This window comes from Notothenia rossii (genome assembly GCF_949606895.1).
Source record: "Notothenia rossii genome assembly, chromosome: 1".
In the NCBI taxonomy this organism is placed as follows: domain Eukaryota; kingdom Metazoa; phylum Chordata; class Actinopteri; order Perciformes; family Nototheniidae; genus Notothenia; species Notothenia rossii.
The window spans coordinates 32,036,017-32,152,789 of NC_136912.1; the positions used below are offsets into that span (position 1 = coordinate 32,036,017).

The 116,773-nt window shown below is 41.9% G+C and overlaps 9 protein-coding genes across 21 annotated transcripts; 5 read left to right on the forward strand and 4 right to left on the reverse strand.

The window, feature by feature from the left end:
- Positions 1-263: 263 nt before the first annotated feature.
- Positions 264-7,374, reverse strand: LOC307028646 (mpv17-like protein). The gene is made up of 4 exons (XM_079663847.1): positions 5,351-7,374; positions 4,332-4,402; positions 4,186-4,215; positions 264-3,711 (listed from the first exon to the last, which is right to left on the reverse strand). The coding sequence occupies exons 1-4, from the start codon at positions 5,655-5,657 to the stop codon at positions 3,466-3,468; spliced, it is 654 nt and encodes a 217-aa protein (XP_079519973.1). The 5' UTR covers positions 5,658-7,374; the 3' UTR covers positions 264-3,465.
- Positions 7,375-7,477: 103 nt separating this feature from the next.
- On the reverse strand, positions 7,478-11,886 carry ntan1 (N-terminal asparagine amidase). 2 transcript variants are annotated; one of them, XM_079663773.1, is made up of 10 exons: positions 11,607-11,886; positions 11,156-11,258; positions 10,742-10,807; positions 10,543-10,651; positions 10,387-10,460; positions 10,239-10,289; positions 10,103-10,156; positions 9,921-10,018; positions 9,305-9,418; positions 7,478-8,809 (listed from the first exon to the last, which is right to left on the reverse strand). In XM_079663773.1, the coding sequence occupies exons 1-10, from the start codon at positions 11,685-11,687 to the stop codon at positions 8,645-8,647; spliced, it is 915 nt and encodes a 304-aa protein (XP_079519899.1). In that variant the 5' UTR covers positions 11,688-11,886; the 3' UTR covers positions 7,478-8,644. The 2 variants fall into 2 exon arrangements, with proteins under 2 accessions (XP_079519899.1, XP_079519898.1); XM_079663772.1 differs by having other exon boundaries at positions 10,239-10,292.
- Positions 11,887-12,078: 192 nt separating this feature from the next.
- Positions 12,079-20,190, forward strand: ddx17 (DEAD-box helicase 17). Its single transcript, XM_079663720.1, has 13 exons — positions 12,079-12,330; positions 13,272-13,431; positions 13,666-13,762; positions 14,049-14,182; positions 14,372-14,437; positions 14,563-14,704; positions 15,063-15,223; positions 15,336-15,508; positions 15,659-15,769; positions 15,898-15,959; positions 16,180-16,239; positions 18,172-18,402; positions 18,977-20,190. The coding sequence occupies exons 1-13, from the start codon at positions 12,284-12,286 to the stop codon at positions 19,468-19,470; spliced, it is 1,938 nt and encodes a 645-aa protein (XP_079519846.1). The 5' UTR covers positions 12,079-12,283; the 3' UTR covers positions 19,471-20,190.
- A 1,119-nt stretch (positions 20,191-21,309) lies between these two features.
- gga1 (golgi-associated, gamma adaptin ear containing, ARF binding protein 1) lies at positions 21,310-32,785 on the reverse strand. Of its 2 annotated transcripts, none has more exons than XM_079663698.1 (17): positions 32,737-32,785; positions 31,916-32,000; positions 31,567-31,642; positions 31,354-31,452; positions 31,091-31,214; positions 30,013-30,113; positions 29,732-29,812; positions 27,669-27,806; positions 27,495-27,576; positions 27,059-27,169; positions 25,854-25,997; positions 25,513-25,556; positions 25,123-25,307; positions 24,337-24,584; positions 24,069-24,238; positions 23,858-23,968; positions 21,310-23,315 (listed from the first exon to the last, which is right to left on the reverse strand). In XM_079663698.1, exons 1-17 carry the CDS (start codon positions 32,780-32,782, stop codon positions 23,205-23,207), a joined length of 1,956 nt encoding a protein of 651 aa, XP_079519824.1. In that variant the 5' UTR covers positions 32,783-32,785; the 3' UTR covers positions 21,310-23,204. The 2 variants fall into 2 exon arrangements, with proteins under 2 accessions (XP_079519824.1, XP_079519825.1); XM_079663699.1 differs by lacking the exon at positions 32,737-32,785 and adding an exon at positions 32,119-32,140.
- A 939-nt stretch (positions 32,786-33,724) lies between these two features.
- Positions 33,725-55,328, forward strand: micall1a (MICAL-like 1a). 4 transcript variants are annotated; one of them, XM_079663664.1, is made up of 16 exons: positions 33,725-33,868; positions 37,802-37,850; positions 41,533-41,674; positions 42,072-42,172; positions 43,341-43,486; positions 44,632-45,353; positions 45,432-45,492; positions 46,212-46,630; positions 47,665-48,041; positions 48,123-48,257; positions 49,938-50,064; positions 50,481-50,571; positions 52,241-52,314; positions 53,298-53,412; positions 53,502-53,548; positions 53,953-55,328. In XM_079663664.1, the coding sequence occupies exons 1-16, from the start codon at positions 33,726-33,728 to the stop codon at positions 54,087-54,089; spliced, it is 2,886 nt and encodes a 961-aa protein (XP_079519790.1). In that variant the 5' UTR covers position 33,725; the 3' UTR covers positions 54,090-55,328. The 4 variants fall into 4 exon arrangements, with proteins under 4 accessions (XP_079519790.1, XP_079519791.1, XP_079519789.1 ...); XM_079663665.1 differs by having other exon boundaries at positions 47,707-48,041; XM_079663663.1 differs by having other exon boundaries at positions 47,665-48,257.
- Positions 54,723-78,774, reverse strand: cUnh22orf23 (chromosome Un C22orf23 homolog). Of its 6 annotated transcripts, XM_079663798.1 has the most exons (11): positions 78,681-78,774; positions 77,435-77,492; positions 61,767-61,904; positions 59,663-59,771; positions 57,888-57,998; positions 57,277-57,367; positions 56,826-56,888; positions 56,384-56,557; positions 56,075-56,206; positions 55,659-55,759; positions 54,723-55,501 (listed from the first exon to the last, which is right to left on the reverse strand). In XM_079663798.1, exons 6-11 carry the CDS (start codon positions 57,365-57,367, stop codon positions 55,388-55,390), a joined length of 675 nt encoding a protein of 224 aa, XP_079519924.1. In that variant the 5' UTR covers positions 57,888-57,998; positions 59,663-59,771; positions 61,767-61,904; positions 77,435-77,492; positions 78,681-78,774; the 3' UTR covers positions 54,723-55,387. The 6 variants fall into 6 exon arrangements, with proteins under 6 accessions (XP_079519924.1, XP_079519920.1, XP_079519919.1 ...); XM_079663794.1 differs by having other exon boundaries at positions 57,888-59,771; XM_079663793.1 differs by having other exon boundaries at positions 57,277-57,374; positions 57,888-59,771.
- klf1 (Kruppel like factor 1 (erythroid)) lies at positions 61,549-64,949 on the forward strand. Of its 2 annotated transcripts, none has more exons than XM_079663756.1 (3): positions 61,549-61,873; positions 63,406-64,276; positions 64,736-64,949. In XM_079663756.1, exons 2-3 carry the CDS (start codon positions 63,469-63,471, stop codon positions 64,909-64,911), a joined length of 984 nt encoding a protein of 327 aa, XP_079519882.1. In that variant the 5' UTR covers positions 61,549-61,873; positions 63,406-63,468; the 3' UTR covers positions 64,912-64,949. The 2 variants fall into 2 exon arrangements, with proteins under 2 accessions (XP_079519882.1, XP_079519881.1); XM_079663755.1 differs by having other exon boundaries at positions 63,469-64,276.
- A 38-nt stretch (positions 78,775-78,812) lies between the features above and the next one.
- LOC307028580 (uncharacterized protein) lies at positions 78,813-81,708 on the forward strand. Of its 2 annotated transcripts, none has more exons than XM_079663738.1 (2): positions 78,813-78,964; positions 79,701-81,708. In XM_079663738.1, the coding sequence occupies exon 2, from the start codon at positions 79,722-79,724 to the stop codon at positions 80,973-80,975; it is 1,254 nt and encodes a 417-aa protein (XP_079519864.1). In that variant the 5' UTR covers positions 78,813-78,964; positions 79,701-79,721; the 3' UTR covers positions 80,976-81,708. The 2 variants fall into 2 exon arrangements, with proteins under 2 accessions (XP_079519864.1, XP_079519865.1); XM_079663739.1 differs by having other exon boundaries at positions 78,827-78,964; positions 79,636-81,708.
- Positions 81,709-84,930: 3,222 nt separating this feature from the next.
- nfil3-5 (nuclear factor, interleukin 3 regulated, member 5) lies at positions 84,931-94,789 on the forward strand. Its single transcript, XM_079674594.1, has 2 exons — positions 84,931-85,321; positions 90,958-94,789. Exon 2 carries the CDS (start codon positions 91,462-91,464, stop codon positions 93,265-93,267), a length of 1,806 nt encoding a protein of 601 aa, XP_079530720.1. The 5' UTR covers positions 84,931-85,321; positions 90,958-91,461; the 3' UTR covers positions 93,268-94,789.
- Positions 94,790-116,773: the final 21,984 nt, after the last annotated feature.

Here is a 116,773-nt window from a genome sequence, read left to right on the forward strand (position 1 = left end):
ATCAGCAGGGAGGCTGTCTCAAAGGATGTGTGGATGCAGAGCAGATGCGTCTAAAGTGTGAGTTGTATGGAAGAATGAGTCATATTTCTGTATAAACACACCAAGGATGCACCTCTGAAGAGAAAATGTCAGAGGTGCACAATATATCAAATTGAATTGTGTGCATAAGAACAAAAAAATCTAAATATAAAAGATTCAACGTTCAACCAAGGTTAATAACTATTTTTTTGTGTTGCTGTGGCTGAAAAACAAATGATAAGACAATTGGTTTAATTTAATTTATTCAACAACAAATGTTATACATCTGCACCTAAGTGCAACCTTTGTGTAATTGTGATCGAATCTTTTAAAATATCAACACCGATTGATAAAATAATGCGTGTAATATGTTCTCAGTCGCTGATATGAACAATCAAAAATATTCATTGATTTAATCTCTAAGGGACAGTTATAGCACATCAGCATTCACATTAAAGGAAACAACCAATCTAGTACTAAGTTATTAGTCTACGGATGCAATTTAAAGGATGTCTGATAAAAGGGATGTTGAGTAAAAAACTATTCTGCAACACAATTTGTCATATTATAATTATTATTCACAGTATTCATTCACTTCTGAGAGACATGTTAAATAATATAATCACACAACAGCTCTGGCATTAGCTACTTAAAAATCGCAAACCCCATTTTAGACCCAAACACATCAATACAAAATAAACATTTGTCAGGAATTTAAGTTAAGAAACACTAGTTAATTAAATGTTGTTGTTATTATATGCCTGAGACAAAAGATATGTCTGATCTAAACCCTTTAACATTCTATGAATAGAAATAGTAGGCAGCCCTTGTGCTGCAGCTATTTATAAAAATGACCTCCATAGAAAATTGCTTGGCAGGCATCTGACAATACATTTAAATAACCACTGCAGGCAAGGACACCTATAACATTGGCAAGAGGTAACATTTAAAAAAAAAAAAGGATAAAATATTATTATAATTAAGGAAATGGTGCACTCCACTGTATAACATTTAACATAAAGTACAACAATAGGCAGCATTTCCCCATTCAAGTAAATGGATGTTTGACACAAACATCTTCAGTTGTATTTCATTGCCACAGTATTAAGAAGTAATATGACTCTGGTTGAATACATGGAAATCAAAAACATGTGTTTATAGATATGTTTTAGTGTTTTTTACGTGTATTGAAAAATATATGAATAATGGATTATGTGTACCTCTGTGAATGTTTATTTAGCACTTCTTGTACCAGGGTAAGTAAACATGAACCAAAGCAGAAAGTCCTTAGAGTTCAGGCACTGTCTTAGCACTCATGCTAATGAAAAGAGAATTATATTTAAAGGGGCCCTATTATGCAAATGTTCAGGTTCATATTTCTATTTTGTTCCTCTACTGCAGTGGTTCTCAAACTTTTTTTAAAAAGTCACGTAATGGGCCAAGTCAACATTTATTAAAATACATCAATATGAACGTGAGCAATCCGTTGCTAGAACAGTGATAAAACAATGCTCCATAAGTCTGTGTGGTCAAAAAACAAAACATAACACAATTGTGCAATCCCTTTGCTAGAACAATACGTTATAATACTTTGCCACTTTGCAATCTCTGCAAAAAAATGAAAAGAAAGAAAATGCTGATATTTGGCAAAAAAGTGTGTCTTATCGCAGCATTAGTGCTGCTGTCTGTTTGGCACTACACATTTCTTCAAAACGGGGTTGCAGGCTCAGTAGCGGCGCTATTTTTATAAGTGGGGAGTGGACCTAACACAGGGGGCTCTGGGGGCATACTCCCCCGGGAAATTTTTTGTTTTAAATATTGAAGTTAAAAGCATCAATCTGGTGCACTTTGAGAGCAATATTAAGAGATCTATGGATACCTCTCTCAACACCCATATGAAACAGAACTGTAAACAGATTTACTTTTTCTTTATGGATATTTTACAAATCACTCTCCTTTTAAACTTTATTCTTTTTTTACTGTCATATAGTATTTCATACCTGTTTTTCATGTATTCTCTTATATCTTTATAACTATAATGATCGTATAAACGTGTGCCTCGGAAATAATTGTTTACATTAATCGTCGTGACCAAAACGTTTGAGACCCACTGAGATAACTTAGACTAAAGTTAACTATCTAAACACTCAGAGAGTCCTTTAGCTCAGAGTCTCTCAGTCTGACAGGAGAAGACTCTCCTTCACCTTGTTGTAGAAACAGCTCCTTATATCCGTTAGCGTAGCTCGCTAGCACCAAAAGATAACAACAACGATCTCCAGTACCGGTGCGCTCTCTCTCTGTCTCTCTTTCTCGCGCACGCACACAAAATGGCTCGTTCCACACACAAACAGAGCCAAGCTTGAATGAAACACAGAGACCCAGACGTACTTGTACTCTACTGTATCATATTATTTTCAAATCAATAATTTGTCAAATTATGATTTAAAAAAAACAAAACATTTTTTCTCCTGGTCTCTTGTTATGCCTCTGCACTTGAGAAACACTGCTCTACTGTGATTCGTTTCTATGCTTTAATGATCAGAAAGGTCTTTTTTTCTCGTACTGCCTGTGCTGCAGCACCTCTTTTCACTCTCCGTCTGAAACCAGAGCCCAGTCTGCTCTGATTGGTTGGCTGGCCGGATCTGTTGTGATTGGTGAATCGCTTAAAGATGCCCCGCCCCTTAGCCTATCACGTACAATGTGTGCGAGTGGTAGCCAATAGAAGCGCGAGTGACATATTGATGTCACTATGTTATGGAAGTAAGCAAAGGGCTACAATCAAGGCGTTTCCGGGGGGGGGGGGGGATTTTAGCCATTCAAGACCATTAACATGCACAAATACCTAGAACACACTACAAGAAAGGGATAACCCCTTAAAAGCACAATAGGGCCCTTTTAAAGAATTGTCTAGAAATGTGGCCAATGTTATGAAGTAAGAAGTCTAAGCTAATATATTAGCTGCCTCTCCGCACTGTGGCAAAAATTCTTCCCCACTTTCATTCCAGTTTTGAGACAAGAGCAGAGGAATGTAGATCATCAACCTGCCACATTCCCATCATTATCAAAGCTTCTCCTCAGACATAGAAGTCATCAAGAATCATTTTCATATGGTCCAATTAAATAAGGGAACTCTTCTGTTTGAAATGAGAGAACACACACGGTTGCATTTATAAAAACAAACCAGACGACAAGTATAGCACATTGATGGAAAACTAGGACTGATTGACATGTTTCCAGTGAGGTGATGTGCATATTTAAAAATATACACATTCAACTTGCTGGACGCTCTTTCGCAAAGCACCTTAGAGAGTAATGAGGATACACATTTTAGTTCAACCTCAGAGAGACTTTGAACTCAAACCCTGGCAGTGAAAGTGCAACATGGACCACAGACAGGACCACCTTTTTGTTTTGTCCCTTCCATTACAGACACTGATCCAACATACTTCAGTTCTGAGTAGGTTTGGATGCTACTGGTCCCTCTTTGGAAGCATCTTTCTTGTCCTCGCAGTCTACTTTCTCCGTTGTGGATTCTCCTTCCTCTTCTTTAGGAGGGAACATCCAAGTCAGAGCAGCAGCAGCCGTGCCGTCGCCGCTCTGACGCGAGAAGCAGAGGAAGGTGGCCCAGACGAAGCCGCAGCAGCCGGTGAAGGTGGTCCGCAAGTACAGAGGCACGAAGGTAAAGTTCAGAAACTAAGGGAGAAACATGATGGTTAAAATATATTTATATCATTGTGCTGGTATATCACAAATCAATAAATCATCCAGATTATAATTGAGATGTAGTAAATATAACTTTCTTGCGCAATTATTGTTTGAGATGACATACAGAAACTCTACTCTCTAATTCGAACTACATCAGTTTGTTTGAATTTACACATTTTTATGTCATTATGATATTTTGAAAAGGTGTTACAATTATATGGGTTAGTGTTTCAAAATGAGTCAAATAAGGGGAAAAAAATTGTTAGAAATAGCATTCTAAATGAATAAGGTAATTCAAGTTTTAATAGTGAAGAAAATCTAAACTCAAAGGTCTACTTACAAAGTTATACTCAGGAGGAGGAAGTGATTGAAAGCTAAGAATCATTAGCAAGTGGACCTTTGATCTTGGATTTTCTTCACAAGATATTATCTAGAATATGTAAGGGAGTTGTTAATATTTACCTGCATAAATGGCCAGAACATTAGCCCCGTCTGAAAAGAGACAAACAGAGAGCGACAGCTGTCACAACATGTCACAGTTTGCACTACATTTCAGACCTGAGCGCTCCAAGGTGCTGGGGATCATGTCGTGACAGCCCGCCTCTCACCTTATAGGTATTCAGGAATTTCTCTCTCCAGTCTTCAAAAATGTCATCTTTGCCCTCCAAGAAGCTGACACCTGGGTGAAAAAACAAGACAAATGACAGTTTATTTCTGACTGTCAGCTGGGAACTGGACTTTGAATACACACAGATGTACAGTTTGTCCTATAGGAGTAGGGACAATTATGTCAACAATATGTAATTTAATCTCAAACTGTTTTTCCTGATATTCTGGTACATATTGCAACAAAAATTAGCAGTAGAAGCATTAGAGATTATGGGATACGTGAAGCAAATTATTATCTTAATGTAGTTTTCTGTTTTTGGTTTGTCAGATTTAGAAGATTTGAGGTACAAAAAGCTTTTTCTTTAGCCAGATCATCAAAAATGATTGTTTCTATTAGTCTGACATTTAGATAAAAACCCACATGAACTACTAACTTCTTCTTATTTTTATTATGTTATAGCAGTAATAAGAATTCTAAAGGGAAGACTCAACAGTTTTGCCTGTTTTAGAAATCAATGACTGTGTTGGAAAACTAATGCTGATGTTGGGACTTTCTTATCCACAAAGTCTTGGCAACAGAACTCACGTCTAAACAATGAACTCTTTATAGGCTACCCAAGGACATTCATCTGTGTATACAATACAGCTACTCTGTTACAGGCTAGGTTGCACTTCTGCACTGTTTATTGTACTTTTTACTTTCATTTTCTAATTTAACTGAGTTTACTAGTTTGTATACATTTTGTAACAAGATTTGACTTGAGGCTCTTGTATTCAGCCCATGTGTAACAAATACCATCTTGAATCCCCTTCTCCCTTTACTCCAGACTAGAACTATCTGCTTGGATCATAATTGCTGACTTTCATGTGACCTCTGATGGCCAAGGTATGTTTCCAGGACAATGAGCTACTGGGCTCGGTTTACAAATGGACAGATACGGGATATGTTTTGAGGTTAACCCGTAACAGCCTGGCCGGGGAGCAGCCGTGGTGCACCGGCTCCCTGACACAAACTGACCCGTGTAGAAGACGCTGACGGCCAGCGGGGCGGCGGTAGTCTGGTCCAGCAGCAGCTTCCTCAGCACCATCCGGATGGAGTTCCCGGGAAACCTTCGCTCCAGGAACCGCATCCAGAAGAAATTCACGTTTCCATGGAAACCAAACGCGACCACGGCGACATTCCGTGTGTGTCGCCAATCCAGTTCCTCCCTGCGCGAGAAGAACCACTGGTGGACAAAGTCCCCTCCCGCGAACAGGCAGCCGTACATTGTCACGTTGGTGACCCACGGAAACCGACGGACATTTCTCAAAAACGCCTGCCGCATTGTTTTAAACTAACACAGCGATATTTAATATGGTGTAAGCGAAATGTTAGGTTACTCTTTGCTAAATGTAACAAATAACACTGGCGGTATCTCTGTCTGAATATCTCCGCGGCATCACTCACACTGTAGTCCCGTCCAGATTTCGGTGGAAAAGGTTCATTCGGGTTTGAGAGGACAAAATGTATATTTATTGTATTATTCCTGTATTTTCCTGTAATCTCAGTTGGGATACTTGCTCGTCATGCACCATTCGACCCCCAGTACGGGACCTGTCAGTGTGACACCAGCCGGTCGGCTCATTCTGCGTAAAATTACTACGCCCCTTTTTACGTAAAAAATCATGACTACACAGTTAAGGGCGGAGCAAAAGTGAAAGCATTGAGCAGCCATTAGCTCAATCTGAAAGAGAGAATGTTAAAAAAAATACTACCACAAGAGTGATAGTTAAACGGGCTATCAATCAATGGAGGTTAGGGGACCTTTAGGAACAGCTTCAGTGAAATAAACCTCCATGAATGGGAGATTTATCTGTACCCTCCCCTACCTATCCACACCTACAGTTGCAAGAAAAAGTATGTGAACCCTTTGGAATTACCTGGATTTCTGCATAAATTGGTCATAAAATGGAGGAAGCCACTGCTGTCCAGAAAAAACATTGCTGCACATTTGAAGTTTGCAAAAGAGCACCTGGATGTTCCACAGCACTACTGGCAACATATTCTGTGGACAGATTAAACCAAAGTTGAGTTGTTTGGAAGGAACACACAATGCTATGTGTGGAGAAAAAAAGGCACAGCACACCAACATCAAAACCTCATCCCAACTGTGAAGTATGGTGGAGGGAGCATCATGGTTTGGGGCTGCTTTGCTGCCTCAGGGCCTGGACAGATTGCCGTCATCGACGGAAAAATGAATTCTCAAGTTTATCAAGACATTTTACTGGATAACTTAAGGCCATCTGTCCACCAATTGAAGCTCAACAGAAGATGGGTGATGCAACAGGACAACGACCCAAACCACAGAAGTAAATCAACAACAGAATGGCTTCAAAAGAAGAAAATCCGCCTTCTGGAGTGGCCCAGTCAGAGTCCTGACCTCAACCCAATTGAGATGCTGTGGCATGACCTCAGGAGAGCGATTCACACCAGACATCCCAAGAATATTGCTGAACTGAAACAGTTTTGTAAAGAGGAATGGTCCAAAATTCCTCCTCACCGTTGTGCAGGTCTGATATGCAACTATAGGAAACATTTGGTTGAGGTTATTGCTGCCAAAGGAGGGTCACCCAGTTATTAAATCCAAGGGTTCACATACTTTTTCCACCCTGCACTGTAAATGTTTACATGGTGTGTTCAATAAAAACATAAAAACATATTGTTTGTCTGGTTTTAGCTTAAGCAGACTGTTTGTCTATTGTTGTGACTTAGATGAAGATCAGAACACATTTTATGACCAATTTATGCAGAAATCCAGGTAGTTCCAAAGGGTTCACATACTTTTTCTTGCAACTGTATGTGCAACCATACTTCACTACAATAACTTGGGCCAATACTGATATCTATAGATTAAACATTGAGTCATGATATGTTCACAATGGAACCACTTCTGTGATGCAGCTACTTGTTATTGATCGGTTGATTGGCTGATATTGTCCGGTATAATAGCTGGGAATTGAAAGTGATATGGCATATCCATATAATATACCAGCAGCTAATGACAATGTTCTCAAATGGTGGACTTAGTTGTTGAAAAACGCTATTCCTGAATCCAAAATTGTGATATTCTACTCAGAAGAAAATCAATTGTTGACCACTTTAAACTAGATTGGACCGGTTAACATTTATTTAGCAACAGGTACAGTATGTTCACAAGTTGCATGAAGTTGCACTGAATGCTTTAAGCACCTGTCAACCTTCTGAATAACACAGCTGATGAAAAGGCCTTATACAGTATATGGTGTTGATTTCATTTCAACAAACTCAAAAAACACATCTACTAAAATCATATTCTGTTGCATTTGACAAGGATCCATATAGCTATACACATTTACACATGCAAGTTTCCTAAAACACACACATTCATGGCAAAGTATACAGCAGTATATGAGGAAATATTATATTTTGTTCCCCCCAGGAAGTTGCGTTTTTAGTGGAAGGCATAGCAATACATATTATCCTCAATGTTTTAGACAAAATGCCAAAAATAAATGTATTCTTAATTTGTGTTGCAGCAAGTTCCCCACTTGTAGTTTTCCTCAAAAAGTAGGTTGGGCTTTTTTAATTTTACATATTTTACATGTTTAGCCCCACTCAATACACAACATGCATGCAGTTGCAAGTCATATGTATGTTTTAGACTGATATTATATCTCTCAGAAATTGATTGGTTTTCAGACTTAACTTTAGTTAAACACACCTGGTGACAGAGTAACTGAAAACATCAACTCAATGACAAAAATATAAAAGGCAATTAAATGAAGTCGGAATTCTGAATGTCTATAAACTGTCAAATGATATCCCCAACATGCAGAGCAGGAAATGAATAGATAAGAGAATGTTTTGGAACAAATGCAGCCATCGTTTTTGGGCTTAAAACCAAATGATAACTATTGTAATCGCTCGCGGTCTCAGACCCTAACTACTGGGCATATGACAGGATTGTTAATGATTTCCTTTGATAATCTAAACAGTCAAGCATAGTGGGGCATTAATTTACTGCAACAGCAGGTGTTACGCAAGTTGCAGACTTTACATCTTAGGAGTGGGAACAAATTAAATGTTACAGGCATGTACAGCTTCACTTGTACTCGTCTGCTCTCTCTACTGGACCAGCCAGATGAGACATACAGCGCTGGGGGGGGGATACCCCCATGATAAGACACGATGAACAAAAAACAGACAGCAGGTGGATGGGTCATAGTGTATCCATTGAGCTGGGAGGCAAAAAAGGGTTGAATGTTAAGGTCCAGTGGGAGGCAGGCTCTATGACTACACAGCCCTCTCCCAGTCCCCCCTCTCCGACCTGTGGTAGAGCTGCGGCTGCCCCCCGGGGAACAGGTTATCAGAGCTGGGGTGTTCTAGGAGGAACTGGATGGTGGTCTTCATGTGCTGGACGAAGTGAGGCGGCTCAGCCAGCGGAGAGGTGGACAGGTACTGGGCAAGAGAGAGATACCAGTCAAAGTTTGTTATGACACTTTCTGGTAAAAGTGGTAAGATGACATTTTAGAAATATTGTGATAAAAAAGGCACATTTTTAGAGAATTTCAAAGATATAAGCACGACATTCAGAAATAAAAAATATTGCAATTTAAATGATTTTAATGATGAATATGTTATAATGACAATAAAACATTTTTTAAATTAAAGTTACAAAGTGTGAGGAGCTTTTTCCCCATTATTGTACCTTTTTAAGTTTGAATAAAAATATTATCACGTTTTTTCTCAGAAATGTACAACTCTGATCTTGGAAATAACATCACCCGCCTCCCCTGGATCTGTAATAATGATTATTTATCTAGAAGAGCCTGATACAATGTCATATAGATTCTTTAAATGAAGCGTGAAACATAGGAAAGTATAACAAAAGATGATGTCGATCCTTTTTATGACTATTTACTTTTAAATGTACTATTTACTATATTTCTTTACCTTCAAAATAGTGTCATCCTCTTGTGACAACCAGAAGCCGATATCCAGATTTGGGGACCAACTGCAAGGGCCAATTTTAACGAGGCCTCGACTCGAGTCATATATGTCTGCCATCTGTAAGAAAAAAAACGCAATTAATAATCTTTGCACTGAGATTGCGTCTACGGCTGCCAATCAGTATCCATTCATCTGCTGTTTATTTCCTGTTGCTGTTTAATATTTTGATATAAGTCAATCCGTGTTTTTAAAACTCCCAGGAGATCTCTTTGAAGTCTTGTTTAGTCTGTCCAAAACCCAAAGACATTCACTTTATTAGGATATAAAACAATGGAAAGCAGAAATTCTCCATATTTGAGATGTTAAATACAGAATTGTCGTTTTGCTTAAAAATTATATTTATCAAAAATATCTGCCAATAATTTTTCTGTTCATTGTTGTAACCTTTTATTGTGTCCTTTTAGTTATACCTATAAAACATTTACCACATTATTCATTTAAAGAGGAAATCAGTATTTTTTATTTGTTTATCATAAAAAAAAAAAAGTGGAATTGTGAGAGCTCAAATTAAATATTTATTGTGTCTCACAGAGAAAACATCATTAAATATCTGTGGTACCTGTCCCCCAGTGAAGGTCCTTGCTGACCGCAGCTCCTCTGCTGGTCCTTTGTGAGTAAATGACGAAGGAAACACATCCCCTGTAGTAACATTTACACCTGTACAAAAATAGACACACAATATATTCGAGATTTCAAGCCATTAAAGCACCAATTTCACTAAGTAGCATATTCATCACTCACCTATGCCATATACTACAGGACTATGATTTCCATCAACAACAATGTCATTCATTTCTACAAAACAATAGATCAGAAGGGTTAGTTGGATGAAGAAGTGGACTTTTTATAAACAGTAGTAAATGAGTAACAAAGTTACCTGTGATGCAGCATGTTTCCAAATGAATTTCCTCTTTCTGTTTCTGGAAAGCTGCTGTAAAAGTTTTTTTTAAAGTTATTATTTGTAAGTGTTACAAAGCTAAAATGCTGCCAGCATTATTAAAATTAGGTAATTTGAAAGACTATACCCAGTATGTTAAGGCTGAGTTTATGGGATGTTTTTGACTCATCGTTAAATCCTCCAGCAAGATGGAGCTCAAGTCTGCATAATGGAAAGTAAAGTAAAAGTATAAAGGAATATAATTAGTACTTTGATTATTGATCTTTATTTGTGTGTTTCGTACCTGCCCTCCTTACTGATGTTACTCAGTGATGTCACAGCTTTCACAATAAGCGGGATTTCAGACCAGGTGCAGGAACCATCGCAGTGGGCAAGGCAAACAGCTCCACTTCCTAAGAAAAAAAAAGGATGGCATATATCCTTACTATATATACACATGCAGAATAGGGCCCACAGTGAGAATTCAATGAAAGAAGCGTTACCGGTGTGTCGCAGCACAACAAAATGGCAGGTGGTGGCATCACCAGATCCGATTACTGAAACAGATTCTGTCAAAGGGAAGATAAAAAGCATTTATTATGACCCAATATTTTTTAACTTATACTACTATCTGGGTGGGAGAGAAACTCCCTCTGGCCTGGACTTTGGGATTTCAGCCTTTCAAACTATTGACATGCACAAAAACCTATATAACACACTACAGGAAAGGTAAAACCCCCAAAACCATAATAGGGCCTCTTTAAGAGAATGTCCCAAACGTAAGGGCACATATGTCTAGTTCTTCAGATCAATAAGTTTATATATTTCACACATATTTCCCAGTAACATTTCCTGAGCTTAGAAAAGACAAGGTCGGATATTTGGATGGTCTGTACCAATCACCAGGTTTTACTTACTGTCTGCTGGTGTTGTTGCTGCAAACTCTCTTTGTTGGACGTACAAGAGGCACTTAGGGTCGACATATACAAGTGGCTGCGAGCGAAATGTTCTTGCATTTTCCTGTGACGTCACATTAGAGTAAAATATAAATGTATTGCGTTAGCATTAATTTGTGGATTTCCAACATTGAAATCAAAACACAAACAGAAATTGATAATAATTATTCTTCACAGGTCTACATTTTATTAGATGTAAAAACTAAAATCATAATTTGGCAGATAGTTGTATTATCCCTGACTGATTTGCATCTGCCACCATATGTAACGCCCCCATGCTGTTATAAATAGTATATAAATACCCATTTGGTGTTATCCAGTCTTTCATAAAGTGCTCACTTACAGAAAAGTAAATATAACTGCTGACAGTTTCTCTACAAGCTAAATGTAGCCACACTTTCTGGAAACAAACCTTTAAATGTGGATGTCTGTCGAACAGCTCCCCTGTCGAGGTAATGCGGTCAAGTGCTCTATTTTGAATTAACAACGGCATTTCCTTAAACGAGGTTCACTATGCAAACTCCAAGTTTTCGTACTATTCTAAAGGCCAGTTACTTCTTATTATTGTATTGCTTAATATTTATATATTTCATATTTTAACAGAATAGTAGTAACTGCTGCAAATCCAGTCCAATCGTGTGAACTTCCTGTAAGGCTTTCTTCTTCTTCTTTTTCGCCAAAAAATGAGGCTTAACACCCAGTTTCTGACACACCGCCACCAACCGTTAGAAAGCACGAACGTGTACACGAGCGCAATTCACCATTACTACTTAGAAAAAATGCGTACGTAGTGTCCGTTAAATTACACACAGCTACGTATAATTACTAGTGGAAGTTGCGTCGCTAAAGAGGGCAGGGAGCGAAGCTGCGAAGCGACTGTTTTATTCTGTGACGCACACAATAATTGTTTACTCCGTATGTAAGCGAAATTATCGTCTTAGAATCTTCTTAGACCGTTTTGCAATTTTAAATTGCACGTATTTAATTTTTTCATCAGGAAATAACCGAAACAAAGCGTCGTCATTCGCTAAAGCTCAGTTTACTTGCACATATTGCCGAAAAGCTACTGTAGTTGACTTTTTCGCCAACATGAGAGGGGGTTCCTCCTACGGAGATAGAGACCATGGACGAGACAGGTAGGTGTAATGAATATTTAAACAACACCCACTTAATTTACACACAATGTCTAAACTCCACTTTAAGAATTACCCAAAATCATGGCTGCTGTATTTTTCGTTAAATGCATCACGAACGCAGTTAAAGCTCAAACAACCACAAGGCCTCTCTGGAGTTTGCAGTTTACTCTGTAAAAATTTCACTTGGTAAAGGTCATTTATCGTCTAAACTGGAGCAGAAACTGGAACTGGTCTCCAAATATAGTGTGTTTTGTACATGAGTGAAGAAAAATAACCAATAAATGTACAGGCGCATTAATCATAGTTCTATCAATTATATGGCTATGTATAATAAAGCACATTTGGACAAAAACTGTATATCATAATTTCAATTCTCACATAAGTAGGTAAAGGCATATGCATGCACTAAGAAAGATAACAAATAGATTTTTTTTAAAGTAGAGAAACAATTTGGTCGTGTACAGACTGGTGGAACTTGAAAAACATTTCATATACAAAACATTTTCATGCGCCCCCTTGTGGAGTTTTTCTTTTAAATGAAGGCAAAGTTATACACATAATTAACAAGACAATATGTTGACATATTACCTCACAACAAAGAAGATACATTACTATACTATATGACATACTATGATGGGTGGAAAGTAATAAAGTCAAACTTCACTAGAGCTACATTTTCCCGATGTCGTGCAGTGTTGTTCTACTTTGTAATAGTCTGTACGATAAGATGGACCTTTATGTATCCCTGTGGGGAAATTCAGTGTCATGACACTGTAGCATTTTCCCCCAAAAGTTATTGTCTTTGCAATGTATTTTTTAAGAGTTAGTCTGGGAATAGGGATTCAGCCTCAAACCTCAAATACAGATAAAACTGTTCATCGTTATTAACATTATGCAAGCAAACCCCATCGCCCTTTATCTCTTGACCGTTATCTTCTCAGGCCACGGTTTGGGGCCATGAGCGGTCGCGGTGGACCTCCACCAATGAAATTTGGAAATCCAGGTGAGCGTCTCCGCAAGAAGAAGTGGAACATGGACGATCTGCCAAAATTTGAGAAAAACTTCTATACTGAACACCCTGAGGTCCAACACCTCAGTCAGGTACATCTTTATATTTGTCTCTGTCCCAGTCCCTCACAAACAATAAGTGAGTGAGTCAATAAACTTTCATGTATATATATAGACAACCTTTACACCATGCCAGATGTAAAATGTCCTCAAAATTATAGTTGTTAAATAAACGAGAACCATTTCAGCAGGATTTCTTTTTTTACAATTTATACACATGTCCAAATGTATGTTAATTATGTTTTCCCCTCTCTTTATAATATCCAGTTTGAAATGGAAGAGTTTCGCAGGAACAAGGAGATTACCGTCAGAGGCTCTGGATGCCCAAAAGCGATACCCGCTTTTCACCAGGCGCAGTTTCCTCGTCCGTAAACTAAAATATATTACATACATATAATATATAAATACATATTAATGTTATACAAACGAAAATGTCTAATCTCAGGGAAACATGACCTCATAAAATAGATCACTCACTTTAACCAACATCTAAGAGTTTAAATAATAAGCTAATGAACAGTGATAGTAAAGGACAAGTGTTATGTTTAAAAAAGGGATTGTCCTTTGGATGGAAAGACTGAAATGAAGAAACCAAATGAAGTCCATCAGTGTAACTCTCTTGTACGTTGTCCTCCTCTTTCTCTTGGCAGAGTATGTGATGGATGTGCTGATGCAGCAGCACTTCAAAGAGCCCACAGCGATCCAGGCTCAGGGCTTCCCTGTGGCGCTCAGTGGCAGGGACATGGTGGGCATCGCTCAGACTGGCTCCGGAAAGACTCTGGCTGTAAGGCTGCCCGGCATCATCCTGCATGATGATGACACTCAAATAGAAATTCATTTATATACTTACAAAACTTTTGAATTAAAATGCCTAAACTATTGAAGAAGCACATCAGAAACAGCAGCACAGCTGAATTTGTTTGACCTTTTTGACACAAGAATAGGTATTTATTGGAATTTGTATTCCTTGCAGTATCTTCTTCCTGCTATTGTCCACATCAACCACCAGCCTTACCTGGAGAGAGGAGATGGCCCAATTGTGAGTGCACATTTATTCCATATTCCATATATTGTGTTAGATATTGTTTTGTCTAAATCCTACTGTGTGTCGTGCGTACAAAATAAGAAAACCCATCCTCATTCGTCTTCTTCTTCTCGTCACAGTGTCTTGTCCTTGCTCCAACCAGAGAGCTGGCTCAGCAGGTTCAGCAGGTCGCACTTGAATACGGCAAGTCATCCCGTATCAAAAGCACCTGTGTCTATGGTGGAGCACCCAAAGGACCACAGATTCGAGACCTCGAGAGGGGTAGGTTTGGTTGTAGATAATGGCCACATGCAATAAATTATACAAACTCATTTGAAATTCATTAATCTTTTAATAAAAATACATTTTCAAAATAAACTGGGTACTTTCCCAGCTTTTGTGTGGGGAACAGTCGAATGTGAAAATCTCACCCTTTATGCCAACATGTTGTTAATACAATTCAAAAATATTTAAATGTATGGAAAAATGATATACTCTGTAGACGCACTTGACTCTTTCATGTGCCCACAATGCAGTTTCCCTGTGAGGCGATAGAACATTCGACTGTATGTAGGTTGGTGTATTAATCTAATAATGTGTGTGTATCTTCTTTTTTTTTTTACTTCGGATTTGTTGATAGGTGTTGAGATCATTATCGCCACACCAGGTCGTCTCATTGACTTCTTGGAGAGTGGGAAAACTAACCTGACGCGCTGCACCTACCTCGTGCTGGATGAAGCCGACCGCATGCTGGACATGGGCTTCGAGCCACAGATTCGCAAGATAGTTGAACAAATCAGGGTAGGCTCGGTTAAGATCAGTCATGGTTGCTGAATTTTAAAAGGTCCCCACTGACCTATTATATATAGAATATTCTTCAGTGAAATCATGCCTTTCTCTCCCTGCCTCCTAGCCTAACAGACAGACTCTGATGTGGAGTGCAACCTGGCCAAAGGACGTCCGGCAGCTTGCAGAGGACTTCCTGAGGGAATATGTCCAAATAAATATTGGCGCACTGGAGCTCAGTGCCAACCACAACATCCTGCAGATTGTCGACGTCTGCATGGAGACTGAGAAGGACCAGAAGTAAGGATAGCCAATGAGCAAATATCTGACTGTAGAATGATGTTCTGTCTTTATCAACTCTCATTACCTGCGATACGTGGGTTGCAGAAAATGATCTTATCCTTTCACAAGTACCACTGTCTTGCTATTATTGTCTCTTCCTGACTACAGACTTCTTCAGCTGATGGAGGAGATAATGGCTGAAAAAGAAAACAAAACCATCATCTTTGTGGAGACTAAGAAGCGCTGTGATGAACTCACCAGGAGGATGAGGCGGGATGGGTGAGAAAATATTGTCTGCCATGACCTAAAACAATGTTGACAATAATTGAAGGATCCATTTTGTGAATATCTGATAGGCGGAAGCTATTCAGGGTCTCACTAATCATGTTTCTTTTCTTTTTGTATAGGTGGCCAGCAATGTGTATCCATGGAGACAAGAGCCAGCCAGAAAGAGACTGGGTACTTGCAGGTAAGAATAACACAGGGCTGCCACTTTCCTCCCCATTTCCTCGTCTAAACGGTTGTTCATCTGTCAGAGGGGCCAAGGACATTAGACATTAGTACACCTTTTATAAAGACTCCTGTAGGTGAAGTGTTTTAAAGTAACTCCATCACTCCAGCAGAAGAGTACGATTGGAGATGATGATTCCCATGTCTAATTCCTGCAAATATTGTATTTATTTCTACAGAATTTCGCAGCGGTAAAGCTCCTGTACTGCTTGCTACCGACGTGGCGTCTCGTGGTCTGGGTATGTCTGCTCACACTATCACATTATCGCTGACATGATCATATTTTTGTGTGAAGATTACATTGTTCTGTAAATAACATTTAGTGTATTATTAACTTATAATGAGTAACACAAGTGAAAAGACCTCTACTTTTTGACCAATAGGTAAGTATACTACAGAGGAAACCAGCTAAAGCCTGGTAATGAACTCAATGTAATTCTAGCACAACATTAAATAAAGAATTGTCTTTTTATCAGTGGGATATTATGATAGTTTGTTCATGTCTTTATAATAAATATCACACTAGGTTTTCCCCACAGTATACACATTGTAAAGTATGCACTATAATGTGTGAAAATAACAAGGTTTATGATCCATTTGGCACATCAAATTTAAGAATCTCCCGGCCTTTCTATTTGAACCTGACAGTTGAATGAACTGTGCATTATAGCACAGAGGCTGCAGGCCTGCTGGGTTTATAGTCTGTTTCTTGTTACTGCAGTTACAAATCTTCCTTCACCCGGGGCTCATTGGCACGCTGCCTGAAAGCAGATTCTCCTGTCTGCACACCTTGTATTATGTCTCCTTCATAGTGTCAGTACAAAGTCATTTCAAGATACTGCTCTTATAACCCGTTCCTCCTCATCTGAAACTGTGTAGCTGTTTCATTGCTGTAATGCTGCAAAGTAATACCTACTGTTGTGTTCTGCGGATGCATTTGAGTAGGACAGATTAATAACCGGTCTCAGTAAAGCTTTAATCTGATTTGTTAGCAGGATAAATGTGAGAAGGGGGGATAAGTGAGGTGTCTTTGACTTGCCAAAACAATAAATCCCTATGACCGTGTCCTTGTTCTTTTTCCCCCTCTTCTCCTCTCAGGGTTTGGCAGCACACGGCAGCTGTAAGTGTCTGCGCTGCTGCCCCCCTCACGTCCGCCCCTCAGTCACGATAAAGTAAAAGCTCGGCTAGCTTTAGACGGATTAAAGCCCTGTTAATCTTCTTCAGTTACTATGGTTCCCCCTTAAATCCAACGAGCCTTCCTTGGGAGCAGCCTGAGGTTCCTGTTTGTCTGCTCATCGGTCCGTCCCTGAAAAAAAAAAGAGCAGACAGGGGAGAGGGAGTTAAACGGGCTCGTCTGGATCCAGTCCTGGCCGGGGTCTGAGGAGGGTCCTGCAATGCAGCGAGAGAGCAACAGAACCAGCCGTTGAGTTAAAGGGTTCTGCTCCTGTCTGACGTTGCTGGTGTGTGCAGAAGGTGAGGGAGGAGTCCTGTCTCCCTCCCCCTCAGCCCCTCACTAGAAACCAGGACTGATCAGGGGGGACCGACTACCTTTGTAAAAAAACAACAACAAGACGGGGGTAAGTACCTCTCCGGCCCTTTCTCTTATCTCCTCCATGAGCTCACCATAACATCCAGGTACCTTCCTCGTGCTCAGATTTCAATCAAAAGAAAGGCACATCGTCACTCAGTAGCTCAGGGTTGGTGATGTATCTTCCTTCTGTCATGATGGAGGGCAAAAGGTCCATTTATAAGTCATAAATCAGCAGTGCTGTCCGAGCCCCACCTCTTCTGTAATAAGAAACAGACGGAACAGATTGGTTTGAAGGTTATGAAGCCGAAACATGGTTCTGAACAGCCTAAAAAACCTGCAGTCAAGCTCAGTTTGATCAACTGTATTAGTTTGAAATCAGTTATAATGGTGGTTAACTGAAAATAATCTACGTAAGGATGCATGGAGTTTTTGAACAGTGTCTGACTGAGCAGGTAAGTAACTCTATTTATTTAGATCTGTATTAAAGTGACATGTTATGTCTTTAATTGAATGCATACATATACAGTTAATGTATATTATGTACTTAAATTCAAATAATCAGCTCTTTAAGTGGAATTTAAATTGTTTCTCCAGTAGCTTTTTTATAACATATTTTAAATGTCCCTCATTGCTGATAAAGATGTGGAAGATATCAAGTTCGTCATCAACTATGACTACCCCAACTCCTCTGAGGATTACGTCCACCGTATTGGACGTACGGCCCGCAGCACCAACACCGGTACAGCTTACACCTTCTTCACCCAGGGGAACTGTCGACAGGCCCGGGACCTGGTCCGGGTTCTGACTGAGGCCCGGCAGGCCGTCAACCCCAAACTGCTCCAGCTGGTGGATTCAGGGCGTGGTGGAAACGGTAAGCACAATAACTCCCAAAATGATCAACCCGTCCCCGTGTTACCTTGAGTTTTTAAAGAAAAACATTATTCTCTCCACATGGCTCCATGATGAGCAAAGAATCAAATGGATTCATGTTGATTGATGTAAATCTGGCATCAACAGTTAAACTATATCATAAGTGTCATTAATCAATATATTGGTTAACTTCTTTCAAAACACATGCATTTTGCCAAAACCCTATCATGTACAACACTGGGACTCGCCAAGAAGCACGACTTTGCAAGCGTAAAACAGTTTCTTGTTTTTTTTCAAATAGTGAGATTTGTGGTAAGGTTTGTGGTAGGTTTGTTTTAAATAAATGCTGCAATATAGTCCATGGGAATCTTCAAGACTTTCTTTCAGTTTTGTCAATTCTTTGTTACCATGGAAACACGTGAACAAGCTTTCTTAAAGAATTGAAGGTGATACCCGGATGGTAACCAAAATATAAATTGCCATTTTCGTGGTGAACTTCTTCTTTAATGTATCACAGTCCATCATATTGTTGAATGGAAGAGATCAAATAATACTGACATTTATCTTCATTACAGGCGGCAGAATGCGTTACCGTGGCAGCAGCTCCTACAACTCCAACAGCATGTACCAGGGGGGTTATGATCGCCGGACATATGGCGGCAGTGGTGGCAGCAAAGATGGCGCCAATGGCTTCAGCAGTGGCGGTCGCACCAACCATGATGCACCAAACCACTCCTCTTCCTCCTCCTCTTCCTCCTACAGGGACAGAAGCCAGGGGCAAAGGAGTAGCTACAACTCTGGTGGCTCCGATCAGTTCCAGAGCTACGGCGGCAGCGGGGGCTACAGCTCCCGCAGCGGAGGCCCGCCCCCTGGAGGTCAGAGCAGCCAGCTGCAGGGTCAGTTTGCCCAGCCTCCTTCTGCTCCTCCATCAGCAGGGGGGCCAATTCCTCTGATGGCTCGGCCCTTCGCTCCTCTACAGCCACCGCTTAAGGGCATCATGGGGCAGCCTCCTTACCCTTTTGCTGCTCCACCCGCTCCTCCTTCAGGCCCTCCACCTCCCCGAAAGTAGAATTATGAGGAAGAGGCGCAGAGTTCATTGCGGCCACTCAGTGTGTTATTTCATTTCTTTGTCTTCTACCAAAGGTGGGGGTTTGAAAAGGCAGTATACGTAAGGATTTAAGGGCTAACATGTTTGTTTGTTCCATATGTTGAACCCACCTTAAACTAGAACCTTTATCCTTCAATTTATTAGACATGATTTCTAATTTCCCAGTTTCATTCAGTTGCTCTCGACCATGTGACCTGGAGGAGCAATGTTGTTCTTTTCATTTGATCACACACTGCAGAAGTTGATAGCTGCTGTAGAGTCTTTGTTTGGAAAAAAACATCTAGCACACATTACGTGGTGCATGGTGGAACGTGCTGATGTATGGGAATTTCTTTCATTCTGTATAAACCGTCCCATTCCAGCGTCAAGTGTTCTAGCTTCATCACGTTCTACATGTTAGACTTGTTTTGTTCTTCTATCATTTCATTGAGTTTATGTTTGTGTTATTCTGAATGCTGAAGCCGTTTATCTTCTTTTGATACCGTGAAACCACTATTTGACTTATTCCTATCCTCTATCAATTTCAAACGTATGCTTCCGTTTACTTGTAACTTTTTAACTCTTATTTCTTAAATAAGCATCATAACTAAGGCTGAATTATTTTCAAGACTGTTGACTTGGTTTCTTGCTTGTTTTTTTATTAATTCTGTTCTTAATTTCTTAATAAATAACAGAATCAAAGCGGTTTCTCCTTTGCAAATCATTGTTCATACCATTTATGTCAGGTACAGTCCATACAAATGACTTTATTGGCCTTTAATACATATATTTGTAGTACATTCTCAATGTGTACCCAGCAATATGTACATGGTTGTTGCTTTTACTGATAATATACATCATGGCATGAAGCTTTTATTTACATTAGGAGCACAAATGTAAATGTCCCTTCCTCACAAATACACAGTTCTCATGTTCTGGGTCTTACGCTACATGTTTTAGTTCCCTACGTTACTTTGTTTTGCTTGCTCAAGTAAATATGGGCCCACCAGTCTGATTTATTCAAGGATGGCAGCTCTTCCATGCATCTAATCATTGTTGCAGTGTACTGCAATCTGAAGCATATAGGTACTTTTAGTAAAAGATTGATGTGACCAAGGATGGGTGTTATGTGAACCTGCAAAAACGTGACCTTTTAGCGTACCCCTAAATGCACCTCTATACAAATTAAAATGTTTGGCTGCAAATGCATTGGTCATCCAATTTCTCCTGGTCATAGTATTGGTGCGATAGTTGGTTCTGTAAGTAAGGTTGCATCAGCGCAGACATATCATAGATGCCGTGCTGATTTACTACTTTAAGGCCAAACAGCCATATTCTCATTATTGCTTCTCCAGTCAAAGAAAGGGCCAGCGCACATCCTAAAGAAAAGGATACCATGGAGAAGATAAATGCTGCAATACATGTCATTTTTAAAGGGGCCCTATGATGTTCAGGTTCATATCAGTATACTATGTAGTGTCTACTGTGTCTCCATGCTTTAATGTTCAAAAAGGTTGTTTTTGTTCTCATGTGCTGCAGCACCTCTTTTCACCCTCTGTCTAAAACCAGAGCCAAGTCTGCTGTGATTGGTCAACCGCTCAGAGATGTCCTGCCCTTAAGCCTATCAAATGCAATGTGTTGGAGGGCTAGCCAAAAGAAGTGCGAGTGTTACATAGTGATGTCTTTTTGTTACGGAACTGAAAAAAGGAGTCCAAATGACGTGTTTCTGGAGGGTGGGGGGGGGGGGGGGGTTAGCCTTGTAGGCCATTGACATGTGCACAAATACCTATATAACACACTGCAGGAAAGGGAATACCCAGAAAAGCATAATTTGGCCCTTTTAATCGATGGCAATGAGTCAAGATAAGTTTGTATCTGACGATGAAGTCAAACCTGTGAGGCCGCTCAATGCATAGTTTACATATATCGTGCACAAGTACATTATTTACAATCTGCTTGAAAAGTATATACTGAGGCGACATTTGTCTCATTATTGCTTTCTTACTTCCTGTCTGGTGTTACTGTATCTGTAAATAAATATAGGCAAATCTCTATAGAAATGAAATAAGTCAGAATAAGGAAGCAGCCTATAAAACAGATCAATGGCACTGTGATGAGGATGTAAGTTGATCTACCATCAGGTTTATAACTATCATTATTACTCCATGGGTAGTTGTTCAATTGATCCCACACCATATTTAGAAACTGAATCTCTTACTGTATCCTTATTGTTGTAACACACGTGTTATTTTAGAAACGTTTTCTCTCAGTTGGACCCAGTCTGCCTCCATTACAAATTTATTGTAGTCTTTTATGACCCTAAAAGTGCTCCAATCAACTCAATAACCGTGGATGATTAGGATGATTCAGTAACATTTGTTTCACAAAGTATTTTCTGATAAGAACATTTGAAAAGAGAAACTGAATCATTTGTTTACATATATGTACAAAGCAAAATAAAAATCATAACTCAGGCACATGTGGTAGAATCAAACCGGATGTCAACGCTGATGTCCCTCTTTGGGTGGAGCCACAGTAACACGGCAGTAAAAAACAAAAAAAACAATGTATGGAAATATGGAATGGTTTCATGTGCAAAATTAAAACAAGTGCATGAACGATTGTTTTGTGTAAAATAGCCTAGAGTGAAAATATCAAAACAAGTTTCCCAATCTTTTTTAAAAGATATAATTAAAATAAAATATAATTTAAACGGGGTCAGATTTAGCACCCTTCAAAGACAGACGTAATTAATTAAGTCAATGACGTTTGAATTCCATAACACCTGCACCTTTCCTGCTCTGACACAAATATAACAACAAAGGCAATCACTTAAAAGTACCAATATATCATTTGTGCTCCCAGGACACACCTATGTTGATACTTTTCCAGTTATTACTGCATTTCAGATCAACTCTGAACAGTAACAAAAATCATCACCAAGTATTCAAAGTGATGTTTAAATTGGGTTTCTTCATTTCCCTACGCCACTTGATTTCTGACTGTTGTATCCCATATTGCTGCAGCTGCTTCTTGAACACTGAAGTAGTGCTGAAACCATTTTATAGGACATTTATTTAAATAAATCCTATTGATCATAGTTTGAATACATTGGGTGTTTTGGCTCTTGGTCATACCGTAAACATCACTTTAAGCATGCAACTGAAAAGCGGTTTTAACAAACGGAAAGAAAATAATGATAGCAACCCAGAACACTCAAACGCTCTGATTGTGGGACATGTTAGCCCAAAGTGGAAAAAGGTAGGAATGTGCCTTACTTCAGAGTTGATTGGGTTTTGTAAAAAAACTGAAATAATGCAAAACACCAGCTGTTACATGTATTTCACATGACATGCAACATCTGAGAGGAGTGCTTGTTATGTGGACAACTGCACACATTCATTTTTAAATAGGCTCCACTTGTTTCCCCATTGAATCTTTTCTCTGACAGTTTGCGTTGGAATGATTGAAGAAAAAGCATGTACGAAACACAGGAAGGCGGAGATGATGGAATAAAGACAGGAAGGCTGCGAAGGAAGGCACAAAGTAGAAGCTGGAGCCACGACGGTTTCATTTCAGTTTGTATCACCAAACCAGGGTTTGAAACCGTTCAGTGAGGGAGAGGCCGTCCCGCCTCAAAGCCAGCGATGAGGGACAACTTCAACCGAAATCTAAAAGGAAGCAGCAGCAGCAGCAGATCATGACAGGAGGTCGGCCTAAAGGCTCCCCCAGGTGTGGGGGGGCGGGAACTGGTCCACGTCTCCGGATTCATCGTGAGATGTGTACCCTAGGTTGAACGTCAGCTTGTAACGCAGACGTACTTTTTCCTGAGAGGAGAAAAAGAAAATCAAATCTGATTAATGTTGCAAATCTCAGTCACTGCTTGAAGGTGCAATATCGTCTTCCAAATGCATTGCTTTTGACCTTGAAGTATGTTATTCAAAAACACATTAGCAAAGATGAATGTAAGGAGGATATGGTTTATGTCGCCCTCTTGTTCCTACAGCATGTACATGACTACGAGTTAATAGCCTTCAGTGAATATATATAGAGCTGTTTTTTCTTGCAAAAAGAAAAGTGTATCAATGCAAAGACTATTATTGTGTCCAATGACGTGACGTATCTTTGACAAAACAAAGCTAGGGAGTTAGCATTAGGAACAGGAACTCGTGAAAGATATGGTTTCGAAATGTATCAAAGAATTTGAGTTTGACTTTTAGATGATGTGGTCTTTAAAAAAATCTTGGTATTTAGAAACTACATGTTATGTTGATATAATAATATGTTGATAATGATAGACTTATCGCCCTGAATGAGGCCGACACTAACGGATGAAAATGATTTCTAAACGGGTCGGATGGCAGAGTACCTTGTGAGGATTGGCCAACAGCAGGATCTGTGTGATGACAGCTGGAGGCAGGATGGGGTTATAGGCAGGGAGCTCTGTGCTGGAGGGCGGCTGCAGCTTCACCTTCATCACCTAGACACAACCAAAGCAAAATGTTATTTAAGTCAAAATAAATGTTTTCCACCTGACTTTTACATCATGGTCTATTACAGGCTGGGACGGGAGGGCCTACCTTTGGTACGGCGGCCTGAAAGCGGATGTTGGTGACGGGGATGGGGGCGGAGGACAGCATGGAGATGATCACCACCAGCACCTCGGGCCGGGATGGAGGACAGTCATGAGCAAAGGTGAATAAAACCCGGAGACTGTGTTTGTCGAACACAGTCACTGGTAATAAGCTGCCTGGTATATTATAGTAGGGAGAAAAAACAACAAGAGATTGTGATGCAGAGGAAAATCAAAGAGAGAAAAAGTGTCTCTGATGGGCGTTGAATGCTCACTAGGCTTGATTGCTTCCAGAGGCACTGTAACGTCAGCTAGAGAGATGTTGTCGTAGGGGTCAGCAGAAACGGCCAGACTGAGATTGGGGAGGAGGAGAGAGTCCGGAGGCTCTGATTGGACAGCCATGCTGAAAGTGGGCACAGGAGCAGGAGCGGGATTGGAGGAGATGGAGGTTGCTTTAGGGTTGGCGTTGGACTTGGTCTGCATGTCTCGTAAAGTGACTCTGGATTGAGGTTGGAGTTTATCCCTGCATGTAGAAAACACACATATGTCCCGTCAACAAGTGATTTACTACTGCTCTGTATTAAATAACAGTTTAGGGCTATGAACAGTGACATGACAACATTCAGGGACACTTTGATTAAACTGCAGGCTGGACAAGAACACTTGAGAAATTGTAAATAGTTCCAAAAGAAAAATCATATTTTTGCCAATATATTGGTACAATTTGTGGGAGACTTAAACATTTAGAAAATAAAATTCAAATCAAATATATGTTTGAAGTCACTGTACTAGGAAAATTACAGTTTCATTTTCAAAACTCTGACATTCCTTGAATTAATATTATCGGAAAATAACAAAATATAAGCTTGAAATATTGATATTTAAATTAAAAAACAGTATTGAAAATATCTCAAATATCACCAGACTCAAACAGTTTACTCTAACCAGACTAAAATAAAGTATTAAATGATGAGCATACACACCACCTCCTTTTGTCTCCGTGTTATATTTCAGGCCACATTGAGGAGATTGTGATGGGAGCAAAAACCTGTTTAACTAACCATTTGACTTGCTGGCTCTCTGGAGGAAGGGACTGCTGTAATAAGGTCTTCCCCAACAGGTCCAGCCCTTCTATGGGTTTGGGTGGAGCAGCGGGGCCGCCTGCTGGTGGAGCTGCTGTTTGGACCACAGCGGGCTGCAACACTGCAGGGCCCAATGCAGCAGAGGACTCTGTGCCATCAGAGGACTGAGGGGACAAACAGAGGGTTAAGGGATGTCTGTCAAAAACTATATAAGAAGTCCGAGATGATGTTAAAACTGTTTGATAATGAAAGCGGTATTAAAGCCTTTATGTGGAGTATTTGTCAGCGACTAAGACATATTTTCCTTATTCAATTTGACATACATCGGCTTTCAACTTGAGCAGAACAGTTTTGTCTTAACTTACATACCTGAAAAGTGTTCTGAGAGTCAAAGTTCTCCGTTACATTCAATCCTAAAAGATCAGAGACAAACACAGGTTATTTCAAATGCAGTCAAACGTATGGTAACATATGACAATTGTAACTGTTCAATTCACTGCTAAATCACATCTGATGTCAGATTCTGTGACGTGTAAGGCTAAATCTAAAAAGGCTGTGAATGTGTGATGTGGTTTAGCCAGATGTTGGGCTACATCTGGCTAAACCACAATGTGCTTACACTGCTGGCTCAAACTCTTTGGCTTGTTAAAAAAGTAAAACTTAGTAATCTACCTTAGCGCTTACAAGCCAGATGAGTTTTATGTGCTTACCTAGTGACATGAGCTCATCATCCAGGAGGCTGATGCCCATGTTCTGAATGAGGGTCTGCAGGCTGAGGGGCTCTGGGTCGGATGGTGCTGTGTTTGAGGATGCGTTAAGTCCCATCAGGTCTACGAGAGCTGAGCTATTGCCGCCTGAAATCCAGATGAAAAAAGCCATTTATGATCTTAATGTCTATAGCAGGGGTCGGCAACCTTTAAAAAAAAAAAAATGTTATCAGCATGCCAACGATCGAGAATTATCAACGGGGGGGGGCTTGTGAACCATCAGCAGGAGGGCGGGGGAGCCTTGCTGCGGGGAAGCAGTGTTTGGACCTGTCAGCCCAACTTACATGATGCTTAATTGAACAAACACATTTAAATAATTGGTTTAAACGGCATAATAATAAGGACGATCGTCCGTTCTGTGATTCTCCAGAGCACACATGTTATGATATTAGGGTCATGCAGAGTGAGATGAGATCGCTGTCCCTTTGAGAGAGAGAGAGAGAGAGAGAGAGAGAGAGAGAGAGAGAGAGAGAGAGAGGTGTGGCTTGTGCATGTGTGTTTGTGGATGGTAGAGCGACAGTGAGCGAGCGTGTGTATATTTCTGGAAGTGAAACGAGGAAGCAGAAAAACAGAGGTCTGTGATGTATTCTGTGAAACAAAAGAACAGCTAAATAAATGCACCGGCCTCCCAAGAAGAGCTCGCCTCTCTCCAGTCATTTAAGCTAAAGTTGGTTATTGAACCTGAAGCTTGTTGCTTCTGCCCTCCTCGACTACGGTCTGGGAGCCGACAGGAAAGTTCAACACACAGATGGCCAGTCCTCCCCCTATGTAGCATATTATTTCGATGAGAGATGAGCAGATCGCCACTGGGCTTTCAACTAAATGCACAGCCACGCAAAAACTGCGGCATTTGTACAGCTCCTTATGGGTACTGCAATTTGTGAAGTGCTTTCCTCCGTGGTGAAACGATCAACACTGCGGGGCTGCGTTGCGTGCATGGCTTCCTTCTGCAGGTAACGGGGAGACGTGCTCTGGCGGCGGTCTCGTTCAGGATCCGAAAATACAATTTTAATATTTTGCACACTTATTCCACTTATTCCTAGTGTGCCACTGGTTACGGTGCCGCGTGCCAGGGGTTGCCGACCCCTGGTCTATAGAAATGCCAGGTAGAAACGGAAGGACTTTAAATCACACACCCATGTACAAACCTGTCTGTGGGGACGTGGTGAGACCGTCCTTGGACACGTCCTCTCCCTTCACCAGCTGTCTGTACAGGTTGATGACCTGCGTCAGGCTGTCATTGGCCTGTAATATTTCAGCTGAAAGCAAAAATAAATGTAAAGTGGCTTTTTTTTTATCAAAACCTTTAATAAATCATAGTCATACATTTGTAAGAATTTAAATTAAAGTCTGATTTTCAAATGTTTGAATTGCAAAATCTAAGCTTAGTATTTCTTGTATTCTTGCCAAAATTAATCTGTTTGAACTAACCACATCCAGTAACACTTGTATTTCCTGTGCCCTTCAGCATACATACATACATACATACAACTCCTACCTTTTCCAATATTGGCAGAAATATTGAATGATGATCAACAGTGTCTGAAATAAAGGCTTATTTTCAACAGAGCTCAGAAACCGTACCTAGTGCTTCGTCACTGTCCTCTGTATCACTTGCTAACCGGAAAAGTGTTGGCCTCATCTTTTCACAGCGCTGGTAAAGATCCTGCAAATACACACTTGTTAAAAACAGTGAAACAGCAGCTGTGGTGCAGGCCGTTTCTGCAGACAGTTTCAAATGTGCTGAGCTGCACTAACCTTAATGAGCTCCTGGTTGCTATGGGAGCAGCTCTCCCTGCTGTAGCCCTCCAGCATCTGGCTCAGCAGGCTCACACTCTCCTTCACCTCCTGGATGGCGTTCAGTCGCTTTGATACCTTCTCCACGCGCTTTTGGTCCTGGAAACAGAACACAAGGATCTCAAAAGGGGCGTAATTATGACAAAGGATGACATCTGATGTATCATATATGTAAATGAAAGGCTAAACTACAGTTTAAGACTATTCTTTATCATGACAAATATCATGTGATGGTTAGCTGGGTTGACATTGTTAACATTTGACAAGGGGTCACATTATAATTTTGGGGTTTTCCCTTTCCTAAAGTTACATCCAGAGAAAGTTTCTCTGCTGAAGCACAGGCAGTATGAGGACAATAAATACCTTTTGGAACATTAAACAGGGTTCATACACTTTTTCATCAATGATTTTCAATGACTTGTCCATGACCTTTACCTAATTTTCCATGACTTCTCCATGACCTTTACCTAATTTTCCATGACCAAAACAATTACTCTTTCTCAGCGGTGCCACTGAAAATGGTTCATTTTAACATGGAACAGGAAAACAAGGTCTGCATATGAAACATGTTGTGCCTATCTAAAACAAATCAAATAGTAGGCTTACTAGCTTCTACACGCTAAAGCAACTCAAATCTCTCCCCAGCAAAATACCTCGTCAGTTAAATGCCATTTGATTTTACGTTTCATTAGTATCAGTATTTATTATCATTACAGTATTACTATTTCGGCGATTAGCTAAAATATAAAATATATTTGATGCAACTTTAGTTACATTTCCATGACTTTTCCAAAACCTTGGGGAAAATATTGTTTTCTACTTTTCCAGGGCCTGGAATTACCATTTTGAATTTCCATGACTTTTCCAGGTTTTTAATGACTGTAAGAACCCTGATTAAAGCATATATAAATGACACAGTAGAGGCACTAAATACAAATATGAACCTGAAATGTGCATAAAGGGAGCCCTTTAAATGAGTTTATATATTTTATACTTTTAAATATATAGTATCTTTCATTTAATGACTCAGAATTTCAAATCATAATGATGATAACTTTTGTAAAAATAAATTATTCTTTCTATATTTTATTACATTTTGGTAAGAGGTGTTAAAAATAATTAGAGTTTTAAGATTCAATTCCTTTAACAATTTCTAGCTGTAACTAAACCTGATGTTTGATTATACCAATATCAAGACCATGATTATAATTAGATATTAAGCGTTACACATTTGTCGAAATTTGAATGCATCACTCACACTTAAAAAAGGACCCATGTCATGGCCATCTCTACTGATCATAATTCCATTGTTGAGGTCTACTAAAAATAGATTTATATTGTGCAATGTTCCAAACTCACATTGGTTTCTCACACAGCATCTCTGTATAGTATATGTATTCACTCTCTGTCCTAAACGGCTTGTTGGAGCTCCTGCCCCCCCCCTCCCTGTGAGCCCAGTGGCCGTCTGCGAGACAGCGAGACACTGCTAAACCCAGCCCGAAACACACCCGCAGCCTGGCTGGGAGTTTGTGTGTGTGCCCAGGCTGAGTTCTGCAGTGTCTCTGTCTCGCCTACCCCACAACAGTGAGCCAGCTCACAGTGTCCCACTCCTCGTAGCAGCGAGCCTCGCAACGTCCCGCCGAGTGTGTGTGTGAGGAAGTCCGTAACGCAACGGGAAAACTCCAACGAGTCGTTCTGGGGCAGCATAGACAGGTCTTTTCTGTGTTAGAGTTTTACTCGCTACAGGGTGTACTTTGAGGGTTTGTGATTCTGCAGACCGTTTACATTCAGAAAAAGCTACATAACACACAAGGGGACGGGTAATAACCAGAAAAGCATGACATGGGACCTTTAAGTATTAAGCACTATGACAAAAAAATGTTGAAAAGACCTTAGGACCAATATTTGCATGCATTAATGTGATCAGGCTACATAACTGGGTGGGTCTTTTGTTAAACTGGTGGAAAAGCCGAGACGCACATGCATGTGGGCCCACGTACAGCACACCATGAGCGATGACTCACCTCCTGGACCATTTCCTTAATGAGCTTGTTTGCCGCTCTTAGATCTTCTGGTTGAGTGCTGTTCAACAAGAGAGTCAGCGTCTACACAAACAGGAAAGAGGAGGGAGAGGAAAGAAAGAGGAAGAGGACTTTGTAAACCCTGGATGATTCCACAAGGTGGTCACTTTAAAAAGTGATTCAATGGGTACAGCATTTTTCTAATATATATATATATATATATATATAATAAAGACCTTTCTTTTGAAACCCTATCCAAAGTGCCTCCTCATCACTACTCATACCTTGGATTTCTCCTCATCCTCAAAGATGATGTTTTTGGCTCTGGGTGCTGGGGGTGGGAGGGGTTTGTCCTCAGGAAGTGCAGGATCTACCTTCACAATGCCTGGAAGAGAAACACGGACCCTCTTAACCTCACATGTAAACAGCTCAGAGGGGTCTGCGTCACCTGGGACTCAACTGCTGTCCATGATGTAAGCCTTTAAGCGATAATGATGCCATAACATTGTTCTCCACACCTCTTGAAGATCAGGCTACAAATTACATTGAGGATTGTTTTCACATTTCTTTTTAACTCCCTGAATGGTTGCGCATCTTCATACATCTCCAACTGCTTATCTGAGCATGTTCGAAACCATTCCTTAAGGTCGTCCAGTGTCAAACAAAGTATTATTAAGGCTGTTCTTATGCACAAAATGTTTAGAAAATGCTCCTCAAAATCTGTCGATAGCTAAAGGAGTCCAAACATTGCACTTTCATGAAATATCATTGTTAATATATGATGTTATTTTATGTTTTTCATGATTGCTTTGTGTTTTTTTATATCCTATTTTCTTAATAGCCAAGCTAATGATGTGATTCTCTTGTAAAACACTTTGAGCTGCATGTGTTGTGAAAGGGGCTGAATAAATAACGTTTATTTATACGATTATTTTTATAAATAAGCAATTAACAAGAAAGTCAGTTGCTTTCTGTCAAAATGCAAATATATGGTGCATTCACACCCTACATAAGTATGAATTACACTGTAGTAACTTAGAGTATAGTTGAATAATTCTCCTGTTTGTTACACTCAATGCAACTTAGCATGACTAAGGCAGTAGTCCCATGCATGTGGGTCACCGCCACACAAAGGAGAACTGATACTTCCTTGTACAAACTACTATTTGTAGGAAAATATTGGTGACCAAAAAAACACATTATCAGTTCAAATGGAAACTAATAAAAGCATTGATAAAGCCTTGAGGTGGGAACCTATTCAAAAAACAGACTAAATGTACAGTGAAGAGAATGAGAAACCTGAAGATAAAGAACCGTGTCCTTTATCTTGATGGCTTCTCATTGTCTTGTTGTTGCACTCACCCTGTTTTTTCAGCATCTGATAGGCGTCTGCTATCTTCGTCTCATGAGGCATCTTCACTGTCCAGCTGAACATTATTTCTATCACCTTATTCTTCACTGGTTCTGGAGCCCGGGTTCCCAAATACTGCAGAGAAGCAGGGAATAATGCAAGGTTAGAGTCAAATGTGTTTTTTCCTTTATTCTTCCATTACAGTGTCCTAATGATCTTAGATGTAAAGTTGCAGACATATAAGCATAGCAGTATAAATAACAGGGATCATTACCTTGGGTGAAACCACTTTGATGAGCTCATTGAGAAAGCGAAACTTTCCCACTTCAATGTGAAATCGCTTCCCACAGCTCTTCATGCACGTCTCCAGAACCTGGGAACATTTTAGAGTTTGTTTGTTTTAAATTAAAAAAAACGGAAAAGCCTTCCAAAAAAGTGGCTTCTAATGTTACTTTACTGCTCAAGACCTTTATACTTCATATCTTACCAGAAGCGCTTGCATAGCCTCCCATTCCTGAGGAGACTGGACTTTGTGGGCCAGGAGTCTGGTTGCAAGCTGGGGACTGATACAAAACAAAATGTACACTTATACCTGTATAAAATACTGCAAGGCAACACATTGAATGTTCCACAAAATCACTCTGTACAAATATGCATAGATGATATCACCAAATGTATGAATTATCATGTGATTTATAAGATGTTTTTCTACAGAGCTGCAAAACTGGAATAAACTCAGTTATTATAATTTCAAACAACAGCTGGAATATTGCTTGATTCTGCATTTTGCATATTACTCTGGTGTTATATCCTCAACATCATCATCATCATCTCACCCTTCTGGATCATTGTTGAGCTGATCACAAAATCCCTTGATAATGTCCCAGTCAGTGTCCTTATTCAAAGGGTTGGTGGCCTTGTCTATGTGAAAGGAACACATTAGGCTCTGCATCAGCTGTATATACAAACTTTAAAACTGCTGCATGTGGTTGCGTTTTCTTTAACAACAAAAAATATGACAAAACACAAGTTTACTTACTTTCCATATGTGTGATTGCTCTGCATAGATGTGTGAAGTCTGTAAAACCTGGGTACTAACCTTTTGCAGGTAGTACTGTAGTTATTCAGTTTATTAAGAAGCAAAGTTTGATCTTATCAGAAGCCTGTGATAACCATTAGCTGATGTTGGTTGTGTGCAAACTATCAGTTCTCTAGTTGTAACAGGAGTTTTGTGATTGCATAAAATGGGTAACTGGGGAACTGAATAAGTATGGTTCCTGGTTCTATGGTTCGTTCAAGTGGCTTGTTTGATCTTTGGTTGGCTGCTACCTAGCTTGTTGAGTTCGTTAGCATTAAGCTTGCCATGTTTGAGCAGGCTCCCCAAATTCAAGCTGTCAGCAGGTAACACAATCTGAGTCCAAAACGTTCATTACAGAAACGGTGAATCATTATCTGGCGGAGTTTGTTCCTTCTCGAGAAATGCACTTTTTGATGTAATGACATTCGCTCTCTTGGCTTTATATCTTCCCTCGGGAAAATGCTATGGCTGACCGCCGCACATTTAAAATGAGATTATGTCTCTGTGCATTTTAACAGCGTATCGTCTATCACTGTCCTTTCAAAAGAGAAACTGATATGGTATAGTATATTGACTTACTGATGCGAGACTGCAGGGTGGCCTCATCCGGAGGCGCCGCCGCCATCTTTCGGGAATTCTAAACAAGTGGCAACTATCGCGTGATTTTGTAACATATCGCGAGGCTAGCCTTAGTCAGTACGTCTCTTTAGCCCCCCCTCTTGGGCGGGAAAAGAAACATCAACGTGACACTGCAGGGTGGCAGCCAACGAAGCATTGATTGAAGCAATCAATGCAGCTACAATGGCTTGGGCTGCCAGCATTGATCAACATTAATGGGGCGGGATGTATTTCTTACAGTGTGATTTAATTGTGTTGCCGCAAAGTGGGCGTCGGAACCGGTCTCCAGTAGCGAGTGCAGTTGCTAACAGACTTTTCTATGCAGCGTTTTAACAGCCAGTCACTGCACCAACAAACAAAACCATGCTGCTGTCCACCTCAATGAGGAAACTGTTCCCTTTGCTTCGCTGAGCCATCATCGCCCGAAACTGTCACGGTCAACGGACAACCAGTGCCAGCGCCCATTGAAGAGAGGCAAACCTGCAAACTGCTGTCAGGAGCTAACTGCAGGCTAACGCCCCTTAGCTAGCTAGCAAGCTGAGTTCAATACTTGAAGAACTTTGTTGGCAAGCTACCGTCATCATCTCTGGATATTAGCCGTGTCTTTAACCCTTTGTTTCTGGTCAAAGTATCTCTTTAGACGGAGTCGTTGCTGACTAAATAACTCTGTACATGAGATACACTGGGGCGTAATGTAGCCTATTGTGTGTTTTTGTAAAAGTTAAGTAACACCTTGCTAGCTTGCCAGCCACGCTAGTTTTTCTTAACGTGACTCACTGGCTGGTAATGAATGCACCGTATCTTTACCTCGGGTGTTGTCTGGCCCCTTCACTGACACGCTGCTGATGACTCGTTTATGACCAGGCAGAAAGACTTTGTGTCGTCTCCCGTTAAGCTTGTGACAGAGAAACGTGATTTTATTGACAGACTACTTGGATACCTACAGTACCATGGGGTCTCTGAAGGCTCTCCAGGAGTGGTGTCGGATACAGTGTGAACATTACAACGATGTGGAAGTAAAGGACATGTCAACGTCCTTTCGGAACGGATTGGCGTTTTGTGCCATCATTCATCGTTACAGACCAGAATTAATGTGAGTAACCCGGAGTCTAACGACCCAACATTAATAGTATCTTGCATTATTAACCAATATGTAATTATACATGAGATTACAGTAGTTCAAGTTAACGGTATACGGTGGAAGTTGGACGCATCTTTTTGAGGAGTGACATGCTGAATGCTGTTTTCAAATGGTTTCAAAGTACTTTAATACGCAGCACTTTGGCTCGAGCAAAAATCGTTTAAAAATGTGCTATATAAATAAAACTTGATTTGATTATGTTCATCCTTTTAGGATACAAATGAAAAACCAAATCAGGAGCCGGATCGTGAACTCATCTATGCTCCTGTTTAATCCATTAATAAAAAAATGTAAAAGACTGGGATTATGTGAGACTAGTCTGTTTGTTTTTGTATACCTTTTTTGTAGAATGCTGACTACCTTTAAAACACTGATAACTGATTGAATAACTCTAGTGGTAAGATCCTTTGCCATTTATGTCACATTCTTATCAACAATGTATGTTTTTGTATTGTATTCTCAGGTTTCAGGATTTTTTGCCAAAAACCTCCTAACATTCTTTTTTTCTCTCCAACATTTAAAGTGGGAGGCCACTGTTCTGTTATTAACTCAGGCTGACAAACTATGCCCTGTCTGTAACAACACACCCCTCCTCTCAGGATTTACACCTACACACACATTACAGAAGCTCCCACAAAACACAACAACAGTATCAGTGTGACAAACCTATTTATTATAGAGATGAGGAAATCCCTTTGTTATGGCACAGACACCAAAAGGCAGTATTTTGTATTTGGTGAGAAATAGCCTTTCAATACTTACATCTTAAGAATATGAGGGCCATCATGTGTTGGTACAACACATATTTTCACTTTAAACTGATATAAGACAGACAAATAAAAAAAAATCTGGATATTTTAGAGGCAAACAAAAAATTATCTTCAATTGTATGCATTAAAAATCCCTTAAATGATTATCATAATAGTTTTTGAACATGTTTCTATTGATTTAGCTCAACTCTTGATCTTTTGTTTCAAGGCAGGTACATTTTTCAGTTCTGAAAAGTTTCTATTAGTTGCAGCGTGTCAGTAAATATAATCGGAAACTCTGCCCTTCATATGACTCGCATTGGACATGCATCTCTGTGAAGAAGCAGCAGTGTAGCATAACGTGGCTTTATTGGGAATGCACACTCTAGGCAGCATCAGATAAGTGTTTGGACTCCTTCTGAGATATGTTGTAGGAGGCTTTTGTATAAGTAGCCAGTAAATGGAGGGGAACATTTGATGATGGAGTGATTTTAGACAAAAAGCATCTTGCCCATGCTGCTAACCTCTCAGGTGGTCCAGGCTTTTTGTAAGTAAATTGGACTATGCCTGAACGATGGCAAACATTCACTTGAGGACAAGTCAGTGAGGTGGAATTTCTCTGCAGTAGAGCTGAAAATAAGCGCTTGGACAAATCCTAAAAACCCAGCTTTGGAGTGCTGCCGCTTCAATTTGTGTCCCAGCATGCCTCCCTCTCCAGCCCTCGGTGTAGCTGCAGCACCCCAACTGAACTCGCTGTAATCCAGACTGACAGTCCGTCGGGCTAATCTGCAGCTGAGACCTCCGCCTGTCAAACTGGATTTAGCTCTAATGGCTGGGCCTGGCCTCCGTAGAGCTGCCCTGCACTCTGCAGCCAATGTATTCTCATCAGAGTACACCGCACTGATGCCGAGGGGGAACGTTAGTACAGTTAATGGCCTCATCTCAGTTTCAGCCCCACACCGACTGTCACTCAGCTTTTCTGGAAAGGGGAGTAGATAAGGATGGTGAGATGAAGCTTTGAAGCTTTCCAGCCAATTGGTTCGCAAAAGGGTTCATCTCACGAAGCTTCATCATGGGCTTCACCTGAACACAAACCTGTTGGTCAAAGTGTGTAAAACAGGCAGATTTGACATCTCAATAGTGTGCTGTATCTCATACCGAGTTCCCAATGAGTAAAGCCTTAGAATAACTCTAAACAACGAACATAAAATCATATTTTCATGTTAACAATAGTTCCAGTTGATTGTGAATGAAAAGCCTAAGCAGGCTGGTAAACATTGCAAAGAGGGATTTGTATTCCTTAATAATACTCTTAAACTTAACCATGTTGTAGCCTGAGAAAGGCTAAACCATATCAAAGAATACATTTATTAACTACATTATCACATTTAGCTGTAGCTTTTATAAACAAACAAAAAGACGTATCGACCAGGCATTGAACCAGGGACCCTACGGTCGTGAGTCAACTGCTTTCCAGCTGAGCACACAAGCTGAATCTCCCTGAAAACACTGCATACTATTTATTCCTACATTTATTTATGCTTTTATTCATTTATACTTATGACATGTTCCGACCTCTATATAAGTGAGGGTCTGAGCTCTCTCAATTCCATCGTGTCACTGGGCCCGCGTACAGGAAGGGTAATATGGTTCTTATTATACATCCATGGGTATTATGAGCGTTGTGGTTCAACCGATCTGAATCGCTTCCTGAAGCAGTCACGTGGTATCGACAGGCAGCGAGGCTTTGTTTGTCATCGATGACATCACTGGCCCAAAACGATACAAGCCTCGATACAAGCTTCACAAAAAGCTTCGGGGATTACTCAACACACGCTCCGAAGCCACGGCGCTATACGTAACATCAATAGGAGTAGACATGACAGCGAGAAATCATCTATGGTCAAGTTAACCAAAGTGCATGGGACAGTGAGAGTCAGAATTGCATTTTAATTAAATTGTCTTCATAAATGCTGCAGTTGAAACACTAACGTCATCAACTTAGTTTTACTTTCTCCTCCGTGTTGGCATTTTATCCCCATAATGCATGTTTTGTCCCCCCTGCTCAGATACCAAAAACTACTGAATATTTTGTATTGATAAGCTCCATTTTTGATTTTCACGACATCACATCACCTACCAAATGTGTTAGATATTCTTGTTCATCCCGGTTTTGAACATATGAATCTAAAAAGCCTGTACAGTACACACACACACACACACATACACACATACACACACTCCACTCCTGTGCATTCCTCCTTCCCAAAATAAACCTTGGAGCGAGACTGGACTATGTTTGCAATTCAGATCACACACTGCACTACATCATGCACGTCGGCTGCCACCGTCTGTTCTGCAAGTGTCACGCAGTTTGTCAACTTTTTTTAACAATTCTGGCTGCAGCTCCTTCTGGATACGTTGGTAGATGTGACATAGTAGACTCGTTGTGACACGGTATTGATGTTAGAGCTGCTGCTGTGACCATGGGAACTAGATTAGAGAGAACAGAGGTCACTTTGTGCGGCTCAAACACGGAGCTCATTCACAGGGTTTTTCCCTTCTTGAGACTTCCACAAGCTCTCTCACCAGGGTCAAGGTGTTTTTTCCGCCACACTGTTTTCCTACTGTTAACATACATTTACTTATGCACACTTTCCTCCCAGAACACCTCAGACATGTTCCAGTTTTACTGCAGGATGTTTACAGGCTTTGGTTCCTTGGCCCTGAGGCATTTCAAAGCAGAGCCTTGTAATTATCGGCCCATCACTCCCCTTTGGTGCGGGAGTTCTTTCTTTTTGTACCTGCACTTTTTTCACATTTTGCATCGTTAATGTACGGTTTGGGATCAATTGTCAGCTTCGGTAGTTAGGAAGCTTAACTGCTTACCATTCCAGTACATCATGCTGTCAAAGCAGTAATGGCTTTTAAAAGGTTCATAACATAAATGGTTTAACAATCAATACTGTACTGTCCTATATCAGCATGGCTTTGTTTTCTGAAGTAATCCTGATGTAAAAGGACATACTATGATTTGCAGTTGTTGCAGACTAAATAACTTTACACCAACTACCTGCATACCCAGCCTTATCTCAAATTGTATCTTGACATTTTAAATGTTTTCTTCTCATTTCAGAGACTTTGGCTCGCTGTCTAAAGAGAATGTGTACGACAACAACCGACTGGTGAGTCTACTTTACTCCACTGGTCTTATGTTGCTTTTATTTTGCTTTGAAGGGAAGTATAAGTCACTTATTTTGTTTTAGGCGTTGCATTTGCTTCTTTCAGCCGTTAAAATATTACTAGGCCTCACATTTGCATGCAGTCATGCTGGGTGTGACCTCAGTGTGTTTGACTGTGTGTCTATGTCTTACTTAATTTCCATGAGCAGAGTGGGAGTAGGCTAAAGCATTATAAGTCCTAAAAAACAGCCTGAAATAACCCTGTGTGGGGACCATATAAAAAGTGCTGAATTTGCAGCTTAAAAGTTCTTGGATATAATAGTCATTTTGGGGTCTTTCCACAATAGTCCTTTTGGGGTCTTTCCACATTATCTGTAAGTCAGCAGAACATTGAGGGATAAAGAGTTTCCTCATTTCCAGTCTGAGCTAAGTTGGCAGCTCTTTGCTGCTGTTTATATCATTTTTATCCAGCTGCTTTCAGGGAAAGTGAGGCGGGAACAAACTCTGTGTGCAGGCTGTCATAATAGAGAGGCGAAGTCCCGCCCTTCTACTTCCGCCCCATGGGACCTTATTTCGGAAAAATTATGTATTGAAGTCAAATGGGAGAGAGAGATTATCTTTCGATCCCGTTTGAATTGTGCCACGAATCAAACATATAATGTTTGTCAATCTTAAAAAATAATTTCCATTTAAAAAAAAGTCACAATTTGTCGTAAAACTGTTGAAATATAAGACTATGAAAAATATGCAACTAGAAAGACTACAAATCCCAGAGTCGCGTAAGTGATGTCATTAACGTTACACATTACACTCCTGTTACTCACTGAAACCTTGTAAAGCCGGTCCCACTTGCTGGCTCTCACGGAACCGACTAACTCCCCTTGTGTGTATGTACAGCTCTCAACATGCCCAGACTTGTAGTGATTTTCACCTCTTAATACTTTTCGCCTCATTCTGAAAGAAAGAAGTGAAATGTGACAACGTGACGGCCGTCTTGGTGTTGGTGACGTGTGCTAGACCAGAGTTGTAGTTCATTCAGCGTTTCACACAAAAAAATGTCTTACTTCACAGTTTTACGGCACATTGTTATTTTTTTGACCTGCAAAATTGACAAACATCATGGGTGTAATTCGTGGCACAATTCAAACGGGATCGCCAATGCCATTGACTTCAATACATAATTTTTCCGAAATAAGTTAATAAGGTGGACCTTAAGTAAATAAGGTCCACCGGAAGAGAAGGGACTTCGCCTCTCTATATGATTGTGACGACTTCGTCACTATGGACTGACGGCTTTGGGCCGGTTGATATTGCAATTTATTAGCGTGATTGCACAGTACAGTTAACATTGCGTATTTGCACATAATTTATACTAATTAATGAACTAGTGTTTTTTTAACTGATTAAGCCGTATTTATTGAGATGTCGTCTGGATGCTGGGATAAGGATGACAGCGGTTGAGAGTAATCAGGGTGCAAATAATATGTTGAATGTCTGTGGCTGATTGTGTTCACCTAGTGCCCTGTGTTGTCTCCTCCCCCCTCACCTGTGTGTAATTCCTCCCCCCTCACCTGTGTTTAATTGCTCCCCCTCACCTGTGTCTAATTAGTCTGTATATTTAAGTGCTGTTTCTTGTAGTGTCTTGAGAGAGTGGTAGTGTGTGTGTGTGAGATCCTGGTGGCTGCAGGCTGGGCTCACGTGAACAGCAGCAGCAGGATTGAGGCTGTGTGTAATATGTTCATATTTTAATAAATGCCCAAGTCGGGTTATATTTTTGGACGTTCTGCCTCCTTGCTTGGTCTGGGCCGCTCAACGGTCAGTCTCACAATGATGAAGATATTCACTGTATTCATAAGGCCCAAACCTGAGTATTCTAAAAAGTACAGATTTGACTATTAAGGATATTCCTTTTATCCTACTCTGTTTGTGCTTGATTATTTCTTTTTGAAATGCACCTTTCATACAGGTGCATACAGGGATCTACTTTAACATGTTTGACCCTCTTCATATATGACTGTCCTAACCTTGTTGTCAGTCTTCACTGTAGTTGCGCACATTACTGCTAACTGTAGTCTCTCACTGTTTGAGATACTTTATTAAGTTACTGAACATGTCGGTTTCACTTCCCTCCACTTGCTTACATTATGTCACTTACAATGAACTATTCCTCTTTTGTTTTAGATTCATATCTTTTGTGGAATCATCATTCATATTTAAATAGAATTGCTTTTATATAAACAAGTTATTCCAGTGTGAATATAAAAGTAAAATGTGTTAAATGAACTTCAATGACAGCTATCTCTAAATGCTGGCTAGCTTTCGTTAACTTACAACTGTCTCCGGATCAGGTTGATGTCAAGCTGAATCGGCAGCAGGAGTCAATGAATTTGGGCTTGAAATCTATTTTTAAAAGTCATTTTTGGTTTATGCATTTGGAACTGATGTATGGATAACCTGTATTTCTAGTTGGATATGCAAAACAGCAAGCATTTAATTATTCTTGAATTCCCCCTACATTTAAAACAAAGTCTCATCTCCAATAGAAACACCTGTTTCCCAAAGGGTCCACTTGCATGAAGTTAAAATCTGGAGGAGGTTCATGAAAGCAGGTCAGGTGACCCAGACAGGCCGTGCTGGTCTGACCTGCTTCTCTGTGTCCTTTTGGGGAACTCTGACTCACAGGTGCATCCTGCTTTGGACTAATTGATTGCAAAGAGAGCAACATTTTTCAGTTAAAAGTCATACACTAAGAGAATGTTTTGAACTAATGGTTATCTGGACTGTTTATGAAGATATCTGCTTATTGCTTAAAATATGTTCATACAAAATGTACCTTTTGGCATTTCTAACAAGGATAGCTGGAACAAGTCTATGAAGTGAAACTATTAGTATTGAGCATTAATATACAGAAATTGCAAAACATATTTGTAGCTGTAAACCAGGTTATTGTACAGTGTTGGCTGGATTATCTCAGTGTTGAGTGACTGCCAACAGATGTATCCCTGTTATGTAACTTCAGTGCCGGTCTAATTTCTTCAGTGGAATTTTTCATTAGACTGGTGGTTATCCTCAAAGGACAAAACATGACATTATCAGCAAATGGCTGATGCTTTGGCAGCAGAGTTAGATTATTCAGGACATCAGGTATGCCATGGTCGGTTGGTCATGGCAAGCATCTTTTTTTGCAACAAAACAATTAGTCAATAGTTAAATTATTATTTTCTCAGTTTCATCAGTTTATTTTTTTTCAAAGTTTTGAAACTTTCAAAAGCTTAATACCTAGATTTAGTATAATGATTAAGTAGATTGAGCAGTAACGTGTCTTTCTGGTTATGGCAGTTATGATGAACAGACTTCATTTTGAAGAGTTTCCATTGCAGCTTCTTAGTGCCATGTCTAAAAGGTGAGAACAATCTCACCAAATGACCACATATAGGTAGAAAGATTAATAAGTAATATGTGAGTCTGTTGCTTAGTCTGAATTGAACACAAAACAAGTTGGGTCACATGGCTTTAGTGAATTGATGACCGTTGGAATTAATCCATGTTGATGGATGGTTACACCCCTATTTGGTCCAAAATAGCACCAATTACTTTTATTTAGTTATTATTTATTGTATGCATGCCTGTCAAAACACTGGTGACCCTTCCTCAGCTTCCTGTCTCTGTCTTTTTCTCACCGTAGGCGTTTGAAGTGGCGGAGACTCAGCTGGGCATCCCGGCCCTGTTGGACCCAGAGGACATGGTGTCCATGAAAGTGCCTGACCGGCTCAGCATCATCACATACGTCTCCCAGTACTACAACTTCTTCAACAACAAGTCTCAAGGTGGTTACAGTCAATTCAGTTGGACTCACTTCATTCTATGTGAACATAAAATGCATATTATGTTAAAATGTTGACCGTATTTGTCAAAGATCAAATTAATTTGATGATTTTGACTGAAAATAAATTGAAAAAAACTGCTTTAACTTGTGCTATAATGCACATATTTTCTTTTTCAGATTCATTTGTTTAACATTTTTTTAATTGTTCTAACCTTTTTTTCTATATTTATCTGTATTTTTTTTAAAATAGGTCTTTATTTGCAATTTTTTTACAACAAAATCCTGCCTGGCAATAAACCTGGTTTTGATTCACATGCAATTTTAAATCCAACTTGAGGCTGACCACAGTTTATATAATTTGTTTATATCAAATAACGGATAACTTCCTTTTTCCGCAGCAAACCCCCCTTCCATGAAAAGGCTCAGTTCTGTCGGTCTAAATGAGCCCGCCCAGAAAAGGCTCCCCACCCCTTTGGAAGACAAAGTGGTCGAGTCTGAGGTAAGAGAAAGACTTTGAGCCAGGAGAAACAGAAATGACCTTGTGCACGTGTTGATAATGATTTGTTTTTTATACATAATGCCTTTTTAACAACTGCGTTACTGAACTACATTATTCCTGCATGATACCCGACTGGAGCTGCATGTTAACAAGCTGTATTCTTTAAGTAATATCTAATTTGTGGTGTCCTTCAAAGGCCTGGATAATCACACTGAAACCGCTTTTTTCTGTAGTACATCGGATCTGGAGCCTTGGGTTTTCTATATTTAATTCTGCATGTGCTATTCGGGGGTATTAAGTCATCAGATCTGTACAATACAAACCCCATCCTGCCGATGCAGTACAACAATGTACCACATAAGTATTTTATAATTACCACTTCCACGTGTGGGCTTTGTGTTGCACAGCAGGGGAATAAAGCTCCAGAGGTATCCTCAGTCTGTAAAGATAGCCTCTGTATCCTGTCTCTCTTTTCTTTCGCATGCCTTCCTTCCTCCATCGCCACACTCCCATGTACTGGCAACCTCCCCTCCCCACTTCCACCCCCACCCCCCCCTTCTTCAGATGGAAATCCATTCCACTCCCTCCTCTTCCTGCTCTTCTTGTTCCTCCTCACATCTGAGCCCCCCTCCTCTCTCTCCTGAGCCCAGGCAGTAGGTTAGGGGTGGGGGTGGGTTAGGAGGTGAAAGTTAGGTCAGTCTTTTTTAACCATCTCTTGTACAAAAAGAAAATACTAACTGTAGTACTATCCTAACAAAAGTTTGGGAATGCGCTCTTGCTAATCCCATCGCCCTTTTTGTTTTTACTAAAATACTAATTTAAAAACAAAACTAAATGCCTAAAAATAATATCAAATCATATCAAAAGAAATGGGACTGTTTAAGCCACTAACCCAAGCTGTTTGGACTTTTTTTACTAATAATTTCTTTATGACATTATGTAAAATGTGTGTTAAATCATGTTTAAAACTGAACAGGAAATGCAGTAATGAAGCACACAAATCAATAAGCAGTAGATGGCAAGTAGACGTAGCTAGTTCAACAAAAATGAACAATCCACATCCTTAAATTCTGACTCCGTGTTTGATCTCCCCCTCCCCCATTGCTTTCCATCTCCCCCCTTTCCCTGACGTCCCCTTCCCCTGCATCCGGGTCGCTCACACTAACAGAGCCAGCCTGAGGAAAATGGCGTAGAAGCGGCCTCAGCGGTGAAGCGCAGCACGCTCAGCAGCACCTGCGCCGCCTGCCAGAAACACGTCCACCTGGTGCAGAGGTTCCTGGTGGACGGCAAGCTCTACCATCGCAACTGTTTCAGGTAAACACTGCAGCTAATTTGAGTTTCTTAAAGGGGACCTATCATGCAAAATGCACTTCCTGATGTCTTTTATACATAAATATGTGTCCCTGGTGTGTCGAGGAATTCACGCAGCGTCAGAAAATAAAACCCTCTCTCTTTTTTTCCTCCGTACCCACATCTCTAAAAACGGGGCTACAACGCAGCTGATCCAGATTTGCGTCCGATATGACGTAATATCGGAAATGTAGGCTGGCTTTACACCCACGGCCCTATCAGAAACGCTGCTATCAGAAACAATGCCCGACTGTTTTGGACGTAATATGGTCGGTGCATGTTTACATTAGCATCGCTAACACTCAGAGCTAACCTGTACTGGAGAGCATGTGTGTGAAGAAGCAGGAAATAAAAAGGAACTCACCTTGTGGTATAACCGGCGAGAGAGAAAGCCTTTGAGCTCCATACTGTTTCAGAAATAATCCTTGATAATCCTTGATATGGCGTTTCATCACGGCAGTATTTAGTTTGGACATTAGCTACCCGTCCCGCATGAGCTCAGACACCTCTTTTTTTTCCTTTTTTTTTTTAAAGCTTTATACCCCAAATCAGCACTTTTGAAACAGGAAGTGAAATGGAGGGATATGAGGCATGGCTAGAATGGGTGATCTGTTTGGTATTTTGAGCAAAACACTTCATAGACATGTTTTTTATATATTTTTATATATCTGAGACCTATGCTATTGCCTAAAAATAGCATGATAGGTGACCTTTAAGGTGATTATCGTCATTATTTTAGTCCTGGTTGATTTGGCAACACCTGCAGTCAGTGGTCATAACGGCTAGTGTAAGTTAATACTACAATAAGAGCTACTGTGGTATCTATTTACAGAGAAGCTGACAAACAAACAAGCATTATTTTATAGTTGACCTTTTTCCATTATATCATGAGTAACCTTGCTCATGTTTCACCAGCTGAATGATTTGAATGTGACCCAGAAGAAGTAACAACCATTCACGCCTCATTTAGTGTGAATTTAAATAACAGGAATTTCTGTCTGTATAATGTTGACCGATTTGCCTATGTTTTTAATCTTTTGTAGCTTTATATCTCAACATTCTTTATGACCTCTTGTTGATCTCACTGTCCTGTGTCTGTGTTATCTCAGGTGCACAGAGTGTCACAGCACCTTGCTTCCTGGATCCTACAAATTAGGAAGTAACTCTGGGGCCTTGGTTTGTACACATCACCTCGCAAGGTTAGCTTTAGCCAATCAGAACGGCCGGCCGGATCTGAGTAAGAGACCCCCATTGGCTGCTCAGTCTGTAAGACTTGGTCGCAGCCCGGTTCCTCACACCTCGCTTTCTGAGAGGGAACACGCTAAGACTCCTTCTCCTGTAAGACAAACAAATGAGACTGAGACGTCAACAAATGAGACTGAGACGTCAACAAATGAGACTGAGACGTCAACAAATGAGACTGAGACGCCAACAAATGAGACTGAGACGCCAACAAATGAGACCGAGACGCCAACGAATGACTCTGTCCTAGTTACCGCTGTCACAACAACTACTGCAGACTTTGTGGAAGAAGCGAAAGAGACGGAGGGCAGTCTGGAGACCGAAGTGACACCGCGCTCTTCTTCTCCTCCAAACCCCTTTGATGAGAGCGACGAAGAAGAAGAAGAAGAAGAAGAAGTGGAGAAAGAGGAAGAAAGTAAAACACCAGCCAAAGTAACGACCAATGGAGATCTCCCTTCTACACCGCTCATTCATCAGGAAGGGGCCAGTCGGCCAGTACCGGCCCCCCGCCGCGTTGCTGAGCCCACCCCCCCTCCTCGCCCTGCACCGCGTGTCCGCCTCCCCCGCACGGCAGACAGCCCTACAGTCGGTGCGTACTCACTGCATAATATAAATGTTTACATGTAAAAAATATGCACCTGTCCTCACAATGTTCTTAATATCACAGGTGAACACCAGAAGCCTCTGATTCCTCCCAAACCTCGAGAAATTTCACGCTCTCCTGGAAGGTAGCTGAACTTCTGTTACTGGCCTCTTTTTCTATCCATTGCCACCAATGCATCATCCTTAAAAGAATAAGTCACCCACAAAAGCAATCATGTAGATATCAATTTACTCAAGCCCTGTTACTTTTCATTCTTAAAGAAAACATCCAAAAACTGAGAAAAGTCATGATGTAAATGGTGGTTTCACAACTGTTAAAAAATATATCAAATCATTATTTTTATAAACTCTCACACAAAGCATGTAGTATAATCCCTGTCTCATTTAGCCAGTAGCATGCTAGCTACCCGAAATACATTTTACAAACCTTTTTTCGTATTTTTTGGTGTGTATTAAATATGATTTTGTTTTATTTAAAATGCATGTGTTTGGGAAACAGTGAGCCTATGACTCGATAGATAAGACTTGAATAATATTGTAGAGTTTGTTAAAGGATGTTACGATATAGTGTTTGATTCATTAAGAATATAATGCATTTTTAGGCTCTTTAAGTTCACCCTAGAGGGAAGCCAGAAAAACAAAGTATCAGAGTAATTTATATACAATTGTCATTTTGTGGGTGATGTTTCTTTTTTGGAAATCATATAATCATATCTGTCTCAGTTCTAATTTCCATCTCGTCACAGCATGTAGTTGTGTGCCCCTCCGTTTCTGTTTGGTTGTATTTAGTTGCCTCCCCCCCTGTGTGACCCCTCCCTCCCTATCTGTGTGTCTCACTGTCCAGCCTATCCAGTGGCACCCTTAAACCCAAAGACCCACCTTGGCTGGCCCTTGTCCAATCAGACACCAAGAAGAAGAAAGCCCCTCCCCGTCCCCCTGTCGGACTGGCAACCCCTCCCAACACAGGCTCTCTGTCCTCTCTCAAAGGGGAGGGCTCCAGACCCAGCACCCCCCCTGCGCCCGCGAACCCATTCGACGATGATGATGACGAGGAGGTGGAGGAAGAAGAGGGCGGTGAAAGTGCGATTCCACCCACAGTTGCGTCGAGTCACCCGTGGTATCGCATCACCCAGGCAGCAGACACCCCAGGAGCAGACCCTCCACCCACTGGGGGGAGCTCGTCCCGCTCAGCCAGCCCCGCGAGCGCCAAGAACAAGAAGCGTCCTGCCCCTAGGGTCCCGAAGCCCCCAACAGGTCAACAAGGTCAGTTTGATCAATGTTTCATTTGGATAACGTCAGAGGTTGCACCATTCCTACTTGTATGCTGTTTTATACAAGAAGGAAGACATTTAACATGTTTTAATATAATATCCCCCCACCACGAAGTCTTTTTTGAAGGGGAACATGCGTTTGCTCATGTTGTAGTTCCCTACACTGCTAGTGCATGTTATCCAATAACAGCATTGAGTGGAAAACAACAAGTCTTGCAGTGTTTCAGTTCATGGGTATTGGAATGGAAAATGGGATGAATATTGGATTAAAGATCAAGGAAGATATTTTAGCCTTCTTTTTTTCCCGATCAACCTCTACCCAAGGTACCAAGACAAGCGTTCTTCATATCACCATCGCATTGCCAAAATAAAAATAAATGATGTGTGTGTGGGTTTTCTTACATCCCGAAGCCCCTTAAGTGATAGCATTCATGAATAACAGGCAATGATTCTTCTATAAAAGCCTTACCCTGTAATGATTCAAGCTCTTATCTTCTAGATGAGGCTCAGGAGAGAACCACCAGTGTGTTATTGTCTTCCTAGCACTAAATAATCCTACACAAATATGATGTCTATAAGCTGGTGTAATCACTGTGAATAGAACATGCAATCATATTTTAATGGGTTGTTTGCGGATGGGAAGTCCGGGATATTTTGAAAACACTTAGAAACTGAACAGAGGTTTTATAAAGATGAGTTTTCTAGCTACATAAAGCACAGCTTTATTTTGAAATGCCTGTTTTATGTGCCATACTTTTTATCGATTTTAAAACATACATTTAAAACATACTTTCAGTGATTTTAAAGCCAAACGCCTTCAAATAAATAAATACTTTGTACTTCAGCACAGTTGAACTGGAACAATAATGTGAAAGTACAAACATGAGGTGTGTGATGTTATAAATCGATGTTCATTGTTTGTTCTCTTCTCCACCCCCTCTCCACCACGATCTGTCTCGACTTTGATTCCCGTTTCATTTCTGCTATTTTCACTGTTTTCTTCACTGAACCTTCGTCCCGCTGCAGTCCTCCCTCACTCTCAGCCCTCCTCTTGCTCCCCCTCCCCAGCCCTCAGCACAGAGAGTCTTTCCTCCGGCTCGGACCTCAGCTCTTTCCACCCCCCGCTGGGTGGGGGTCCCAGCAGCGACCAGGAGCACACCTTCACCAAAAGTGTCTCTGAGCCCTCCATCTGTTCCCCCTGCGACTCTGTGGCCTCTCCTTCCTCCTCCTCCACCGAGCGCCTGCCTCACCCTTTCCTCAGCCCCCACCCTTCTCCATCATTTGCTAGCTCCGCTCCCGCCACCCCTCAGAGCAGTCGCAGCTCTGGGACCCAAGGGGCCGCAGCCCCTCCTCCGAGACCCCCCACGACCCTCAGCCCATTGGCCTCAGGAGCCGCCAATAAGGTACCAGGTCCACCTCCAATAGAAGCAATAAAACAACAATCTGCACATTATGTTTCAGCTGCATCTCTTTGCTCATTTCAGCGGATCTGTAAGGAGAACCCGTTCAACAGGAAAGCTTCTCCCTCTCCGTCTAAATCCAAATCCAAACCACCAAAAGGCCCCCGACCCGCCAGACCCCCGGCCCCGGGACACGGCTTCCCTCTGATCAAACGCAAGGTACAGAAGTAAAACATTTACTACAAGGACATTTCATGACATGCTGTACCAGGACTTTTACATTATTCCAGACTTACTAACTTAATAGGAATATTACAAATAATATAAAATAAAAATATACGAGATAAAACTACAACAATGAATCATTTAAAGGTCCCATGTCATGCTTTTCCAGTTATTACCCGTCCCCTTCTGTGTTATGAAGGTTTTAATGCATGTAAACGGTCTGCAGAGTCACAAACCTTCAAAGTACACCCTGTAGGGAGTAAAACTCTAACACAGAAAATACCTCCCCAAAACGCCTCGTTGGAGATTCATCACTGATACGTCATTGTCCAATGTTTCTTCCGGGTACGGCTTAACGTCATGCGGTACACGGAACCAAATGGACCAATCCGTTGAGCCGTTACGTTACGTCCGCGGAGCCGTTACGTTAAGCCCACGCTGATTGGTCCAAATTGACCAATCCACGGACTTCCTCTCTCTCTCTCACACACACACACACACACACACACACACACACACACACACACACACACACACACACACAGTGCATGCAGCTCTGCTGATCTCTCCTCCCTGGCTGCAGGTTGATAACAGACAGTTGGGATTGTGGCGAAATTCTCTCTGCAGACCCATTCTCAGTGTTTATCAACCTTTTTCTTACTCAATATCAAGCCACACTTATTGTTTTTATTTCGGCTGTGACTTTGTGTGTGCTCAGGGTGAGTTTGGCTGTGTTTCGCTGTCGCTAAACAAGGGAACAACACCTCCACGGAGCTTAGCGCGATTCACAACGTCCCGACCAATCAGGGCACACTGTGCTCACAGGGAGGGTGGGGGCTGGAGCTATTGGAGCTACAACGAGCCGTTAAAGGCAGAGAGTGAAATTCAGTGAATACACGTAGTTTACAGAGATGCTGTATGAGAAACCAATGTGAGTTTGGAAAATTGCACAATATAAATCTATTCTAGTAGACCTCAACAATGGAATTATGATCAGTGGAAATGGCCATGACATGGGACCTTTAAATGAAAAAGACATTCCTATGTTGCCAGTGTTTTCTGAGCCTGAATGATACATCTCTCTCTCTCTGGCTGATGTTCTTCTGTTACTCATCCAAGCCACAAATACAAATTTTACATTAGATGTTTTTAAAAGCGCCTCACATGAAGGATCACTAGAGAACAATTGACTTGCACTTTGCCTTCTGGGAACCTGAACCTACTATCTCATCGCTATGAGCCTCCGCATGCTACTCTCCTGGAGCCGCACCATAGATAAGCTGTATGCATAGATGTGCAGAAAGCTCTTAATATTGATCATTTTACAACAGTTACAGAACACATTTACCTTGATAAGCATCATACTTTCCTGTCACTGTTGATATATATACTGTATATCATCATTCAGATCAGCACTGGGAAAATAGCCACGGTAATGTTCTTCCTTGTAGTCATGAAAGGAGTATCGCACAAGTGAAACAAATACAAAAGAAAAAGGAAATCTTATCCTCTTTAATGACATTGAACTACTATTTCTTTTAATTACCTTTTCTTTATGACGTACTTCTTATGAATTTGTTATGGGAAAACTACACTATTACATTTTTACGACTTCATCGGAATATAATACAATATTTGGAATGGCTGAGGAAGTATTTCGCACCATGCCTCCAGGTGCAGTCAGACCAGTACATCCCGGTGGAGGACATCCACGGGGAGATGGGTCAGCTGGAGAGGCAGCTGGACGAGCTGGAGCAGAGGGGGGTGGAGCTGGAGAAGAAGCTGAGGGACAACCCCAACGGTAACACATCACACTACATTTCATAGATGTTTATTTTACTTTTGTTCAAGTAAAACAAATACAAGTGATAATAGCACTATTTGTATATTATGAAGTCGGTCTATAAATATACACAGTGAAAGTACCAAAAAGCTCTATTCACGGAAAAATGCAAGCTTTGCAAGAGCAGACCGGACGGTTCTGTTGAGAAATAATGTGTTTTGGAAAATTAGAACAGGTTCTAGTAGAAACCCAAAAAGGCATACCTCCTCTAAAATGAAATACCTTTTTACCTAAAAAGCTCACAAAATCATCATTGAGGATTATAAAACGTGGGGTTGGGATGGCAATAATGCTAGATATCACCTTTTAAAGAACAATGCATAATAACAGAAACATGACCAATACATCTCTGTGTTCCTCTGTTGTGTTTTCAGATGAGGATGAGGAGCACCTGTTGGTGGACTGGTTCACTCTCATCCATGAGAAACATCTTTTAGTACGAAGAGAGGCTGAGCTGGTCTACACGTGAGTATGAGACGCAGCAGACGCTGCAGGGGTAGACATTAAGGGTCAAATTCGGGCCAGTGGAATTTTAATGAATATCACTGGGCCCACCATTGTAACCACTGGCCCGGAGCATTCGTCCAAAACATCGACTAATAATGAAGAAAATGTCCCAGACACATTTGTTGCAATAGTAATTTATGCACTAACTATATTACTACTTGTACTACAACATTTGAATCATCAGTTCTTCCTCGTTTTCCTCAATTGTTTATATTTGGTTTACCGATCGTTGATTAAACACTATCCAGTGTTTCCCCTACCATTGTCTTGGAGGGGCGCTGCGCCCCACCAACGGAGCCCCGTGCCCCCCCCCTAAAATCCAAGGTGTTTAAAAAAAATATATATATTTTTTTTTATATTATTAATTTTAAAATGTTATATAGCACCAAATTACAAATAATCTATAACTACTGTCACTTTTCACATTGAACATGTGCTCTTTTATTAAAAAAACTAAACGCTTTCATTTTAAGTTGTGAGTTTAGTGTTTTTGACCCTAAGAAACACTGATGCATTAATCAATAACAATAATCCACAGCTCCTCCCTCTGCTCCAGAGGGTTTAAAAAATATATATCCCAATGCCACAAAAATGCATCAGTGACGTGGTTGAAATCTTGTCTCCAGAAAACAAAAAACTGAAACAAGTGGTATCAGTGACTGTGTGTTTGATGTGGCTCTTTGCAGTAACATAGAAAAAATGTGGCTCTTAACCTCTGACTGGTTGGCCACCCCTGTAATAGAACCTTCATTGTCCTAAACTGCTGGGACATTTCCCTATAGCCAATATACCTTTTATATTTTCTACTCTTCACTTACTTTTCAGCATGTAGGTCAGCATTGATATACAGAGCCGTCAAAAGACCTTGTTTATATTGGCATCATATTGTGATCTGGTGACTTTCTTTGATTTGAAGATAGTTTTTTTCCCGGCGCTTGGCCGGTTGCCGCTGGTATTAAAAACCTTTTGGCGAATGGTTAGGTGGCGCTAAAGTCTGTAGTCAAGGAGCGCGCTCCCACACGGTAGACTGCTCGCGCTGCGCTCTGCAGCAAACTGCTGCTTGCTTTTCACCCAACAACGACAACCGTCTCACGAAACACTATGTTGTAGCGTTAATAAACAAAACAATTTAACAAAATTGCTTGTCAAAATAACTATAGCACAGGGCCTTTTATTTATTTTTTAAAGCAATGTTTTTAGTGGCCCGAGGGGGCAAGTGGAAAGTACGTAATGCTGGCCCGGGGTCTCTAAATAGTGCTTCCGGGCCCTGCGTTGGATCACAGGCCTTCATCGGTTATTTCTCCCTCAGTTACTTGGGAGCGGGGTAATTATTGTGCAGGGTAAGTTGTTGTAAAAAATTCAAAGCCTGTATGTAATAGCAGCGGAATTATTCAGTGCAGCGAATCAGCCGAGTTCCTTCCTGCTAGTTACTGGGAGAGGATGAGGCATTTTCTCTTCTAAATCCTTTGCTTTTAAAGTGTAGGTCCATAACTATTTTTACGTGAAGACTTTAAGAGGCCCTGTTATGCCTTAGGGCCCCTTGAATGTAAGGTAGTGTTAAAGTATGTTAATGAATAAAGGTTAGCGGTGTCGGTGTAACATACTGTGTACGTGTTGCTCTCTGCAGAGCGAAGCAGCAGAACCTGGAGGAGAGGCAGGCTGACGTGGAGTATGAGCTCAGGTGTCTCCTCAACAAACCAGGTGTGTGTGACCTCACCATGTTAACAAGAGTCATCACAGTCTGACTCATGACTGTGTGTAATGCTTGGCTTAGAAAATCAGCAACCCAAATGTAATTTGTACATCTGCACACACTGTGTTAAAGGGGACCTATCATGCAAAATGCACTTTCTGATGTCTTTTATACATAAATATGTGTCCCTGGTGTGTCGAGGAACTCACGGAGCGTCAGAAAATAAAACCCTCTCTCTTTTTTTCCTCCGTACCCACATCTCTAAAAACGGGGCTACAACGGAGCTGATCCAGATTTGCGTCCGATATGACGTAATATCGGAAATGTAGGCTGGCTTTACACCCACGGCCCTTTCAGAAACGTTGCTATCAGAAACAATGCCCGACTGTTTTGGACGTAATATGGTCGGTGCATGTTTACATTAGCATCGCTAACACTCAGAGCTAACCTGTACTGCACAGAGCATGTGTGTGAAGAAGCAGGAAATAAAAAGGAACTCACCTTGTGGTATAACCGGCAACAGAGAAAGCCTTTGAGCTCCATACTGTTTCAGACATAATCCTTGATAATCCATGATATGGCGTTTCATCACGGCAGAATCTGCCGGTAGAATCTCCCGCAGGAACTCAGCCCCCTCCTTTTTTTTTTTATCAATTTTTTTTTAATTTATTTGTTATACCCCAAATCAGCACTTTTGAAACAGGAAGTGAGAGACCTATGCTATTGCCTAAAAATAGCATGATTGGTGACCTTTAAAGTATAATCACTGACTTCTTTTTTTATCTGTGACAAGTTTTGCACACACATTCACTAAAACCTACTCTACTCACATTCATTATATCCGTTTATATATTTCTTCTATTAAAATGAATTTAACTCCTTCTTTTTAACTTGCACACTGTATTCCTGCAAAGTGCACCATGTTCCCATTGCATATTAATACAATAAAAAAAACACTGAAATCCTTCTGTATCATCCTTTGCCTCCTCAGAGAAAGACTGGACGGAGGAGGACAAGAGTCGGGATCAGGAGCTGATGTCAGAGCTGGTGACGATCATCGAACAGCGGAACCAGATCGTCAACAACATGGACCAGGACCGGCAGAGGTAACCTGCTGCTTCCTGTCAATCTTTGCAGCTCTGATCAGTCATACTTTGTTTCTAACAGCAATCTAACACGTGTCATTCTGTCACAGGGATGAAGAGGAGGACAAACTGATGGAGGCCATGCTGAAGAAAAAAGGTATGATGAGGAGTGAATCCATTTGCTGTGGGTCACAGATTATCATGTTATTATCTATTTAATTACTTAGTTTGTCCATACATGTAGGCTTTGTTCAAAACACAAGCTCATTTTATATATTAAAAAAAAGATTTCTTATAGTTTGCCTTTTTTAATTTGAAGGCAGTTTTTTTATTTAACTTGAAGAAAATATTTCAAAAATAATATTAAAAAACCTAAATAATTAGCAATCTAATACAAAAGTATAATTTATATAAAGCAAGAGAATAATAAAAAAAAGACTAACTATAGGTTCTTTAGAAATGTGTACATTTCTCATACTTTTTTTCTTTTTTCTTTTGTACTGATTTTACAAACATTAAGAATTGTATAGCAATTTGCTGTCTCATTTTCCTCCTCGTCAGACTTCCATAAGGACCCGGAGGTCGAGCCGCAGCAGAAGAAGAAAGGGGGGAAGTTCAAACCCATCAAGGTGCTGAAGAGGCTGAGCCATAAAGGGGAACCAAGCAAGAGCCCCCGCAAGGAGAAGAAATCCCCGTAGACACAACGCTTCTCCTCAAAGAGGATATGAGACTTTTTTTTTTAACAACTAAGGCAGATTTAAAAAAAGGATGTGAGCAAAGAAGATAAGAGGAGGTCGTCTGACTGTCCCCCAGAATCCCCTCACCTCTCACTCCTTACTCCATGCCTCTCCAGTGACCTTTTTTCTGTTGCCTTTGTGTGATTTTAGAGAGACGGTATGACGGCTGCTTTATGAGCGGACATGTTTGTAAGCCTTTGAAGCAACTGAGGTGACCCGCAGGTTGTAAACGACTGCACTGATTGGTTGCTTGTTGCTTCACTCTCCTTGTCATTGCACAGCGTGTGTGACCCTTCAGGCCTTTATCAAGGCTTCACAGCTCCACAGTTGACCCCTGAGTGTTGTATTGGTTTGAATCTGTTCCTTACACATTTATTACCCTCTGCTCCTGAAACCCAAAGATAAGAAGCTGGATATCTGAGGTTTTATGTCTGGTTTGAGCCTGTGGTACGAGTTTATTTTTATTTTTATCTTTATCTAGCAACGTCTACTCATGAAATGCTCGATCAACAATGCATACCTAAGCTCTTCTAGCTGCTATGTTATGACTGTCTATGGGTCCCTTTTTGTATTTCTCCTGTGATACTTTTGCAATGATGTCCCTTGTGTAAATGCATATCATCAAAGACGTGGATATGAACGACGTAGATATACAGTATTAATAGGAAGTTGTGTGACTGGAAATCAGATTGATTTAGAACGCTCTGAAGATAAGTATTGTAGATAACCTTTAGGTGTCAGAAAGTGTATCAGTATGAAAGGTCACACATGCAATAATGAACATTAGAAAAGGCAGATATACAGTATGTTAACAACTGTAGCAAAGCACCAGCTTATAACAGACTAACCATTGGGGAGAAACCTGAATATGCAATCATTAATTTATATTTTACGATGCCTTTCTGTGTGTTTCCATGTATTGCCTTAAAAGTGTATAGGAAAGAAAGTGTTAATATTGTTTGTACGTGCCATTTATTTAATTTCAGCGTCATTTGTTTGATGTAACTGTCAGTATGTTTACTCATTCTGTTCCTGTTAGTCCTCCATTTGAACTGTAGTCTGCGTTGTGTCTCTGCTCTGTGCCTGTCCTGTCGGCTGTAACCAAGGTCTTCTGTGGCGCCACATGTTCTCAAACAGCAGCAGGATTATTACAAAACATACTGACACTGGAAGGCAGAGGAATAAAATAACTTACTGCAAGTCCTTCATGTTTCTTGTAACTTTAGTGCGTGATACAGATCATGAGCAATGACTAAATGTCAGTGGCAGTGAGTCTTCTCTTCTTCTGTCTCTTTTATCTCCATCTTTTCTGTGACCTGCCTCTCAAATGTCCGACTGCGAGTCTTCTCCAACACCTTCAGTTCTCGGATCCTCTGTTATGGAGTCGTGACAAAGCGGAAAAGACAATATCAGTTCACGAGAGAATGAAGAATACTCTTTTTTTCTGTGAACCTAAATGTCTGAATACAGACTTAAACCAATGCCATTATATAGGATATCAAAACCCTTAATCATTTGAGCTCGTATTACCTGGGATATCTCCGAGTTGATGATGCTGGTGTACTGCCTCTCCTGACCCAGTGAGCCCATCTCTGCCAGGAACTGTCTCCTCTCCTGTATCTCATCCACAACTACAGAACAGACATGTTATTATTAGATGCATTCAAAAGGATATTCCCTCTCTCTCCAAGTGAGGTTCTTACCCTCATTACCTCTGCCCGTCCTACCACTTGTCCACTGGACCCTAAATGTTAATATCAGGAAAATGACACAGTATAGTACAACAAAAATACCAGAAAAAGGCATACAGTAGTATATGTATATTACGCATATGACTTATTTTTTCCTGATATTATATTACTTGAACAAATCACACTATATTTTTGTAAAGCTAAACCAAGTGATATTATATGTTCTAATTTACCGCATACAGTCTGTAGCCTCACCTATCTGATAGCGGTCTCTCTGCTCAGCGACCTCTTGGTTCCGACAGGCAGAAACATGTTGGGAAGCTTTGGGCTCTTCTTCTCCTGTTGCCAAAATATTCTGAAGCCTCCTCTTCTCTTTCTCCAAGTCTCCTAGGTTGGACAACGAGAGTGAAGACTGAATGATTCTCAGGGTGCAGAAAACAGAACAGAAACAGGTCACCATCGTTTAGTGAGGAATAAAATGCGATATAACGCAATAATATGAAATGTAAGTAAGTCAAAGTCATACAATCAGGATAAATAATAATGACGTCAGTTTCAACATACTTGAAGGACCAGGACAGAACTTCTCTCTGACGTAGCTGTTATCCGAGCGACAGGACTCAGCGCTGCGTCTCTGAGGCTTCCCTGGAACACGCTTCTGGACACATTTACTGGTTTTCAGCTGAACGGGTGAAGATGATGGTGTAGGGTCAGAGTTCAGAGGTAAAGCTGCTCCATCTGAGGGAAATGTAAAATAGATCAATGAGGACCTTTTCAAAATGGTCAAAATGTAAGGCTTAATGTTTCAAGAAATATTTATTAGGTTATGTTATGATCTGGATGTTTAACACTATCATATGGTGGGTTCTGTAATAAGAATATCCATCATGATCATTTCATCATAAAACATTGTAAGAATATATCAAATGTACGAACTGCATGTGTTCTTATAATAAAATAGTATCACACAAACCCCCCACCTCTCATTCAAAGGTAGAACACTTACTTTTGAGGCATTGGTTGATCTGTTTTCTCTGGAGGTTGTTGAGTCTTGATTCCTGCATCATTACTGAGCCCAGGGAGAAACAGATTCACATGGGCATTTGATCAAGTGGGCATATTACATATAACCTATACAGTCAGACTTGGGCTGACTTAATAGAACAAGTGTGAGAATGTTATCCAATATATCATCACATCTAAAAATTGTACATAAATAAAGCAAATGTTATAAAATAAATCCTCTGGAAGAACCAGGCTGTGAAATGGATAACAAACATACTAAAACTTGTTTTAGGTCTGCACAATGCTGAATCTACTTGTAGTTATGTCGATACCATGTATTTATTTTAAAGAACAAGCCTACATAATCATAAGTGCACACAGGCTTAAATACACTCAGGCACACGTCACCTCCTGTGTGAATATCTAGAATATCAATATGTGCATCATCTCACGTCTCAGCAGGTCCTGGGTCTGCTGGCTGTACTGGGTCGCTCTGGGCTTGTTCCACAGTCCTCCATCTCTGCTCTGTGAGGAGGCCTCCATCTGTAACCTCAAACACACATGAATAACTTATCAGCACCCCTGGGGCTTCATTCAGCATGGTCTCTGTTCTGTTGAAAGCTGCATGTCAGATTTTGTGAACATGAACAATTCACTAAACAGGGGGGCAGGCTCCTTTCTAGGGATGACAAAATAAATAAATGGTAAATCATTTGAACTGCATATAGCATACTATGTTAGGAAGCAGCTAAGCTTTAAAAGGGATTTGGGCAGATTCTGGATCACAGCTGCAAGGTCAACATACAGATAAGGCGTGCTGGATGCATTATTTGTTCAAAAAGAATTCCAAAATGTACAGAAATCATCGATAAAAATGCTTAACTTTGTCTGAAATAGCACAATGCAGCTTAGATTGTGTTGACATTAACAAGGGTTGGTGCACTTGCTAGTAGGAAACTAACTTTGACAGTTATATGCTAAGAGAGGGTGATAAATAAGTTGACACTGTAAGAGTAGCATAAAATACACGATAATACTTAACAATAATACAAAAATAACTCACTTTAAATAAGTTTTCTCCTGTAGCAAGTCCTAATGTCGGTCGTCCTCCGGGTTACAGACGGCAGTGTATGTATGTTGCCATAGCAACTAACAACAGCTTCAAGCTCTTCCGCTGGAGGTGCATAATGTTCGCATTTTAGACTAGACACATAATAAAACACACATTTTATAGTTTTTTCCTTTTCTTTTGGAACTACATTACATACTCAACTCACTCAGTTTATTTAACAACAAAAGGATCTGAGTGATTATTATTTGTAGTAGGCTTATGTAGATAGGCCTATGTAGTTTTAACAAATGGCCACTAGATGGAGACAGACATAAGGTTGTGTTGGTACTTCGATTGATAATGTGCAAAACTAATTATGAATTTGTTACAAACTAAAAACAATATAAATAAATATTTCAAAGTCAGAATTTAGAATGGAAATAACATACAGCTCTGGAAAAAATGAAGAGACCACAGCAGCATTATCAGTTTCTCTGGTTTAACTATTTTTGGCCTATGTGTTTGAGTACAATTAATGTTTTTTTATTATATTCTATAAACTACAGACAACCTTTCTCTGTGTTGGAATTCAACAGACAATGGAATGGCTGTCATACATGTAGAGATTGAGATTTAAGAAACTCTGGCTTCTTAATTAATTTATATTAACTTTAAACGCTCTATATGCATAGCATCTATATTATTCCCAAATAAGTCCATAAGCATTTTAGGGTATATTTGTGTTTGATATTTATATATTCCTAAATTATTTAGGGTACGACCAGCCGTGGATTAAGCATTTTGCTTAAATATAAGTACAAATACCTACCACTGTCAAAAAGAATACTCTGTTACAAGTAAAAGTCCTGCATTGAAAACCCAAAGTAAAATACACATAATCACTAAAATGTACTTTGACTAGCGGAAGTAAAAGCTGTATTTAAGGTGGAGCTCATTTTAAGATATGCACAATGCAACCTTTTTGTACAATGCAAGCTAATTATTATTTACAGTGGTGTGAAGTAAATAAGTACATTTACTCAAGTACTCTCTTTAAGCACACTTTTGTGGTACTTCTACTTTACTTGAGTAATTTCATTTGATTTTACTTTGTACTTCTATTCCACCACAAAACCGAATAAATAGTATACTTTTATTCCACTACATTTGTGTAGATGAATAGATGTATGATAAACAATATGATCAACACTTAAATAAGACTTTAGTTATACCTGTATTCAATTCACATGCTACTACAAATAAAATATTTAAAACTTGTTCCACCTTTACAGGCCTGATAAAACACAGAATATATATACACAATATATGATTGTGAAATGGGCCAATGTATCTGCAAATATATCTGCATAATGAGTACTTTTACTTTTGGTACTTTAAGTATATTTAGATACAAATACTTTTTTACTTTTACTTGCGTAACTCTGTCAATACAGGACTTGTACTTGTAACTGAGTATTCCTACACTTTGGTATTTCTACTTTTACTGAAGTCCAAGATCTGAGTGATTCTTCCACTTCTGATGATTTAAACCATGAAACTATACAATTACTATTAAAAGACATGTTCTGATAATCAGTTGGATTACTAGAGCAAGTTTTTTGATCAAACAAATACACAATATCTCTTCTTCTTTTATTGACTTTCTGTTTTAAACTTGTAGTTGGGAGTATGGTAGTATCACAGGTGTTGTAAGGACAACAAACTAACAAAAAAACAATGTGTTCAGATCATAGAGGGGCTGCGTGTAGAGCGTGTGCAGTCGTCACTGTGAGGAGGGACGAGAGGGTCTTTATCAGCGCTGGCTCCTCATCAGGGATCAGCAGCCGTCAGGAGTTCATTATCTGTGAGGAGACAGCAGCCTGCTCGGCCTCGTGTCTGCAGATAAACAGCAGCCAGAACATAATCACCTTTCACACACAGGTCTTCTCAGAAGTCACAAATGCATGTCCTCACTGGGAGACAGGGAGCGACCCCCCCCTTTCCCCCTTTTTTCTGTCTCATTTTATTTGAGTTTTTTAAAGCTATTTCACTCCTGCTATGAATTCATGTTTTTAAATCCTGTTTATGTCTTTTTCTATCGCCTTTTGTATATTTTATTGCGGTTTTATGTCTTTTGTAAAGTGTTATAAATTGTAATGTTGATGATGTCTGAGCCGGCAAAACCTTATCTTGGGCATCTGTTAATAACATTCATCTTTAATCATTGGGTATTTTAATAAACTGTTAATGTGCCATTTGTCTATGGAGTCAGTCAATCTGGTTGTGTTGTTAAACATGACTGTAAATCTATTATTTACTCAAAAAAGAGGAACATATTTAAATTGCCAACTGAAAAATAGATTGTGATCTGTATTGCATGTTTGTTCTCCTTGTCTATGGGCTCTACCAACATCTGTTTACTCACATTTACTCATATTTGCATCTGGTTTTAAAACAGGAAGTAGCTTTGTAATGAAAGACCATGGACACTTATGTTATATAACTATGTTTCAATGTTTGAGGAGCTTGGAACTTTTCATTGCCAATTCTATACTGTAGCTATACTGTGCATATGACAATAACGCCTTTGAATCTTGATTTTGACTTATTATAAAAGCCTGACACACTACATGTGAACACACAGTTCCTGGTACGCACCAACACCCTGTGCACTCAGTACCAAAGCATGCTTTATAAGATAGCAACCAGACATCTGATAGCCGTGTTCACTTAACATGGAGAGTATTACTCTGCAGTGTTAGTGGATCATTTATCAGCAGTCTATAATACTGCTACCTCTTCTATTTTCTATCACTTGTTTGTAATAATTGCATTATCCTGATATATTTAGCTATTTTCTATCTTTAGACATATAGGCCGCTTGCTCATTTCTTTTTTCATAGAACACAATTAAAAGACAATTTGTTTATTGTATTTGAAATACAAAATACTTTTACACCTTGTCCTTGGGTTGTTTCATTTGGTGTTGGTTCAAGTGAGTGAGTGGAACATGTCGGGGTTCTACGTCACATATACATTTTCATTAGAGTTTGAGGGAACTGTTTTATACCTGCATTCTGGTCCAAATCAATCAATTTGTGTTATTTATACTTTCTCATATTGTATTTTTCAATATTGTCATTGGATGTATTTTCAGGCATCCAATGACAAACCCACTCGTCATTGAGATGTTGTGTTTATTGCTAGACGTAGGTATAGAGTCACTGTCAAAGAAAGACACAGCAATACTTTTTTGTAATTAAAAAAAAAAATCACAAAAGTATTTTCCATCCTTATATTAATATTACATTTTCCTTTTTGACATTGCAGCCATAAGCAGTTGTGTTTATATTACTTTTGCATTTTATTTTATTTGCAAATCAAAGGTTGTAAGTAGTTGCCCTTTGAAAGATACTGGGGAAATTAACCGATTCAGTTAAGTACTGAAGTAAAATTACATTTTTCGTCTGGATAATAAAAGATGCATTTCTGGTGCTAGCTCAGCGCTCATGAGTTCCTTGCTCTGAATCCCACAGAACAGGATTACATTGAATGTGGTGAGAATGTAAACATTCAATCTTAAAGGAATAAAAAAAGGAATCGAGCAGAGTAAGTCACACTTACGCTCCACCTACTAACGGTCAAAACCTACATGAAAAAGAGAGATTTGAAGTGAGACATGCAGCTGACAGAGATAGACAAGAGAGAGGAGGGAGAGATAGTGGGGGGGTAATGGAGAAAAGGAGGCAGCTTTAACATCCTCATTCTGGGCCTTTTAGCGGACTGTAACTGGGCCGGGCGGCCTGCTAAACTGGGCTTTGACTTTCTGTTAGCTGAGGATGGTCATGTGAAGAATAAAAAGCAACAAAAGAAAGTTCTCTGTGTTCCTACCTCTGAGAATCGTCTGTATATCAAAGTGCTCGATGGCTGTCACGCAGGCTGCGCTCCCTTCCTTCAGCTCCTTCTCCAGCCTCGCTCAGTCCAGCGACAATATGAAAGTAAGTATCGTCCGACTTCATCGTTTCAATCCTACACAGTGACAGAGAGAAAACAATTGATTTGGATATTCTCATGGTTTATATCATAATGTGTTTCACTGATAAAGGATTCGTTATTTCCCTTGATATTAACTGAACGCTATCATGTTTAACTGGAGACTAAGGCTGGTTCAGTGGACTTGTTGGAAGTTGTTTAAGTCATCTGCTAATGTCGTGTGAAAAAAATTATTTGTGAAAAAGTCAGAAAAGTTAATTTACTCAAGTACAAGTTTATTTTTGCGGTACTTGTACTTCTTACTATTTCACTACAAATTATGGAGACAAATATTGTATTTGTAAAAATTCAATCCACTGATATATTATATTTTACTTTGCCAAACAGCATTATAAGTACTTTTAGTTTTGGTGCTTTAGGTATATTTTGGTGCTAATGTACTTTTACTTAAGTAGCACTTTGAATTTTACTGTGGTGTTATTATACTTAAGCTAAAGATCTAAATGCTTCTTCCACTGCAGCTCATTATCTGAAAAAAGCCTGAAAAGGGAAATGTTATGTCCCGTTTCAATACATTTATTAGATTATAATTCATTTTTCAAGTCTATCGGACATTATGAGTTACTGGTGATAGTGCTGTCCATCGTGGCCGCAAACATTTCCCTCCCTAAAGTGGCTACACTGAAAGTAAGGGTGAACTTCATCCAGACGACTCATTGAATTTGTGAAGTTACAGTCTTTAAGTCCAAATTTCCCACTCTATATTTCCGATGACAGTGTTTCCCTACTGAGCCACTGTGGAGGGATTCTAACACAAAGGTAGAATTTTGCACTGAAAGTGAAAATGTAGAAGATACTTGGTGAATGAGGGATTAACACAGACTCAAGTTAGCTACAACTGATCTTTCAACAACCAGTATGAGCAAAAGAAGCAAATGCAGCACCCAGTAACTCTTTCAATGTACACATAGACATATGGGTGTGTCTATTAATTGTCATAACATAATATTTATTAAAATTATATTTCAGTTACATTGAGTTCATTTACTTGTTTTTTTAACTCCATTCCTGGTTATAACTTTTAATATTCATTCCTTTTTTAAATTATAATTCTAACCCTTGATATACCTTTTTTCTTTTATATAAATAATTAATTATGAATGTACTTCTTTTTTATTTACTAAATGCCAAAAACTGTATTCAACACATACAGATGGGTCAATTTGGTGGAAAATAGTCACATTTTGTTGAAAGGAACAGTAGTTCAACCTTACAATAAAATGTATGATTTTCAGTTTTTTGTGGTTTTAATAGGTTTTCAAACAGACATAATGTGTTCGGGTGTTCATATTTTGGCTAAATAGTTTATTTATTTGTATTTAATGAGCTGAAGGTGCTCTTCTAAGATACAGAGCAACATCAAATGTTTATTATGTCAAATGCAATTACACTGCAAACATTTTTGAACAATTAAAAGCCAAACTTGTCCCTATGATGAAAATAGTGACCTATTCTTTAAATGTAAAATCATGTGCAGGAATCTCCTTGTCACACTGGTTTCCCTGTTTCATCCTGACTTCTGCTCTCCAACATGGTCTAGATGTGGGAGTCAGAGGGCGGCTCTCTCCCTCTGGACTCTCTCAGCAGCAAATTGTCGCCCAGCGGCTCTGAACAGCTACAGGTCTCACAGCAAATAACTGAGGATGACAGCAGAGAATCCTGGGACATTGAGTTCCTGCTGTCTGAATGGAGCAGTACATCTCCCGACCTCGACCCCTCTCTGGATAACAAGGATCAGGGACCCCCACAGTCGGACCCTCACACAGAGTACCATGAGCAACCAGCCCAGGAGCATGTGCAGGTGAACACAGGCTGCCTGATGGAGCTCCTGCCCCCTGCTGAGACCTTCCCCTCCGTCCAGCCGGAGCTGTATCACCATGGTTACAACGGCGACCAATCGGGTCGGTTTCATAGTCTACCTAACGTAGATCAGTTCGGCTTCCCTCAGGGAGGCAGTGTGGAGAGGCACAGCAGAGGAAATAAGGTCTCATCCTGGGACTTTAACCCTTACTACCCCCAGCAGCACCCCTCCATGGTGCTCCTCCCCGACAGAGGGTTCATCCCACATCAAGCCGTGACCCCTGACCCACGACACTACAGCTACATGCCACACTTTAACCACAACCTCTTCTGTGACTACACCCACGGCCAGGCCTCCAGTCACCTGGCTCTCCACCAGCAGACCCTGCTGATGGGCCCCCAGCTGCCCCCTTGTGGGGAGGAGGTGAAGCGCGGTCGAAGGGCTATGGGGAAAAAGAGGCCTGCCGTCCACTGCTGCGACTACCCCAACTGCAGCAAGACCTACACCAAGAGCTCACACCTCAAGGCTCACCTGCGCACGCACACAGGTAAGCCCCATTGAAAAATATATTAGTCTTTAAGGTCACCTATTATGCTATTTTTAGGCATATATTATATGTCTCAGACATATACAAATATATAAAAAACATGTCGATTAAGTATTTTGCTGAAAAAAGAAAAAAAAAGATCACCCATTCTAGTCATGCCTCATATCTATTTCAGCCCTGTTAGAGAAGTGCTGATTCTGTGACCGTAGCTTTAAAAAAAAGAAAAGAAGTCTACCCAGATACTCAGCTAAATGCTGCCGTGATGAAACGCCATAACATGTTCTTCGTTTTTAGAGATTTGGGTACGGAGGAAAAGAGAGGGTTTTGTTTTTTAGTTCCCTTACACACCGGGGACACATATTTATGTATAAAAGACATACAAAAGTGCATTTTGCCTGATAGGAGAACTTAAATATGTGACTCAGTGATTTATCTTCGGTTGTATTGTTTACTCTTCAGGGGAAAAGCCGTACCAGTGTTCCTGGGAAGGCTGCAGCTGGAAATTTGCCCGCTCAGACGAGCTGACGCGTCACTACCGCAAGCACACGGGACAAAAACCCTACGAGTGCCTGCTGTGTCAGAGGGCCTTCTCCCGCTCCGACCACCTGGCTCTGCACATGAAGAGACACATCTGATGCTGACACACACACAGAAATAAACAGGAATAATTTTTGATATTGGTTATTCGTTCAAGTTTTTTCTATGACCCAAATCAGTACACTGATCAGCAGAATTTGGGCGTCAGCGACCTAAGAAATCAACTGAAAATGTTCAGAATATTACCTTGAAATCTGCACTTGATCATCTGGCTGGTAAACACATGCCCACATGTAGATAAGCAACATGAGGATTGAAACACAACTATTGGTAGGCTTGTTACAATTAATTTATCTTACACTTTTTTATTTGATTTTTGGCTAAAGAAATGCCATATTTTACACTATTGGATCCGTGTTTTCCTTTCATTTAACAGTTTAGGCTCAAAATGAGATTAAGTGAACTCACAGTGATAATTAAGGCATACATTATACAAAACTTTGGAGTAGATTAAGACTTTCTCAGTAAGATGTTAGGACTCAAATGTAAAAAGAGATTAGGTTGTTCTCTCATTGACTTATAAATAAAAGATACAGATATAAAATCAGTATTCTTTGTAAGAGCCAGTTAGATGAACACTGTACAGTACACTGTTGGCATGTATACAGAAAACATTAACACTAACAAAATAACGACCTACAAAAATAAATTTATATTTATTTGTGTGTACTACGGGTTATAAGACAATACACAGTTGTAGTATCTCATGGCACGCTGAACAGAGTCATGACTGCTTAATGCTTCGCTACATTTCTGCTTTTATGATATCTTAGTCTGATTTCCATTTACAGGTTTAGTTCATAGTAATCCTGCTTGTAATTCATACAAAACCAGACCATAAAACATATTTTAAACTATGTGATGACAGTAAATGGAGAGCTATGCATTTTTGTCGCCTTCCTTTATGTTTGTCTGTTTGGGGATTATTAATTTAAGAAGAACATAATATATGCTTTTGTCTCTCGCATCAAGCAGCATTTAAAACTGTAAATAACCTGCATTTTTCGCTCAGTTGTTTATTTACATCTAAAATTAAAAGCAACATATTTATTTACATAATCTTTTTTTATCAACAGCAAATATATTATTGTACAGTGTTTTCTATCCTCAAAAGAGTGCTTTAAGGTCTTTTCATTGTTGTTTTCATTTTCAAAATTGTAATAAAGACCACTAATGCTGTAAAGCTGTCTCTACATTTGACACAATTTTTTTCCTCCCCCGTAGTTGGTTATATCGATTTCTTTCATGTAAATGGTCTGCAAAGGCTTAAATCTCAAAGTTGTTTCTCTCCCCCCCCCCCCCCCCCCCCCCCTTTTTGGACATTAAAGCATGGAGAAATGTCACAGTAGAGACACTAAATACAAATATGAATCTGAAAATGTGCGTAATAGGGTCCCTTTAGGCAGCTGACTTTAACACAAGTTATATCATATGTAAGTTAAGTGTTGTAAGTGCTTTACTCTAAGATACATCTGCCCTGTATAAAGCAGAATCAAAAAGGTTTTACAGAATACATAAGAGCTTAGGCATTTCATGAGTCATCCTCACAAGTAATGTCAGAACTTGACCTGTAGGTGGCAGTCTGTGGCAGTTGTTTCAAATCTGGGTTGTGCTAGGAAAGAAAATCTTCTTATGTAACTCAGCACTCACGGAATCCTCCTGATTATGTCAGATGATGGAGTTTGTGATCACATTACAGAGCTCCTCTCTCTCTATCTCTGTCGCATACCCTTGCACAGATAGTAGACCCTGAGGGAAGACAAACTGAGAAAAGCAAACACCATGATTTACCAACATTTGTGAAGCATACTTATACATACAGACCAACAGAGCTTAACTTGCTTGTGCTACAAACAACAAAGGGGATTTTGTTTGAGTTTATTAACATCTGGCTTTGTTCAAATGAAAGATCACCCTCAACATCTCACATTAAAATGTTCCCAGTTATATCTCTCACAGGCTCCGCCCTCTACTGGACTCTATGGGTACTCTCCTCGATCCTATCATGCAAACAATCATCCACTGAGACTGAGTTTTAGATAAGCCAGCCCTTTATTAGTATATACAGTAAGTGCTTTGTTAGCAATTCTTTGTTAGTAATTCTATCGATCGAAGTGGATTCGAAAGAGATGAGTTTTCAGTCTCCCCCGGAAGATGTGCAAGCTATCTGCTGTCCTGATGTCAATGGGGAGCTCATTCCACCATTTTGGAGCAAGGATAGCAAACCCACGTGTTTTTTCTGATGGGAACTTGGGTCCCCCTCGCAGTGCGGGTGAAGCGAGCTGTTTGGCTGATGCAGAGCGGAGTGCACGTGCTGGGGTGTACTGTTTAACCATGTCCTGGATGTAGGAAGGGCCAGATCCATTCGCAGCATGGAATTTAGGAAGGTTGAAGACCAGACGAGCCGCTGCATTCTGGATGAGCTGCAGAGGTCGGATGGCACATGCAGGTAGACCAGCCAGGAGGGAGTTGCAGTAGTCTAGGCGTGAGATGACGAAAGCCTGGACCAGAACCTGCGTCCAGAACCTGAGATATTTGAGGAGATGGTGAGAAAGCAAGGCCGTAAAATCACATGCGACCCCAAATACATCCTGTATAGAGAGTTTGAGTTGCTGCCCTGGGCAAAAGTTATAGATTACCAAACTGTAGATTGAACAGGTATAAGTTTTCATTTGTTCCGCTGTCAATCAAGCTGCTGAACAGTCAGAAACAATTGTGATTATGCTGTGTTAGGAGTTGTTGGGAGGGCAATGTTTACAGTGTAGTTTGTGCAATCGAGAAGGTTAAATAGGGGAAGTGCATTATGTGTAAATAGGTATGGACACAATAGGGATATATGCAATTTGACGGACACTATGCATAGGTGCAATGGGGAAAGTGCAATATTGATTGTGTATGAATACAGTAGGGAACGTGCAATATTTGATTTATGTATAATACAATAGGGAAAAGTGCAATATTTGATTATGTATGTGCAATAGGGAAAGTGCTGTGCCTGTATGTTTCTTGTTTGTTTCTTTGCCATGTGATATGTGATCTCTGTTCTGTATCTATGACTGATTGACCTGAATGTTTTATGTTTATTTTCTCGATGCCCAAGACAAATTTCTCCTAAGGGAGACAATAAAGCTAATCTAAATCTAATTGGGTGTCGTCAGCGTAGCAGTGGTATGAAAAACCATGCGGGCTAATGACAGATCCGAGCGAGTTTGTGTACAAGGAGAAGAGGAGGGGACCAAGAACAGAGCCCTGAGGGACCCCTGTAGTTAATTGACAAGGGTCGGACTCAGACCCTCTCCAAGTTACCCTGTAGGTGCGGTCTTTGAGGTATGAGGTGAGGAGGGAAAGCGCAGAGCTTGAAACTCCAAGTTCTTGGAGAGTGCGAAGGAGGATCTGATGGTTCACCGTGTCGAATGTAGCAGACAGGTCCAGAAGGATGATGACAGAGGAGAGGGAGGCTGCTTTAGTAGTGTGCAGTTCCTCAGAGACAGCAAGGAGAGCAGTTTCTGTTGAGTGACCTGCCTTGAAACCAGACTTGTGCGGATCCAGAAGGTTGTTCTGATGGAGATAACAGGAGAGCTGTTTAAAGACAGCGCGTTCAAGTGTTTTAGACAGGAACGGGAGGAGAGAGACAGGCCTGTAGTTTATAACATCAGACGGGTTGAGAGTGGGTTTCTTTAGGAGAGGGTTTACTCTTACCTCCTCGAGACTGTTTGGAAAGTGACCAGAAGTTAGAGAAGTGTTGATGAAGTGGGTGAGAAACGGTAGAATATCAGGAGCGATAGTCTGAAGGAGGTTTGAGGGAATAGGGTCCAGAAGACAAGTGGTAGGACGGGCAGAGGTAATGAGGGTAAGAACCTCACTTGGAGAGAGAGGGGAGAAGGAGGTTAGTGTGTGGGTGAAGGGAGGGTCTGGTGATCCAGCGGTGAGTAAAGGTGAGTCAGAAAAAGAAGAGCGAATATCATCAACCTTCTTTTCAAAGTGGTTAACAAAGTCGCTCGACAGAAGGGAGGAGGGGGAAGGGGCTTTGGGGGGGTCCAAGAGGGTGGAGAAGATGGAAAATAGTTTTTGGGGATTGGAATAGGAAGATTGGATCCTATCTTGAAAGGAAGTGCTTTTTGCCCGAGAGATCGAAGCAGAGAAAGAGGAGAGGAGAGCCTGATAGGTTAGGAGGTCGTCATGGTGTTTGGATTTCCACCGTTTCCGCTCTGCTGCACAAAGGATGGTTCTATTAGCACGCAGTGCGTCATTTAGCCAGGGATGAGGAGGGGACTGACGAGCCTGCCGAGATGTGAGAGGACAGAGAGAGTCCAGAGAGGATGAGAGAGTAGAGAGGAGAGTTTGTGCAGCAGAGTTTGGAGGCAGGAGTTGGAACGAGTCAGAGGAAGGGAGGGCTGAGAGAAACGATGAGGCAAGGGTAGAGGTAGAGATGGGGTCGTTACTAAAAAAATGTAATATATTACATATTACTTTAAAAAAAGTAATATATTACACTACTTCGTTACTCTCTACATAAAGTAACTCGTTACTTTACTTACTTACGAGCACGTACGAACCAGCAGGCGGCGGTAGTGTGTATTCGTCATTCAAAACAGGCAACAACCGGAAGACAGAGAAGAAGAACAGACTACGTGATATAAACAAACAACAAATAGCGTGTACGTTAGCTTCACCTTAGCATGTGTTCTTTGCAGGTGTTTGTTGAGGTTTGACTTGGTGTTTACAGCAGTGGATAACAGCTTCTGGCCTGGACATATGGTCACATACAGTATGTCCATATGTCCTGTTCGTCACATTCCTGTCTATTATTCGGACGAACTCAAAAATAATGGGCATACCTCCACCCCTCGAAAGTTATCGCTGACTCAGCCATGTTTATGCAGCACTGCTCGTGGAGATGTGGATGCGCAAGTCGCGCAGATTAGTACATATAAACCTGCGGCGAAAACCCCTCTTGTCTGTCAGTGTGATTATGACTGATTTTAGTAAGTAACGAAGTAACGCGTGTCGGGGCAATGTTCGTAACTGTAGTGTGATTACTGAATTATAAAAGTAGCGCGTTACACTACTCCGTTACCGACAAAAGTAATATTAACGCGTTACACCCAACTCTGGGTAGAGGGGGAGAGGGAACGAAGGTTGCAGCGGACAGGTGCAGAGTTAGAAGAGATTAGTTTGTTATGTTTTTGAAAGGGGTAGAGAGAATGAAATGAAGAAGTGATCGGCACAACAACCTCCTAGAGCTACGGGCAGTAGTGTTGGTCCTCCAGCATTTCAAACCCTTAATTCAAGGGAGACATGTAATGGTCAGGAGCGACAACAGCACCACAGTGTCTTATATCAACAGGCAGGGAGGAGTCCGCTCCGCCGCTTTGTTGACCACAGCGGATAAATTGTGGTTATGGGCTTCAGAGGTGGTTTTATCTCTGAGAGCCCCCCACATTCCGGGTCTGGAGAACAGGTGGGGGACCTCATGTCGAGGGGTGGACCCCTGCCAGGCGAGTGGGCGTTTCACCCGTAGGTGGTGAAGCGGAGGTGGTGAAGCGGAGGTGGTGAAGCGGAGCTGGGCCCGGTTCGGGACAGCAGAGGTGGATCTGTTCGCCAGCCAGCGCAACAGCCACTGCGCTCTGTGGTTCTCCATGGCTCTGAGCGACGACCCGCCCTTGGGGGTGGACGCGTTAGCACACGGCCATGGCCAAAGAAGCTGCATTACGCCTTTCCACCGTTGTGTCTCATTCTCCCACTATTGGGGATAGTGAGGCGAGAACGTCTGTCAATCATCCTAGTAGCCCCGGATCGCGTGGGGGCGCTGTGGTACTCAGAGATGACACAGATGAAGGTGGGCCAGCCCTGGGCGCTCCCCCAAGTCTGGGGGGCAATCTCTCAGGAGGCACGTGCAATCGTTACCCACTCTGGGCCAACCTCACCAGGCTTGGCTCCTGAGAGGGACAGGCTAAGGCAGGGTGGCTTATCTGATAGTGTTATTCAGTCTATCCAGGCAGCTAGAGCTGGATCCACCACAGCCTGTTACAGGCCAAAGTGGCTAGGATTCCAGTGATGGTGTGAGGAGCGGACAATAGAGCCCCTATCTTGTGAATTGGGATCTATTTTGTAGCGCTTATAGTTATTGGTGGACAGGGGGCTTGCTCATTCCACAGTGAAAGTGTATGCAGCAGCCATCTCATCCTGCCATGAGGGATTTGGCGGCAGGTCAGCCTTTTCTCAGCCACTAATGTTGCGGGTTTTTGCGGGGGGTCAGGAGGCTGCACCCAGTAGTGCCACCTCCGCTCCACGGTGGGACCTGCCGCTGGGGCTCGAGGCTCTGGTCACAGAACCATTTGAGCCTCTGGAGCTCTCCTCCCTGAAAACACTGTCGTGGAAGACAGCATTGCTACTTGCCTTAACGTCAGCCAAAAGAGTGTCTGAGTTAACCGCTCTATTGGTGCACCCGAGTTGTTTGATGATCCGGGGTGAACAGAGTGGGGCGACACTCAGACCGAACCCCTTCTTTGTGCCCAAGAGCCTAAGGAGTGCGTTCAGGTCGAGGGCTATTCAATTGGGGGGGGGGGTGGGTTTAATCTTCGCCCCCCATAGTGGGGCGAGGGAGGCTAAATTACACCTCCTCAGCCCGGTGCGTGCGCTAGCATGTTATGTGGGGCGCACGGCTACCCTGAGACACACGGAACAGCTGTTTGTGTGCTTCGGGGGTGGCATAAGTGGAAAAGCTCTGTCCAAGGCTGGACTCTGCGAGTGCATCGCACATGCCTACGGACAGGCGGGGAGAGCCTTCCCCACGGGGGTCTGTGCACACTCTACACGAGTACCCATAGAGTCCAGTAGAGGGCGGAGCCTGTGAGAGATATAACGAGGGGTTACGTATGGTAACCCTTGTTATATAAACACAGAGGGAGCCCTCTACTCTGGGGCCCTATCTGTCCTATGCTGCTTGCTGAAGAGAAGTAAAGGATGACAGTAACGGCCCGTCCACACAGCGGCGTGCGTTGAAGCTTGCCGGCGGGCGTGTCTGAAACTCGACCAACAACCAATCACATTAATCTCCCGCCCCTGACACACAAGCAGCGGTTTGATTGGCTAGAGCTTGTACTGGCATATGATTCGATTGGCTGACGCTTCTGCCAAGGCTTCAAAGTTGAACATTGCTCAACTTTTGCAGCGAACCACGCCAGCAAAGCTCCGCTTCGCTTCCCACAATGCAGTTCGGAGAAAACTGATGTCACCCCATTCAAAGTGAATGGTGAAGCTTTCAACGCACACCGCTGTGTGCACGGGCCGTAAGGAAGCGAGGCCTCCTTTTATGCGGTGGGATGCGTGCGCATTCAGGTAGGCCCGCCCAGGGTCCGGCTACGTCTAGAAAGTCTCAGTGGATGAATGCTTGCATGATAGGATCGAGGGGAGTACCCAGTAGAGGGCTCCGCCTGTGTTTATATAACAAGCGTTACCATACGTAATCCCTTGTTTTGGTATAACACTATTAAAATACAATCAAACAGGTAAATAACACCTACAAAAGGAAGCTGTTTTATGGGGTTCAGAGTTACCTTTTGTGTACATCAGAGTTTCCAGGTAAACAAGAACAAGGGGAATCTGTTTGTAATATATTGGCTTTAAAGGGGCCCTCCACTGATTTCACCTGACCATGTTACCCATTATGAAGAGAGCTGTTCAGCCTCTTAAATCAGTTATAACATCTCCATTAAATTGCTGTTATCAGATGTTATCACTACCATTATAATGCCTCCGACAGGGCGAACTGTATCTACCCGTACGTTGCAAATTGGTCACAGTTTTAAACATGTGGTTTGGTTATGTGTGGAAACAAAACTACTTTGTAAGGTTAAGGGAAATACTGTGGTTTGGTTTCAAGAAAGTATGTTTGTAACGGGAATAAAGTTATATATATAAGTAAGGGGTAAACTGAAGAGACATAGGAGGAGAGCAGGGTCCAGATTTATGGAGGAAATTAGATATAAGTCGCGTCTCCCCCCTCTCATCATGGGCAACGTAAGATCATGGCTAATAATGGATGACATAACGTTGTTAGCTAGGAGTTGGACCGAATATCTTGACTGTAGTTTAATGTGCTTTACAAAGATGTGGCTGCACCAGGACATATCTGATGACATTTCCATCAATGGCTTCCGGACTGTTTAGGCAATGCTTCTAATAAAGATTCCATTAAGAACTTTTCCTCCGATGGCCTCAGGACCTTTTTGGCCAAAAGGTATTGCATTGAGAGCTTCACCATGTCTTCTCCATGAGTCTTTAGAGGGTCACTGTGCTAATGAGGACTCCTGTCTTGTTTCTGTGTCTAAGAAATTACGACCCACATACTCTACAGTGGTCTCCTGTGTTTTTAGCCCATCTTTCCACCAATAATTTGTGCCTTCATGGACTGCATTGACTGTGTTTTTTATATCAGTATCTATACTACGGCATCAGACTTCCTCCTTGTCATAATTACAACAGCCAGAGGTTGCCGCCTAACCATTTTTGATTTCGCTTATCAATACATGATAATGGCCCAATAAGCCAATACAGGAGGTAGATTTTAATAGGTTAGGGATGGTTTTGACGCTCCATCTGTAACATGAGTTTATTGTAGCGCAGCGTTCTAAGGGTAATTGATTCTGAGATTTAGGGTTTGAATGAGGACACTCTGTTCTGCTCTGTAGTGCCCTGAAAAGAACAAACAAAGTCTCGCACAAATCCCCCTTTGTACTTCCACTTTCTAATTCATCATTCCCTGTTTCCGTAATGTTATACTTCGAGTGAGGGTATTCGGCACGCACTATTCATTAGGGGAAATATTCAAGCCTTTGATAAACAAGCACTGAAGCATGAACAAAACATGAAGTATTACATATTTTTAACTTTTCCTATTTCGTCTAAGCAGCTAAACAGATTAAAGTTGGAAAATGGCAAAGGCAGTACAAACGTGCAGATTTCTTCTCTGTAAACCCCCACTGCAAGCGAAGAGTATTAATAAATATGGATCATCAAACCCAGTTAATATGATAGTTTTCCATGAAAGAAAGCATCATATTCTCTACTTCCGTACCAACCGCTTATCAAGATGCTGAGGGAAGGTTTACTGGGGACAGATTTACTGTAATTAAATTCCCTCTATCTCTTCTTTTTCCTCTGTGGAGATATGGAGAAAATTCAATTTTTGTATCTGACTTTTGACGACAGTCTGTCCGCATTATAGGGAAAACACATTAAACTCTTAAAACGAAGTTGTATTATTGCATATTAGCCATTTGACATCAAGACTCGACCTTAAAACTGCAGCTTTTATGGATTTTAATAACAAAAACTAATCAAGTCATTTGAAACCATTGGACTCTCTTCAAGCATTGTATTGTTTTCTTTCCTGCACAGACACGCTGTAAAACTCAGAGAAGGGTGACACTGTGTGAACCCAGCAGAACAGTGTTACTGAAAAGAAGCGGAGACATATTTCAGTCACATAGAAACCCACATTCAGATACCATTTGTGGATCATTATAAGCCCCTGCGACCTCAGGACAGCACTATCACTGCCATCCATCAAACTGAGGAAATGGGTTAGATTTTCTAAATGCCGATAAATATTTATCTATTTATCTGCATAAAAAATATCCGTTCTGCTAATTAATTGTAACTTTGTACAGCTGTGTGTAGTTCATTACTGTACTGTGTGTTTTCAATTACGCAACCTCCCAAAATGTGAATCTTGGCCTGATGTCCTAAAGCAGGATGAGGATTAAAGCAGTGAAAGCCGCTGCAGAGCTGAGGCTGCCGAGATGAGGCTGCCGAGCTGAGGCTGCCGAGATGAGGCTGCAGAGAGGCTCCGTGATTCCAACTGGATCGAGGAATGGAGGGAGGAAGGGAGGGAGAGAGGGGGGGGGGGGGGGGGGGGGGGGGGGCTAGTCCCCTGAGTTGAACTTGAGAGTACACAAAGACAGAGTCAAACGAGGCCAGTGTCTGCTGTTTGCTCAGGGGACTTTCTGCCTTTGTTTTAAGCTGCACTACACATTAATGAACATCCACACACATTTATACTTATGTTCTGACAAGTTTTTGACATAATACATTCACTAGCTCCTGGCCTTAAAATTAGATTTATTATTGCAATTGAAAGACAGACTTAGTAGAGACAATTAAAGAATAGTCTAAATCAGAGCTAAAAAGGCTGAGATATCTTGACTTTTACGTGAAGTCAATCAAAAACACCATAACTGATACAGCTCAGAGGATAGTGCCTTTTTGTTAGAACCCTTTTAACCAAGTCTTGACCAGGAGACTTTCTGAAGACAAAGCAAATCTGAAATTGTTCATGCAGAGATAGAAGAATGAAAACCCACCCACATCGTTCTGCTGTGAACATATGCTGCCATTTCATGTAATCTATATGAGAGTAATGAGGTTATAAAGTAGCATCACATAATATTCATGTAAAGCAATAAAGAATGAGCAATGATTTATTTTCTGCAAGAACACAATGTACCAGGAAAGGACCTCTGCAATAAAAGCTGCAACTAGTGTCTCATGTCTATTTGTTTTAAAAGGGCATTATAAGAAGAATTTAAATCTTACACTAAATTCACTGTTTCTCACCATACCCAATTATGTTTATCATTGAAGTCATTACAAACATGTTGAATTCATTTTCTTTCTTATAAATATTTGCAAAGCTGATTTATCGAACATTTCTGCATTTCTTGCCATTGATTATTAAAACTATTTAAAGCATTATTTCACTATGTTGGTTTGGATGTGCACTTACTGCTCCACATCACTATGCAGTTAAAAAGTCAAAAAGGTTTGGTATTGTTCTTCTTCTTTTGCTTTTTATTTAGAAATGTGTGTGGATGTCAAATCAATGTTTATGGTACAGTATGTTATATGTAGTAAATTGTAGCAATAGATTCCTCAGTACGTGCTTTATTGACCTCAGAAAGCTGAGTTCACAGCTGCAAAATCTGTTGTTCATCCTGCATCTAGTGTTGTCATATGAGGTGATAGTGACATAAATGAATGCGAGAAAGAATTACGTCTTTTTCAGCTCAGATTCCTCTGGGTATCCTGGGGACCCACATGCTCTTGATGCCACTCAGAAACAGAACTTCCTTGTTCCCTTGCTTAAATTGCAAACTGGCTTCCAATGGGGAAAATGTCATCCCAAATATGAGTACAAAGGATGTTGTGCTTTCTGCCCAAGTTGTTATACGTTGCATAATATTGCAGTTGCATTATCCATGAAAGATAATACAGAATGTCCATTGTCCAGTGAAGTAGTTTGCTAACTGTTACAGCATCGATCTTCTGAAAAGCACATGGGGTTAGGATTAGAGTCATGGAGGGTAGGGGTGATGTTAAGTCAATTCAGAGTCTCTGAGTATAAGCAAAATGTTCCAGGAACATTTGTGTCTGTTCACCACTTTGGCCAGGACTGAAAAAGCTCAAAAATTCAATGGATTGTCATGAAATGTCATACCTACTTTCATGGTTTGAAATTCACTGGCTCTTCTCTGGATAACTTGTACTAACTTAACTGACTTGATATAGTGGTATACTTTGGTTCACGACCAAATACCTGCAACAGTGAAACTCCCATGAGCCTCAGTTTGTGCACCGACTAATATGAAAATGTTAGCTTTTTGACAAGCTAAGCAGAGCTAATGAACATGTCAAACATTATACCTTTAAAACTTAAGCCTGTTAGCATTTTTATTGTGATCATGTTAGCATGCTGATGTTAGCATTAAGCTCAAAGCACAACTTCACAGAAGCGCTAATCTTTGAGATGAGATTCCTGGAAAAACATCTCCCATGTAGAATCAGAAAATGCATCAAAAAGTTGAGACACAGATGAAATCATCTCAGCAAAGAAGTAATTTTGTGTTTGTTAAAGTAAACTAGATTAAGTCAAAAATGACTTGTTAAGACAGATTCTTTTTTCCAGTGTAACCCTGTGATTCAGGCAGCTGCTAGCATTTCTTGGAAAGGCAGGAACTGAAATCAAAATGTTTAATTTAATATAATTAGTTGGCAGATCATTCAGCTGAACCTTGGGACAGTGGTACAGTTTTTGATTCACAGAATTTCCCCCACAACGCGCTCTCTGCCTCTGTGCACACAAAGCCGTGCATCAACGTGTTCAAACGGATCTGTTACGGTCATACAAACAGGTCAATAGTGACATTGTTTTTGCTAAAGAGACGATCTGCATAAATTAAAGAATGGGAAGTTAACTGCTGTCTTGTTTTGTTTTGGTGAGCTTGACTATGGGACAGGGAAATCAGCGTTTCCATGTGAAGGGAGGAAGTATCACTAGCTCGCTCATGGAACAATGTTCCTTTTTTCTGTGCAACCTCACCCCAACTGAACTTCCAACACCGAGCAGTCCTCAAATGCTCTCGCTCTCTCTGTGTATTGCATAACTGCTCTCTTTCCATTCACACTATCCACTGGCATTCAAATGACTCAATCTCTCTTAAAGGCACTTTACGTTCTTCGTCTACAAAACATGGTCATAAAATTCATAGATTAACTCACAGGTGCAGCAACACGGAGATGACCTTCTGTTGTTCTTACACCGTGAGGTCATCATTCTCTGAAAAAGAAGAGGCGTTTGATATTACACATCCTTCTTTGGAGCTGGTTTGTCTCCTAACTGTATGTTGGGGTTGAATATGTGTTTGGAGAGAAACAAAAAGTACATGTTCACATTTTTCCTTGTAGCCAGGTTACCCTTGACTCCTCGTTATTGGTGCTCACCTGCAAAGAGCAAATGAGGACAACTCCAGCCACCATGACTTCTGTCCACACAGGCCTTTTATAAACTGCATTACCTAATCTACTTTATAGTATTAAAATCACAATAAAAAATGTTTTTTTTAGCCCGGTATTTATTCTAAGTGGAAGACTGTCAATGATAATCTTAGACACCCAGTGAATAGTAAAAACAGAAACTTGGTTATTTCTTCATGAGTTACTTGTTCAATTAAGCAAAATGTATTACTTAGTATAATACGTATGAAACCCTTGCATAATTTCTTCTCTCACCATTTTTACGTTTTTAATTAATTTGCAATCTATTCATTTTGACCCTGACATTTTGTAATTTTGATGTTTTATGTTCATTAATATACTTTATTTGCTTTCATGTATGTGTATCTATGTTACATTTGAAGTAACTGAAATGTTAACTGACTCTAAATAAAGTAAAAATAATAATTTAAATGTCTTAATTACAAAATACGAATAAAACAAGTTCTACATTGTGTTTCGAGCATATTATGAAATGTTATTATTATTATTATTATTATTATTACATTAGCATTTAATGTTAGCTCTAACCTTTATGAGGTTAGCAGAGCTTCACATGACTGTCAACTCTTTATGATGTTTGTATTCCCTGTTCGTATTTCAGTTACCCCTTTAGCCACAAATGCATTATAGCTAGTCAAGAACGACCTACTTGTGACATTAATTAATATAAATAGAGAGAGCAACAGCTAAATAAACGTGCCATAAAATCAGTAATCTGTTGTTTTCACTGAAAATAAGATGTGTTGTGTCTGAGGCGGTACTTTCTGACAGATACAATTTTTACTATGGCAGCAAAGGCGCCGGGAAAGTAAACTAACTGTCGGTAACTTCATGAAATGTAAGTTACGTTACAAGTATGTAAGGCGTACGGTATGGCTAACTGTTTGTTATATAAATATCCTCCTCTATTTAGTCCTTTGACTGTCAGTGGCATGGCTGCATTGACTTCATAAATCACTATTCAAACAACCTGTCAGGACTGGTGGCTGTCCGGTTTGTTGTTGTTTGTTCTTCATGTCTCGGCTGGTTTCACTCAGCGGTCTTCCTGTTAGGAGGGGATGAGGGGAGGGGGGGAGGAGGAGGTGGGGTCAGTCGGGGTGAGGATCCGACGATCCGACCCCATCTGAACCGATGAGTGGGAGAAGAAACCGCACAGAGCTTTTTAAGGAGGAGGAACATCCAGAGACCTGTGCTGTTCCACTCAATCGGACTGAGGAGATTCATCAAAGGGTTCATTCAGCAGCTGTTTGGTTTGTAAGTAAGATTTCCTTACTTATCCTGAGATGGATCTAGTTAATCGTTTTTAAGAAAGTTTCTGCATCATTTGTTTACTTTATCATCTCATCGGGTGAAATAGCTTAGGAATGTATATGGGATTTATTACAAAAGTAAACAACGGAGCGCTGATCAGTGATCTATTGAGGTTTTAATTTTAAAAAATCGACTGTGATAATAGGAACTGTAATATATTGTTAAGGTAACTGGGTAGAAAATAAGTTTGAATAATAAATGAAAAATACTCAATCCTACATCATACTCTAAGGGAAATTAACTAGTTAAATGAATAATCACAGACAAGTCTGTCACATTTGTCCATCACGTGTTCTATTCTTTCTCAATACGAACTGTTTGTATCTAACATTTGATCTATAAAATATACTTATTACATTTCACTGATTTATTGTGGATTGAGTGACAAACAACAATAATTTTAAAATAAGACAATTATTATGAAATTGTATTTATGTAGTTTTATTCCACTGTAATGCTTGTTGTTATTATTTATTGGATATAAGTTATATTTATAGTTATTTTTTATTATATTCAAGTCTTATCCAAAACAACATGTAACAGTACGATAAGTTTTGCAACATTGTAAACAAACGGTCACCCCTCTATATGTTTGTGTATTTGTACACCACCAGATGGTGCCATTACAGCACATTTTACAACCTCAGTAAGATCCTCACATACCTCCCCGCTCCTTCAGGTGTGAAATCAGTGTTGGAACATGACGGGTCACACTGTGGGAAGTGTTGCTCACGAGCTGTCAGCGCCCTCGCCGCTGGCTGTAAAGGGGCCAGAGTCAAGGCCTCGAGGAAGGGCTGCATCCTTCACAGATGAGGCTGTTTCCATCCTCACCTCCAGGGGAGGCCAGCTGGCCCGAACCCTCCTGGGTCACACATTTCCCTTCAATCACAAAGAGAGCCTTGCCAAGACAGAAGCTAGAGAAGGCAGTAGCTGCGATGAAGACATCGCCAACGTTGCACGCCGCAAACGGGAGTTCATCCCTGACGATAGGAAAGATGACGGCTATTGGGACAAGAGGAAAAAAAACAACGAGGCAGCCAAACGGTCCAGAGAGAAGCGGCAAACCAATGACATGGTGCTGGAGAGGCGAGTGCTGGGCCTGCTGGAGGAGAACGCCCATCTGAGGGCCGAGGTGTTGGCTCTGAAGTTTCGCTTTGGCCTGGTCAAGGACCCGTCTGAGGTCTCAATTCTACCATTGTCTGCACCACTCTGTGCTCACCCAACACCCGGTACCACAAACCGCTACCAGTCTCACACAGATGGATCCTCATACCCCAACCACACCCACCACGTCCATTCTCAGCCTCCACATCAGGGTCCCATCTATGAACCAAGGGGGGCCGGGCCTTTGTCACGTCAAAGTGTATCCGAGGAGTCGGGTGTATCCACCTTATGTAGCTCAAACATGGCCTGCCCTGTATTTTTTGATGAATCTCCAAATGAGTATATTGGGCCTTCTCCGAGGGAGGTGGTGAAGGAGCAGCAAGGCTACGACTCCCACACCTGTCTCCTTGAGGTCAACGAGAGTCAGTATGTAAACAGACAAGACTCACCCGAGGGTTTGAGGAGCCTCCCGCACAAGCTCCGCTTCAAAGGGCCCTCTTGTTGCAGCGAAGGATCGGAGATATCTCCATCTTCAGCTACCAGGCACAATGGACCCCCTGTAGCCACAGTGTGGCCAAACATCCAGGTGAGGAACCAGCAGCAGGCAGGACTGGAGGGTCGGATAGAGAGTCAGGCCCCTTGGCCCAGGGAGGAGGCCTATGGTGGTCTTGGGGAGCAGTATCAGGGTCCGTCCTCTCGCCATTATAACGCCTCCTCCCTTCAGAGCTCCGGGCACACCAAGCATTCAACAGAGGACGTCAGTCTCAGGTCTCAGATCAGCTGTTTGTCTCAGGAAGTGGCTCAGCTCAAGATGCTTTTCTCTCAGCAGCTGCTCTCCAAGATCGCTTAAAAGACTAAAGTTAGCAGACCGATTTCACACTACATCTTCACAAACCATCGATCTTACCCTTACTGACACCTGTTTCACTGGAAAAGCTTCTTTTAGGAAAGTGTTTGTTCTGTGATTGTCGGCAAATCACTATCAGAAAGAACACCAACATATTAGTTTTTTAATAATGTATTATGTCTAATGAATGCAAATCTAAAAGAGATGTCAGTGTGATATATCTACGGAAGCCTGGAGAGGCAAAGGCATTTTGTAAGTATGATCTAAATACGTTTTTACAAGGTGACATTAAATTAAATGATGAAACATATCCTGGAAAAAAAATGTATTAGATCATAACAATTTAATGTCCCACTTTTCTCTCAGGGCTTCCAGAATAACCACATGTCTCTTAATCATGATAATTCCTCAGATTTGAATAACGCTATTTATTTCTGGTTTCAAACTGGTCTATCAGAAACACTGGACATTAACTTGTATACAACATATAGTACACCGTTAAAATGTACAACACTTCACCATATTCACTTAACTCAGAGGTATAAAAGCCATTTCTGTCTACAGTGGGACAATGTGTAGTTCATAGGTTTTTAACACAGATATCATTATGATATGCTGTCCTGAAGAAAAGAAAAAGAGAGTAAAGCTTTTCTGTTTCTGTGATATAAATATTGCTTACTGTATCTGATTTCTATAAACGAAATGAACCTGGAAATAAAAGTTTATTTTAGGTAAATCTGTTGTGATCGATTTTTTTCTTGTGTATTTAACATTACAATTCACCTGAAATTAGTTTAGCTGTGATAGAGTTTACACTGTCTTTGAGATTGAAATCTTTTTGAATAACTTAGATGCTGTTTTTGTTTGAGAGGCCATACATACAGTATTCATCAAGAGTTACATCTGTAAATATGCACTAAAGTTATGTTTTCAGTTAGTTTAGATTGCACAGGCAAGGATAAGCTGGGGTAAAAGTAGAAAGCTGACCAAGCTAGGGCCGAGAGAGAGCTCTGAGTCACTGAGAGGAGAGGTGCACTGCGCAAGAATATGTATATGTCACACATTTCCTTTTGTGCTGGAATGATTTATAACCCTCTTTAATGAATGCTTTAAAACTGGACAAACCACCTTTTCGTCAGCACCCCCTAACTGAATGAAGGTTACTGATATATGCAGAGGGGGTGAGTTGGGTGTCGGACAGTGCCAGGGAGAGGGGAGTGGTGTAGGGATGCAGAAAGAGATGTGAGACTCTGCATGAGTCATCACTCACGTCAGCAGTACGAAAGCTATTTTTAGCATCAAGGCAGCTGCAGTGGAGACTGATTGGACCTCATGTACTGTAGGGGAAGGATACAGTTTCAGAATCCAACACCTGGATGGAGCATACATTTGCAGATAGACATCAGGTGCTGTGAAATAGATTATGTAAGCAATGGCCAGAAATGCCACAAAATATACGCACAATTACTCATTTTTGGCAAAGAATATGATTAACCTTGACCCAAATGCCATTATTCTTTAAAGGTACATTCTTCAGTTTTCAGTCTTTTTTTATCAACACCAGGTGGCGACAGGTGTCTATCATCATTGATCATTCACTCACTCACTCATTCAAAGTGTTACTACAGAGGTCATCTCCTCCATTGTGCTTACTGCTGTTGCAACACACTCTGCACATACAGACAAAAGCTATGGATGTCATTTTAGATTGGAAGTGAAGCATTACCACTTTTAAATGACCTTTGTCTTTACTAAAAATAAATAAAAATAAATGCCAAGAACAAGGAAGGAGCTTGAAAATGGCATGACGATTATTACATATTATAATATGTAATGCCACCATGTGAGGTTAAACAGGTAACACCGCTGCAGCAGAGACCCCGGATGACGACAACAACAACAGGAGATACACATGAGATCTTTTGTCTGCAATCAATCTTCATCCAGCCCCCCCCCCCCCCATGCCACGAGCCTAATAGGCAGAAGCGAGAGCATTCTGGTTGCTAGGCAGGCACCACCAAACCACAGTTGCCAAGGGAAGGCCTGAATGCAGAGGCAGCTGAAGAGATGGAGCAGTGCGTTGGGGGTTGGTGGCGAAAACAGAGCACTGGTGGGGGAAGGAGCTAGACAAGTTCAAGGCCACTGTTTCCCCCAACATGGTCTAATGGTGGTGGTGGTGGTGGTGGGTGAGGTGAATGAGTGCATGTGTTTTTTTAGTCAAGGTAGGGGGAAGGGATGTGTGTGAGAAAGTGGGTTGGAAGTGGATGTGTCAGTCTGATACCAAAACAGGGCTGACGCAACTGCTTATGAAATGTAGTGGTGAAGAGAACAATGGGTTTTATGGGATAATAGAAAAGCACATAAGCAGATAAACCAAAAGATACTAAACATAAACAAATTGACTGTAAGAGTATAAACAAAAAAACAATGGTATAATTCAGGTTTTATTAGAGATTATCCATGTTTTATTAGGTGTTTTATATGAATTGTAATGGCCATGAATAGTGACAATGATTTGGTGTATCCCTTCAATTTAACAGATATGTTTAAAAGAATATGTAGTTAATCTTTTACAAAAAAAGGGCACACAAAGGACAAAAAATAGAAATAATTGACATTAAAAACACACACAAAAGGGAGTGGGTTCAAGCTTCTTTGCATTGATGCAGTTTCAGTGTGGGATCTATAGTTTTAATGTGTGTTTTAATTAGGTTTTTCAAAAAACAAAATTATATTCAAATGAGCTTAGATAGAATCCAGTATTTATTGTTGTTACTGAATGTACGTTATTATTAGCAAAAAATACCAGATCATGGCCACATTTCTATTGTTTACAATAAAGACCATATTAATCAAACAAAGGGTTAAACTCTGTTCGACAGTGCAAATACATTAAAATGTTGTGATCTGAACCGATACACGATCGATCTGAGGCAACAATATTTCCTCAGTGCATCCAATATTCAACATGCTTTATAATCTAGCAGTGTAATACGTGGGTTGGTGAGGTATTATAACTGTTACCACATAGACTCTGCATTTCTCTAAACAGTCCCCAATGACCTACATCCCGTCCTTTTGCACACGGTGATGCACTGCTGACACATAGTCTTATATTTATCCCAAATGAGTGAGAAAAATAAGAAGCCTATGACTCATTTTGCAATTGTATCAAAACAACATTTTTTTAATAAACCAGAAGGAATCCTAATGTTAATGACCTTGATGCTAAAATCAGTGAATGCTGAAATTAAGTGATTGAGGTAATTAATACAAGTTGAAAATCACCTAATAATAGAATATTTATTATGTATGGTGACTGGCAGTATGTGAAGTGTTTACATTAGTTCCACCTTTACCAGCTGCAACATTTAAGTTAGAGCAATCATGCATTACTAATGATAAACTTTAAGAATATTTTGATGGTGATCCTTTTTGGCCTTTTACTTAAGTTACATTTTGAACGGAGGACTCATGAGAGCATTGTTACACTATAATATTAACAAAGTAAAAGATCAGACTTCTTCCACATCAAAGTTAAATTCTGATGTTGTTTTAAATGCACATGATTTAAATATGTCCAGTAGCTCCACAGTGGCCGCTTCAAACAAATTGATCACAAAATGATATGGCCTTATTGTCTGCTATTAATTCCTTTATTTCCTTTAAAATGTTTCAACTGTTCACATTGAGGTTCATTCCAAAGGTTTGCTTGCAAGTAGTGAAAGAAGAAGTAGCCTATATTCAGAATACATTTTATTCAATTTGCTTGATTATAAAAGGAACAAAGGCTATAATGAGCAACAGTGAGTGTACACTTGCACAGGTCAAGGACATGCTGTTGCATGCTGTTATCGGACCTCTCAGTAATATGATGTATGTCTGTGTAACATGCATACAGGGCCAAGTTATAAAAATAAATGGGATTGCATGATGGAGCAGAGGTGGAAATGGGAAGGAGGGGTGGGGAACAGAGAGGGACTAATAACAGAGAGAGACTCTTGCGCGGAGAGACAGAGGACAACAACGTGACGAGGCAGCCTAAGAGCTGTTATGCAACCGCTGACCTACTAACACATATTTCTAGCAAGGGAGCCGGAGAAACTGGAGCAAAGGGTCCGGCAGCGCACAACACACAGGCAGCCAGAGCCAAGAGACAGAAACAGCATCCAGCACAGCCTCTCACCACACCGCCACTCAGCCGAGCTGCGACAGAAGAGGGAGACGAAAACTTTTCGGCTTTTTTGGGAGGTTTCTTCCACACGCGCAAGGAAAAGGAGGAAACGGGAGCGAGACAGCTTTGTGTCGGTGAAGCCGGAATCTTTCTCCCCCCTCTAGGACACGGAGAGGTATGTTATGACTGAGCGCAAGGCTGCTTTTTGTCTTTGTCTGTTTCTATCTCCGTTTATGTATTTCATTCATTGTAATATCGGTGTTTCCGCGGTCTGTTGAGGTGAGGACATGATGCTCGTGGCCGGTCATTGTTCACATGGCGACTCTCGGCTCTGCCGTGACTTTGAAACGTTTGCGGTCGCTTTTGTAACGTTAAACACGGCACTACCGGCGCTAATGTGCTACTTTGTTGCCGGTTTTGTCGCATTGTTCATTGCTATTTACACGAAACATGTAAAATATTTGGGAAACGTGGTTGGACGTATTCCACGTTGTGTGCTCAATGTCAAGGCGAGGTTATTTCCTCTACGGTGGTGTTTTCCAGGGAATGGGGGCAGAGCTGGCTGTGTGTTGTCTGGTTAATGCAGACACACAGGGTAGCATACTACACTGTATTAGCTCCTGCACGTGGCGTGCTGCGGACTGTAGGCTTTATGAATGTCGTCCATATGTAGGTCACTACATCCCTTTGATCGATTAGATCGCTCAATAGTATTTGTGGCTGTCGACTGATGCAATCACAGGTCTGGTTTAAAGCATGGGTAAGCACAAAGGGTAGTGCTAATGCAACATTTGAATAAATGTGGGTGAAAATCATAGTTGAGGTAGAACCGTAGAACATATACAAAGAGATAAAATGCATAACGTTTTCAGGATGGGCTTCAGGTGTAATATGTTTTTAAACATTGTGGAGTATAACAGAGTACTACAGGGGGAACACATGCAACGTAATATATTAAAAAACTAAATAATGTTTTTGCTTCATATTGTCTTTGAAACTTCCCTTTCTCAACATGTGCTGAACATTTTTCAACATTTTTAGGTGTTCAAGTTCAAAGGAGAGAGCAGTCACAAAACGTCTGTTTTTTTTCATTAAAAGTGAGTCACTGGGTGATTTCTTTCTTTCTTGTCCTCATGAGTTGTGTTAAGTAAAGCTCAGAGCAATGCTTTGAGGGAGTTGGAGGGTATGACATAACCAGCACACAGCGGGGAGAAGCAATAAACAGCAGCTCTCTCCTGGGACACACAGGGGCCTTTAATTGATTCCCCTTTACACCACCCTGCTCCCTTTTCCCATCATTTATACCACAGTTAACACCAAATGCCTTTTCCTAAAGCACATGGATATTTAAAAAATGCTTTCATCGATGACGTCACACAGCTGTTGAGTGTCTGTGAGTTATTTTTAACTTTCTCAGTCTGTCTCCTCCAAGAGAAAACGTGGAACAAAGAAAAAAAGCAGAAGAGAACCAGATTGTATGTTTTCTTTTGTCTTTGCGTAACTGAAATTAGAATAACAAGTGAACATCCAGGATGTGATTTAGTGCATGGAAGCCGCTGTCTGGCGAGGCCGGGCCAGAGTTCTGGTGAGCTCCTATAGTCCGCCGCTGCCAGCTGGTCTGGTTTCAGAGCCGTCTGCTTTGCTCCGTTCCCAGCCAGACCTCTGAATGTAGGTCAGACCTGAGTCTGGGTGAGGAGACACATGAGGAAACAGGGCACACTGTGGACTCATTCATACAGCCTTTAGTTACCACAGCGACCTAGTTTGTTAAACTTTAGTGTCTATTCATTAGTGTTAAATAAAAATAAGCTTTTAAAATATGAGTCACATGTCACTAATTGACCAAGTCATCTTCAAAACACTAACAGACTTTATGAAGGAAGGCATACTTCTCTAATGCCGTAGGGGGAATTCAGGTTGCTAAACTCAATTGTGTTATAGACAGATTGAACATTTCATAAGATCCTGTTTATCTGGAAACATGTGCATTCACCTGAAGATCTAGTGTTCTGTCACGAGTGGAGGTAGAAGTGTATTGCTAATAGGAAGTGTTAAATGGCCCTCAGCGATGGGTCTCACTGGCTGACCTGGAATGTCTGGATTCCTGTCTGCTAGATGTGTTTCTTGACACAAAAAGCTCTGTGGCAAAATGGAGGCTCCTAGCTAGGAGCCCCCTCCACGTGTGTGGTGTTGGATCACTTAAAGGATGGAGGAGGGGAAGAGGATGCCAAGCGTTTTACTCACACTTGCCTCAGAGGAGGTCAGAGGTGAGGCATTCCTCCCGAGCGGCAAGTGCCTGGGAACTACTTCAGACCTGTGTTTTCCACTGCCAGAAGGACTGAAAAAAGACAGCTTACAGTGGCCGCAGTTAATCATTGGTTTAAATGGGAAATTAACCTCTGCAGAAAAAGCCAATTAGACATTGTACCATATCCAGAATCCCTTTTTTGTGTAGCTCAAGTATTGGCCTTTGTTCAGAGCACATAGAGGAGGGTAAATAGGGGAGTTAGCAGAGCATTCACGGCCAGTTAACCTGTAGCTTCTGCTGCGATGTAATATGCACACGTTACAGAAGCTTTGCTCTGCAACAAGAGAAATTCAGGGCACGTACGTTACGAGCAGCCACGGCAGCCCATCCCCATGCAGTCCTGAGAGAGAGCCTGTTATGTGTGAATTTGGCTGCAGAGAAGGGTGTGTGCTCTGACGTCAACACCATCTCCCTATCTCTCCCTACCGACGTTCATCTGCTATTGATTCATATTGCTCCGCGCTGCACAAGGCGTCTTCCAAGAGCCGGGATTAATGTTGCATGAAGATCACCGGTGCTTTATAATCAGATGACGTATTGGAGTTTGTCCCTTTTATCCCTCCTGCTGCAGATTCTGTACAATTCCTCTGCTTTCCACAAACTGATGTCACCCCATCACTCTTCTGCTCCCCCCCCCTCACCTCCCTCTATTTTTAGAGTGCACTCTGTTACTCCCTTACTTTCCTCTCCTGGCCTCCCTCTCCACTGACCTATTTTAATGGCGCACCGTCAAAGACAGGAGGAGTGTTTACTGCTTAGCGTCGTTTCTAGGTCAGTGGGACAACGCAGACGTATGCACGCTTCCTTCCCGCCGCCTTTGTTTCACGCCTCCTCCCTCCCTTGAAAGTCTTTATTAAAAATATTCAGGGTTAGTGAGAGGGGGAGGGGCTGACCCCACATTTGTCCACATCTGTTGGTGGTACTGTCCAAATCCCTTCCCAAATGGTGTAGCTTTACTCCAGTTCTTTGAGAGAAGGAGACGGTGAAATCCTTGTTTTGGCACTGAAGGGTAAATTCAATTTGAAGAATAGCCTGCAGCATAGACTTTCAGTTACAACATAACAGACATGAGTAAACAAATGGTTAATTATTCAGGGCCGAAGTCGAGCTGTTCAAAGGTCTCAATGCGGATTTTATAAAAATGAGATTATGTAACAGGGTCATTGACTGCGAGGAAAGAAAAGACATGATTTAAATAATCTTACGATATATTTTATAGTAAATTAGAGATGTCCCGATCCGATCACGCGATTTTCAAAAGAACAGAATCGGGAGAGAAAAGTCGGGGATCGGGATTTGTTTTAAATTTATTTATTTTTTATATAAAATACTTTTTTTTAAATGTTGTATTCAATGTTACAAAACAAAAATGACCATGTTCAAGTCTTAAAGTCATCCTGAGGCCTTAGTTTTGGTTTCAAATTACAGAACATCATGTATGTGTTGCTTCTTTGGGGCTTGTTTTCATAGACCTGGTTGCTTATTTCTCTCAAATCTGGCAACAGAGTGGGCAGGGCGCAGTGTCTAATTGTAGCAGTAAGCTAACGAGTACTGAAAGCTTTATTTTGTTTTGATCCAATGCTGCACAACTGAACTGATCCAATGCTGCTGTGAAAGAAAGAAGCTATATCCATGTTGGATAGAATATCCAATTTAAATAAGAAAAAATAACCTTAAGGGACAACTTGAATGCTTTTTTTTCTCTTAATGCATTACATAAAGATCGGATCGGGAAAAATTGGTATCGGCAAATTGTCAAAATCAAATGATTGGAATCGGATCGGGAGCAAAAAAAGGTGATCGGGACATCCCTATAGTAAATAGCTATGTAGCATTGACTCGATGGCGAGAAGTAAGTGGCTTTTCATTAGGGAACAATACACTGCAGCGTAGTGAAAGAAGGTCGATGTGAGTCAGTTTTGTTTAACTCAAGTACCTTTGTTCAACTCTCTTTGGGATAAGGAGTTTGTTCAGCTCTCCTGCCATCACAGCACAGTTGAAATAATTGAAGACGTCGGCAGGGTTTCTTTGCTCAGATCTGCTTTCTCTGCTCACACCATGAAAGATATCAGACAAATATGGCAGCCCAAATGGGATTTAGTAGCTGCTTGGTGTTTCCTAAACAAAGCTTCCAAATTCCTCTGCAGCTATACTTGTCTGAAGTTTGAAGTTAAAGCTCTCAAAATGAAAAACCAAAGTCCTGACAGAAATATCGACTGGTCATGGCATCTGTTATAAGATACTTTAACTGATGTATATTATATTTAATTTGAACCGTCGTTTTTGAGATGTACTGGATGAAAAAAGATGCGGCAAAGGCTACAATAGTAAAATGCAAATACTTAATACTGCTCCTGTACCAATAGTCATATGCATACTTGTGCTTCTTGTATTATTTCAATATTCAAAATGTGAAATTTTGCATTAGAGTTGACAATCTTTAAATGCAACAGAAGTGGTGAGACTAGTAAATCACTGAACATAACGTAGCTTCCATGAAACTAATTGTGCTGCAATGATTCCAGTTTCCAATTTGGGGGGGGCGCCGAAAACCGTGATGATTACGTAATAAAACAATCGAGTGATGATAAAAGTTCATATTTGTGCTAACTCCAGTTAGCATGAAAATCAGTCATTGTTACCCGGAGGCACAGTGACCTAGATAATTTCCCTGTGTGTGTCATAAAAAAATATGTTTTCCTGTTTACCATGGTTTCCGGGTTCAGTGTAGTGATGTGTTATTAACTACCACCGCATATCAGCTGTGAAGTACAGGAGAACCAGAAGCATGTGGCCGAAAACAAGTGCAGATCTAAGTATTACGTAACGCCGGACTGTCGTCAACATCCCTCTGTGCTGCGTTTAAGCGGCGTGGGTATCGCAAACATGTTCGGTGAGCGAGGCTTCCTGCTGTTACATATTTTGACACTGCGTAAGGATGTTCAGCAGCAGCCTGGGGAGTTGTGTAATTTCCCACAGTGTGACGGCTCCTACAACAAAGGCATTGCCGGAGATCTCCTGAGTTTGATGCATTTCTTTAAATCTGCTCCCTCGTGATTTATTTTATAATATATAATTTAGAAATGTGAACATAAGTTTTTTTAATGTACTGTACCATAATTGGAGTTATATCATAATGGTTTTGATTCATCCCATCTCTGTCCATTATGTGCCTCCCTCAGCTCTTTATCTGTCAGTCTCTGCAGAGCTGGCTCCAGGTCAGCCTTCTTTAGTCCTGTTATGTGACTATGACAGTGCCCCTTCTTACACAATAGCTCTTCAGCAGCAGCACATACAGTATGTTTAATCCCAGCCGCAGCAGCGTGTGTGTGATGACACACTGTATTGATCCCTTACATGCAAGGGACCCAAACTAAAGCTTTGTACTACAGTTCATGAGTCTAATTTCACTGAAATGTAAATATATGTTACTATGAATCTTAGTGGTTTTACATCCAATCTGACGCTCTCCCTCCCTCTCTCCCCTCCCTATTTTCTCTCAGTAAGTGGCCAGCAAACAGAAGCACTGAAACGGATCCTCAGGGAACCCCCAAAGTAGACGGACTGACCTACATCCTCCGTAAGACACTGAGAGCAGCAGCCTGACAGACATCACAGCTCTGCTAAAGATTGAGGAAGATAAAGTCAAAATCCACTCCAACAAGGCTCCAGAGACTGAGGAGATCACAGCTGAAAGACTCTTTGATCGAAAAAAAACCTACTTCTTTTTTGTCTTTCCCCGTTCAGAACACTTGTCCAATGTCTAAGGTTTTTCTGAAGTTCCACCTCTTTTTAATCTTCCTGGTGAATATGGACACTTGAACGTTGAACAATAACAGAAATCAATGAGGCTATCCCTTCAAGGAACAAATACCTCATCAAGACATTTTTGCAGATCCTGCATCTTAGTCCTCAGCAACAAAGTAGTCGTCTCATCTTGTTTTGAATTTTCCCTTTCCCCCTTTGCCCTTTGCTAGAGTTACACTCTGGCCAACAGCTAGGAAAAAATGGAAAGTCTAGGTCTACACCTCCCATCAACCAGCAACAAGAATGCAATGGATGTCGACAATTTTTCCTCCTACAGCGGCAGCATCCGATCCGCTTCTCCGGAAGAAGGACCGCGGAGCAGCCGCCAGTCTAAAGGTTCCAAGTCCAATGCGAGTAGCCGTCGCAAGCGAGAGTTCATTTCCGACGAGAAGAAAGATGCTTCCTATTGGGAAAAGCGAAGGAAGAACAATGAAGCAGCCAAGCGCTCAAGGGAAAAGCGGCGCCTCAACGACATGGTGCTGGAGAACCGCGTCATGGCGCTGAACGAGGAGAATGTTCGCATAAAGACGGAGCTCCTTCAGCTCAAGTTGCGCTTCGGCCTCATCAGCACGGCATCCTACATGGAGAAAAGTCAGCAGTTATCCAACAGCGCTGCTTGTGTCAACAGTAGTAGTGGGAGCGGCAACGGCACCCCCAACCCCTACCTCTCAAGCAGCGGCTACTCCAGCGCATCCCAGGTGATGCTGAACTCAGACTCGTCTGAAACCGAACAGTCGGGCCGCGGCGAGCGCCACAACGCGCTACACCAGTACTCTCCACGGGGCTCCATCTCCGACATGTCTGACGACTCCTCCAGTGACAGCCCAGAACCAATGGGCTTCAACATAAAGACGGAGCCCGCAACTATGGAGATGGCCGGCCTGGAAAGCAAGGCGATGCCCAATGGTTTGCAGAATGGAGCTTACCATGGCAACCACACTACCCTGGTTTCTCCACACCAGCAGAACGCCCCATTGGCTGAAAGTGCCATGGACTACCAACACCACCAGCAGCAGCAACAGCAGCAGTGCCACGTAAAGGCCTCCAGTCCAGCTCCTCAGGCCACCTCCGCGCAGAGGAGCGTCATCCTGTACCGCTCCAGCAGCGGCTGTTACCCAATGGACACCCAGCGGGCCGAGGAGCAGCCGAGCAGACCCCAGCAGCACTCCTCCACCTCCAAGTTCTCAGACATCACAGAGGTCGCTGAGAAGCTGGAGAGAACAAACACCATGGATTCACCTCAGTACGATTACACCGAAGGTCGTGCTGAGTCCACAGATGACGTACAGCAGAGGTACAACCCCGACACGCAACAACAGCACGAGAGCCACCATCACTACAGCTACCAGGGGCAGGAGGGCGGTCTGCAGCAAAGCCAACAGAACCCCTTCGCCCCTGATCTGACCCGCAACACGGAGGAGGGCGAGTCCTCGTTCCCACAGCACAACGGCTACCTCAACACACTGGACGAAGAGCCCCCGGTTCTCACGTATGAGGGAGGCCCACGAGCAGGCGGCTTCTACCAGGAGAACTCTTCCACTAAAGACACCTCCTCCAGTGACGGGGAACCTCGGAGCTCTGACAAGGAGGGCTCCACGGATGACGAGTCCCCCTGCTCGTCCTCCTCAGACATCAGCAGCTACCATCAGAAGGAGGCTGGAGTTCCAAGCTCACACAGCGAGCTCCAAGCCGAGTACAAAGGCACCGCCCTGCCCCACAAGCTCCGCCTCAAGTACAGAGCCCTTACCAACGGGGCGGCGGGGATGCACATGGAGGGAACCGTCAACATGTCCACGTCCCCCTCTCCCACTTTACCTCAGCACCCCTACTTAGCTCTGCCCAGCAACCCTCACAGCTCCCAGATGAACGGAGAGAGCAAGGAGGTGGACAATGACACTGAGTGTGCGGGACAGATCAACTCTCTGAATGAGAGGGAGGAGGCTAAAAAGGAGGGAGGGAAAAAGGGATCCAGTAGCAGAGGTGGGCCCAATAAGAGGCAAGAGTAAGGACACTTGGGACTTTTTTCTGTCACCAATACCACAATAACTAACATTGCTACCCTACGACACAGAGAAGAGCCGGTGATCTGCCCGAGGTGCAGTTTGGATGTGATTTCACAAAGTTTCACTGTGTTCCTCTTCCCTTCAAATCTGTCCTACCTGTCCTTCCTATTTGGTAGATCACTTAATTAGGAAGGCAACTCTCCAGAGCTGGAGTCTGGGGTATTTCCCTTATGGAAAATTCATACATCATTCATGTTTGTAAACTGCCCTGGTGGCTGCCCAGCGTTTATTGTGGCATTACGGGAACAATCCTCTGACCAAAGAATACGCATCCCTCCTTTAGCATCTCCCTTTTTGGCAAAGAGTTGCCTCCCTCTGAACACACACCTGTACTATTTGCTCCCCCACTGTCTGACCACATTCACAAACAAGTCCCCCTTCATTTCTGAAGCACTTAGATTGTATATTACTGTGACATACATTTGCATAAATGGAAAATATATTTTAAGAAGAAAAATGTGGCAGAAAACAACAACAAATAAAGCAGTGGGATGACGAAGTCGTAGACTCAAAAGGTTTTTTCCCCTTGATGAGACACCTTGTACAGTCGCTTTTTGTCTAGAAAATGCCTCCAAGATTTTTTCAACATGAACCACAACTTGTATAGAAAAAGAAGAAAAGAAAAAAAAGAAAGGTACACATTTTTTTTATTGATGGATCAGATCGGGGGCCTCATTCAGGTGAGCTGTTGAAATAGTCAAGGCCATTTATCTAATGCATATCAGTCAAGGCTATGTAGTCACACTTTGCTGTTTGCAAAACCTGAAAAGCACAAGGCAAACGTCTGCCGGCTGCTCAACGAAAAATCAATACATCTTCATTTCAAGACAAATATGGTCTGTTTAATAAACAAAATGGCTCTCCCGTGGAAAAACCAGCAACGCTGCTCTCTCTTCATAAGGTGCCTCTTTATTGTGTTGTCCCTCGTCCCCACTTTGGCCGACGTCTTTACGAGCCCACTCCCCCCTGCACTGAGTCGTGTTAGCTACCTTAGATCATCCAGTCTGTACAAGTTTAACTGTTTCACTTCCTGGTGCCTGCCTCTGGCCACTATGTATAAATGTAAAGTTGTCTTTAATCTCTTGTATACTGCTGTTATTATTTTATTATTATTTTATTAATATTTTTATTTTCTATTATATTCCGTTATTATTTTGGGCTTTATTATTACATGTGTTTTTCTGTCATCCTGTTGGGTCATTTTGCTCTATGTTCTTTCTGGTTGTGCTGTGTATTTACCCATACTCCCCTTTGCCCCAGTTACCATTTGTACTCTGTGTTACCGTATAAACTTTGTTGTTTGCGAAAGAAATGGATAAAAAAAAAAAGAAATTGAATAAGGCTTGTCCAGAAGTGATTATGTATTGTCATACTTCATGTGGATATGCAAAAATGGTTACATAAACACTGATTTTTCATTGTGAAATATTGAAAATGGAGAAAAAATTAAAGGTTGTTAAATTAATGTATGTCTCTCTGATTCTCTATAATGATTGGTGAAGGCAACACACACACACACACACACACACACACACACACACACACACACACACACACACACACACACACACACACACACACACACACACACACACACACACACACACACACACACACACACACACACACACACACACACACACACACACAGAAACATCCCAGTCTGCCAGCGCAGTGTGAGCCAACACACAGAAAACTTTGCCGCTTCATCACCTCATGCCGCCTACTGGCACACACTCTGAGATGAAACACACTCAGACTGTGCGGTGCAACAGTACAGGAGGGAAACTGTTCTCTAAACTTAACCTCTGTCTTAATATTCATGAAATATATTTATACTGACAGTCATGACAGCCGCAGAGTACACTTCATAATTCATAAACAGCCTGCAGTCTGCTCACAAGGGTATATTCAGCGGATACAATATTCACAACATTTCATGAAAACTCTCAAGGTCAACCAGTTAGCTTGATTAAAAAATGAATGGAAAGAATATACCAACTGTGCACATGTATCACATTACAGTAAATACTATCATATTGAAAATTAAAGCATGGGTATGGCTAGGCGATATGGAGAAAATCCAACATCACAAAAAAATAATAATACTCAACACCTGCAATAATATTAAAGGTTTGACTATTTGTGCCTTCACTAATATTTACACAACATTTGATGAGTAATCATTGAATGAATAATAAATAAGTTGGTTTAGGCAAATCATTTTTTATCTTATTTATTGATGTGTGTCTTGTGTTTTTATGGACCTTGAGTCTGAAATAAAGATTGAATAATTGAATAGTTTTGTAGGCTCAGAAAATGAAATCACTTAACTGTTATGAAGTCTTTTGAGTCAGGAAAATACAACACTAAGGCCATATTCAAAATCATGTATTTACATCATGATTTGTTAGAAAATAAAAGCATTATTATTATTATAATACAACAATATCTTTAATGTCAACAAAACGATTGACTACCCTCACTATCACCACAATGAAACACGTCCAGAAGAATGTCATGCAAAGCTGCCTGTCTGCCTTCCTTTGATTCTCTCTGAACTGCCTGGTCTTTTTAATATTTAATGTCAACCATTTGTGCAGATAGAATGAAGTAGAAAAGATCAGCGATCGCCGATGCTAGCGTTAGCATTTCTCCCCCAGGCTTAAATTGTGTATTATAGAATGATCACACCGGTGACAGTACTCTTCAAAGGTTTCACGAAATATGACTACTACTCTTACTGTGTAACATGTTGGGTTACTTGATGTTACTTCATATTAAGGCTAATACAAATGACAAGGCCTTAATGCTAACTAACGTGCTAGCTACTAGCTAGGTAGCTAACTTGATCCAGCCACACTTGGTCCTCTCATCGGACGGGAAGCGAAAGAACGAGCAAGACCCATTGCTGGTATGATAACAACCTGGTACTAAGCACACAGGCATCTTGTTAAAGTTATACTATTTTAGCCAGCACCAGATAGATTATATCTATAGACTGGCGAAGTCACGCCCATCTACTTCCAGGGTTGGGTTGTAACGGAATACATGTAACGGCGTTACGTTATCAGAATATAAAAATCAAGTAACTGTATTCAGCTCGCGTTACATTTGAAAAACGAGTAACATACAGTACATGCCAACCTTTCCAAATCCAAAAGAGGTAGGTTTGCGCGTGGAAAATGTGCACGCTCAAATTAGGTAATCAGAATAAATGTAACCACAGTAATTATAGGTATAAACCATGTATTTAATATATTGCATCACTCTTTGTATTTTTCACAAAAATTGGTCATACAATGTTCAGTCACTTTAGTGAGCAGACTTGGCTTACTTGAGAAGTTCAGGGCAGTGGCATAGCCAGGAATTATTGTGTGGGTGGGCCTGGAGAAATGTAGGTGGGCCAGGGGGAGAGATATTAAGCGTGGGGTCTGAGCTGAAACTTCCTTAATGACTTTAATGATTTTTTAATGCACTAATAAAACATAAGCATAAATTAGCAGTGAAAATATAAACATAGGCATGGCGGCCTCAGAATGTGTGTAAAACTGACAGGGATGGGTATCGTTAAGGTTTTAACTTTTATCGATAGCGCTTATCGATCCGGTCCTTTTAACCAGTGGTGTAGAGGGCGTTGGACGCGGGGGTACGCCGTACCCCCACTTATTTGAAGCATGATTTCTTTTTTTAATAGTCTAATACATCTAAAATCATTGCCAGTGTTATCAGTTGCAAGTGTGTGTTTGTTGTATTAATGATGAAAACATAATAGACAGATTTCACAGTAATTATAATAAAAACGTAGCTCAAGCATTTATGCAACTTGATTTGAAGCGTGTGTGTGTGAGGGGTAGAACCGTGTGTGTAGGGTGACCAGGTGTCCCGCACTGCGGGACTGCACACACAGCATTTTTATTATTTGTCCCGCGTGCCACACATTGAGACTATGTCCCGCATTTGAGTGATAGTCGTGCAGAAAGGCCGGATCGGTTCGCTGACAGCCGGCACCGCCCTTTATTATTATATTGTCTAAACGGCATCATGTAAGTTGCGCTGACAGGTGACACAGAGGTCCCCCAAGCCCCCCCCCCGTTGACAGTTCACGAGCGCGTGTGTCTTCCGTCCACCCACCACCCCGTCCACCCAGTAAAAAAATCCCCACTACACCACTGCTTTTAACTGTACTTTTATCGGTTCTTTTGGAGAAAAAAACAAGGCAAACTTACTAAACAAATTGTGAACAAAACTAACATTGCTTTTTATTTAAATTAAATACATAATATTTCACATCAAAAGAAACAACAATGTTTTAACAAATCGTATTAAATAATCTGATGACAGAACTGTAAACAGAATAACTGAAACTTTAACAAAATAAATAACTCAGTTACCTCTAATCATTAACCCATGTTTGTATAATGTAGTTAACTCCGTGTGTGTGGCTGCTAGCATACATAACACCTGACGTGGAAACGTTACTCGTGGATGGGGCGACAGAGCTACTAGAAAGACAGTCAAACCTGAAGAGTTTATCGCCGGCCACTAGAGGGCAGCGTCACTGCTGTCGCTGCCCGGTTATGCCGTGCTCTGACCCGGTAGTGCCAAGCGGCCATTTTAGTTCAAACATTGTTCATTCACTCCGCCTCGAGTTGAGACGTTCGTCCACTCATTCATGTAAGACTCTTTCCACTATTATATTATTATATATATTATGCTATATATATATTATACTATTATACTACTATACTCTGTTTCGTGGTATATATTTGTGTTGATGACATGCATGAAGGTAATACTTTGTCAGCTTATCTTGCTGCATTACTCTGTTTCAGGGTGTCGTCATCCTTGTCAATAAATTACCGAAATTGACATTGAGGAGTGTGTTTCTTCATGACGACACCATGGTCGTTGTTGGATGCCCTGTCCCCGGCTGCGAGTTTGAATCCGATGACTTGTCTGAAGCACTCGTCATTGCTCTATTGACGATTCATGGATTTAGCCACCAGCACGCAGCGCCTGTCATGGCCGCGCCAGCCCAGGCCCGAGCCCCTCACGGCCCGAGACTCGATCGGCCCAAAGTTGATGTGCGCGTGTCGATAGAGGAATGGAACATGTTCATCCGCCGTTGGAACGTATTCCGCGCCGGCTCAGGCATAGGGGATGCCCAGGCCCCCTTCCAGCTGTTTCAGTGCGCTGGGCCTGTACTTGGAGACAGCCTGTTGAAAGCCGTCCCCGACGCCGATTCCGGACCCCTGCCAGACCTAATCACCATCATGCGGTCCCTAGCTGTCATCCCAGTCGCTACATGCGTCCTGCGCACCGAGCTACTTCAGTTACGCCGGGAACGCCACGAGACATTCCGCGCATTCGCTGCCAGAGTCCGGGGTAAAGCAGAGACATGCGCATATAATGCGGTATGCGAGTGTGGTAAGGACGTGGACTATACCGACCACATTATCCGTGATGTTCTGCTCAATGGCATCTATGACTCGGACATACGCCGCGAGACGCTGGGGACACCTGACGTCCTGGTCAAGCCAGTTAACGACGTAATTGCACTCGTCGAGAACAAAGAGATGGCCCGTAACGCTCTCCCGTCGTCCTCCCTATCAGCCATGTCGTCATTCCGGCGCCTGAAGACGACTCCACAGACGAGCCCCGCCCCGAGCCCTGCGGACGGGGCTAAACGTGCCTCGTGCCCGGAATGTAAGAGCGTCTTTAACGTCTTCACGGAGGGGCCTCGCGGGTGGAATCCTAAGCCTCACCAGGTGTGCATCGGCTGCTACAGGGCCCACCGATGACAGAGGCGACAACAGCCGTCATCCGACAGTCAACAGGCCGCCATGGGGTCGGAGCTGGTCTCCCAGGTCTTGTCGGTGCAAGGTGGAGCCCGCCCTGGCCGAAGTCGCGGGAGCCATCGCCGACGCCGCGCCCCTACGTCGCACGGCTGTGTCAACAGGCCTGCACCTATCAGACTCGAGCACCACATCTTCTCCAAGGGCGAATCGAGGCGAGCCAGACTGAGAGACCACCCCCGAGCATTAATCACCATCTCGATGGACATGCCAGTCGGGCTGAGGGATGGCACCAGCAACCGGGGCTCGGCCGACGGAGCTCGAATATCCGCCGTCGCGGACACTGGCGCACAGTCGGACCTTTGGTCTCTGGAGGAGTTCCTGGCCTGCGGTTTCGCGCGGGACGACCTGCGACTCGTCAGCCTCAGCCTGTCGCCCGCAAACCGCTCCCCTATAGCCATCGAGGGAGCGTTCTTTGCTAGGCTCTCGACGACCTGCAGCGGGGGGCGTTTTACATCCTGCCGTTCCATGGTATACGTGAGCAGCTCAGTCCGGGCCATGTACCTCTCCTACGAGTCGCTGCTCAACCTCGGCCTCTTGCCCGTGAACTTCCCGTCGGACGACGTTGCAGGGGGGCCCAAGGACAGGCGTAGCCCTGACACGCCAGTCCAGCCCCTGTCCGTCAATGCGACGAGGTCAACCAACGGCGGCTGCGTGGGGCCAGGTGACCCCCGGGACGCCCAGTGCTCATGTCCTCAGCGCACGGTCCCCCCGGCGCGCCCCGCAGCACTGCCGTTCCCTTGTACGCCAGAGAACAATAACCGGATGAAAGGTTGGCTACTCGAGAGATATGCCTCGTCGACATTCAATACTTGCCCCCATCGGGCACTACCATGCATGGAGGGGCCACCTATCGAGATGCACGTGGACCCCGCAGCTACGCCTAAGGCATGCCACACCGTGGCTACAGTGCCTCTACACTGGCAGCGGAGGGTCCACGATGACCTCCTGCGGGACGAAGCCCTTGGGGTCATTGAACGCATGCCATACGGCGAGCCGGTGGCATGGTGCCATCGTATGGTAGTCACTCGGAAGCACGACGGTTCCCCCCGCGGGACCGTGGACCTCTCCCCCCTCAACAAGTTCTGCCAACGCGAGACCTTCGCCACTGAGTCCCCGTTCCACCTTGCACGCTGCGTCCCGAAGGGCACCTGGAAGACCGTCACGAACGCCTGAAACGGCTACCACAGTGTCCCCCTGCGTCAGTCGGATCGCCACCTGACTACCTTCATCACACCCTTTCGGCCGTTGGCGCTACACCAGGGCACCACAGGGTTTCCTGTCGTAAGGGGATGGCTACAACCGTCGGTTTGACGCCGTTCTCTCGGACTATGAACGCAAGGAACGTTGTGTGGATGACACCATCCACTATGACACCGACCTGGAGCAACACTGGTGGAGGACCGTCGACTTCCTGACGCGTGTCGCCGGTCGGGCATCGTGTTGAATCTGGACAAAATTCAGTTCGCGGAGAAGTGCGTCGACTTCGCTGGCTTCAGGGTGTCGGAATCTACCATCGAACCGCTCCCAAAATACTTGGACGCCATCCGGGACTTCCCCACCCCAGGCTCCACGACGGACATCAGGAGTTGGTTTGGCCTTGTCAACCAGGTGGCTAACTACGCCCAGTTGCGCGACACGATGGCTCCATTTAAGCCGTTCCTCAGCCCACGCTGTTTGTTCCTATGGTCCCCCGTTCTGGAGGAGGCCTTCCAGACGTCCAAGCAAGCCATAATGGAGGCCATCCGCGAGGGCGTGGAGATCTACGACATGCGGAAGCGTACCTGCCTCCGCCCTGACTGGTCCATGCGTGGCATTGGCTACTTCCTGCTCCAGCAACATTGTCACTGTGCCTCGGGCATACCGGACTGCTGTCCAGGAGGGTGGAGGATCACCCTCGCGGGTTCACGTTTCCTGTCCCCTGCGGAGCAGCGCTATGCCGTTGGTGAAGATCTTTGAATACCGTACGCTGGATGAGATCACAAACTCGCGTCTGTTTAGACTCAAGCAGCGCACCCTCCCATGGCGCTTTGACATTGTGCATCTGCCTGGCAAGAGCAACTATGCCGCTGATGCCACGTCGAGGCATCCTTCCCCCTCGGGCTCAGCGAACGGCCTCTCATTGGGGCTGCCGAGCGGGCCTGACGCCGTGGAGTCAGCACTCATGGCCTCCATCCGCGATGACGCACGGGAGCTCGGAGCCGTCTCTTGGGCCCTCCTCGCACGGGAGACAGCGGCTGATGGATGCCTCGGCCACCTCCTCCAACGAGCAGGAGGGTGGGATTGACGTTAACGACCCTGCCCTGGCGAGTCTGTCATCGGTCTGTGAGACCGTTTACGCACAGGACGGCGTCCTGCTCTATCGGGACCGCGTCGTGGTCCCCCCGTCCCTCCGTGGGAGAGTCCTTCGGCATCTCCACACCAGGCGACCTCAGCTATGGGGCAGCATGCCCGAGCCATAGTTTACTGGCCCGGGATGTCTGGGGACATTCAGGCCACCAGGGACGGGTGTGCAGACTGCAACCGCAATGTCCCGTCACAGGCGGCTAGACCCCCCGGCCGTCCTCACCCCCGTCCATGCCATTCGAGGCGGTTTTTGCTGATTTCTTCGACTATGGGGGCCGCCACTACCTAGTTGTCGGGGATCGGCTCTCGGGCTGGGTAGAGGTCCTACGGCGGGTACTGCCCTGGCGGGCTCAGCTGGCCTGGTCCAACACCTCCGGTCATTCTTCGCCACCTTCGGCGTACCGGAGGAGGACTCGGCTATGGGCGCTTCCCCACCGACGCCTGCTGATGAGGTGTCCTCTGACCTCACTGTTCCTTCGGGTGCCTTCCTGGGCGCACCGCTCCCGGTGCCGCAGTCGCCGCCGACGCTGCCCCAGCGTGCTCGGGCGGGCCGCGTGCGGAGGCTGCCTGCACGTTACGAGCCCGAGTCCGGCAGCTGGATACGGGATTTAGACCGTTACCCTATTCCGGCCCATAGCTTTCCGGTCTGGGGGGGAGGAAGAGTTTATCGCCGGCCACTAGAGGGCAGCGTCACTGCTGTCGCTGCCCGGTTATGCCGTGCTCTGACCCGGTAGTGCCGAGCGGCCATTTTAGTTCAAACATTGTTCATTCACTCCGCCTCGAGTTGAGACGTTCGTCCACTCATTCATGTAAGACTCTTTCCACTATTATATTATACTATATATTATGCTATATATATATTATACTATTATACTACTATACTCTGTGTCGTGGTATATATTTGTGTTGATGACATGCATGGAGGTAATACTTTGTCAGCTTATCTTGCTGCATTACTCTGTTTCAGGGTGTTGTCATCCTTGTCAATAAATTACCGGAACTCACATTGAGGAGTGTGTTTCTTCAGAACCCGGTGCATTTCTCCGTCTGAATGTGGTGCACTTTTGCTAAATGTTTAGACAAATTGCTCGTGTTACCGCCCTTACATGCTAAACTCTTATTGCACTTTTGGTAACGAGCATTGTCCACATCGACACGGCTATAGTTTAACCACACCTCGGAGCGCGTTCTCTCCGCAATCTCCTCCGTCTGTGTGTGTGTGTGTGTGTGTGTGTGTGTGTGTGTGTGTGTGTGTGTGTGTGTGTGTGTGTGTGTGTGTGTGTGTGTGTGTGTGTGTGTGTTGCATGCATGTAGCAGAGCGTGTGTGTAAACTGCCCAGCCCCCTCGCACACAGACGGGGGAGAGAGATCTCTCGTCTGGAAAGATCTAAAAGACGCATGTTGCTGTCTTTTTGCATATTAGAAACTGAGTTGTCGACACTACAACTGCAATGTAATGTTTGTGTAGCAATAATACATATGACATATATATATATATATATATATATATATATATATATATATATATATATATATATATATCGGCGGCCACAGGTTGTTTATCCTTGACAGTCGCACATGGGCACACAATTACCCCCTGATCCCACCGGGAGCGTCTGCGCTGCGCTACGGCTGCGCCGCGCTGCGCCGCGCTGCGACCTCCTCCTGCATCATAACCCACCAGGCACGTTTCAAAACATTGCGGAAGCGGGGCGTCGTGTGTGCAGCCTCGCAGTTGTTGTTGATTTTGGAATATTTCCTGGACATTTGTACTTCTAGGCTACGTAGTTAAATGGTTTATGTTTGTGTCTGTTTAAATCGTGTTTATTGTTGTTATTTCCTATTTTGTTGTGTTGTAGACTACAGACACAGTTAATAATAATTGTAATATTCCAGTTATAAACGACATGAATCAAAGATGTGTTGCTGTATTTTAGTGGTAAAAAAATATGCATTCATCATCATAATTATTCTATATATATATAATTTACAGTGCCTGTAAACCGGAGGAGAACGCTGGCATGTATTCTCCTACTTGAAAGACTACGGGGGGTTGGGGGGAGGAGAAGGAGCCGGTTTTGGGTGCACCCCCTCAACCAGCAAAGGAGACAACAAGGTGATTTTCATCACCTCGTGGCTGGTCAGCCAACGACATCACCAATATTTCCGGATGAACGTTCCACTTCCTGCCTGCGCTGCGTCAAAAATAGGATTCATCTTATATTTTAGAAATTCCTTGCGACGAGGAGCTTCTGGGACGCTTCGAGCCGTGGCGCAGCGGGTCTAGTGGAATAGCACCCATTGACAAGAATGGCCGCGATCGCTAAAAACGCTGCAGCGCAGCGCAGACGCTCCCGGTGGGATCAGGGGGCTGAGTGTTTTCATATTCAGCAAATGTCTACACGCTAAACTGCAGACTTCAAGAAGAAATAATACTTTCATTCACTCACGGCAAAAGTTACTTTACTTACTATAAAAACTCACGGTAAAAAAATGCACTCCCTGTTCCATTGTCATGAAGGTGGAATCTAACTATATCCAGAATAAGTTTTATTGGATCCAGGCTAGAAACATGTTTATTTCTGCTGTAAAGTTGGGCATTTTAACATGGGGGTCTATGGGAATTGCTCCTTTCTGCATCCATCCCCTGTCGGCCACTAGATGAACTGCAGTTTGTGGCACTTCCTTCTGGGCTTCCCGGCTCTGCGCTATGAAGCGCTGATTGGCTGTGGGTGGGCCAGATGTGCATGTGGGTGGGCCCAGGCCCACCCGGGCCCACCCACAGCTACGCCACTGGTTCAGGGTCTGGTTTCCAGTTGCAGCAGGTGAATTTTTTGAAGATGTTTATCTTCTCTGCCAACAGACCTTCATGTGCTTCTCTCCTCTCTGCGATACCTTGATAAACTTGTGATCTGCTGTCCACTTGGCTTTAAACACATTGTCCCACCGCTTGGTGGGTTATGGCTAGAAAGGATCCGTCTTGTGTAAATATGACGTCACGTTCTCGTTGTAACTCTCGTTGGAGCGGCTCGGAAACACATCTACGGCAGTAACATGCAACCTACACATTAATGCAGCAGCAATATTAATAGAGAAACATCAGGCATAATAGTAAAACACTGAAAGGGAACATTTTATTGCACCAAGAGCTATCTTGGGACTTTTACTGCGACAACGTTGACTTGCCTGTGAATAAAAAATAAACCATAGTGTTGGTGATCTACAGTGTTGTCATTCTTCTTTGAAAAGCAATACCGCTAACACCCTATTTCAACAATCACACTCTCTGTAATTGACATCATTAATTGATAGTCTAGCTTCTCACCATCATTTGCTGGCTGTGGCCCACTGATGTTAACGATCGTAAATGAAAGGCTGCCTTCCAAACGTAAACATTCAGCCACATATCTTGCAAACTCTCGCGAGAATTTTACACTAGACCAGGGGTTTTCAAAGTGTGGGTAGGTGAGCCTCCCCTCAGAGAACATAAGAACAGCTGCGCCCCCCCTCCCAATTATTATTGCTGTTATTATTATTATTATTATTATTATTGTTGCTATAATGCAGGGGTATTCAATTGCATTTCAAAGAGGTCCAGTAAGAGAAAATGTAATTAAATGCTCTGTTTTCGCTGTCTACCTTCCGCCATTTGAAATTACTCCGACTGTCTCTCTCCTCTTGTCTCGTCTCTGTGTGTGTGTGTTTGAATCTATCGTGCTGACTGCACCGATTTGATTGGCTGAGTAGCTTCACCTCCTTAAAACATTCGGGCTCTAGACTAAGCCCGAATGGTCTCAACCATATTGCATCAGTAACGTGCACTTGTTATTATAACAAGATCGCAAGGACACTGGTAGCGATCGGAAAATTTAGTGTTGTTCAGTTTGTGTGTTGTGGAACATGCGTGTCCGTGCATGAAAATATACCACACACCCAATTACAATTGCATGTTCAATTCACTACCCTGGAAGTTAATACAGTTGTTAAAGTTGGAACAGCCTGTGGACAGCCGTTCTTCCTTGCATGTCAGTCGCCGACACCTTCTTACAGAGGGCAGGCACATCTAGCTGCAGCACGACCCGTATATTTCCGCACGCCGTGTTCTCAAGACATATTTTTTTGAACATTTTCAACATGGTGGATAAATCCTTATATGCTCCCGGCAACACACTGAACGTCAACTTTGCCTCCTTATTACACTCACCCCTACTTTAGTGGGAACAATGAGTCTGCGTCTTTGATGCACACTGGAATAAACGCAGATCATACTCTGGCTGCAGCCTTTACCGGTACTTGCTTTTGATCAAAGTCAATGCGGAAAACCTGCACTCACACAGGTAGGTGGAGTTGAAGGGAATGAGCACTTTTACAGCCTTTTTGGCGAGGTGGGGGAACTCGGTCTCCACAGACAGCCACAAGTGGGCAAGTGTCACTTTACTCGTCTTTTTCTCGTTCTTTTGTGTCTCACGCTGCGCCTCCCCTGAAGCTCTCTGGCGCCCCCCAGGAGAAGGCGCGCCTCACACTTTGAAAACCGCTGCACTAGACGGATCCTTTCTAGCCATAACCTGCTTGGTGGGCTTCTTCTTCTCGGGGGTTCTATTATCGCGGAATTTCCATATCAAAACCAAGCCCCCAGGAAGTGCGCCGAACTCAGAGAGAAGCCCCTCAATGCAGTGCGCAGGAATAAAATAAGCTGCATATACATTTATTTTGTAAAAATCGAATTGAAATATAGGTTATGCATAGTATAGTTATTAGTATTTCTCAAGTAGTGCAAAAATAATATAAAGTTTTCAGGACTTTGCTTATACAGCAATCCTACTATTTTGAAGCAACACAAATGTAGTTTTACTTACTGCATCACTAGGACATGCACGTCCTAGTAGCGACAGCGCACATTTGACAGCAAATAAGTGAGACTTAAAATCAACCCATTTTAAACCGCAGCAAAAACAAATAGTTAATTTATTCAGGGATACTTACCTCCATAGTACTCTGACGCTATGATTAACAGAACAGAACTGCTACCCCGGAAACAGGATGCAACGCGTCATCTGTGAAGCTCCGCCCACGTTGAGCTCCCGTCACGTGCCTCAAAGATTGAGAAGGAGGGGCGTTGAGGCTCCGCCCATGTTGAGCTCCCGCCCATGTTGAGGTATTGCGCACTGCATTGAGGAGTACTACGACTCAGATGAAAATATTCGTGGTGGCCAAACGGCGGTACTACACTTCCATTTGGTTGCCAGGCCCGGAAACACTTTTTCCCATTGACTTACATGGGGAAAGAGTGGTATGTAAATCGGTGGATAATTTTTTTAAAACTAAATAAACTACCCAGTATGAACACTTGTATAGCCCTTATTAAAAAAATGTGTTCCTCAAGTTGTAAAAATGTGCTAATAACGTTATTCTGAGAGTTATTTCCCTCTGCATTATGAACGCACATCTAACCCACGGGACCGCGCCGCCCCGCACGTTCATGTTACGTGTTCAGCATGGTCCCGACCAAACAGAGCACACTGTGCTCACAGGGAGGGTGGGGGCTGGAGCTACAACGAGCCGTTAGTTATTAGGCAGAGAGTGAAATTCAGTGAATACACGTAGTTTACAGAGATGCTGTATGAGAAACCAATGTGAGTTGCGTTTATCTTTACCCATGGATGCACAATAAGAACGGACCCATATCGTCTTAGTGCCATCCCACGGAGCTGTAATAATGGATGTATTGCACATGTTTGCTGTAATTCATTATTATACTACATTGCTGTATGATTACATATTGTACCGTAAATGTTGTATTGAATAAAGTTACTATTACTGACGTTAGATTAACGTCCCTGTAGCTTCTTATTGCACTAAGAAGCTTATTGCACTGTATATATATATATATATATATATATATATATATATATATATATATATATATATATATACATATATATATACAGTGCAATAATTATTTCATGCTAAATGAAGCTATGTTGCTTGGATATCACTAGATCCTGTTACAGCGTAATATAAGTACATAACGATTGATGTTTACATTAGCATAATTACTAGCTAGCTGCTAACTGCCACCTCGCTAATATCAAATCCATCATAATAACAAATCATTACCATGCTGTCATGAACGCGCGGTGCTGTTATGTGTACGCAAATTGACGTGCTTGATGTGAACGAGCATTTTGGTTAAAGTTGCGCATGCGCTATGAGCGCACATACGGGTACTTCTCAGGCATGCTGGGTAATCTGTGACGTTTCGCTCTCTCAAAAGTTGGGCCATTTTATCATCCTGCGCCAATGAGCAACTCTCATAGGAATGAATGAGGCCCCGCTTCCCACGCTGTATCCAGTTCTTATTATACATCCATGATCAAAACTTGTAGCTGTGTGTATTGTTGAACATCTCTGATGTGAATAAACAACATTGGGGCGCCAAGACCGAACACTGATCACGTGATGAGCAAATCCAGTTTCATTGGATAGGAGCCAAAGTCGAGTCCATTGTCTATGGTGCGCCATGGGGAATTTTTATTTTTTATAATTTGGGAAGATTGAAATCGGTAGGGAAAGCCAGCTAAATCGGTAGGCGGTAGAAACATGTAAAAAGCGGTAGACTACCGCCCAAATCGGTAGGGTTGGCAGGTATGGAGTAATGTGATTACAGTTACTTTCGTAAACCTGAAGTGAATACATTTTGGATTACTTATTGGAATTATTGGTGGAAAGATTTCCTCACAATATTTAATATTCATTATTAAAGGTACAGCCGAATCATCACAGTGCACAAAAACTTTTACCGCCGCAGATGGACCAAAAAAGGGAGCGTTTGAAAAAAAAGGGGCGGGTCCGCTCAGTGAAACAATGACAACGAAAAATGGAGGAACAAAAGTCTGCGTTTAAGTCGTGTGTGTGTAGAGGTGTGCGTGGTTAAAACACATCAGCCTGCGGTCGCCCTTTAGCCTTATGATTCTGAAGGTAAACACAGCGAAGGCGGTGCGTGAAAGGCGGTGCGTGAAAGGCGGTGCGTGAAAGGCACTGCGCGCTCGTCTTCTCAGAGACTGACTTAACCCTCCCGCTGCCTCCTGGTGCTGCAGAGATTTCATGAAGTGAAGGAGGTTTTCCTTCTATAAAACAGCTGTGGGCAGCAGATACCGTGAGTTTCACGGACATGAATTCATAGATCAAGGCAGACTGGTGCACAGAGTCTCCTGTTTTGCCGATCCGGTGCTTAAACAAATATAGCTCTACACCCCTGGCTGACATGTCCTCAAAATGAAGTCCGAGTTCGACATTTAAATTCATGTCCTGCCAACACTGGCAGGACAGAAGGTGACACGCCCGTTCTAAGCCGTGTCCCTCACTCCTCACATCCCAAGCTGCATCCCCAAAAAGTTTATTATGTTGTTGCATCGTTTCAGATGTTATGTTTCAGTTGTGCTCTTGATACGCCATTAAAACAGTAAAAACACGTTCAGTTTCCTTTTGCTTTTTGTGTCTCCTGTTCACCAAAACATACCATCTGTGATGGAAAAAGAAAGTAATCCAAAAGTAATCTAAAAGTAATCTGATTACGTTATTTTTTAAGACGTTTTTTAAGACGCGTAACTGTAACTGTATTCGGATTACTTTCAGAGCCATGTATTCAGTAATCAGTAACTGATTACATTTACAAAGTAACCCTCCCAACCCTGTCTACTTCCGGTCCATGGGACCTTATTTCTGAAAAATAATGTATTGAAGTCAATGGAGAGAGAAAACGTATCTTTCGATCCCATTTGAATTGTGCTATGAATTACACATATGATGTTTGTCAATCTTAAAAAATTATTTCCATGTCAAAAAAGTCACAGTTTGTCGTAAAACTGTTGAAATATAAGACTATGAAAAATACGCAACTAGAAAGACTACAAATCCCAGAGTTGCGTAAGTGATGTCACCATTGTTTTCCTCCACTAAGAGATAGCTAAGTTCAGTGCCATATAGATAAATCTATCTATATTTAACAAGATGCCTGTCTGCTTAGTACCAGGTTGTTATCATACCAGCAATGGGTCTTGCTTGTTTTTGTGTTACAAAATGTGTTTCACAGTTTTACAACACTTTTTTTTTTTTTTGACTTGCAAAATTATGTTTTAAATTGACAAACATCATATGTGTAATTCATGGCACAATTCAAACGGGATCGAAAGATCATCTTTCTCTCTCCATTGACTTCAATACATAATGTTTTCAAAATAAGGTCACATGGAGCTCCCCCGGAAGAGGAGGGACTTCGCCACTCTATATGGCGCTGATCTAGCTATCTCTTAGTGGAGGAAAACAATTGTGACATCACTTACGCGACTCTGGGATTTGTAGTCTTTCTGGTTGCGTATTTTTCATAGTCTCTTATATTTCAACAGTGTTACGACAAACTGTGACTTTTTTGACATGGAAATTATTTTTTTAAGATTGACAAACATCATATGTGTAATTCATGGCACAATTCAAACGGGTTCGAAAGATACGTTTTCTCTCTCCATTGACTTCAATACAGTATTTTTCCGAAATACGGTCCCATGGACCAGAAGTAGATCGGCGTGACTTCACCACTCTATGTGTGTGTGTGTGAGACTGCCGCATAGCCAAGACCAGAAGCTGTGATAACTCTGGTGGCTACCATTAGCAGCTAACTTTTACTCTCCAATTTTTACATAAAAATGGAATTATGGATTATAAATTTAAAAAAGTATTAACCAGAAGCATCATTAAACAATGGATTAACTGATTCAGCCGCGTTTTTTCTCGTTTTAATGCCATTGAACAAGTCTGATCAGATTGACAGCTACGGTGAGACGATCTCCCGTAAAAGCTCCGTAAAGGTACGTGTTGTGATGTCTGTGTGTTTGCTTCCCTTGTCGCGAGTTCGGATCACTCAGTGATGATATATATACCTAAATAATCTGTGGAACCTCAGCTTTAATCGGATATCTTGTATGTGCAGCTACGATAAGTAATAAGGGTATCTTTTATCTTGAGTTCTGTGCCAAAGTGCGTTAGCATTTTTTGCTCATGGGTCATTTAGATTTTTCTTATGAGACTTGTGTTTTGTTTTGGTAAAAATGGTTTGTATCAGCTATCTGAAATTATTCCCGTTAATCTGGTATAACACATTAATAGGTTCTTAAATATTAAGATCCCCTGAGACACAGGCCGTTTCTCAATCGCAAGTAAAACTGCTGCAGAGCAACTATTTCAAGTATACTACGTCATCGAGTGGCACCGAAGGACTGTTTAAATGCATGTTAAATGCCCAGCATTCTGCGCCACTCTATGATGTAGTATACTTGAAATAGTTGCTCTGCAGCATGTGTACTCGCGATTGAGAAACAGCCACAGTGTCGTGAAAAAAAAAAAAGTACCCACCGAGGGGGACCTTGGGGCTTAACAGGCAGTGTTACGTCAACCAGTAACACTGCTATGTAGCGATGCACCTCTGATGTAAGTCCAGAAATGATCTAACGCTTTCACAGATGTGCTTGAGTTGGACAAAAGCAGAAAGAACAATCGCAGGACGACTCGGATGAGCACAAACAAGTTACATAACAGTCTTAGGAGAAAAGTGCGTCAGACTGCGCGAGTGGCAGCCCCCGCCTGACCCTGCCCTGAGAGGAGCTGTGGGAACAACAAGTTAGCATGGTGCTGAGCGTGGAGCCTGGGGGGGGGGGTTACACAAGATCAATTATAGGAATGAGAGTACACATGGTGTTGCGATTTCAAGGAAACACCCATATTTCTTGAGAATCTCAGGCCGGCAAGATCTGGTCTGAAAATGCCAACAAAGACGAGAGGACACAATATAACTTGGATATGTTTTCATTCTCAGGGTTCATCACCTTTTGTGACGCACTCTCAATCGTTCCCCAGCAGATGAACCCAAAAACAATCTCATATTTTATACCAACAGCCAGCTATAACAAGGTGACATTCTTGAGAAAACCGCAGTGCTTTGTAGTGCACTCTCCTTTCCTCATGCTCCCTCCTACACCCCCCTTGCCCTCCCTCCTCTAGTTGTTCTCTTACTCAACCCTTTTTCTCCCCCCCCCCCACCCATCTTTGAGCTGTAAAAGCTGCTTTGTGTTGTGTGGAGGATTGTGCAAACGGGCAAGGAGAGTAAAAGTAGGTCACTGAGGAGAGGATGGAGGAGAGGAGGGGTGAGGAAGGAGAGAGGGGTTATTCAGAGTCAAGGACTGACACAGGGAGGGAGGGGAGGTTACATCACATGTCTCTAACGTGTAAACCCCCCCCCCCCACACACACACACACACACACACACACACACACACACACACACACACACACACACACACACAGTATCAGTTTGCATTAGGCTGACATTTATACAAAATCACTTACATAGTGATGATTGCCTCAGAGCTAATAGGATTATCTCCATGACATTAGTGTTATCAACAATATAACTCTTTTCATGGTGACCTCATATGAGAAACTGAAGCCTATTGTCCATTGATTTACTGGAATGTACACTCCCTGGACACTTTATTAGGTACACCTGTTCAACTGCTGGATTGCATTACATTCGTTTTTTTTCAGTGTAACTGCCCGAGAGCCACAAGTGATGAAGACTTTAATGCACACATCATTTTTAATAAAATAACCAAAAAATATCTGGTGCTTATAATGGCTATATGCATGGTGAGTATGGTGTATTTTTTAATGCTACTGTGATAATGATAATTATACTTTTGACTTTTACATGCAGAACTTTGACTTTTGACTTTTAAACTGTACTAATGCTACATTTACTTAACTAAATTATCTGAGTACTTCTTCTACCTCTGGATAAATGTCACTTACACAGCAGTGCCTCATGAAGTTACAGATGATAAAACCGTGGACATTTTAGACCTCATCTGGACTTTGGTCTGTGTGTGTGTGCGTGCGTGTGCGTGTGTGTGTGTGTGTGTGTGTGTGTGTGTGTGTGTTGTGTGTGTGTGTGTGTGTGTGTGTGTGTGTGTGTGTGTGTGTGTGTGTGTGTGTGTGTGTGTGTGTGTGTGTGTGTGTGTGTGTGTGTGTGTGTGTGTGTGAGGAGCTCCACGTATTGGTCCATTTGGACCTGGGTATGGTCACGTCACTATACTCAGGAAGAAACAAATGGAAAAAGAAAAATCTCCAACGAGGCGTTCTGGGGCAGCATAGACAGGTCTACAGGGGTCTGTTGGCCTTGCGCTGCCTGGGGTGATCAACAGCCCCGGCTGGTTATGTAACCGGGATGCTGCAGTATGTAGGTCAGCAGCACAGGGAGAGGCAAGGATGGGGTGAGGATCAGGGGGGGGGGGAGGAGGAGGAAGCTCAGGGAGTGTGTTCGCCTGTGTGTTAGTACGTATGAGTGTGTGTGTGTGTGTGTGTGTGTGTATGTGTGTGTGTGTGTGTGTGTGTGTGTGTGTGTGTGTGTGTGTGTGTGTGTGTGTGTGTATGTGTTCACACTTTATTAGGTACACCTGTTCAACTGCTGGATTGCATTACATTCGTTTTTTTTCAGTGTAACTTGCCGAGAGCCACAAGTGATGAAGACTTTAATGCACACATCATTTTTAATAAAATAACCAAAAAATATCTGGTGCTTATAATGGCTATATGCATGGTGAGTATGATGTATTTTTTAATGCTAATGTGATAATGATAATTATACTTTTGACTTTTACATGCAGAACTTTGACTTTTGACTTTTAAACTGTACTAATGCTACATTTACTTAACTAAATTATCTGAGTACTTCTTCTACCTCTGGATAAATGTCACTTACACAGCAGTGCCTCATGAAGTTACAGATGATAAAACCGTGGACATTTTAGACCTCATCTGGACTTTGGTCTGTGTGTGTGTGCGTGCGTGCGTGTGTGTGTGTGTGTGTGTGTGTGTGTGTGTGTGTGTGTGTGTGTGTGTGTGTGTGTGTGTGTGTGTGTGTGTGTGTGTGTGTGTGTGTGTGTGTGTGTGAGGAGCTCCACGTATTGGTCCATTTGGACCTGGTTATGGTCACGTCACTATACTCAGGAAGAAACAAATGGAAAAAGAAAAATCTCCAACGAGGCGTTCTGGGGCAGCATAGACAGGTCTACAGGGGTCTGTTGGCCTTGCGCTGCCTGGGGTGATCAACAGCCCCGGCTGGTTATGTAACCGGGATGCTGCAGTATGTAGGTCAGCAGCACAGGGAGAGGCAAGGATGGGGTGAGGAGCAGGGGGGGGGGGAGGAGGAGGAAGCTCAGGGAGTGTGTTCGCCTGTGTGTTAGTACGTATGAGTGTGTGTGTGTGTGTGTGTGTGTGTGTGTGTGTGTGTGTGTGTGTGTGTGTGCACACGGCGGATGTACATGTTATATTGTGCCGAGCAGACGTCAAATACAATCACACCAGACTCAAAGCGACAGGCGGAGAGGGAGGAATCATCAGGGGCCCAACGGTGTAGAAACTCATTGTGAAACTAATGGCCCCATGCATCTTTAAACATTAACTACATGTTTGCTTTTCACAATCCTCTCATAAAGTTTCAAATAAAAAGGTTTTGCAAATAAAGCTGGAAGTGAAAATATTTCATCACATCAAATAAAATGAAGAGGCAAATAAAAGTCTGGATTTGATAATGAGACCTGTTGCACTGTTTGTTAGAAACACCAGACAAAGCAATCAGGATACAAATATGACCCATATATTATACACAGGTCTTAGACACATGAGTCATGCTCATCAGGAGGTTCTCTAGTTAAAGAAGAAATAACTCTGTTATCAATTATTAAACACTTTGCAGCGTCAAGGTTGATAATCTAGAGTGAGGTTTATTAGAGCTATTAATAACCTTGAAGAAAAAACATGTCTGGATAGAAGAGCTTCACTGGCTCAAAATAAGTTTGACACAAAAATTGAAGATTCTACAGCACTGTCTTTCTGAACACCTAAAACACCTTCTGTGTCTTTCCTCGCTGAATTTGTGAATTAATCCGCTGTTTCCTGTGATGATTGTTGCTTTAATTTGAGAAAGTGGATCACCTTCTGTCTCTTTCCTCGCTGAATTTGTGAATTAATCTGCTGTTTCTTGTGATGATTGTTGCTTTAATTTGAGAAAGTGGATCACCTTCTGTCTCTTTCCTCGCTGAATTTGCGATTTCAAGGCTGCATTCACACATTGTGACGTTATACAATGAAAATACCATCAGGTTTTCGCAGAACATGTTACATTTTAGGGTGTGATTTCTAAAGGGTTGGTAACAGATTATTAACATGATTTTTTAGAGTGTCTCAGAGTTGGTACACGCCTGCTTGAAAGAGAGAAATGTGACCCCTCACATGAACATGCTGGGTTGGCAGCCGTTCAGGAGAGAGTTATGTTGCCTGCCATGACCCATCCAATCCTCCCCTGCCTCTGTCCTGCACTGGAAGGAAAATAGGTCATCGAAGTGTGAGTGTGCAGTGCTTCAGATGTGTGTATATGATTTAGGGACATATAAACTTAAACAAATTAACACATAACGGTTTATTTCACAACTTAAACGCACTTTGCTAATGAAAGTAGGCCAATAGGAATGACTGTGTGCACGCGTGTGAGAGCGATGATTCAGCTCCATGTTATGTAATGCTGAATGGGTCCTGTTACCATATCATGTGCCCTTGTGTTACAGGAAGTAGCCTGAAAAGCTGTGTGTGTGTGTGTGTGTGTGTGTGTGTGTGTGTGTGTGTGTGTGTGTGTCATCTGACGTAACAATCCAACATCTGACTGTCAAATTTATTTTAGGGCTCGAAGCTTTTATTTTACACATATGAAAAGTTTTATTTGACTTGAAATGTACTAAAACGTGGATTCACTTTATTTGCCAGAGGAGGATGAACTTGTCTTTGATGAGTTTTTCACAATTCTGTTAATTCCATTTCAGTCACGTGGTAGAGAGTTACTTCCACTAGGCAAAGGCAAACACACCTTCAGAAAATGTCTAAATATTAACAGGAGCATCTATTGCATTGAACTCGGCACATTTAACACAATCCAATCCTCAATTCTCTCAGAGTTTAAAAACAATAATTGGGAAATACTCTTATTAGGTTCCTTGCCAAGAGTTATATTACAAGATGTATAGGCTACCTCTCGTCTGTATGCTACATTTTAATGTATGGCCAACAGTTAGTTAGCTTAGCTTAGCATTAAGACAATAGGAAGTCACTGCACCCAGACAGAAGATAGTCAATCACACAACCCTTCATAAAACCACAATTGTTCTTTTGGGCAAACTCACGAAGAAATTGGGCAGCTCATGCAGCAGCTAAACCTGTACAATCAAGGCCAAAATAAACGGTGTAATTCTCAAAGTAGACACAAGGGCCACGTCCAACATTGCTAGTCACGTGTTCAGTTTCGGCGGTAGTTCTTCCAGTGTGTCCAAAGGTCTTCTAATCAGGGCTCTATAAATAAAGAACTACGGCAGATGTATAATATGTAATATGAACCGTGTACTACAATGCCGTTATGTGATGACTTTCAAAGAGAAAAGCAAGCACACTCGGATTAAAGTATTATTTTCTTTAAAAAAAAAAAAATCCGGATTTCATATCGCATAAACACCATATCCCAACGTGCATTGCAGCTAAAACAATCCAATCATCTTTGCTAAAGAATACAGCTTCAGATAGAATTAGCTAAGCTAAAAGTTTGCCCCTGTTTTGTAATCGTAATGCTATGCTAAGCTAGCTGAATGCCAGCCAAAGCACAGACACGAAGGTGGTACATGTTATTATTTTTCAAGGTTTTTTTGAATCAGAAATCATCATCTCATTAGAAACCTCAACAAAACAGCAGGTGTGCTTTTTTGTAATATATTGAGTGTCTTTTAGCCCTTTCCACCAGGCTGAGCTTTCCAGAAAAAAGGATTTCTTATTCAAATGAAGGAACAGCTTCATGCTATGTGGTCATGAAAACTGATTCAGTCCAGCCTTAAGTCCCACGTAGCTGTGATGGAACTCTGACTCAGGTGCTATGCTGTGTCTCCCTTTACTTCCACTAATAATGATTCACTTGAATGATCTGCACAATACAAACAGCTTACTGACATCAGAGGAACACTTATAGCTGTTGAACACATTAAATCAAGTGCACGCAGTTACAAATCCAAGCTGCCACGTTGTTCCATTAATATTATAACTAGAGCAACACTATTAAATAGGATTTTTCTATTAAAACATTCTCATTATCATCAAACCTAT

Coding starts and splice junctions, on each gene's coding strand:
- LOC307028646 (XM_079663847.1), bottom strand. CDS start 5,657: ATGCGGCAGGCGTTTTTGAGAAATGTCCGTCGGTTTCCGTGGGTCACC. Junction 4,403..5,350: donor CGTCAGCGTCTTCTACACGG/GTCAGTTTGTGT, acceptor TTTTTCACCCAG/GTGTCAGCTTCTTGGAGGGC. Junction 4,216..4,331: donor AATTCCTGAATACCTATAAG/GTGAGAGGCGGG, acceptor GTCTCTTTTCAG/ACGGGGCTAATGTTCTGGCC.
- ntan1 (XM_079663772.1), bottom strand. CDS start 11,687: ATGCCGTTGTTAATTCAAAATAGAGCACTTGACCGCATTACCTCGACA. Junction 10,652..10,741: donor TGTTGTGCTGCGACACACCG/GTAACGCTTCTT, acceptor TTTTTTTCTTAG/GAAGTGGAGCTGTTTGCCTT. Junction 10,019..10,102: donor TCCTGTAGTATATGGCATAG/GTGAGTGATGAA, acceptor ATTTTTGTACAG/GTGTAAATGTTACTACAGGG.
- ddx17 (XM_079663720.1), top strand. CDS start 12,284: ATGAGAGGGGGTTCCTCCTACGGAGATAGAGACCATGGACGAGACAG. Junction 13,432..13,665: donor AGGTCCAACACCTCAGTCAG/GTACATCTTTAT, acceptor TATAATATCCAG/TTTGAAATGGAAGAGTTTCG. Junction 15,960..16,179: donor AAGAGACTGGGTACTTGCAG/GTAAGAATAACA, acceptor TTATTTCTACAG/AATTTCGCAGCGGTAAAGCT.
- gga1 (XM_079663698.1), bottom strand. CDS start 32,782: ATGGCGGCGGCGCCTCCGGATGAGGCCACCCTGCAGTCTCGCATCA. Junction 31,215..31,353: donor TCAAAGTGGTTTCACCCAAG/GTAATGATCCCT, acceptor GCTTCTCTGCAG/TATTTGGGAACCCGGGCTCC. Junction 27,807..29,731: donor TTAAGGAAATGGTCCAGGAG/GTGAGTCATCGC, acceptor TTCTGTTTCCAG/GACCAAAAGCGCGTGGAGAA.
- micall1a (XM_079663663.1), top strand. CDS start 33,726: ATGGGGTCTCTGAAGGCTCTCCAGGAGTGGTGTCGGATACAGTGTGAA. Junction 37,851..41,532: donor TGTACGACAACAACCGACTG/GTGAGTCTACTT, acceptor TTCTCACCGTAG/GCGTTTGAAGTGGCGGAGAC. Junction 43,487..44,631: donor TACCATCGCAACTGTTTCAG/GTAAACACTGCA, acceptor GTGTTATCTCAG/GTGCACAGAGTGTCACAGCA.
- cUnh22orf23 (XM_079663798.1), bottom strand. CDS start 57,367: ATGGAGGCCTCCTCACAGAGCAGAGATGGAGGACTGTGGAACAAGCCC. Junction 56,558..56,825: donor GATCAACCAATGCCTCAAAA/GTAAGTGTTCTA, acceptor CATTTCCCTCAG/ATGGAGCAGCTTTACCTCTG. Junction 55,760..56,074: donor GAGAGACCGCTATCAGATAG/GTGAGGCTACAG, acceptor TCTGTTCTGTAG/TTGTGGATGAGATACAGGAG.
- klf1 (XM_079663755.1), top strand. CDS start 61,799: ATGGCTGTCACGCAGGCTGCGCTCCCTTCCTTCAGCTCCTTCTCCAGC. Junction 61,874..63,468: donor AGTCCAGCGACAATATGAAA/GTAAGTATCGTC, acceptor AACATGGTCTAG/ATGTGGGAGTCAGAGGGCGG. Junction 64,277..64,735: donor TCACCTGCGCACGCACACAG/GTAAGCCCCATT, acceptor TTTACTCTTCAG/GGGAAAAGCCGTACCAGTGT.
- LOC307028580 (XM_079663738.1), top strand. CDS start 79,722: ATGACGGGTCACACTGTGGGAAGTGTTGCTCACGAGCTGTCAGCGCCC.
- nfil3-5 (XM_079674594.1), top strand. CDS start 91,462: ATGGAAAGTCTAGGTCTACACCTCCCATCAACCAGCAACAAGAATGCA.